The sequence below is a fragment of the Mandrillus leucophaeus genome, unplaced genomic scaffold (assembly GCF_000951045.1).
Source record: "Mandrillus leucophaeus isolate KB7577 unplaced genomic scaffold, Mleu.le_1.0 Scaffold974, whole genome shotgun sequence".
Taxonomy (NCBI): Eukaryota; Metazoa; Chordata; class Mammalia; order Primates; family Cercopithecidae; genus Mandrillus; species Mandrillus leucophaeus.
In genome coordinates this window covers 856,125-966,475 of record NW_012110630.1, presented here as the reverse complement: position 1 = coordinate 966,475, position 110,351 = coordinate 856,125, and the positions used below count along the sequence as shown (strand labels likewise).

Here is a 110,351-nt window from a genome sequence, read left to right as displayed (position 1 = left end):
GGTCCCCGTGGCCCCCTCTCTGCCGCGGCCCCGCGCCCCGGCGCATTCTTGCATCCTTCCCGCCGCCTCCAGCCTTTATCTCGTCCCTTTCTTTCCCCTCTGCCTCCCCTCTTCTCGCTCTCCTTGACTCGCTTCTTTCGTCCTCACCCTGCGCGTCCTTTCAAGTCCGTGCCGCACCTCCCGCCTCTGTCTCCTTTCCTGCCTTCGCCTCCCTTTCCCCGGTTCTCTCTCTCTCCCCGTCTTCTCCGCCTTTGTACACCTGCCTGACATGTGTGTCTTTTCTTGACGCTGCTCCCCGTGAGGGGGACTAACCGTCAAAGACTCGACTTTTCTCAACCGGGCTCCTTCCTTCAAGTTGTGCTTTCCTTTTGGAAATACCGTTTGGAAGAAAAGTGGTGCCAACCTCCGAAGAGGGGGAAGGGGCTTTCCCTGTATTGTAAGGATGCTGGTGTCAGACAGAACTGATGTGGTCATCCCAGCCTGGCGGGGCTGATGGGCAGCGAAGGAGGCCCTGGAACCTTCCTCCACACCCCTGAAGTGCAGGGTGTGTGTAGATTAGACTTCAGAGACCAATCGTTGGCTGGTGGAGGCTGCCCAAGGCAGATAGGACACCTGCTTTCCAACCTTCCTGAGGACCCCATATCTCCACCCTTCTCGCTGTCCAGGCACTGAGGAGAGAAAATGCCCTCACTCTTTAAACTAGAGCTGTCCAGATCTGGGCACTCACTCTCTGCTTATCACTCTGTCTTCTGTTCGTGGTACCTTGTCAGGTTGTTTCTGTTGTTTGTTTTGTTTGGCACTGAGCTGTAGAGCATCAATTTTTTCTTCTGAAATCTGTGCAACACCTGGCTTCTGCGAATGCTATCAGATAGTTTGATTTTTTTTTTTTTTTTGGTAATTCCATTCATGTAAAAATATTCAGTGTGACAATTTGTGAAGCTTCCTTTAACTTTCAGAACTTGATTCAATATATTTTTCCCCTCTGAGATGAAAAAAAAAAAAAAATCAACATCTCTTCTCTTGGACTCATGATGTCAAAAAAGAAAAAGTCCAAAATCAGTACATTTTAATATTAGTAGTCATTCAGGAAAACAAACGGACAAATTTGTGTTGAGTTACAGTCTGCAATGGAATGACATAGAAAAGAGGGGGTTAATAATGTGTTGGCCTTCAGAGTCTTGTTAGTTGGCGGATTCTTCATTTCTCAAACATGTCAACTTCCTCCTTCCCATGGCTAACTCAGCTGGGGACTGCCATCCAAAATCTGTCTGCGTGTGGAAGGACTCCAGCACTTTTGGGGGAATTGGATACAGTAAAATCTTCCTTTGGGAAGTGCACCATTTTCTTTTCTCTCCTAACTTGCATCCAAATCTGATGTCTCCTCATGAAGATGCTGCATAATTAATTCTGATAGTAGCATAGTACATGAACAAACTGTAAAAGCTGAATGTGGAGGCTCAGTTATGGAGTGCTCATTTAGGCAAGGCAATTTTGAAAGCTAAGCAGTGTAGTCTGTCTTTGGAAATGACAGAACTGCATTTCCTTACACTTTATATGCTTAGAGTATTTGATTGCATGTAAATTGGATATAGAGCAATGCCTGAAACAGCAGGGCAGAGTCCAACCTACAGTAGAAGAGGGACCCCCACAGGATATTGCACCATGCCTCTGGAAATGCCCTGGCTAGCTGAGGTGCCTGTTCCTGGGCAGTCCAGGGTCAAATAATCATAGAGGTGGAAGGACTTTAAAGGTCATTGAAGTTGAACATCTACTGGTTGTTCAAACTCCCTTCTACAGTCTTTCTGACAAATGGTTACCTAGCCCAGTATTTCCATAAGACATAACTCATATACTCATTAAAAGAACTATATTTTCCCAGTCATGAATGCCTATTTTTAGATGAAAACAATCTCAGATTTATAATATTAATGGTGTTTAGCTTATCTTTTGTGTAGAACACTGAAGAGTTCTAGGTTGTGAGCAGAAGATATGGGCCTCATTGCTGGCTCTGTTGCTAAATTGCAGTGTGTTCTCCAAGTATCAAGGCCTTCTTCACCTTCAGTTTCCTTGTCTGTGGTATTATTAGGAGAGATGACTATTCTTTAGAGAATTTTCTAGTTCGCATATCTGTCATTGTTATAATTAATAACAATGTAAATTTAGCTTCTTGCAAAGTTAATGAGCTGACGCTATTAAGGAACGAGGAGTTTGGAGGAAAGAACAGGCATTGGTACATTATAGGATCATAATTTGTTGTTTGGGAGATGTCCAGAAATGCCTTGCAACATTGCTACTAACCAACCTTGGGCTAGTTACATAATTCTTCTAGATCTCAGTTTCATCATCTGTGAAATGTATGGGTGACATGAACAGCTTTAAAATTCTGAGTCTATGAATAATTTGAGAAAAGAAAATGTCACCAACATTTTCCTGTCTCAAAGATGATTTTGGCACCCATATTAGGCAAACATTGTCACCTTTGTTTTGGCATCTGACATTAGTGGCTGTGGTATGAATTTCTTAAATGAGCCATTTATAAAACTAGAAATTAACACTATGTCTAATTTTAAAATTTGAGCAACTAGAGTCCCAAGTTCTATTCTTTCTTCTATGCATTACCTTGTTTATGAGTCTTAGCATCGTTTAGAAATTTTAATTGTAGGAAATGAAGAAAAGTTTTTTCAGATTGGAGAGTGGGGAGGGGTGGAAAAAGGGCTCAAGAACTGCCTAGCATACTTAGTGAGCTTCTGAGAGGCAAAGATGTCAGGTCTAGGTCCACAGGACCTAGAGGGCAAAGCTGGGAGTTAAATGAGGAGTGCAGGGAAGAAAACGTAGAGCTGATAATATGGAAAACATTCTCATAATAGGAATTATTTACATTTCCTGTCACTGGAAGCAAGACAAGAGAGATATATTTCTGAGAGATGTACAGGAGATAGAAACATGCAATGTGGGCAATAAGAGATTAATTTAGAAATATGCACAGACTCTACAATATTAGTCTACTTAAGATAAATCACTGGAGCTAGAAAAGCATTTATCTCAATGGGATAAATATTTGGGAGAATCATCAAATTCTTGTTTTCACACTCTCATTATGATGCTAGTTCACTTCTATCTAGCCTAGACCCTGGAATGGTCTAGGCTTGACCTTCAGCCAGAATCTTCAGTAAGAATAGAGGTAAAGTTATTGATAAGCTCATTAAAAACCAAGACTAGAACCCTGTGCTATTCTACCAGACTGACAAATAAAACAATACAAAATATTTGCCAGCATAGTTTAAACATAGTTGTCTTTCTAGCAGCAAATTCTCTTAACAGTACTATATTGACCAGTCCACATTTCACTATCTTGTTCCCTGGGATAACATGAGAACTTATCAAATGCTTTAGAGATATTACATTCATACTGTATTTCCATATTTACTATCCAATTCAGTAAATGCCCATTAGAAGCCTATTATGTACAAGGTAATGCTAGAAGATTTTGGCTAAATATGTGGGGGTTCTTTTGTGTTTAAGTTGGTCAGATGATTCTCAATTAGTCTTCCATATATGCCCTTCTTGCAGCACTGGCTAACTTTTGATGCCGAGGAAGCTTTGCTGGTCCAAGTAAGGACTGACTTGGAAAAGTATGCAAATGAAATCAGCCTTCACCCAGCAACTTGAGTGCTGGAATAGTTGAACAAAATGGACTTAAAGCTTAGGGCTTCAGGTACCTCTGTGGCACTGGGAATGTTGTGGGGTGTGGGGATGGGGGTTGAAAGAAGTCTTTAGGTGTAAAAATCTGTAAGGTAAGTGAGTGTGTCATGGATTACAAAAGGATGCCAAGAAATGACAAGTGACCTAAAGATAGTTCTTCATTAATTCATCCATTTATTCACTCAACAAATAGACATTGGAGGTTGGTTATTGTATCAGGTGTAGCAGATACAGGAGTGAATAAAATGGATAAAAATCCCTGTCTTCATAGAGTTTATTTCAAGGAGTGGAGTTTGTATTTCCTAGTGGGTTATATTATAACTACTCTTAGTAGGTCGTAGGACCAGGGTGGGAGAATACTTGGGGATGGCTGATAGCACTGATGGGTAAATGACAGAAAATACAAGGCAAAGTGATTGCATGCAGCATCCTTTGGGGGACTCCTAGCTGTTCTCTCCCAAGTGCAGTATGTTTGTTTCAACTACTGGATGAATAGGAAGACAGGACAGATGGAAGGAGACTCAGTTGGAAACATTATGCAATGCTTCTTTCAGTTCTTGAAAACACTGACTTTAATAAATAAACATTGATGTGACTTGCAAATACATTATGTAGATCTTTGGAGAAATCAATTTTGAATAGAAATCAGAGTCATAGAAATGACATTAGAAGTTCAACTGTTCACACTAGCCTTTAACTTTTAATGAAACATTTTCATTAAAAACAATTAACATTATTTTCTATTATATATACTTTGTGCGTGTCAATGAAATTCTAATATTACATATTATCTGCAATAAAACTGAAAATTAATGTTGTGTTTTGTTTTTATAAAATTAAAAATCATAGGATTTCAGAAATGTGAAGATTCTAAGTCTGTATGCACAGTGTTGACCTGTATAAATCATCTGGGTTTGAATTCTTGAAACTTGGAACAGAACATGTTCTTGTGGTTGGAGAAGCATTTTTCCTCTAATGAGATAAACAGATATCAAAGATAGTGGGACATAAATACTTTGTCATTTTGTTCTCTGTAAGAAAAGGAAAGTGAGAGATTTGGTAGGAATTCACTGGGTCTGCTTTTCACTCTGCTCATGATTTATCTGCTTCTCCTATTGCTTATTTCCTATGAAATTAATAGTCTGTACAGGACCCACCAAGTTCTACCTGACACGGAAATAGATTGATGATTTTCTTCAGCTCGTTTGTAGACCAAAGTATAATTTGTGTTAGAATAATTATCTTCCAAGAGCAAATATATCTAGGGAAGCTGAGAAACCAGCACCGTTTCTCCTCCTTGACCCAGTGGTTCACAGATTGTTCTCAGACCTTCTCTTGGGCTAAAAGATGCTGCTGGTAAAAGGGATTCTTCAGTTTTGGGGGTTCTGGGGATACGATTAAGACTTCATTTTTCTTTCCCTCTTTACTTCTCAAGGCAAGTAGTCTCTGAAATTCTTTTGAGCATCACTCTGTGATTTATGTTTATTCATTTTTAAATTATGTGCATGGACTGTACTGACACATACATCATAAAACAGGCAAAAGCAAATTTTGAAGGGATGTGGTAATAAATAGATATAAATAGAAGTTCAACTATTTTCCTGCTACTGTCCAAAGAATTTCATGTGCACCCCTGGCATGTACACACCCCACTCTCAAGACTGCTTCTCTCACTGCTCAGAGCCAAGTCTCTCATCTGAGCAGAGGAGGAGGGATTTTTTCCTATCACAGCTGAAATTCATGGCGGGTATCCCAGTGTGCTGTTATATCACACACATTTATCTTGCACAGGGGAGAGAAGAAGATGCATTTTATTTCTGTATCAATTCTGACATTAGGCACAGTATTAAATGAGCCCTTTTTGATTAAACAACTGCTAGTTCATACTACACAACTCTTAATGACTAGATTTGTGGTTTTACCTTGTTCCACAGTGTGCTGAGGCTGAACATACCCAAGTGTGATATTCAATGTTTCAACACATTCTATAGCTAACAATCATGAAGGTTATCTTGAATAGAAATTAAATTCTTGCCACTCTGCCTTCAAAAGAAGACACTTGCTTCCATTCTTACTATCAGCACACAGGAATTGTCTTTTAAAAGTAACTTATGAACACAAAAGTGGATGGTACTTTAAGTGGTTTGTGATCAAAATTGCCAGAATCAATGACATTTTCATTCACTATGTTTCGTGGATAACATTTAGCAATGGCCTTGAGGGGAAAAAAGGAAGAGTTTGCTATGTCATAGAAAGTTCACATCCAATTATACCCGAGTTGCTGTGGTTTTTTTCCTTAGCTACTGATTTTTCTTCTTCAGATAGCAAAAAGAGCCCTCCAACCCCATCAGGCAGACTGCTCATAATTGTAATTGCAAATGTTCTTTTTTCATTTTTTTGAGACAGGGTCTTGCTCTGTCTGTTACCCAGGCTAGAGCTCTGTGGCATGATCATAGCTCACTGCAGCTTTCAACTGGGCTCAAATGATCCTTTCACCTCGGCCTCCCGAGTAGCTGGGACTACGGGTGTCTGCCAGCACACCTGGCTGATTTAAACAAACAAACAAACAAACAAACAAACAAACAAACAAAAACTTTGTAGAGATGGGGTCTTGCTATGTTTCCCAGGTTGGTCTCAAACTCCTGGCCTCAAGAGATCCTCTTGCCTTGGCCTCCCAAAGTGTTGGGATTACAGGTGTGAGTCACTGGGTTTCCCTCACCTAATAAATGTCCTTGATTGCTATAAAAGATCAGCTTTTGTTGGAGGAGCATCTGGACATTCCATTCCATTGAGAAAATGTCAATGCTAAGTGTGAAACGCTAGGGAATGGGAACATTGAAGGAATTTAGGTGGGTCACAGGGTTTCCCCAACAGTTACCAAGAATGAACTTTGCTTTCAGCTTTGTGTACATCTGTAGTGCTGTGCGTTCCAGATAATCAGATTATAATTACAGATCATATAATTGCAGATTATCATATTATAATCACAGATTATTCATGCCAAGCAAACCATGACCTCCGACTGGCCATCTCTTCATGCCCTGAGCCTTCCTTTCTTATGTTTACCTTGTCATTCAGGGATATTCCACTGTCCTTTGATTCTCGATTGTGTGCACATCTGTGGTCCATTTTCTTATATTATTTCCTGGTTAAAAGAATAAAAATAAAATCAGATTTGGTCTGGTCAGCCTCTTCATTTCCCATTCCCTCCCAATAGCAATGATGGGGTGGAAGAAAAAAGCTGAAACCAGTGACAGTGGAGGATTGGCAAATAATACAAATAGCAAATGTGTCTCCTTTGGAGTAAAACAGCTCAGTATTTGGGGGTAGTTCAGGTAAGATCATATCTTTAGGTTTAAACAATTTTGTTTTTTCTACAGTTACTATTTTTTTTTTAAAACCACATCATCGATATTGTCTAAAACTTTGCAAAGCTAATTGTAAAGATTTTTATGAAAATGAATTTGTAAATAGAAAGTGAAATTTATCTTCTTAAACTAGCAAAATTTATGACAGTTTATCTTTTACTCTCTCATAGTGTTTCCCTGTGGTTAAAAGTGATTGCAGTGATTAGTCTGTTTTATTGCTAGTTTTATTCATAACTAAAAGGATGCAACAGAACTTCTTGGAGCATGAGAGAGTCCGCCTCGGCCGTCGTCATGAAGCTGACAGCCTTTGTTTGCTGCAGAGTCACGGGAAACTACATGCTGCACTCCATCTTTCTTGTAACTCCGCCAGATAGCTGATTGAAGACCCAACAGTAATGTCATGGGGACACCCATCAGGGAATGCATTAGCAAGTGAACAAAGAGGGACAATACAAACCATATTTTAGTTTCCGTTATCTTTAATTACTGAGGACACAGTGAATTATTTTCTATAACTTGCTGGATGTCCTCCAGTGTTCAGACTTTTTAATATTTTGTTCATAGGTAAAAATCAATCAACTCATTTTTACCCTAAGAACCTGAAGGATGTAATATATTCCCTTTTGGTTTCACCAAGTGATTTGACATTCTATAGATAGGGAAGAGACTCCAGAAATGTAAGTAGGAAATTCTGAGTGTACAGATAATTCCAGAAGGCTTAATTGTCTCTTTACAACAGGTCACTCAAACGCAAACCCACACCATGCTTCCATCTGCCTTGCAAATAAGTACTAACTTGCATTCTTAAGGTCTGTGACAGCAGAACTAGCAGGGTAGGGGCAGTGGTGGATGGGAGGCTATACTAGGCTTGGATCTCTTTTGTCTACATTTTAAGGGATTTTTATTTGGTGTGGGGGATGTGAACACTTGCTTCACTCAACAAATGTTAAAAATGAATTTTTTTTTTTTTTTTTTTTATAGAAGGCTGCTTAGTGAAAAACATGGGTGTTAAGTCCTCCAGGTCCTATGGGAATGTGCTTTCCCTAACTACACCCAGAGTAGTGAGGAAGGGCGTCTGAGTGAGTGGGAGCAGGCTGCTGGTTAACTTGAGTTTCAATGCCTTTTTTTAAGTTCTCACAATTTTGAAAGCTGCTTACAGTAATATTTACAATTAGAATTTTAAGTATGTGCATCCTGTTAAATGTTATTCAATGAGCTATCCTGGAAAAACAACAACATCAATCACGTGTCATATGATTTGAAAATTATGAAACAGATGATCACAGCCACAGTTTGACATAGCAGAAGATAAACTGTAGGGTGGGGGGAACAAAAAACTTACAATGGCCAACTGGAACAACTGAACCTATGGCAATTGGAGCTCAATATCTGTTTTATGCCACTGATACTTAAGAACCATTTATTCCAGGTGATCTAATCCTTAGCATCCAACACATTGTAGGAAAACTTCTCTTGGTGTTCAGACGATGGAAGTTTGGTTGAAGGAAGCTACAACTTACAAGTATTGGAAAAACAAAGAGATAGGCTGAATCAAAGAGTGGTGGGAAAAGCAACAGTGACTGCCAACATGAACAGTTCTTAAAAATATTGTCTTTTTCTAAGATACTTGCACATGCATATTTATGGCAGCACAATTCACAATTGCAAAATCATGGAACCAACCCAAGAGCTCGTTAATCAAAGAGTGGATAAAGAAACTGTGGTATATATACATATGATAGAATATTACTCAGCCATGAAAAGGAATGAATTAAGAGCATTTGCAGTGACCTGGATGAGACTGGAGACTATTATTCTAAGTGACGTAACGCAGGAATGGAAAACCAAACATTGTATGTTCTCACTGATCTGTGGGAGCTAAGCTATGAGGACATAAAGGCTTAAGAATGATACAATAGACTTTGGGGACTTGGGAGGAAGAGTGGGAGAGGGGTGAGGGATAAAAGACTACAAATACGGTGCAGTGTTTACTGCTCGGGTGATGGGTACACCAAAATCTCACAAACCACCACTAAAGGACTTACTCATGTAACCACATACCAACTGTACCCCAATAACTTATGGAAAAACAAAATAAAAAAAAATTTAAAAAATTTTTCTTTCTCTTCAAGTTTGAAACAAAAAAGACACAAAGAAACTGTTTACTATACAGCAGTAAAAGATAAAATCCAGCCAGAAGCTATCTTCTGAAGAAGCATCAAAGTCTTTGTATTCCTCTCTCTTTTTTTTTTTCTCGAGGGTTACCTTTTCCTTCTGAAATTCAAGTTGATAGGAGGAAAATAAGCACGTGTAGAATAAAAAATTCATAGAATTGAAAGGAATTTCAAGCAGTGATTCTTACCTGATTTTTATACTATAATGTGGGTGATAGGTGATTTACACTTGGGCTGCAAAGTCCTGTCAATTACCCACAAAACCTGGCATACCAGCTCTAACTGCCTCCATTTCTCTCTGAAACCATATTATCAGAATGCCTGTGAGCAAGGGGGATGTTATTATCAGCATAATCTCAAATGGGTTTTAATTTGTAAGACAGAATATATTGCTTGGAAGGAGCAGGCCCTTTGATGTTTGTTTAGAAGATGTAGGGGTAGGGGCTTCATCCAGATTGTGCATTTTGAAGTGTTGGGGGTATACGGGGAGCTGCAGATGGGTGCTTCAGTCCCCCAAAGTCATCTCTAGGCACCACCACTGATTTGGAAAATTGGCAGCTGTATAAATAACTCGTTACCTGCTGGTCCTCTGAACAGGTCCCAACACACCTGATATGGGAAAGTTAAAAAATAATGACAGGAGAAAGCATAAAAGGGCACAGTTTTGCATGCCATACACATGTGACAGTTACTGAAATAAACAGGTCTGAGAGCCACTGAGAGGCGTGAGACAGAGTAGTTCCCTGTTTACTTAACCACTGATACGGATGATTCTGCAGTAATATTTTGATGATGCCATGGGGGAAAGTGAGTGCTGCTTGCTAATAGGCCCCAGATTGTAATTTTGGAAATTTGTGGCGTGGGTGTTTTTTAGAGCATGTTTTTATTTCTAAGTTATCACACAGTTCTTGTTTTCACGTTCTTCTGGCTGTATTTACAGGTTAAAATGTCAGACTTCTTTTTTTTTTTTTCCTGGTCAGGTATTCTTCCATACATGTAGTCTTCTGGAGTTGTTATTTATTTCTTAAAAATGATTTTCCTTTTTAGAGACAAGGTTTCATTCTGCTGTCCAGACTGGAGTGCAGTGGTGCAATCATAGTTCACTGCAGCCCCAAACTCCTGGGCTCAAGTGATTGTCCCACCTCAGCTTCTGGAGTAGCTAGGATTACAGGCATGCTCTACCATGCCTAGCTAATTTTCTTTTTAAATATTTTTTGTAGAAACAGGGTCTTGCTTTGTTGACCAGGTTGGTGTCAAACTCCCGGCCTCAAGCGATCCTCCCACCTCGGCCTCCCAGTGTTGGGATTATAGTTATTTCTAAACCAGGTCAGATACAGCAGTATTTCTCATTAGATATGAAACATTATAATTTGGGTTGGGGGTGTAATTTTAAAATATGTAGTTGATAAAGTGCTTGATAAACATTTATCCACTCAGTTGGGTGGGCCTTTAAGTGCCCAATAACAGAATACCCAAATAAAAATGACTTAACCTACAAGGAAAATGTATTACCTGGTGTAACAGGAAGTCTGGAGAAAGCCTGCATGTGGCTAGTTAATTAAAGAGATTCAATGCTTTTGGGCTTAACAGACCCAAGGTAGGCAATTTTGTCTTGAGCTGTGTCTCTACCTGGTCATGACAGTTCTGTGAGTTGCTAGTTGTGAATTCTGTGAGTGATCTAGGAAACAGAAGAGGCCAGGCCCCTTTTTCTGATGTCTTCTTTTACAATAAATATAATTTCCCAGAAGTCGTCCAGCAGTCTTCCCACAGGTCTCATTGGCCAGAATTATGTCATGTGACCATTCTTAAAGCAATCCCTGGCAAGTGGAACGGACCATGATTTTCTTAGACCAATCAAGCTGCAGTGCTGGGGCTGGAGAAGGGCCCAGTCTCCCCAGGAAGCACTTGGCTGGTTGACAGCTGAACAAAATCTGGCTTTGGTTAGCCAAGGAAGAGGGGCTCCAGCGAGGCACACAAGATAGAGCCTGAAGCAGCAGGGGTGTTCAGGTGGCAGCCCCATCCTGCCTATGGTCATTCCATAGTAGGAGAAGACTGAGAGGAGAACTCAGATTTCCTCCTAGCTTTTCCAGATCTACTGCTTTCTCCACATACTACCCTAATAGACACATGGAAGTGCCCTGAAAGCCCTGTGTTTTTCTTTTTGAAGAGCTGTTTGAGTCTCTTTAATCTCTAGAGACTCAGAAATTGCATGATTAGTTCTAAGGAGGCTTATTTATAATTGCACTTTTAAAATGGAAGGTAAAATGTTCAAAATTGTGCATTTTAGGGAATATTAATGTACTCTAAGATCAGAAGGTGCAGTTGCTATGAATTTAATACACATTGGATTGGTGAGCTTGGTGCTTCAGTGCTTTCTAGATGCACAGCCTTTGTCCTCACTCTCCTCCCCATCCCCCCACCCTGGATGATCTGTGCCTCCCAAGAAGAGCTTCATGGAGAGCATTTTTCTGAGCATCTCCCTTCACCCCCACTCCTCAAGCCAGGCTCATTTATAGAATCTGTTCAAGCCAGGCTATGACTTGTTTTAACTTCTTGATTTCTTGGAGGAAAACAACAACAACATATTTCATTTCTATCCTTTGACTGGCAACTGAGTGACCATCATTACAACTTCCCAGTGCATCTATAAATATAACAACTTTGAACAAGAAAATTAGCAAATCACTCCTTGCTATTGCCAGTGTCCTGGTGTGTTGATAGTGGCACATGTTCAAAATTAGAAAGTAATCAATTCTAATTGGAAGAAAAGCCACTTAACTCATGTCTGTATTGCGCTTTCATTATCTTTGATATTTCTGTGAAGAATCATCTGCTTTTGAAATGATAAGCTTGAAGACCTGGGGAGGAAGCAGTTGTTTAGCAGTGTATGTTTCTGTGTTTGGAGGAGTGGGATGGAGGGAGAGTATAGGAAGATAGACCCTGGTCATCTCAGCAGGAATGTTCAAATCAAAACCCTTCCAGCAAACCTCAGGTTTCCTGTGCCAGGCTCCTCTTGGACCTCTCATTCAACACCAAGAGACCTATTTATTACAGCTTGATGCTTCCTCAGAGCAGGAATTATGAAGCAAGAAAACAATCTGAACTGTTACAGATGGGCTGAGCTAGCAGGATTTTAGCACAGAAGCCTCAGAAGATGGTGTAAAGCCACAAGGTATGTGGGTGGGCATATATTTGGACCACCATATTGCATGCCAACTTGTAGGTTCGACAAGAAAAAAGAAGCAAGCAAGCAAGCAGGCAGGAGAGAAAGGAAAGGAGATAGGAAGCCCAAGAAGGAAGGCAGGAAGGAACAGATGAGCAACTATTTGGTGGATCTTCGGGGAACCGTCTCTATAGATTTTGTTTCCTTAAATATCCATTAGGTACATTTAGCTTTCTGAAATACAATCTTTTGTCTTTCCTTTAACTAAACATATCTGATGGGTTCCTCAATAAGTTAAACATAGAAGAACCAAATAATCCGGCAATTCCACTAGTAGGTATATATCCCCAAAAGGTGAAAACAGATACTCAAGACAAAAACACTGCACATAAATGTTCACAACAGCACTATTTGCAATAGCCAAAATATGGAAACAATCTCAATGTCCATCAACTGATGAATAGATAAGAAAATGTGGTATGTCTATACAATGGAACATTATTCAGTCATAAAAAGGAATGAAATACTGACACATGCTACAACGCTGATGGACCTTAAAAACACTATGCTCAGGGAAAGAAGCCAGACACCAAAGGCCATAAGTTGTATGATTTTATTTATGAAATATCCAGACTAGGTAAACCCACAGAGACAGAAAACAGGGAGGGGGATAATAGGAAGTGACTGCTTAATGGGTAAGTGATTTTCTTTTAGGTTTGTGAAAATGTTCTGGAAATAGATATTGGGAATGATTGCACAATGTACTAAATGTCACTAAATCGTACACTTTAGCTAAGATGTAAACAAAAAACCCCCAAATCTCTGATCATTTCCCACTGCCTACAGCTACAAGTCTGAATTTAGCAGGTCATAAAAAAGCTTTTACCATGTGGTTCCAGCTACCTTTCTGGTTATATACCCAGCTACTTCTGCATGAAATCGAGGATCAAGTCACATAAGACCATTGTCTAGTCCTTCAACACACCTGCACTTCCGTATCTCTGTGTCATTGTGAATATTCCTTCCTCTGCCTGAATACTATCCTCTCTTGTACATCTGGACAGTGTCTACTCTTCCTTGAAAGCTTAGTGTTATTCTTATTTCCTCTCTGGCTTTCCTTGCCTCTGTCCTCAGCCTCTCTCTCATTCCCTGCAGAATTCATTGCTATATTAACTGGGATGCCATTGTGCTTTATGAATACTTTTATGATAGCTTTTGACATTGTAATGTATGGTCTCCTTGTTAATTTTACATCGTACCTTAAGGCCAGGGATGGATACCATCCAGGTTAGTATTGGGCACATGGCCATCTGCCATAGAATGGTTGTTGAAATTTGCCTTAGATTGATTCAAATCACGGTCATATCTGACCCACTCTCTTCTCACCCACTTCAGTGTTTTTGCTGTTGTTGTTCAATTCAAGGACAGGAGAAGTGAGAATTATTCTCAGTTTTCAAAGACTAAGACACTAATTATTAATCCAAAGAAGATAAGGTACTTGATGTTAAAAAAAAATAGTAATAGTAGTAGATGGGTAAAATGCCAACATTTATTATATGCTTTTATTTTTGAAGTATTCAAAAAAATCAGTGTATAACTAGCAAAGAGTGCATCTTTCTGGAGATTTTCCTCATAATATGTTCTTAATCCTTAATAGAAGGATTATATCATTATGTAGGTGTTCTTGTCTCTCTGCTTATCTCCATAGGAAGTCACTACCTTCAAGAAACTCTTCCTTTGTCTCTGTTCTTTCATAGGACCTAGCAGGGCAGTTTTCAGAAGACAGGAACTCAATATATTGGTCATGCTTTGCCAGATTCATTCTATGTATGTCCTTTTTCTGTTTTGGTTCATTAAATGTTCTTTTTCCAGTAAAACGGTTGCAACTCCAGTTACATACTTTCCTTGATCAGAAAGTAGAATAGCCGGAATGAGTTGCTGCAAGAAAGACTCTTGGTTGCTGTCCTTCATCAGGCTCTTTCTTCACTGAACCATTCTGCTGCTGTGTCAGACTTGCTACTAGGGAGGTTCCCGTATGCTGAAAAAAGCCTGGAGAATCATGTGGGGTGCGAGGGTGCTCTTCAGGCTCCTCAAGCAGAGGTGGCTCTTCAAGAGACCGGTGGTTTTCCTGGCATTCTGAAGCGATCTTCCTCCTAACAAGTTTATTTTGCAGTTTACTGAGGTGACAGGAGACTGGAGATTTGGGGCGTGTTCTTCACTCTGCTCTTAACTAGCTATGTGACCTTGGGCAAGTGACCTTACCTCTTCAGATCTTGATTTTCTCATATGTAAATATGGAGGTTGGATGAGTGTAATCTGTTTGGTCTCTTGTAGCTTTAACCAGCTGTAATTATAAGATGCCTGGAAAACAGCAGCTTAATTAACTCAGCAAAGTGTCAGGATGGGAAAAGGTCATTTCTCTCTAGAAGTGGGTAAGCATTAGGACAGCCCGAGTTTAAGGGCCTTTTTCTGTTTTCAAATTGTTCACTCACAGAGCTTTTCTTTGCTCTTTTGAATGTAATATGCTTTCTTAATGCTAGTTTTCTTTTTCATTTCCTGAGGGATTCAAAGGAGAAACTGGAACTTTTCTTTCGCTCCAGGAATTTTGTTCTGTTGGTGCAACATTTACCATTTGGTTAGAAGGACTCAACTGTGTAATTTATAATTTTTTTCTTAGATGATTTCATAGGGAATTGATAAGAAGTTATACCTGGTGTCAGAAACTGGAATTAGAGTTCATAGTAGAAAATGCAAAAGGTGCATACCCTTTAGAAAATTGCTTAGTATAATTTAAATTTTGCCTTAATTGCCCATTTTAAATTTCTTCGAAGAAGTTTTGAAAAGATTTTGATGAAAGAAAACAAAACATGTTTTTGTTGTTGTTGTTGTTGTTGCAATAGGAAAAACATTCTAGGTTTATTCCTTCTTTGCTTCATGAGAGTATTTAATACTCATAATTCATGTGAAGGCAAAGAGAAGTCTATAATTGTGCTTCATTTTATTCAAAAGTTTTAGGTAGTGCTTTTTGAATTTAATAATTCTGTGTTAAATACCTGGAAGTTGTATTTAATCGCTTTAATTTAATTTATATTATGAATCTTGATTATTCATTTCAATTTCTTCCTTTTTTTCCTTGAATGTTATTTCTAGGTAGCTTGCCACATATTGCAATTGGGATAGTAGTTAATTTTATCCAAAGCCCTATTCAAGAAATTTGAACACGACATGACTTTCTGTGACCCCCAGTTTCCTCCTTTATACTGAGGAAAGGACATATCTAGGTAAACCTCTGTAGTGATACATGGCAATGATTATAATGGTAGACCTGCTACTCAACCTCTGATGCTTAATAGGACCTGTTTTTGCTTAAATCCTTCCACACAAAGCAGACACTGGGTAGACACGCCAAGAGATCTGTGGCATCTCCGTTGGGGTCATGCTGGTCCTTATTGAGAGAGCCACAGTGTGAATTCCAGAAGACAGAATGTATATGATCTAAGGTATTGAGCATACTGCCCCATGTCTGCCCTGTCATAAGCATTCTGGTCATTTGGAAGACTTAAAAGATTAAGAGGAGAAAAATGAAAATGTGTGATATAGCTTTATAGAACTGTACTGGACAGTGATGGGAAAGAGGGGGAGAGAGACACCTCCATGAACGAGGGCCATTACATATTGGTCTTCGATTTGGTGTCTGATTTGAAAATATATTTCTTAGAATTGTTTTTTATTCTGTTGGGATTTTTGCTTGTTTGTTTCATTCTACTAACAGTCACACTAGGGAAGAGTGTTACAAAATCCCTGGGAGATTATGAACTAGAAAACTGAAATTACTCTGTAGCAGCCATATGATGAGTGCATTAGTCAAGGAATGAAAGAAAAAGCACCTTAAATTTACACAGCAACTTTCTCTCACATAACTCAGAGCAGTTTTTACAAAGAGAGAAAGGAGCTATGTTTCCTAACTAAGCGTATATGATAGGGAGAATAACATTGGAACTGCTGGTAGTTATCACTTGTCTGCAGTGGAGATGGTGTTCCTGTGCTCCAGTGGGGGAGGATTAGGAACCCTGAGAACCAGGAGCTGTAGGCCTGGCCTTGGCTCTTCCTGCTCCCTGTGGAACGTGGGCAAGTCATTTCAACTTCTGTGGACCTCAGTTTCTCATTTTAAAAGCAAAGGGTCAGACTTCATGCTTTCTAACAGTTTACCTTATTATTACATTTTATGACTTATTTGGAGCATCAGGATGTACAGAATGAGTTTTCCAAATAGCTAAAACCTACCTCTCTGTGCATCAAAACTTGTGTTTATCTAGCTGGATAAATATATTCATTTAGTGCATTATACACACGTCTGCCTTCTAAAATGGAAAGCGCTAATTTTAACTTTTGCTTAATGACTCAAGGTTATCAGTGTGAACTATGATGTAATGCTTAGGTTCCCTTAGGGAATGCAGAGGTTTGTAGAACTATTTACCTTAAAACTAAAAGATGCAGTTTACTACTTTTTTTTTTTTTTTTAAAGATTGTGGTTGTTTTGATTTTTAAAATTTGATTTGATTTTTGATTTAGCTGATTGTCTTGCTAAATATCATATCCTTCTGCTTCTGTTGTCTGCCTCTGGCTGTCCCTTTGAATATTCCACTTTGCTGCTTCTGCTGGGCCAGGAACAGGGGGCCATAGATGAAGCAAGTAGATATTAGGTCTGAAATTAGGGCAAATATTTCCCAGGTAAGGTTTCAGGAGGCACTCCTGCTGGTGAAGACTTGGGACTTTATTGCCACTGCCTGGGGCCTTTGAGGTATTTTTCTGTGTTCTAATCAGTGACCCTTAGTAAGCAGAGTATCAAGGTATATGGCATTTCCTATTTAGAGAATGATGTAAATTTTGTGACTCTCCTTCCTAGAGGAGAAAATGAGGTCATCCTCATGAAAGCAGGGCAAGAATTACATAGCCAAGGGATCTCAAGAGGGCTCAGAAATATAAAGGGGTCACAGGGTCTGTGAAAGTGTCCAGATGACTGACAGGTGTGAGCAGATCTCATCTGTGGGGCATCCCACACAATTCTCCTGTTCACAGCCTGGGCTTGCCAGCCAGTCTCTAACATGACAGCCCGTTACCACCTCCTCAAGATAAAGCAGATAGAGGGGGGATGGTAGTGGCAAAGGCTGAATTAGGACCCATGGATGCAGAACTTCTAGTTAATTGTTATTCTATTGATCTTCAGGACTACTTGCAGTAGATTAAGAAAATTTAAATTGGTTATTCATTTTCTCTGTATTTACAGGCAAATGCCGCTTTATTAGCTTGCAAAATACGGTCTCGTCCATTTCAGCATAAATCTGGACACTGACTAATTTGCACTTGTTTAATCTGCAAGGCTGGCAATTTTGGGAAGCCTCCTACCTCCTCCATCGCCCCTCCCCATAGTCTCACCTCACCCATCCAGCAAAGCTAAGAATGTTATTTTAGGCTATGGAAGCCATGTTAAAAATACCACTGGGTTTCTCTAAGCTTTTCTGAAGTTTTAAAAGAAATAAATAAAAATAAGGCCAGTCTCACATGGGGCTCTCCTTCGCTGCATTTTCTGGGCACCCACGGAAGAGAAGTAACATGCCCTGCAATCGGATCTGGTGCTGTTTCGGGACACAGCTCCCCTGTCCAGGATGTGGACGGGAGCTTATCCCAGGCAGGATGGAGACTGGAGAGTCTAATATATGCAGCTGTAATTTCACCTGAGATTGGGTTTTTGTGGTTCCTAAGAGTGAGAGGGAAGTGTGGAAAAAGCCACGAACGAGGTGATTAGCAATTAGGGAAATAGGGCTGTATGCCACCTATTTTGGCACTGGAGTTAAGTATGCCACAATCGTGTACCACAAGCATTAGCTTTTCCCTTCCTTTTAACACAATCAGTATGGATGAGGATGGGCACAGTGTGGAAGCGACTTCTGTGGTCTTCCCTTCTAATACCAGCCCCCTCCTGACTTCTAGAAAAATACTGACGTACTTGAGATCAGGCTTCTGGAATTACAGTTCCGGTAGCAGTGGATGCTGCCTTATTTATTGAAGGCTTTGGATTGACTTCTTTATTGATTTGGGCTGATAATCATGCAGTCTGTTGGGCTGTTCCTAATTATTTTGGTTATCTTAATTATTGAATTGTGTATGATCTGTTCTGTTCAAGTAACTTTTCAGCAAAAATAATTGAACCAGCTGAAGAGTGCATGCATCTACCTAGTTCTGCTCTGCTTCTGCCTCTAGCCTTTTGTGTCACGTTAAATGAATCATTTTGCTTCCATGTTTTTTATTTCCCCCTCTGTGAACATAGAATGATATTTATCTTGTGGTTTAAGATTTAGGGTCGCTAAATATCAGGTGCTATCAAACTGTAAATTATTGCTATCAGTTTGATAGGGCCATTCATGCTGACTTCATGTAGTTTTAATCTTTTTTTCTGATTATGAACTTTTATATATACATGCTTATTGTGGTAAATGCAGAAAACTGTAAAGAAGGAAAAAAATCATCTGTTATCCTGCCAGTTAGTTGTATAAACCTGTTAAAAGATTTGTTTTCATTCAGTCTTTATGCTGATGTGTACACAAACATATTATTTGAGATACTGTGAAATATACTGCTTTGTATCCAGCATTAAGCCAGACAATTTTCCAGTTTTGATCATTTTTATTATCTGCATAGTAGTTTAATATGTGGATGCATAGCCACCTATTCCCATATCTCCTCATATCCCTTTTTTACTCAACTGACAGAACCATCTATCTAAAATAAACTCGATCATATCACCTGCTTGCTTAAATCCTTCTGCAGCTCCCGATAACTTACTGGATAGAGCCTTGTCGCGTGGGGGAGGGAGCTCTTCCCGCCTGGTCCCTGCTGACCTTTCCTCTTAGCTCTTCATTTCTCATCAGTCTCCCTCTCATGCTTTTTGCTCCAGCAATACTGAACCTTCTGTCAGTTCCTATGAACAATCCTGTCCCCTACACCTTCGCTTTTGTTCTGCCTCTGTCTAGAACAGTGCCACCCACACGTGCCCCTGGACCCGGCTGACTCTGACACAGGAAGGATTCTCCAACCTCCTCTCACTGGAGCCTTTTTCTCTTGGCAGTTTTGTATTGGCCTGTTTATATTTCCATCCCTTATATTACTACCAGACCCTCTAATCTATTCTTCATGCAGGGGCCAGAGTAAAATGTTTTTTGCTTGTTTAAAAAAATCAATTCTAATCATGCCTTTTCCTAGTTTATAATCTCTTGTGACTTCCATTGGGGTTCCCAATAGAGAGCAAGTCTCGGCCCAGCCTTCATTCTCTCCATGGTCTAGCCGCTAGCCGCCTCCTTCCTTTCTAGCAACTTCTTCCATGATGCCCCCTTACTCTCCGCAGCCCAGGCCTGCAGGTCTTTCTGTTCAGGAGTGAGCTGCTCTCTCACCACAAAGTCCTGTGCATGCTCTTCCTTCTGCCCTAAAGGATCATCTTGCTTATCCTGGGGATGTCAACCCTCTTTCTGTTACAGCTCAGGCACCCTGTTGTATGATTTCGGAACACTCAGTACTTCTCCTTTATGTCACAGTTGTCATTTGACGTCTCTTTGTGCTAGTCTTTCAATACTGCCCCTGTCCTTCTCTTGACTCTAAGCTCTGTGAGGGTAGGGCTTTTGTTTGTTTTCATTCATTGTATAGATAGGATTGAACTGAGGGAAAATTATAGGGTCTAATAGGTGAGGCTCTTCAGTAAATTGGGCTAGATAAGACTAATTAAGTTAGATGTGACCAAGTAAGGTAAAGGCAGGACGCATAGATTAAAGGTGATCATGCATAAGAAGTGCCTGACCTCTTGTACTACTTGGAATTCCGATGAGATAAATATTATCAGCCCCATATTACACATTAAGACTCAGATACTTACTCTGCTGCAGGTAGAAAGCTAGCTAATGGGTAGTAGGACCATGATTATTAAGCCAAACTCCAGGATGGGGAGGCTGTGCAGACTGAAGAACATGCCAGGCCATGTGTGAGGAAGTGACAGCCTCCTGGTCTGCAGTCTGAAGAGCTTGTGTGTGTTTGTGTGTCTCAGGAAATGGTTGGCTCACTGTCGGTCTGAAACCAGTCAGGCTGTGAAGTGGGGCATCCAGAAGCAGGGAGAGCTGAAGCTGATTTCACCCCTGCACATTCGTGCCTTGGTGATTAGTGGTCTTCTCTGAGACCTTTTGCATTGCCCTACACACGTGGGGGCAGCTACTAGCCAGGGTGCCAGTCCTCAGAGAGCACTCTACTGAGCCCAGAGCAGGAAGTCACTAGGTGCTCAGACTTTGGAAAATTCATGTACTTCTGAACCCTGCAGGGAAACAGAGGTGGGCTTGCTACTCCTAGCCCAGGGCTCTGTAGTTACCCCTGAGGAGTGGGGAGGACTTGGGGATGCCCTAGAATAGTGGCTTTCCAGCCCCAGGCTTGGAAGACCAAACAAAGGCACAACAGAAGTGTTCTGGTAAAAGGGAATAATCCATAAAGGATGTTGCTAGACAGTTTTAAAAAATGTCTTCAGAATTCTCTTAAATTAGGTTTTTCTTTTAATTACCTACTTATCCTTCAGAAACTTGGAACAGTCCCATTTCTTATCAACATATTCCTTGTCAATTATGCACAGGCACCGGCTTATGGTGCCGAGGGTGATGCTTAAGTACAAGGCAGCTGGAATGTTTTCCCCTTGGGTTGAGGGGAGTGATAGGAATGCTGATGTGCTGCAGCTCTGGGCTGCGGATGGTGGCTGGTGGCAGAGGGGAGAGTCTGAGTGCGGTAGGCAGTAACGCCTGGGGGCAGGATGGGGAGCAGGTGAGCGGGCAGAGCTGTGAATGACAGAGTGAGTGGGGGCTGGGTGCTAACCTCTGATTTTTGTGTTCCTCTGAACTCCTCCTATCCACTGGTTCTTAGCAGTGAATTCCCAAATAGCTGATTGAAGGGATGCTTAGCAAAACTGCCTAATGACACTTTTTCTCCTCCTGCCTGGTTGGCTATGTCATCATGCTGCTTGACATAAAATTAAGGCTGGAAATGTTTTGGGGGCCTGAGATGTAAGCCTAAAATATGGCAGAGTATATTTGCACGCATGCGTGTGTGTGTGTGTGGGTATGTGTGTGTTTGTATTATGAGATGCAGTGAGAAGGGTAGTAAGGTACAGGTCTGGACTGTTTGCAAGTTATCTCACCCTCTCCTTGTCCTGCAGCCAGGAAGTCTGTGTGTCCTTGTCGGGATTAGATGTGATAAGGATGGGTGGTAAACAGAAAGAGGATCATACCTCCCCTTCATGCTGTCATCGGAACTGGACCAGATGTCTATTTGTATTTTAGGGTCAAGCACCTGATAGTTATTCGGAGTGTTTGAACTATGTGGGGTGGGTGGGTACATTCAGGTAGGAGGAAGTATAAAGAATTCAGTTTAGAAGGCGCAACTGTGGGGATGGGCCCCCTTTCCCCACTCAGAGAGAGATTTCTGTCTGGAGATGTCAGTTCCACTTGGTCAAGAGGAGGTTTTCCCTTCCCATCCTCATCAGGTATTGAACCCCTAACTCCCATCCCTGATCTGGGGCTCATGCATGTCTAGGGTTCTGAGGTTACAGAGAGCTGGAGTCCCTTCCCTTCATGCCCCCACTTTCCTGCACCTTTTTCTTGCTTCCTGGTCACTCCTGTGCCCCTTTTTGGGGTTTTCCTCAGCTCCAGTCAGGTGTTCAGGCACCTGAAAACCAAGCAGGGAAAGGAGCTTTTCTATGCAGAGCTTGATACAGGAGTTTCCTTGAGTCTGTTTCTGCTTCAGTGTGGGTAGAAGGCAGCCTCAAGGTATCAGTGTGAAAGCAAAGGGGATGGAAATGTACAGATTGATATGAGAGAGCAATGCCATGTGTCAACACAGGCCTGCCTGCTCTATCCCTGTTCACTTGAAAGAGTTAACTGGGCATGATCAGATGTAGTCATAGTAATTCTTATCTGACAAAGTCTGTTTAGATATCTAAGAACTGATTTTGGAGGCAGGTGCAAATTCAGTCCCATCTATGTCACTTGTTAGCTGTGGGACTGTAGGCAGATTATTTAACTTCTCTCAGCCTCAATTTCCTCTGTAAAACAGAGGTAACAATAGAACCTATTAGATGAGGGAAATGTGAGTAAGGCTTTCAGCACAGAACTTGACATATAGTACAGTTTTAGTAAGTTAGTATCAGTCCCGTTTAATTATGTGGCCTTTGGCAGGCCGTTTAAGCGCTCTATGCCTTGTTTTCCTTATTTGTAAAAGAAAAGAATGTCTGCCTTAGGTAACTAACAAGGATGTATGAGACGGCACTTTGAACAAAGCATAACACGCTATATAATCAATAAAAGCAAGATTATCATTTTCCTAGAACTACACTGAAGCAATTTTGGTGGTCTCAAAAGTGTGCTTATCTGGCTACAGACTTAGGTCGTGATTTAGAGATGCCTGTGGAGCTGTTGGAGGAACCAGACACATGGGAAATAGTGATAAAAGCTGCTAAAGACAGAGGGCCCTGCCCTGGCTGTCACTTCCTGCTGCTGCCACTAATGGCTTTGGGATTTGGCTTCTTCCTATCATGAGGTTCTTGCCACTGGAAGGTGGTGAGTGCCATCCTCAGCTCTTGGAGCATCTAATTGAAAACACATCTAATTTGTACACTTTATTGCCCCTTTCCTTCTTTGACTCTGGTACTTACCATGCTATCTAACTGTAAGAGGGTGTGCTGAAAAAGTAAAAGGAAATGCAATTCAGACTTTTCAGTTTTGCTTTATCATTGCTTAACCTTGATTATTGCTTAGACAAAGCTAAAAATATTGTTCATGATCAGTTCAATATTGTTTTTTTGAAATTGATTTCAATAATCTATAAAAATTCAGAAATACAACTCTATCAATTAACAAGCCAGCTATAGAACAGATTCTCTCTGTAGATCCTGAGTCCAGCTTGAAAGGGGCTCCGAGTTTCCATTTATCTTGATATGTATCTATAACATATCCCATCATAAATCCCGCAGCCCATCTGGTGAAGGGGACATGAAAACATTCTTCATGGTAGCAAATATGTTTAATTTTTTTCACACTCTGAGCAGAGCTATTGCCCTTGTCTATATTTTTATAAATTAGCTGTACCAAATGCCACTTTCCTATTCACCGTATACAGTAGTGATTAGTCAATTCAGCTTGATCCAGAGTTCATTTTCATAAAGGAAATAAACTTTTGAAAGTGTAGCTCAATATGAAGGATTCTATCAAGACACCTGGAAGGGACCAACAGTGTATTGTTTTTAAGGATAATTTGCTCTGGAACACTGCCAACCCATGCTAAAATGTGCAGCCTTTCTCCAGTAAGTTGCTCTTTTCTGAGTATTTGGGAAATTGCTAAAGCCGTTAATATTTATGGATCATCATGTGGCAAGTAGGAGATCTCTTCCTCCCCTCTCCCTCCCCATTTCAGAGTTCTAGTTTAGTTTCATTTTGTTAGTTTTTAGTTTTTATGGCACCATACTCTAGACGCAGAAAGTAGATCTTCTGTCTAAAAGGCCTGTGCTAAATAAATGTTTGTTGAATGAATGAGTGAAAGAAAGAGTAAATAAAAGGATTGACTTTTGAATGCAAAAGGTAATGATTGACATGGAAACAGAATGGTGGTTGCTAGGAGCTGGAGAGGAGCCAATAAGGAGTTTTTGTTTAATGGGTACAGAGTTTTTGTTTTCAAGATGAAAAGAGCTCTGGAGCTGGATGGTGGTGATGGGTGCACCACAATATGAATGTATTTAATCCACAGAACTGTACACTTAAAATTGGTTAAGAAACAGTGATGTCAGCAAATGAAAGTATAGGAGGTTCCAACCCTCAAAGTCACACCAAAACATTGATTTTGACAATTATCCATGGTAAGAATACCCCTGTGGTAACTAAGGAGTCCAATGGAGAGATTCTAGAACCCCATTTGAGAAAAAAATCTGAGAATAGATACCTTGAAGAGGATAATAAGAACAGTCTCACTTTACCTATGTCATGCCTTTCTCAAGGTGGCACAGCTCAATGCCAAGAGAGTCCACCTTGGCCTATGATTTATCCAGTGGGGTAAAGAGAGTGTAGTAGTGACTATCTGATTTCCACAGCCTCACAGGACGTTGTCCAAGATGCTCATTTCTGCCTTGCCCCACCCCTAGATCACTAAGGGGATTGGCATGTTTGAATAGTCCAGGGGAGCTAGGAGCAGGGAAAAGAGGCAGGAGCTCACAAAAACCATTGCATAGATCTCAACATATGGCCATAGAGCCTATTAACTGCCTGTGAACTCCACCAAGGGGCCCACCCATGAATCCCATGGGATGCCTCATCTGCAGTCATGTGCCCCCGCAACTGGCTGTCATGTGCCCCTGCAAAAGATGGTGTACACAAGCTTCTGTGATGGTGTGTACATGCTGTTTCAGACAGCATGTGAATATCAGCACCTAGCTCAACCCTGGGATGCAGAGAAGGTGTACAAATGTGAACACTACAGAACACTGCCCTGGGGAAAATAAAGGGCAGTGACCTGAAGTGTTGATTAAGCAAAGGCCAGTGCCCTAAAGTGGAATTGAGAGAAGGCCAACAATACTAAGATGCCCCCCACTGCCTGCAAGAGGGGACGAAAGAAGTGAGGCAAGTGTGTCCATAGATATGAACATCATTCTCTCCCTATACCAGTCAGTAAAGACAGGAGGAGGAGACTGCTTCTTCAAATGTGAAAACAGCAACACAAGCCTTCAAGGAAAATGAAGCATCAAGGAAACTTAACACTAATAAAGGAAAAAAATAAAGTCCCAGTAGCTGGCCCCAAAGAGGTGAATATCTATGAATTGCCTGATAGAGAATTCAAAATAGTTGTCTTAAAGAAGCTCAGTAAACTACAAGAGAACAGAGACAACTAAATGAAATCAGTAATACAATACTGAACAAAATGGTAAGTTCAGTAGAGATAAAAATCATACAAAGAACCAAACAGAAATTCTGAAGCTGAAGATACAGTAGCTAAACTGAAAATTCTATAGAGAGCCTCAATAGCAGACTCAAACAGAAGAAAGAATCGGTGAACTTGAAAATAGATCAATTGAAGTGATTCAGTAAGAGGGAGAAACAAACAAAAGAATGAAGAAATGAAGAATGTATCTGTGACATATGGGACAGTATCAGACAAAATTCCAGAAGGAGCAAAGAAAGAAGAAAGGGACAGAAATCTTATTTAAAGAAATAGTGACAGAAAACTTCCCAAATCTGAGGAGGGCAGTGAACATCCAGATCCACAATGCTCAAAGAACCCTTAATAGGCTGAACATCAATAGATCTTCACTGAGACGTATCATAATCTAACTGTTGAAAGTCAAAGACAAAGAGAATTTTGAAAGCAACAAAAGGGAATCAACTCATTACGTACAAGGGAATCCTTATAAGACTACCAATGGATTTCTTAGCAGACTCCTGCAGGCCAGGAAAGCATGGGGCAATATATTCAAAGTGCTGAAAGAAAAAAAAATCTGGCAACTAAGAATACTTTTTAGAGTGCCTGTTGTTAAAACAAAACAAAATGAAACGAAACAAAACAAAACAAAACAAAACAAAACAAAACAAAAGTGTTGGCAAGCATATGGAGAAAAGAGAACCCTGGTACACTGTTAGTGGGAATATAAATTGGTACAACCATTATAGAAAACAATATGGAGGCTCCTTAAAAAATTAAAAATAAAACTAACATATGACCTGGCAATTCTACTTCTGGGTATTTATCCAAGGGGATTAAAATCAGGATCTCAAATAAATGTCTATACTCCCATATTCTTTACAGCATTATTCACAGTAGCCAAATATTCACAATAGCCAACAAGCAACCTAAAGGTCCATCTACAGATGAAAGGATAAAGAAAATGTTTAATATATCTATATAAATGTTTTATATATGTGTACATAAAAAATTTCCTTTATCCATTCTTCTGTAGATAGACCTTTAGGTTGCTTCTTGGCTAAAGCATATATACATATATAATGGAATATTATTTATGTTGCTTCTTGGCTAAAAAATACATATATATGTATATAATAGAATATTATTCAGCCTTAAAAAGAAGGAAATGCTGTCATATGTGACATGAATGAACCTGGAAGACATGCTAAGTGAAATTAGCCAGTTACAGAAAGACAAATACTGCATGATCTCACTTACATGTGGAATCTAAAATATTCAGACTTATAAAAGCAGAGAATAGAATGGTGGTTACCAGAGGGTAGAATGGTGATAACCAGGGGCAGGGGGAATGGGAAGATAGATGTTGGTCAAGGAGTACAAAGTTTCGGCTATGCAAGATGCATAGATTCTGGAGATTTATTTACAGCATGGTGGATAGATAACAATATTGTATTACAGACTTGAAATTTGCTAAGAGGGTGCAACGTAAGGGTTCTCACTACACATACCCACAAAGGGTAACTATGTGGTGTGATGGATATATTAATTAGCTTGATTGTGGTGATTATTTCACAGTATATACAGGTATTAAATCATCAAGTTTTATACCTTAAATATATACAATAAATATGGTTAAGATGGTAGATTTTATGTTATATGTATTTTACCACAATAAGAAAAATTGGAGAAAGAAAGTGATTGATAGTTGGCCACTTTTTTTTTCTCCTAAATGCTGGAGATGAGGATGAAATTACAAGTACTATAGTCCCTAGGTCACACTTTACTGGTCCTGCCTGTAAAGGGGAAGGGGAGAGGGACTAGATGGACACTAACAGTTATTAAGCATCAATTATGGGCTAGGCACTGAGTTAGGACAGTTTATATGTATTATCTCATTTGATCCTCGTGACAATAATATGAGATTGTGTGACCACTCTATTACTTTTATTACTACTATGTTACTTTTTATTATAGATACAATGTAATAACTACATTAAAGGAGATTTAAAAATTAATTCAGCAAGCCAGTGGTCAGTCTAACCCAATGACAGATTCCACTTTTGCACAAGATCATGCCTTTTTGAACACTACTATTTCTGGTTTACTCCTCAGCCACCTTTTTTTTAAACTTCTGTGATGATGTTTACTGTCTCTGAAATGGGTTGAATCTGTATGACTTGTTGTTGGACTCTCCCTCTTTGGCCCCTACAGATCATGTGTTTGCAGTTCAAGGAACTCACCTGAGTCTTGCCTTTAGTCTTGCCTGGATTTGTTCAGATAAATAAAGTAGCAATAATAATAATAATAATAATAATAATAAAAGCTAACACTAATAATATTATATTATTATTTCATTTAATCCTCCTTTGAGACAGATGAACTGTCATTGTCTACGTATTGGTGCTCAGAGAGGTTAAATAGCTTGCCAGGGGCTCACAGATAGTGAATAGTGAAGCCAAAATGCAAATCCAGCCTGTCTTACTCCAGAGAGAATATAGAGTGAACACAGATAAAATTTCTTAGTTACCAAGAAGTTGAGTCTCCATTAATAATAAGAAGCAATTATGGCAGAACCAGATATAGTATATAGTAGACAGAGGATCTAAACAAAGAATAACCTCTCACCTTTCAGGCCCTTTCTGTATCAAACATGCTTGCTCCCAATTGCTTTTACTTTGGTTGGAGTCTTACTCATTTTCATCTGGTAACCTCCCCTCTCTAGGATGGAAGCCACATGAGACTATTGAGCATTTGAAATGATGCTTGTCTGAAAAGAGATATGCTATAAGTAGAAAATATCAGATTTAGATTTGGAAGACTTAGTATGAAAAAGTATATAAAATATCTCATTAGCAACTTTCAAAGTATTGATTGCATGTTAAATTTAAAAATATTAAAATTAATCTCACCAATTTTTAAATATGACCATTAGAACATTTAAAATTCTTACGACTTGCATTATATTTCTACCAGACAGAGCTGCTTAGATTTACTAATTAGTATCTTTCTCCTTTCAGTTCTGTAGATGTGATGAAAGGTTTGCCCTCAAGAACTTTGCCTTTGGGACTGGGTTAGCCATTTGAGGCTCTAAAAGTCAGTGTTAAGCTCCTAAACTTACTGTATTTAGTTTATTTATTTTAACAAGTTTAACTGTTTATACCCAATACAGGAGGTGATAAGGAAAGCATTTTCTTTTGTCTGCTTTAGCCCCTGCTTTGCTCTGAAATTAAATCTCTGACCAGAATATGTTTGCTACCCTGTCTTATGACCCCACGATTGATTTTTCTTTTCAAACTGGGATGTGTGCTGGGGAAATAATTCTTTATTTTTCTGCTCAAGGGCCAGCTGAAGAATTCCAAGTTGCCTTTGAAATGTTTAGGAAATGGTATAGCCTGTTATTAACTCTCTCTGCTAGAGAACCTTAAGCATTAGTTATGCTGCTATTGTCATCAACTGTTTCAGACATCTCTCTTAAATGTTGTATATCCAGAAAAAGTCACAGCCTCCCTGCTTAAGAAACTTGGGACATTAATGAAGAGGCAGACTTTCTGATCTATGTGGCAGTGACAAAGACTGAGTAATCAAGAGTGAGATGGTGAGACTCAGTCTCTAACGTCAACATAGAGCCAGCAAAGAGAGTGAGCTATGTGGTCTGCAGTATTTGGGGAAGGCTTTTCGAAGGCAGTGAGCCTGGAGGGATGAGTGGTTTTTGGACTGCTCTAAAGTTAGTGATACAGGCTAGAATGGTCACAGAGATGGGCATGACATTGCCAGGGGACAATTTGGGGAGGGAGGGAAGTAGCCCCTGGGAACAGTCACAGGTAAGTGTAAGTGAAGTTGGAGGTGGGGATAGATGATAGGGGTCTAGAGTCTGAATTTGACTCAGGAGGAACCTACTTGTATGTTCCTGGACAGAGTCAGACAATGAAAACCCCAGTCTTATGTTCTGAGGGATTGTGTGTGATTTTCGCATCTTCTGTTTGTCAGTATGGAAGTTGACACAATGGCAAAGCATTAAAACATTTAAATAAACAATTATATAGTACTTATGTGTATCAGACACTTTATTTTAAAATAAATAGATAATTTTAAAACAAATACATAATTATATCATAGCAAGTGAAACTGTTTCTTGCTTATAGTAATCAATTTAAAGCCACATATTAAGTTAATGATACTATAAAAGGCAGGTAGATGTAACAAACATCTTAAAGGTTTTCTTTTTTCTTTTTTGAGAGGGAGTCTCGGTTTGTCGTCGCCCAGGCTGGAGTGCAGTGGCGCGATCTCGGCTCATTGCAAGCTCCGCCTCCCGGGTTCACGCCATTCTCCTGCCTCAGCCTCCGAGGAGCTGGGACTACAGACGCGCACCACCACACACGGCTAATGTTTTGTATTTTCAGTAGAGACGGGGTTTCAGCGTGTTAGCCAGGATGGTCTCGATCTCCTGACCTCGTGATCCGCCCGCCTCGGCCTCCCAAAGTGGGATTACAGGCGTGAGCCACCGCGCCTGGCTAAAGGTTTTCATATTGCATTTTACTGATGGACAACTGAGACTCCAGAGGCCCCAAAACTTCATACAGCAGATTTATCTAGCAGTGGCATGCAGGGTAGGTTGAGGGTTGAGCAAGGAGTTCAGTTAGCAAATTCTTCAGGAGTGAGGTGATGGGAATCTTGTTCTGAAGCGGCGAGAATGGAGAGGAAACACGAGAGCTGTTGGTCGGGCCATTGTTCAGGAAGCTGTTGCTGCGTGTCTGGTTATTTCTCTGTACATTTGGGTTAATCTCTGATGACCATTTAAGGTGCAGACTCCTGGTGTGTGGCAGTGGTTCTGTATGGCAAATTGGGCGGGTGCCATGAGAGAACTCATAATCCAAGGCTGACATTATCCAGTGCTTACAGTGGGCCACACGTCCTATGCTAAGTCCTGAATTACCTCTTTCATTCCTCACCGTAACTCAGTGAGGTGTGTGCCATTATTTCCCCTCTTTTACAGACGAGGGAACCAAGGCTCAGCGAGCTTCAGTAATTTGCCACAAGTCACACAACTAGGACTCAAACCCAAGTCTGTCTGACTGCAAGGTCTTTAACCATCATGTATACTGCCCGCCTCATTATTGATTGATAGTAATGACTGTTTATAGCATCTTTCATGTTTCTCCCTCATTTAACCTTGAGTAGGGGTTTCTCTGACTTAGCTTGGAACTCAGTATTGGAAACAACAGAAATTCACCAGGCAAAAGCTCCATTTCTAACCCCCTGTGCAACATACTTATATATCTTATTCTATGGTTTATATCATCATTAAAGTGGCTCTACTTGGCCCTTTAAGAAGCTAATTAATCACTAAATATAAACCACAACTTGTTCTTTTCAATCCTCTGCATGTTTCTTCCCCCCATTGTGTGATGCCATCTGGTGCTATGAGCTCATGCTTTTTGTGTTCCTTTTCAGAGAGCCAGATTCATTGCTCTCTAAACCCAGAGAGCCAGTTAATTTCAAAGTTTGCATGTATGACTTTGAAAAAATTGGAATCTAATGCCTCCTTGTGGATTTTAACAGTATAAATTATTCCTTAACACTGCATGGAACTTCCATCTTTACCACCATCTATGTATATGTGTATGCTTGTCTTTTTATCAAAAAGACCTAATTTGTTTTTGGTTGCTTGATTTGTTCTGTCAAGCAACTACAGGTCTTTTCCTGTAAGATTTTTGTGGTTTCATTTTGTCAATTTAATGTGTGTGCTGTAGGGAGGCAAACCTTAATAATACTGCTTTCCTCTTCAAATCTATCTGACTTTCTGCTACGACAGTGGAACAAGTGTTTAAGAACAAGGACATAAAACAGCTAATGGCAGGTCTCTGACACTGCTGCTGAGCTGTCTTTCATTCCCACTTTCTCTTCTAATTCTGCCCGAAGTCTTTAATCACCTTCCAAGGGAGTGGAACACCTGGACCATAGAACATTTTCTTACAAACTCAGCTGTGGAGCTCTGGGCTCGCTACCAGACCCCCACTCTTTGGAGTCCTTGAGTACTGCTTGTTACTGTCAGCCCAGACCTCATCATTTTCCCTACCCTCTTTCTCTTCTCATTTCAGAATTCTTGGCACTTTAAATTTAGCCTGAGAGCCCCATGGAGAAGGAAAGGCGATTTGGTGATGTGTGCACTACTTACCTCATTCCTGGCACATGCAGAGGAAGCAGGAGAACCCTGGGCCAGCTGCCACCTCCTTCCTGTTACTCTTCTTGCCCACTGGGATCCTGCCCATTACAAGCAAGAAGCAGAGGAGGAGATGGGTCTTGAGTATATTTGCAGTGATTTAAAAGGGACCACACGTTTCCCTGGCACAGAAGCTGTTCTAAGGCCAGCTCCTGTGAGTCTGAGAAAATAGTTTCTCCCCAGTTCACACCCTCTCTCCAGCATTTAAGCAGCTTCTGTGAGAGGCAGGTAGGATGAAGCCACTGAGTCAGCCATGTAGCCGATCCAATCTCCTTCAATTAAGAATCAACTTTGTTTCCAAAAGAGCATATGTTGGTGCTAAATTGGAAAGATTGTTTTTTATTTCAAATTGACAGTACATCTAGTAACTCTAGCTTAACTGTCCACAAAATTAAGATGCATGTCTAGAAAACTAAGGACTGCTAACTTTTCTGAGTAGTAGTATTTAATATATAAAGTTTGGGTAACAGCATTTATGTTAAAGCTTGGTTACAACTGAGTAATAGCCTCAGGCTAGTTACTTAACTCTGAGCTTCAGATTTTTTTACTCATTTAGTGTGATTAATAATACCTTTATATTTAGCTCAGAGGGTTGTTGATGAGTAGCAAATGCATTGTGTCAAATACTTTTTCTGCGTCTTTGAGATGATCAGGTGGTTTCTGACCTTTATTCTGTTGATATGGTATGTTGTATTAATTGATTTTAATGAAATCAATCATTAAAATCTTGCATTCCTGAGATAAATCCCACTGGATCATGACGTACAACCCTTTTCAAATGTTGCTGAATTCGGTTTGCTAATATTTTGCTGACGAATTTTGCATATCTATTCATAAGGAATAGTATGTATTTTCCTTTTCTTGTGGTATCTTTGGTTTTTCGTATCAGGGTAATTACTGGCCTCATAGAAAGAAGTATGAAGGTCCCTTCATTTTCTGTTTGTTGTTGTTGTTGTTGTTGTTGTTTTGAAGAGTCTATGAAGGATTGTTAATTCTTCCTTAAACATTTGGTTAAATTTACCAGTGAAGCCATCTGGTCATGGAATTTTCTTTGTGGCAAGTTTTCACTAAGTTAATTACTAAATCAGTTTCTTTACTTGTTATAGATGTGTTCAGATTTTCTGTTTCTTCTTGACTCAGTTGTCTTGGAGTTTTATATTTCTAGGTATATGCCATTTTATCTGTTTTATCTAATTTGTTGGCATGTAATTTTTCACTGTGTTCTCTTAAGCTTCTCTATATTTCTCTAAGATTGTTAGTGATAGCCTCTGTTTCATTTCTGATTTTTGTTGTTGTTGTTTTGTTTTTTTGGAGACAAAATCTTGCTGCATTGCCCATGCTGGAGTGCAGTGGCGCCATCTTGGCTCACTGCAACCTCTGCCTCCCAGGTTCCAACAATCTTTGTGCCTCAGCCTCCTGAGTAGCTGGGATTACAGACATGTGCCACCATGCCTGGCTAATTTTTTGTACTTTTAGTAGAGATTAGAGATGGGGTTTCCCTCTGTTGGCCAGGCTGGTCTTGAACTGCTGGCCTCAAGTGATCCATCTGCTTCAGCCTCCCAAAGTGCTGGGATTACGGGCATAGCCAAATTTTGGTTTTGTTTACTTTCTCAATTTTTAATTTTTCATTTTATGTATTTCCACCCTAGTTTTGTAATCTCTTTTCTTAGTGTGCTCTTCTTTTTCTAGTTTTTTAGGGTGGAGAGTTAGGATACTGATTTGAGATCTTTTTGGTTTTATTTTTGTTTTGAGATAGTCTCACTCTGTCCCCCAGGCTGGAGTGCAATGGTGCAATCTCAGCTCACTGCAGCCTACATCTCCTGGGCTTAAGCAATCCTCCTACCTCAGCCTCCTGAGTAGTTAGGACTACAGGTGCATGCCATCATGCCTGGCTAATTTTGTTTATTTTTTGTAGAGACAGGATCTCACTGTGTTGCCCAGGCTGATCCTGAACTCCTGGGTTCAAGTGACGCTCCCACCTCAGTTTCTCTAGTGTTGGGATTACAGGCATGAGCTACTGTGCCAGGTGAGATCTTTTTTTAATGTAGGCATTTACATCTATAAACTTCCCTCAAAACATTGCTTTAGCTGCATCACATAAATTTTGGTATGTTGTAATTTTGTTTTTATTAATTTCAAAATGTTTTCTAATTTGCTCTAGTGATTTCTTCTTTACCTTATTGGTTATTTAGGAGTGTATTACTTAATTTCCACAAATTTGTGAATTTCCAAAATTTTATTTTATTATTTATTTCTAATTTCATTGCATTGTGGTGAGAGAACTTACTTTGTATGACTTTAATGTTTTTAAATTTATTGAGATTTATTTTATTGCCTGCATATGGTCTATCCTAGAGAATATTCTATGTGCACTTGAGAATAATGTGTATTTTGCTGTTGTTGGATGGAGTGTTCATAGATGTCTCTTGTATCTAGTTGGTTTATAGTGTTGTTCAAGTCTTCAGTTTTTTGTTGATCTTCGGTCTAGTTGTTTTACTATTATTGAAAGAGAAGTATTGATGCCTCCAACTATTATTATTGAATTGTCTATTTCTCCCTTCAATTCTGTCAGTTTTTGGTACTGCATGTATTTTGGGGCTCTACTGGTCAGTATATGTTTATGATTACTATATCTTCTTGATGGATAAACCCAGTTATCATTATAAAATATCTTTCTTTCTCTCTAGTAACAATTTTTGTCTTAAATTCTGTTTTGTCTGATATTAGTATAGCCATTTCATCTGTCTTTCAGTTACAGTTTTCATGGTATATCTTTTTCTATCCTTTAAAATTTCAACCTATTTATGTCTCTTGTAGAGAGATCCTTTAAAATTTCCATCCTTTAAAATTTCAACCTATTTGTGTCTCTTGTAGACATCATATAGTTGGATTATGTTGTTTTATCTACAATGCCAATCTCTGCCTTTTTATTGGAGTATATATTTATATTTAGTATAATTTTTGGTAAGGTAGGATTTATATATGCCATTTGTCTATTTGTTTTCTATATGACATATGCATTTTTTTCCTGTTTCTTCATTAATGTTTTCTTTTGTGTCAAATACGTGTTTTCTAACATAGCTTTTTAATTCTTTTTGTTGTCATTGTTTCATTTACTACATTTTTTTTGTTATTTTCTTAGTTGTTGCCCTGTGGATTACAAGTGACATCTTAATTTAGTTTGGATTAATACCAATTGAATTTCAATAGTATATAAAAACTTTGCTTCTATATAGTTTCATCCCCACTCTCCTCCTCTGTACTATTATTGTCATACAAATTACATGTTTATACATTGTATGCTGATCAACAGAGATTTATAATTATTGCTTTATGTCTTTTAAATCAGATAGGAGAAAAAAAGCTGCAAACAAAAATACATTTATACTGTCTTTTATGGTAACCTATGTTGTAAACTTTATATGTGCTCTTTATTTTTTAAATATGAGTTCAGTTATTATCCTTCATTTCACCCTAAAAGACTCCCTTTAGTATTTATTTTTAGGCCAGGTCTGATTATTTTTAGGCCAGGTCTCTCAGTTTTTGTTTAGCTGGGAATATATATATATATTTTTTCTTCATTTCTGAAGGATAACTTTGATGCCTATAGGATTCTTGGTTGCAGTCTTCTTATTTCTGTGTTTTGAATATGTCATCCTATTCCCTTCTGGCCTCCATGATTTCTGATGAGAAATCAGCTGATTGTGTTTCAAAGATTTTTTTTGTGTGTATATGATAATTTGCTTTTTTCTTGCTGCTTTCAAGATTCTCTGTCTTTGGCTTTCAACAGTTTGATTATGCTCTATCTGGGTGTGGGTCTCTGAATTTATCTTATTTGTAGTTCCTTGAACTTCTTAGAAATGCAGATTCATGTTTTTAATCAAATTTGGGAAGTTTTTGGCAGTTATTTCTTCAAATATTCTTTTTTGATCTTCCTTCTCTCCTCCTTTCTGCAGCTCTCATTATGCTTGTGATGGTGCCTCACAGGTCTCTGAGGCCCTGACCATTTTTAAAATCATCCTTTTTTCTTTATTTTTCTCAGATTGGATAGTTTCAATGGACCTGTCTTCAAGTTTGTTGCTTTTTTCTACCTCCTCAAAACTTCTTTTAAGCCTATTTGATGCATTTTTCTTTTCAGTTATTATACTTTTCAACTCCAGAATTTCTATTTTTTTCTTTTCAAGAATATTTCTGTCATGTTGCTAATATTCTCTATTTAGTGAAACAGCACTCTTGCCCTTTCCTTTAGTTATTTGGATAGGTTTTCTTTACTTCTTTGAACATATTTAACAGAGCTGATTTAAAATCTTTGTAAGGTAAGTCCAATATTTGGGATCCCTCAGTGACAGCTCCTATTGACTGCTTCTTTTTTCTTGTTCTTTGCATGTCTTGTACTTTTTTTGTTGAAAACTGGGAATTTGAAATAACGTACTATGGCAGCTCTGAAATGAGATTCTTGTCCCTCTTCAGGGTTGATTATTGTTTTTATTGTTGTTGCTGTTGTTTCTTTAGTGGCTTTCCTGAATGAATCCTATGAAGTCTGTATTCTTTGTCATAGGAGGGCCCTTAAGTCTCTGCTTGATTAGCTTAGTGGTAAACTAATTATTATACGGAAATGTTCTTAGCCTGCTAAAACCAATAAACCTTCCAGTCTTTGCCAATGGGGTTTGTTGTGTGCGTGTTGAGTATGCCTTCAACTCTGCTGTAGCTTTCACTTCCTGCTTACAGAGCCTCAAGGTCAGTCTCAAATGGAATGATAGTTCTGAAGAATACAAATGTAAGCTATTACTACATTTGTGGTCCTTTATCTGTCATTGTTCTCATACTATATTGTTTTCCCTTTGGAAGCACAGGCATTTCCTGACTTATAAACAGCTAACTTATAAGTAAACAGCTACCTTTAATGCCTTAGACCTCACAACCACTGCCATTGGGCTCATGTTGACAAAACAAATTAAAAAAAAAAAAGAACTTTGAATTTTGAGAAAATGTGTGGTTTCATAAAAAAAAAAAAAGCTTCCAAAAATCAGAGATAATTTGGGTAGTTTTTCTCAAAGGGAGATTCAAAGACTACCTGCATCAGAATTACTTGGGATGCTTGTTAAAATTCAGCTTCCTGGCTCTATCTCAAAACTTTTGATTCAGTATATCTGGGGTAGAGTCCAGGAGTTTAAATTTTTGACTAGGTGATTCTTATGTACACTATATTTGAGAAACTCCTTAGGGAAGATGATCCTGTAGGTACATTCACAGGAGGGACTGAGGTTCATGATGCAAATTGTGCACAAATATTAATCTCTTCCCTTCACTGTATAATCTTTTTAAAATTTCACTTTTATACACACTAAGATTCCACCAATTAGAAATTTATTTGCATCTATGAATATTTTTTTTAAACAGCTGGCAGTGTTAAAGGACTAACAGTCACTCATGCTTTTTAAAAAATTAGTTTAATCAGATTGCAGTTATCCAAACAACTGGCCAAGATGATTTAAAGTGAGAGAAGAACATTTTATAAGTTTTATAAATTTTAAGACAGAGTAGATACTTTTCATGAAATTCAGAAGCCTTTAGGAGAAGAGAATAACGGACCCATGTTGATTTATGCAGTAAAACATGGGTGTGTGAGGTGGGTGTGAGGAGGTAGAGAGTTACTAGATTAACCAATGTGTACACCTGGCCATGTCAAAATATTGTGCCTGGAGCTGGCCATACAACCAGATAGGGGAGGAAAATTATTTTCTTTCTTGTTTCTACTTTCAGTATTACCCTTTTTCTCAAGATCTAGATTTCAGGTCAGTATAATTTTATTAAGGAATTATATCAGCTGCACTAGGGTTAAATAGGCTTTTGAGGGTTGTCTGGAGATATAATCACCACCTAAACCATGTGGAAGGTTATCTTTATGGAAAAATGTCTTCTGGTTTCCAAATAACACACTTCGTAATGAACTTCATGAGGCTACCCATTTGAGAGTTTGAGACTGGATCAGATTCAGATATGTGATTTATCTGTGCTAATTTAAAATTCTAAGCTGATTTTCCCAACCATCTGTGTACTTTTAGGCCATTTCTCCTTGAGGAGTTTTGTGTTTAGGTAAAACAAACTCCAATGAAACCTGATTTTAAACATTATTTTATGTTTTAGGTTTTCATTGCTCTGAATCAAGAGATTCTTATCTCATCTCCCATTCAACCCAGGTTAGATTACAGTATTCTGCCTCAGGTCTCAGAATTCTGTTACAAATAAGCAGACTCGTAAATCGCGTTTCTTATTTCCTTCAAGGTATTGCGCAGCGATGCACGGCCATCAAGTACCACTTTTCTCAGCCCATCCGCTTACGAAACATTCCTTTTAATTTAACCAAGACCATACAGCAAGATGAGTGGCACCTGCTTCGTAAGTATTTCCAGGACAGGTTCAGAGAGGAAATGGTGTCTTTCTGAACAAAATTCCAACCACCCCTCTCACATCTAGACAGCAGGATGTTGTTCTTATCCTCTGTAAGCCTCTGGGCCCAATCAGATGTAGTCAGAGACTCAGAGGATCATTTCCCTATGCTGTGGACACAGCTTGCTTAAAAATAAAATGTGTGGAAACCTGGTATGAGGTCTTGTGAGATAGTCTGCCCTGGTGGCATCTGTCCACAGCTGCCTACTGAATCTTTTGTTTGCCGAGTCGTTGGGTGTAAGGACCTGCTGTATCCCTTGTCTTAGTAAACCAAGGAGATTATATGTTAGGGCTCTTATTTTTGTTTTGTAAATACAATATTTATTTTAGCTACTGTGTTTATCTCCAACCTTTGTATTTCTGCTAAAATACCTTTATGAGTGTATGTCATAATTTTCTCAGAGGGTGTCTACATCTCAATGAAAGGAGCTACTCTTTTTCACTGTCAGGAAAATGTGAAACTCTAGAAAGGATCACGCAGTGTGAAACTAAAGAGGGCTGATATTTACCTAAAAACTGTTGCTTTAAGCTGCCTGATGATAGATAGCTCCCCAAAACAAAAAACTAAAGTGATTTTTTTGGTCTTTGCCCCCATCAGAGATTGACATTGTCATTTTCCAATGAAATAAGTAATGAGGACTTCAGGATCTTGTGTGGTGGCCAAAGCCACTGTAGAGAACTAATCAGAGTCTTATTCTGTAAGTCAATCTCTCTGAGGATTAAAAGGCTCTGTTCTGAATCTCAAACATATAAATGGAAGCTCTTCTGATATTGCCAGAGCAGTGGTCTAATATTATACCTATTATGACGGGCAACTTTAAGACTTTAATCATCTTTCCAGAGAGCTATGTAGTTACTGGCTGAGGTCAGGGAAGAAAAGATCATCATAGGAGCCTGAAAAAGAACCTTAGCTCTTTAATAGTTTGTAGCCTGTGATTGCCCAGCAAGCAATATTTGAAGATTCTTCTTTTAATCCTTCTTGGAGTTCTCATGGAAAGATGCTTTCAGCAGTCTCATGCATGTCTATTTCTAAGAAAGTCACACTTGGTGATCTATAGCGCATTTACTGTGTAAGATTAACATGACTGGTACTAATGCAAATCCCATGTGGATTACATCTGAACTTTGTGCCTTTTCAGAGTCACAGAAAATAGACTATTACTCAAACTGCAGGAAATTTGGTAGGCTGTAAGATAATAGTGACTGAACCATTACTACATTTCCCCTGCTCAGATGTGGATGTCTCAAAAACTACTTATACCCTTAACATTAAACTCAGCATCTTCATATTATCACTGCCCCTGGCCCCTTGTTCATTGGTGTCCACATTTCTTCTTCTAGGCAGAAATACTCTCTTTTAATTTGGATACTCTGAACTGGAAATGAGAAATCCCCCTTTAAAAAAGGGATGGTCTCTCTATGGCTAAGATGCTAAGAGCAAGACTGGAAGCTACTGTAATCCATCCTCGATGAAACCACCCCTAATGCCCAGGAGCCACACAATAAAGTGATGGCTGCATGGGCACTTTCACTTTAGCAGAGCAGCCCACACTTCAAACAGTGTGATGTGCACCTTGTCTTGGCCCCATGTGTACACAGGTGTGCATGATCCACGTGCATTTGCCCACACCTGTTACCTGGCCTTGGGGGCAACAGATGTATGCTTGGGATGTGTTGTTTTAAGAAGGATGATTGAAATTTAGCTAACAATTTTTAAAGTTAGATTTGTTAAAAAAATCCTTTGAGATGGAGCTGTAAGGTAAATAAAAAAGATTAAAAAGTATTTTTTTAAAAACAAGGAAGAAAATAGAAAAAGTAAAATAGCTGGAAGGTAGGCAAGGTAAGTGCCGGTTTAGTAGTTGGAGGCAATGTGTGTCCAGGTACATGTAGTCAGCCTGCCTCTTGGTTTTGCCAGGGAGGTGGGGAAAGAGCTAGATTTCTGGCTCAGTAATCACAATTGTGTTTTTGCAATAGGCCAGACTTGACAGTTGGGCCACTGTATGGTGGAGACTCATCCTATTGGAATAGTACTTCCTTCACCTGGGTAAATGGATGCCCAGGTTGTGGGATCTATGCTTTAGAGGTGAAGGCATTTATGAGCAGATGTTTCAGAGGAAAGGGTGTTTATGAGCACATGTATCCTGTGTGCACTTTGCACCACTGTTCCAGTCACCACAATTACCTTCACTTTCTCAAATCGTTTTTGAAAATACGCAGGAGTAGATGTAAATGAAGAAGTAAATAATTGGCATCTGTGGTGATCAGATAAAACCCTATTTCACAATAGCTTTTTTAGGCTCTTTCTCCTAAGCCAGATTAAGTACAGCCACTACCATGGGGATAACCTACATTTCTTTTTTTTTCCTTTTTAAAATTTCAATAGTTTTTGGGGTACAGGTGGTTTTTGGTTAACCTACATTTCTATTGCTCTGTTAAAGCTAACAGATATTTCTCAAACCCACCTCACTCTTGGTTTAAGTCATTTGACATCTGTTACTCAGGCCTATCCTGGGCTTGTCCTCTAGTCTATTCTCCACTTGGTGTGGACTTCTCCATGGACTCAGAGAGGGTAGAGTCTGACCTTCCATTGGTTACACCCCATTAGTCCTCTTATGGAATGCCTGGGAAGAGTATTCCCTAAGCCTCCTCGCCCCGTAGGCTCTAAGCCTGTCCATGTAACTTACTAATTTTCACAAGGTATACAAAGCCCTAATTCTCTAATTCTTAATGACTTTCCTGAATTCTGATTGTGAATGTCTGTGTCTGTTTTGAGATTAGATTTAAGAAGAATCACTGCTGGCTTCCTGGGCATGGCTGTAGCCGTCCTTCTCTGCGGCTGCATTGTGGCCACGGTCAGTTTCTTCTGGGAGGAGAGCTTGACCCAGCACGTGGCTGGACTCCTGTTCCTCATGACAGGTAGGCTGCACGTCTCAGGCCGTCTGCCCCGGCCAAGGTGAAGGCTGCTCTGCATGCGGCTAGCTAGTGTCGCTTTGTTATCTCCCTGTTAATTTTGTTTTCACCGTTAGAAAAGCAACCAGAAGGTCATTTTGGCTTTGCTGGGAAATACAGAATTTAAGGAAAACAGTGGTGTGAAAAATGCATCCTCCATATCCCCATTGTGGCCTGTTAGTAGGTTAGATGGAAGTGTCTTGGGTTTAATCTCTAAAATGAGCCCAGTCTGTTTTTTTGCTCTTCTTTCTTTTTTTGAGATGGAGTCTCACTCTGTCACCCAGGCTGGAGTGTAGTGGTGCGATCTTGATCCACCGCAATCTCTGTCTCCTGGGTTCAAGTGATTCTCCTGCCTCAGCCTCCTGCGTAGCTGGGGCTACAGGCATGTGCCACCACACCTGGCTAATTTTTGTAGTTTTGGTAGTGTTTCACCATGCTGGCCAGGCTGGTCTTGAACTCCTGACCTCAGGTGATCCCCCCTCCTCAGCCTCCCAAAGTGCTGGGATTACAGGCATGAGCCACCACGCCCCGTTTTCTGTTCCTTATTTCATACTGTGCCCCAAACCCTGGCCTGGACTCTTGGCAAACATGGGCCATTGCTTATGAGGTGCCCTCAAAGACAGAGGGGGATAGATCATCGCAACCCATCCCCTGGCTGGATGTCAATTCAAAGGTCATGCTTTAGTGATGTTGTCACTTTTACATATACAACACTCATTCATTTCACTCCACAGATATCCTTTGAGGACTTACTATGTACGAGGCACTGCTGTGAGTGCTAAAGACACACAATGAATAAGGCAGGCAAAATCCTTGTTCATTTTTATTGTGGAGAGACATAAACAATGATTTGTGGTGGTGATAAAAGCTGTGAAGAAAAGAAACAGGGTGAAATAGGGACTCAGGGAAGATCTTGCTGAGGTGGCAATTTCTCAGCTAATTCCTGAGAAGCAGCCGGTGGTGGGAAGAGCGCAGCAGACTGAGGAAACCACTAGTGCCAAACCGGAGAGAAGCGGCCAGTGGGACTGGAGGGAGTGAAGGACAGGATAGTATCACCTGAGGTGGGGGAAGTGGGCAGTGGCCAAAGCTTCAGGGCTTTGTCAGTCATGGTGGAGAGCTTGGATTTGAAGCTAAGGGTGACAGATGCCCCTAGAAGGTTTGAAGCAAAGGAGTGACTTGATTTTTAAACAAGGGATTGGAAAGGGTGGGGGTGTGGAGACAGGGCTAGGATGTTTTTGACTAACAGCTAAAGGGTAGTTTTGTCTAAAAAGGTGCCAGGTGCTGAGTCGGCGGCTAATACTGACCGATGGTAGCTTCAGGGAAGAAATCTTTCCTTTCTTCTCCTCCTTCACAGAAAACTCCTGTATTAATGATTAGTGAATGCCAAATTAACTGGGCATTAACAGTTTCACGAAGTATACTCAGCAACAGAACGAATATTCCCCTAGATAGAGGGCCATTTTAAATAGGCTTATTTCCACTTGCCTGGAATTCTGTTATTCAAGTGACCACGCCTTGATTTCCTAGCACTTCTCACTGTAATGGGTCACCTAATTACGCCTGTGTTAACAGGAGGCGGCCACACCCCACCAGGGTTGCCACTGTTTGCTGACTGACTGTCTCTGAGGGCTGACAGATCGGGGGTGCTTTGCCCTCTGGCACGGTCAACCACCCTGCAGCCTTAAGGAACCCACTTCACAGGCAGGGATCCTTCCTTCTAACTCCCACTCGTCCCTGTCCCACTCCACGAAATGGTGCTGCAATTGGCGGTGATCTGGAATGTGGGGCATCATCACCAGCATCCTGGAACATTCAGAAGTCACATGGATCCTGCCTAGTTCTGAGCAGAAAACCAATTTAGGTTTTCTGGATTTTGGTGAATACACAGTGGCCACCAGGACTGTAGCACAGGGAGGCTAAAATGTTAGTTTCTGAGGTTTTAGAGGCGGATTTGGACCCTCAAGACCAGCCACTGGGTTCCTGCCCAAGGGATGCATTTAAAATCCAAATTATAGAGTAAAGCAGACAAGGGCAGCAAAGAATCAGAGAGGACTGCACTGCACAGAGGATTCCTTTATGCTTCTGCTGGGGCTTCGTGATTATTTGAAAATCTCCCCTGTTTTCTTCTCTCCCTTTAGTTGAGCCCCCATTTCTCTGACTCTCGTCTCCATAAATATCGAAGAAGTACAGATGTGTTGCCTCCCAACCCTGGAAAGGCCCCATACCACTCCTCTTGTCAGGGGATTTGTTAGAACTTTTGTTAGAACTAAAGATTCTAACAATTGCTAGAACTAAAATAAATTGCAAGGCCATGAAAGCCTACTGAGTGCTCCTTGGGAGACTGAGGGGCCAGTCTGGTTTTAAATGAAAGGAAGTTGAAGGTTCAATGGCAGGTGGGCACAGAGGAGAGGCAGGAGTTTCCTGGGCCAGCTCCACCTCTTCCTGTTCTCAACCCTTATTTTGGATCCATGTGTGGATTGTACCTCTGGACCAGAGGAGCTCAGGAGTCCTCAGGATCGAGCATGGGAAGCTCCTATGTAATTGTTAGGCAACATCAAAACAAGCAAAGCAATACCCACAACAGAAACCACCACCACCACCACCACCAACAACAACATCAAAAACCCAAATAATAAACTTGAAGTTTGATGACCAGTTCTGAAGGACTGATAGATACAACCTAACATTGTTAACATTGTTCTGTTGTTTTGTTTAGTTTCGGTTGCCCAAACAGCATTATTGAAATTAAGGGGGAATCCACTTACAGACCTCATCACCTGAAAACAAAACAACCTTTTTTCAATATTTCCCTTATTCTGGACCAAATCTTGTCATGTATTTGCTTCATTGTAAGCAAAGAAGAAAGGAAAAGGAAGGAGAAGAAAAGGGGAGGGGATGGAAGAGGGGGAGAGGAGAAACATGTTTTTCCATGGAGTGGATATGCTATGCTGGATTCACCTGTTCTGTTGCTATGGGATTCAGGGGGGTTTGTTTTGTTTTTGTTACTACAAATAATGCCTTGAAATTTCCTTTGCAAACACTGAGACAACCACGTCAATCTATTGCATGAGATAAATTAGCTGTAGAACGTTCATATGCAGGAGATGAGAGCAAAAAAAGGGCTAAAAGAATCGATTTTAATTAAGCAGAGTGTCTTTAGCCACTCAACTCAGCATCCTTCCCACAGAGTTTTGATGCTAAACTTAGCCCCTTCTAATGCTCTGCCATCTTCATTCTCTGCCTGAACTTATTAGCTAAACTTTCAAATGAAGAACATCAACCATGTGACAGGTTGGGCGGTTAAAATGGAAACGTTGGAACAATCTTTCTCCTTCTGCCTTATTGATTGCACAGACAGGTCTTGATTACCGCATGTGACACAGCAGCCCTGCTGACTGTCGATGCACATCTGGAGCCAGGTCTCGCCCCCTTTCCTCTTCCCTGGGGCCATGCAAGGGTCCTCCCAGAGGGCCAGGGCCAGCCTGCACATCCCCCATGGGCCTTCAATTTAGACTTTGGATGTCACACCCTCTGAGGTTACACACACACAGGCACAAAAGCATACACAGGCGATTGAGGGAATAAGATTCTCATCTTCCAGCCTTGAGCTTCTGCCCATTACTAGACTATACTGCTTTCAGTGTACTGTGAATGAATATTTCCACCTATATTATTAAGTGATGCATTCTATTTGATGGATATAATAAATATACTTATTATAATTTAAGTTACAAATCTTTTAAAAGGTTATTCAGTGCAAACATTTTTAAACACTTTTTTAGGTCTCTGTTGTAGGATTTTTAGTATTTTTTTAATTCACTAGGAGTCTTAAAAATGGATAAAGCTTGGGCCTCCCTTGGTGGGGGTCTCACTGCTCACCAAATTCATTCACCTTCACAGGCTGCGCCTTGAGTGGCCAACTGGAAGATCACACACAGCATGAAACACTCCCTTCCTGACAGCAGAGACAGAGAAGATAGAGTCCAGGCAGCCCTAGCAGAGCTCCAGGGACAGTTAACACCCACCTACACTGGTTATTCATTCTTTTGTTTCAATGAATCAAAAAAAAAAAAAAAAAAAAAGACTCCGCCATGGTAGGTGTATTGAATTATCTAGATTATCCGTTGATTATGACCTGAAACTACAGGTCCATGATACTTTTTCTATAACCTTGGGGGCCAGGTGTGTTTTGTAATTCAGGATTAAAAAAAATTTATTTTAGAAGAGTAACACAGTGCATATATCCTGTGTTATTTAACACCCTCAGCAAGATCTGGGGTGGCATCTTGAAATCAAATACATTAACATTCCTGCAGCTAAACACATGAATATTCACACTAAATGGGATCAATAAGAACTAGAATAGCCTATGTCAGACCAGGCCAGGATTTGCCACTAAAGAAATTGCTTCAGTCTTTCAGATTGGATGCTTTCAGATTGGATGCTTTTGGGATTTAGGAATTGCATTATGTGTGTGTGTGTGTGTGTGTGTGTGTGTGTGTGTGTGTGTGTAAGACTTTGTTTCTCTCTGTTAGTTCTGCCAGTCAGTTAGGACAATATAGGAATGGCTTTTTGAGTAATCTGTGTGAAAACTAGCAGAAGGCATTTGAAGGAAGACCAAAGAGATCAGAAGGATGGGCAGGCCACCTTTTGAAGGAGTAGGGGAAAAAAAATCAATGTTCATGCCTTTGGGTGTTGTAGTTACATTATTTATCAAGCAGGCTAAACAGGGTGAAGCAACTTCCACTCCTTTCAGTCTTTTAAGGACATTAAAAAATGGTGATCAAAAGAATGGGCCCCGTTACCCTAATTGCATCTTACCAGCTGGCACCATGAAGATTTTAGGGTAGGAAATTAGGTTGATGATTGTGGGGATGGTAGCATAAATTTACTTCTGTCCTGATGTGAAAATATCCCTTCTAGCCCTATAATTCTGTGATATCGTGGTATCTTCTAATTATGAATATTGGCAGAAAACCTTTTAATATTTTATAAGAAAAATAGTTGCATGCAGGGCTTGTCAGGAAACCAGTAATTTATTCACTTTTTTGAAGATGCTGCCGGCAGTAGTAAGGACCGAGCTCAGGACTCAGGAACCTCTCTCTCTCTCTCTCTCTCTGGGGGCCACCAGCTGGCTGAAGAGTATCAGCTAGGCAGGGGAGAAGTGGAAAGGAAGGGAAAGCCTCAGAGAAGAATGGAGGAGAGACCACCTTTCTCCCCATGGATCTTCAGGAAGGACCATTAGATTTTGAACTTTCAGAATGCAGAGGTGATGCCTTATTAATCCTTCCATACTCCTTTCACATACCTTGCATTAATTAGATTGCTGCCAATGAAAATGCAGCATTATCAGAAATAACTTGCTACATAGGTAATCCCTACTTGGGGTAATTTGCGATGAACTGACTCTTAAGTTGGTAGAACTCAACGTATGGCAGAATTCAGTTTCATTCAGGTTTTCTTGACTCCGTGTGCCCAGCTCTGTTGGACTCTACGCAGAACTTATGGGAAATCTAAGAGATCTCTATGACCTCTTCCTGAGATGCATACAGGAAAGTGGAGTGGAGAGATTGCTTGAAGTTCCTGACCACATCAGTGTTGAACTGCGTCCAGCTGTGACCAAAAAGAGCTCATGAAACTTGACTGTCTCTAATATACCAGAACTAGGTTTGGGACATGGTAGATACTCGATAATTGTTGAATAACTTATTGAGTAACACCTAGAATAGTACAATCTTGCTAAAACCTATAAAAAAGCTAAAAATATATTTCGTGCATGAGTACACACACACACATACACACACGTGTGCGGAACGTTATGGGCTTTGTGTCCCCTCAAATACATTTGTTGATGTCTTTGCCCCCACCTCAGAATGTGACAGTATTTGGAAAAAGGGTCTTTAAAGAGAAAATTAAGTAAAAATGAAGTGATATGGATGGGCCCTAACTCAGTATGACTGCTGTCCTTATGAGAAGAGGAGATTTGGTCATGGTGATAGAGGAGAGACTGTGTGAAGACACAGGGAGAAGATGGCCATTGACAAGCCAAGGAGAGAGTCCTAAGTTTAAAAAGCCAACCCCGCTGACACCTTGACCTTAGACTGTAGCCTCCAGAATTGTGAGAAAACAAAGTTCTGTTGTTTAAGCCACCTAGTCTGTGGTAGTTGGTGATGGCAGCTCTGGCAAACTCATGCATATGAGTACTATAAGACATGTATGTGGAACCTAACGTAGAATTCCACACTCTCAACATTGACCTAAAACTATTCATTCAGCTGCAGTAAGAATGCTTTCATCATTTCAAACAATGCTTTTTCTTGATGTCTTTGAATTTAGGATTTTTTGTTTTGTTTTTAAAAATATCTTGAATGGGTTAGGCTTCTTTTACAAAAGCTTGTTGGAAAAGTTGGAAACAATGCTTTTCTCCTCTTAATACATTTCGTTGTAATTATCACACATTCCTGCCCATCTCACAAATCATAGTGGTGGCAGCTATGCATGTGCAAACATTCTTAGAAATGTGAGGGTCTGAAAAGGAAGAGCTCCTAAATATGGTTTTCTTGTCACTCTTTCCTGCCCTGCTTTCCTCTTACTAAGAACAACTTCGAGAGCACTTTGAAAGGAGAAGAGATGTGATGGAAGGGCAAGCTATAGGGGCATTTGTGGGAAGGGGGATGGATAGAGAGGGGACATACTTGTGGGCTGATAGGCCTCCTCTCCACCACGCTCAGCTGAGTGAATAAAGGCAACAATAAGTAAAACAAGTCTGCATCAAAGTTTGATGCATGCCCTGTTCCGAAAAAACTTAACTGGCATAGAGATGCCACTTAAATTAATACAAATAAATAAAGTAAGACAAAGGGATAATCAGGTTTCCAAGGCAAGATGGATCCAAGAGTGAGATTAGAAGCCAAAAGCATGCCATGAAATCCCATACTTTTGCTCATGGTGGGCTATAGATTTAGCTTTAGGGAGCGTCAGTGCTCTGGCAAGTTGGACAAAGAAAAATTCTATTAGTGACATCATTCACAGTGTCCATGAGGTAAGCACAAATCAATTCCCCAGGAAAAGCACAACCATCTATGACATTGAGGGCAGAGAGAAATCATTCTGGTTAAATCCTCAGATTAGATTGTTTCTTGTAATTCTTTTCTATTCAGTATGAACCGGTGGTGTAATGATAGAATTCATGTCATCAAAAGCAATTTTATGGGGTTGGCAGGTGAGAGGAACTAATAAAATAAATGTTAAGTGTAAAATCAAAGGGAGTATATACAGAAAGATAAATATATAGGACATTCCATTTTCATTTAATTGCATAAGCCGAGTACTAGATTCACTAGGAAGTTTTAATGAATGTTCTTGTTTCATGTTTCATTTTGGAATAACAGAATCACAGAAATTTGACACTTTTAGGGACTTCAGTAATCAAGTTTCCTACTCTTTTTTTCCTAGATGAAGAAACCAAGGCTCAGAGAGGTTAGGTAATTTCAAGTTTGCACAGTGTTTAGTAGAGCTGGAAACCAGAATACTTACTTCTCACATCCCAACCCAACGCACTTAGACATCAAAGGATGCTTAAAAGTTTAGGTTTGAACTCAAGCTTTCATAGGTCATTAAAACTATGTTACTTGTAAACATGCTTGCTTTTAGGCGTTCAGCTGTGTGCAAACAGCTAAATGCAGAATACAGTTGTTTTTCCTGTGAAGATGTCATTGTTCTATTATTCTGTTTTACTTGTTGATGCTCCAAAGATTATTTTTTTCTAACTGCCTATTGTTCTACTACCAGCATTTATTAAAAGGGCTTTGTTATAAATAAAAACTGCCTTTGTTTTGGTGCCAGTGAAAACATTTGTGTAGATCTAAGAACATTTGCTTTTCACAAGGTTTGAGAAAAGTGGAGTATTCTTTTTTGAATGGTCCATTACTTTATGAGAGAATTATTTCCATGTCAATTTTTCTCTTTGAGAACTCAAAGTGATATGTTTGCTATAATAAATTGGAGCAAGAAGTCAGAAGAAAAGATTTTATCCTTTTTAGTAAAACAGAATCACTTTAGAGTTTAAATGCAGAATTCAGCAAAGAGTAGGAAATATCAAATTATCTCAGATCAAGTGTCCTTTTAATTTAGGACATTTATTTTCTAAATGCACATTTGGAAAAGGAGTCAGGCAGTGTGCTCTTACATGATTTGAATGGAGGCAGAATTCTAACATTTTAAAGATGGCATTAAGGTGGTCTTTATTTCCTCCAAATTGCTGCCTGCTCTGAATTTGTTTTTCTGCTAGCGTTTCTAATCTCCAAAGCTATAGGTTAAAAAAGGGTGGTGGGTAGGGGGTGGGGAGCTTTGAGGGGGTTGGAGAGGTAATCTGCTACTTTTAGCTCTCTCTTTTCAGTTTCAAAATCTGTGTCTGTTTCCAGTGGAGATGCTACATGTATCTGTAAGGATGCCAAAGGAATTTTCCAGCCAATAAATGTTATCTCTGTTGTATGCACGATAAACCAGACATGAAGAAGAGATGTGTAGGATTCAGAACAGAACTGGACATTCTGATACTTGATTGGGTGCCAGTTTCTGTTTTTCTTATTCACCACATTCTGATCCTCTGCCTATCCAAAAGGAGCATCTTGAGGGTTCATTGTGGTACAATAGAAGCACCTATATCCACATGACTTGAGTAGTAAAAATCCTGTGTTTGGGGCTTATAAAGCATTTTTAAAATCAGTTCTGATTTTAGTGTTGCAGAGGGAAAATTACATACACACGCATTGGTCTAAAAAGCAATGCTTTGGGTCTGTCCGTATTCCTTATGTCACTCCAGTTGCCTCCATTTTGAATGGTGAAAGTGGATGATCTCCTTAGTCAGCTATTTTACACCAATTCCATATTGCTGGACTTAATTTATACTATTTAAAAGCATTCATTCATTGAAAAAACCCATTTGTTGAGGCCCTGGTATATGTAAGACTATGCCTTAACAAAAAAGATTTAGCTACTTGTGTGAATTCATCTAAAATGTTATTTAAGGCAACATGATAAATACTTATGATAATGTTAATTGAAAAAGAAAGCATACTTTGTATAATGATTATAACAGAATAAGTGTATGAAAATAGGTGGAGAGTGAAGGAAAATGAAAACTATTTTGTGCTTGATTTGATGATAGAAGTTTTTCTTTTAAAAATACAACTTTTGCTTTTAATAATAAACAAATAAATTCCAATATATATAACCATTCGAATTAGATAATTCTGAATAATGCAGGTTATCAGAATTTTCCTATCTTTTTCACTCCTGCGTCTCCACTCCCTAGTGTAGGGTCTGGCACACAGAAGTGTTGCCAGTGTTTGTCAAATGAATTAATTCAAGTAAAAGAATTACAGATCATTTGTGAATTTGGAGTGACCGCCTCAATGGTTGATCTGATTTTCATAAAGGCCTGTCTGGCATTTGTCTTGTAACAGGCAAACTGTAACTAATCATTCTGTTCTCTTTGTATTATTTATAGGGATATTTTGCACCATTTCCCTCTGTACTTATGCCGCCAGTATCTCTTATGATTTGAACCGGCTCCCGAAGCTAATTTATAGCCTGCCTGCCGATGTGGAACATGGTTACAGCTGGTCCATCTTTTGCGCCTGGTGCAGTTTAGGCTTTATTGTGGCAGCTGGAGGTCTCTGCATCGCTTATCCGTTTATTAGCCGGACCAAGATTGCACAGCTAAAGTCTGGCAGAGACTCCACGGTATGACTGTACGCACTGGGCCTGTCCACAGTGCGAGCGACTCCCTGAGGGGAACGGCGCGGAGTTCAGGATTCCAAGCACAAAGCGGTCTTTTACATTCCAACCTGTTGCCTGCCAGCCCTTTCTGGATTACTGATAGAAAATCATGCAAAACCTCCCAACCTTTCTAAGGACAAGACTACTGTGGATTCAAGTGCTTTAATGACTATTTATGCTTTGACTGTGAGAATAGGGAGCAGTGCCATGGGACATTTCTAGGTGTAGAGAAAGAAGAAACTGCAATGGAAAAATTTGTATGATTTCCATTTATTTCAGAAAGTTTGTATATAACAATTACCTGAGAGTCATTTCTATTTGCAAAAGGATTCGTAACAAAGAGAGTATAATTTTCTTGTCATTGTATCATGCTTGTTAAATTTTAATGCAGCATCTTCAGAACTTGTCCTGATGGTGTCTTATTGTGTCAGCACCAAATATTTGTGCATTATTTGTGGATGTTCCTTGTCACAGGAAGATTCTTCTTCTGTTGCCTTATTGTTTTTTTTTTTAATTGAAGTCTCTTCTCCGTCTTTGTACTGGAATCGAAATCATAAGATAAACAGATCAAACGTGCTTAAGAGCTAACTCGTGACACTATGCAGTATTGTTTGAAGACCTGTTGTTCAACCTCCGTCTCTTTATGTTAACTGGATTTCTGCATTAAATGACTGCCCCCTTGTTAATCTGGGTGTGTTTTCCTATGTCTTTTAGCTGTATCAACAGGTCTCCCTAGCTACAAGGACAGATGAAAACTCCGTTGTTTTAATAAGACTCTTATTAAGACTTAGTAATTGCTTCATTTCAATTAGGTTGGGCATTATTACCTTTTGTAGCAACCACACACTTGCTGTTGACAAAAGATGTCATTTTCAAACTTGTTTTTAAACCTTACTATACTATTTAAAATTTTCTTCTCTCATTCTGTTGTTCTCCCTTTTTCCCCCTTTCTCTCCCTCTTCCTCCCCTGTTTACCATCTGCCTGGTATGTATCCAGTCATAAGGGTACATGATCTTTGTTTTTGTTCTTGGACCTCTTACAGAAGCGATTTTCAACCTCGGCTGCCCAGAATCACCTGGTGAGGTCAGCTGTACCTAAACTGGGCCTCACCCCAGAGCAATTAACTCAGAATGTCCACAGCTGGGCCTAGGCTTGAGCATTTTTGAAAAAACATCCCAGATGATTCTGATCCACAGCTGCGATTGAGAGCCACTCGTTTGGGCCAGAGCTGTGGTTATCTCCTTAGCTACTAACCAAGTGAACTCGCTTATTTAGCAGTTACTATGTGCCAGTAACTGGGCTGTGGTGTCATTTCCCTTAGTCCTCTCCAAAGCTCTATGAGGTAAGTGCTGTTATTTTACATTACTCATAAGCTGAGGATCAGACTCAAAACATTCGCTTATTTTTTTCTCAATCCTTTTTCCTCTGTGTGGGTTTTGGGACAACAGTTAAAATTCTTCCGTTCTCTTATCTTTCAGTGGAGGGGTGGGGACTCGCCGACTTCTAAGTTTTTCCTTTTAACTCCAACCCTTATCCCCGATTCTATACACAATGTAGGATAAACATGGCCTGTAAAATAGAAGACGCCATGTCCAGAAGTAAGATGCTGTTTCAGATTTTAGTTTCATAAAAGATTTTTGTTTCTTCTTTATAAAAACTGATTTCGTCCTCATAAAAGGAAAATGATCATCTACTCCCAAAGAATAGAGTCTGATTTCCAAGTGGCAGTGTCCACATATTGTCACGTAAGGGCCGAAAGGGGCTGGAGGATGCCGGCGACCACACCATCTCTGGCTCCGTGGCTCCAAGGCACAGCACAGGCTTGTGAGTATATTCACTGGCACTCTCTCAGGCCTTTTAATATACCAGTCCCTCTGGATGAGAAAAGAGACGTATAGAAAGGGGCAATTATTTTCACTTATTATGTGGGAAATTCTCAAAGCAGGAGAGCTCTTTCTTTGAAGTCTTCTTTAAAGATCCCCATAGAAGATGTCAAGACTCTTGGACATTTATATTCCAACCAACAAAGCAGTGTCTGAGTGAGTAACTTTTGAAGTTTCAGAGAAGTTTCCTAGGGGTTTGAGGTGAGAGTAGAAGAAAGCCTTGCGGTGGCAGGAGGTTGAAGGGTTCACACACCAGAAAGATTTGCCCCGAAGCCAGGGGAGTTCACTTAGGATTCAAACCAGTGCTGGCAAGGACTGAGGCTCCCTGCCTTCCAGCCAAAGTGAGCTTGAAGCAACCAACGTGCCAGGCCAAGGTTCCTTGCTTTCTACGTACTGTCACGGAAGTGTGGGCAAATGTTGCCAGTGCTGGGCATTTGGCCCTGAGTCCTTGGGCTTCTCTTAGGAGTTTTTTCTTAACTGGCTTGTGAATGAAGAATGATTGAAATGATTGCACAGTACTGTGCGGGACAGAATAATGTATTGAAATCCTTTGTTCTATGTTCTCTCTGTCCACACACTGCTCTTTTTTAACAGCCTTGTCCTTGGTTTATTTGCCGTATTAGAACCGCTGTTGTCCATTCTGGGGAAACCCTCCCTCATCTTTCAAGGACCACCATGGTCCTTGATAATCAAGATTTCCCAGGATATGGGAAACCTCCATAGAACATAATAGCCCCCATAACGTTTCTTATGTAGTCAACAAATATTTACTGAATGACTATTATGTGCTTACATTCTAGCACTTGGGAAACATTAGTGAGGCAAAACAAAAGTTCTTGCCCTGGTAAAGCTTATGTTCTAGAAAAATGCAGTGAAGGACAAGTGAAAAAAATTAAGGTTACTCTTTTTGGCCCTAAATTGTTTTAGAAGTCCAGGGTTATTCAGTTATTAAAATAAGTTTCTTTTAAATTACATTCCCATTGGCTATGCATTTCATACTTCACAACATTCTCATTATTTGAATCTAGCCCTGGCAAGATAAAAAATACTTTTTTTGTGGGGGTTGGGGGTGGGGGCTGGGGGATGCCTCTTAAAGATTTCTTATTCGAAATTGAAGTCTGAGAATGACAAAAGTGTGCCCCACAGGTGAGCTAGGGGAATAAAAATCTGGGAACCTGCGACTCAGGTGAATGGGGGTCCACGAGCTCAAAATATAACACCTGATGGAGGCTGGCGCAGCTGGGATGCTCACGCTGCCTGGGCACCCACCCCCTCCGGGTCTTTGCTCAGGCTCTTTCCTCTGCTGGGGACACCCACTCCTCTGCCTGGCTTATTCTGACTTTTCCCTGTGTCTCAGCTTCCACACAACACTCCTGGACACCTCCTCAAACATGCTGCACTGCTTCAACTCCTTTCCTGATCAGTTACGCTCTGCATGTGAATTGCCTGGTAACCCCTAACCAGATCATAGACTCTTATAAGGAGGAATCTGTGGCTTGTCCTGGTGCTCCGCCCGCCCAGTGCCTGGTACACCATAGGTGCTCTTCAGTCTTTGTGGAATCAATACATGGATTCAGAGTCACAGAGAAACTCTTTTCTTTCCTGGACAGAGCTGACTCCCTTAGCACCAATTTTAGGGAACCCATAAAAAATATACAGTAGTGTGATGAGGCTAAATGGAAAGAGAATATAGCTTGGCAAGCAAGGAAGCCTCATTAGAATAATTAAAGGGACTATTAACCCAAACCAACCTAGACATAACTTAAAATGTGTTATGAACTACTATGGAACATTTATTTGATGGCTCAAACATTATTAAGTTAGTAACCTCAATATGGTTCTACACCTCGTTTTAAAGCGTTCTCATTTACGTGCGTGTGTTTTAAATCTCTAATTGGAATTCTGAAAGGAATGCTTCAGAAATGACTTCCTTTGAATGCAAATAGCTATCCTGACCAAGAACACACTTAAATTGCATATGAATTTCTCTGGGGCCTTGCCCTTTGACTGGAAGAACAGGAAGTTTTCTGTGCTGCATGCAGTACAAACACAAATGCTTGAAGATGCTCAGGGCAACCAAATGCATACTGGCAACTTGGCCATGCAATACATGCTCCTCTTAATGTGCAACCTGTATTTTGCCAGGCATCAAAGCAAGATTTCTAATTGTCCTAAAACATTAGAATATGTCTGCCTGGAGCCCCTGTAAGAGGAAAACAGATTGGCTGGCTATAAAATAAGATAGCATTTTTTCTGTTTTTATTTCCCATTTTTTTCTCCCCTTCAGCCTTCACTGTAAAATATCGCCTGCTACTATAAGGTCTGGCTATGCTTGGTTTCTCTCAGGTCTCTAAGTGAATGTTTTGCAGAGAGGAAGGAGACAGGACCATGAGTCTAGAGCAGAAAGAACAACGGAACAGTGGTGCAGGTGAAGTTGCCGAGATAGGCAGAGGCTTGCTGGCCGCAGCAAAGAGTCTAGGTTTTACTCTGGTAATAGAAAACAAATGGCCTAAAAAAGGATAATGATGTGATATGATTTCCACTTTAGGACTATCAGTTGGCCAGGTGTGGTGGATCACACCTGTAATTCTAGTGTTTTGGAAGGCTAAGGCTGGAGGATCTCTTGAGTCCAGGTGTTCAAGACTAGGCTGGGCAAATAGTGAGATCCTGTCTCTCTAAAAACATTTTTAAAATCAGCCGAGTGTGGTGATACATGCCTGTAGGCTTAGCTACTCGGCAGGCTGGGGCAGGAGGATTGCTTGAGTCTAGAAGCTATTGAGCTATTATCACACCACTGCACTGCACTCCAGCCTGGGTAACAGAGTGAGACTAGTCTCAAAAAAAAAAAAAAAAAATTCAGTGTTGCCACTGCTGCTGGATGGAGAATGGATTTAAAGAGGCACAACTAGAGGTGAAAAACCCAGTTAGGAAGGAGGATGTTGCACAGGAACCCTGGAAACAAAATTGCGCCTGGATGGAGAGGGTGGTGATGAAAATGCAGAGGAGTAGGTGGACGTATTTTAGAGATGGAATTGATTTGCTGGTAAGTTACATGGTGGTGGGGAAAGAAGGGAAGTTAACTAGGATGACACCTAAAGAATTTGTAGAGTTAGGTTAATTACTAAGGAAACTGCTTCTTGTATCAAAAAGGAGATAAAATAATTTGGGAAAAAGGGAAAAATTGCTAAGTTTTATGGTTAACTCAGTGTCATATAGGATAGCATTTATTTAATGGAGACTGGAATTGGCAATTGTAGTTGAGAAAATAGCTCAATGGCCCAAATGCGCCTTCTTGCTATTTGACACAGCTGCCAGCCGATTCCTCTCTGATTTCCAGTTGTTTTCCAGAAGTTGTGCATCTCAGACCTGAAAATAGGATTCAGTTTAAGTGTGAGCTTGATCAATTAGTAGTGGTTGAGAAGATTTCAGTCCAGGCACAAGGGGGAAAGATGTAGCATTTGTGAATGAAAGGGAAAGGCAGATGTCACATACTGGCCATCCCCAGTTTCAATCACACCAGATAGACTATTGGTCTGCTTCAGGTAAGCATTTCCCTTTTTTGGAACTCATGAGAAATTCTGAGACTAAACTCCCACATCTTAGGGCTGATCTTCCTAAAGCACAGACCATTGTCCTAGTGAAGTGCTCATCTTGGTTGGCCCAGAGTCTGATCAGGCCACTGCCTTGAGTGTGGGTATGAGGATGGATGAACTGTACCTTTATGCTCATCAGGAAGTGTTCTAAATCAAGACCTTAGGGGCAAATTCCCTCAATATCTGGCTAACTATGAAGCGGCATCCTCTGGGGATCCTGGAAAGGGCATGGAAACCTTGCTATAGCAAGGGTGCACGGAGGCTCCGCTGGATCCTACACAGAGGGTCTGGGCTCCCTTGACTTGCTCCCAGAACACAATCACAGCTCAGGGCATTTCACTCTTGAATCATGAAACACCTTTTATATCCATCCTCATAGCTTTGCCTGTCAGTCAGGTTGATTGTGATGAACACATAAATACTTGCTTTAGAAACTTGGCCAGGCCTGAACTGAACTTCACCCAGCTGTGGCTTCAGTGGGCTTCAAATTCATTCTCCACAGGTAAAACACATTGCACTTATCATATTGGTTGAATCTGTTAATCACAAGAGTTTAAAATGAACCTAAAGACCCGAATAAATTGTTGAAGTTTTCTTCTCAAAGAATAAATAGATACGTAAGTCAATAATAAAGCACCTAATTAATTCTAAGAGGATGGCAGTGGAGCCATATTATTGTCAACTTTTAGGTCTCCTTCATTCTTGTAAATATTAGACATAAATAAGAAGTGGCAAAGAAGGCTCGGATTCTCATAAGCTATTCCAGCGCTGTTTCTTGTCACTGATCAGACCGAGTCCTTGAGTGAGGGACTGCCTCAGTATGTCCTCAGTGACAGGGCTGTGTCCTTTATATACCATATCTTGTTATTATTTTCCCCTACTTTGTGGGTAGAGAAGCCAAGGCTTACAGAGGTTAAGTAACCTTCCCTAAGATACTAGCCAAGATTTGGTTTCCAGCTTGCTCACTCCAAAGTCCTTCCACCTTCCTGCACAGCATCCACGTCAACTACCCAAGACCCAGCAGTATTTCCATAGTGCATTTCTAACCCTATCTGAGCCTACTGTCAACATCTCATACATCTAGCTAGGTTCACATTCCCCTGCATTTTCCAAGCGTCTCTTTGGAAGTTACTGCTCTATAGTTTTTAATCAAGCTTCTATATTTCTCAGCCAGAGTGCACACTGCACTTTGTAATTCTGTAAAGAATGCCAGACCTATTTTTGTAAGCACAGAACCTCTCCTTACATGACTGACCTTCAAGAGACCCGGCAGTTTGCAGTAGCCTAAAGGTATGATAGCAATTTTAATTACCTTCTTGGCACTTCCCCCGCAGAACATTATGAGAAATTCCCATGTCAGTAGGGCTGCTCAAAGATTTATATTTAAGTGGGTATGTCCTCCTTGCTTTGTCCTGTGACAGCATCCCTGATGGCAATTTTTAAATTATTAGATGAAAGTAATTAAAAAAAAAAAAAAAGAGGCTATCTAGCCTTATGGTTAGAGGTAGGATAGCAACTCAAAGACTCATGAATTTCCATCCTTGCTCCCTGACTGTCTTGATGTGTGGCCCTGCAAGTCAATCATCTCTCTCAATCTCTCTGGAGACATCCATGAACTAATGCGATTTCCAAGAATGGTGGTAATAACTACACATTTAAGAAGCCTGAAAAATACTTTGAACACCTCTACAAACTTTTATTTCCTTTATCCAAGTTGAATGTGAACTAATTTAAAAGACGTAACATATTAAGTGACACTAACAGTAAAATAAAGCCATCTGATGTTGAATCAAAACAAGGAAACCTTCCAAGTTTTTTCTTATATCTCAAGGAAAGTACAGTACTTCATTTCGTATTTTCCCTTTGAGAGACTGGTCACCGTGCAGTGACTTAGAAAACACCCCATAACCAAACCAAAACAAACCTCAAGACAGCCTTGGAGGCATATGGAAACTATGATGGTCATCCCTCTTTTGACAGCAGAGGAACGGAGACTCGGAGCACTAACCCGAGATCTCTCAGCCAGTCTCTGGCAGAAGGTTCACCTCCCCAGCAAAAAAGTCAGGTAGATTTTGAGGTCAGCCTGTCCAAGTAAGTATCTGTATTTCTACAAACACGTCGAGGAGCTTCCACTTTACAGGCGTCTGTGGTGACGACGGTAAATCGCTATTATGCCAACATGTCTCTCAAATAAAATGGACTTGGGAATTGAAACTGAACCAACTGTGAAAGGTAATCTGGGGGAGATAATGCATGTGATTAGTGCAGTATTGACTCAAGAGATGAACCAGTTCTTAAAGAATTCTCCAAATAAAGTAACGGTTTAAAGAGTGTTCACAGGAGTAAGGGAATGGTTTTCAAGAGAAGTGAAATGAAGATGAGGAAAGACCGAGGGTGAGCTAGAGGGAGAGCCTTGTTGGAGCCATGCGGGGTGGGATGGGTGAGTGGCCCTCAGAACCCTATCCAACCCCCCAGCCCCGCCAAAACCAGTTCCTTTGAGGAGCCAGATGAGTAAGAATACAATGAGTTAAGAGGAAATTCAGTACAATTTCATTATTTTTTAAAGCAATCAGCCTGTGGGTCTGTAGGCCCTGTGATACGCCTACATAATCAAGAAAGGTGTCAGAAAATGTCAATCTTTTACCTAGTAACGATTGAGGAGCTGCTTCTGTGTTGCACGATTCCATACATTCCAATATCACACAGGAAAAAGAAAATCTTCCCTCAGGGAAAGACAATTTGTTCTTGTTTCCTTTGTGACACTGGAATGCATGGATTTGGCCAATGCGAGGGAAACTTGGTTCAGCATTCTGAACCTTTCTGGCTCTGTTCACTTGGTTGGCAGATGACCACGAAAAGTAACTTGTTTGGGATGTCAGTGGGTGTGGAGGAAATGCCAGTAAATGTGTGCTGAAGGAATGAGGGAATAAATGAATGACACATCACCAAGATGGTGATCCCTGGTCCGTGAAGCCGACTTGCTGCCTCACAGCCTCTATTTCTCAACGTTACTTTTCTTTGGTTGTTCTCAGGCTTTGCTTACTATTGTAGACTCAAACTCTTTGTGGTCTCTTTAGGAGCAGGTCCACAGTGGCAAAATGGTTCTGGGGCCTCAGCGAAAAGAGGGACATCTCAATACTGTGGAACAAAGACACATGTGGTCAAATGAATGACCAGTTGTGTTCACTTGCTCATTCACATGTTCTTTCATTTGTCACATCTCTATAGAGGCCCAGTATGTGCCAGAGACTGATTCAAGTGCAGGGAATACATAGTGAATAAATCAAAGCTGCTGCCTTCAAGAAGTTGCCATTGTAAGGTGACAAAGGAAAAAAGAAAAAAACTTCCTTCCAGGAAAGACCATTTGTTCTTTTTTCCTTTGTGTCTGTCTCAGAGAGACAGACAGTAATAAAACATGGCTTGCGCAGTAGGTGGTGGTGATATGTGCTATGAATGAAAAATGAGGTGGCTAGGAGAATAGAGTGCTAAGGGTGAGGGGATGGCCAGTTTAGGGAAGCCAGCGTTGGCTTCTCTGATAAGAAAACACTTGCGCAGAGAGCCTGAGCAATGCAGGTGACTTGAGGAATGTCCAGGAAGAGTAGAGAGCAGGTACAGAGGCCTGGGATGGGAACAAGCTTTGCATGTGGCAGGGTCAGCGAAAGGTAGAATGAAAGGGAGAGTTGAGATGAAGTAAGAGGGAGATGAGGCTACCCGGCACCCTTTGAACACCTTTCCAATAAAACCCAAGACTTCGGGTTTCATTCTGAGTAAAATGAAAAGTCATTGGAGGATTCCAAACATAAGAGTGGTATAATCTGACGTACAGAAAAACAGACAAAAAACCTTTGGCCCAGTGAACAAATTGTCCCCTGTTAATTGGTTCGCATGTTAATACCCAGTGGCCAGTACTGGGCATTTGGGTCTCTCTGGCAAAATACACGGTTAATGTGTCCACTCGTCCAAGGTGAAGTCAATCTTACATAGTGTAGAGATACCAAGGGCAAGAGTCACAAAAAGGCAGCTAGCAGGGTGACCAAAAAATGGTAGAAATAATGTGTAAGGGTTGGGGGTGGGTACGGAAGGGCCCTGGAGTAATTGCTGTCATTTGTTTCATCTTGAGCAGGCAGTAACTCACTGAAGAAACTTAATGAAAACTGACAATATTAAATGATTGTGGCATTCAGATGGCAAAATTACACTTCAAATCTCCTGACTCTCTGGAACATAATAAATTCATGGAATTTAAGATAAAAAGCTGAGCTCTTCAAGCACGTTTTAAGTTGTTTCTTTACATTTCCAACAATCCGTAAATTTCTCTCAAATGTTTTCCTGGACTCAGCTCATTTTTCTCTCTCTGCCGAGGTGTTCCAGAGAGTGGCTTCATCCCTCCATTTCCAAAGGTCAAGGATATTCCTGTATCTCATAAGCCTGGACTTCCGGCTGGCATCCTCTCGCTCCTGCTCACATCCCTTTCAGAGAGCTGTCACAGCAGCCATTCAGGCAGGGCCAGTTTACCAAGGAGCATTTCTAGAACCTGACATGTAGCGAGTACTCACTGCCTGGTAGCTAAGTAAAGAAAGAAGCAAATGAATAAATGAATAAATAAAAGATTTGAGAAGGCTACAAACACTATGGGAAAATATGAGCATGCGTTAAAAAAAACTCACCTGGATTTCTTAATTAACAAGATTTTGCTAAGACTGCATCTCACTAATTTTAGTCCAAGGGCTTTCTTGCATAGCTCTCTGAACAGACATATTTACTTAATATCTAAGTGAGCATTTCTTCTCAAACTTCAGTATATTTTGAATCCCTAATGAGACTTAGCTTTTTGATTTTTTAATGATACTTTAAGTTCCAGGGTACATGTGTACAACGTGCAGGTTTGATACATAGGTATACATGTGCCATGTTGGTGTGCTGCACCCATCAACTCATCATTTACATTAGGTATTTCTCCTAATGCTACCCCTCCCCCAGCCCCCTACCCCTCGACAGGCCCTGGTGTGTGATGTTCCCTGCCCTGTGTCCAAGTGATCTAATTGTTCATTTCCCACCTATGAGTGAGAACATGCGGTGTTTGGTTTTCTGGCCTTGTGATAGTTTGCTGAGAATGATGGTTTCCAGCTTCTTCCATGTCCCTGCAAAAGACATGAACTCATCCTTTTTTATAGCTGCATAGTATTCCATGGTGTATATGTGCCACATTTTCTTAATCCAGTCTATCATTGATGGACATGTGGGTTGGTTCTAAGTATTTGCTATTGTGAACAGTGCCGCAATAAACATACATGTGCATGTGCTTTCATACTAGCACAATTTGTAATCTTTGGGTATATACCCAGTAATGGAATTGCTGGGTAAAATCGTAATTCTAGTTCTAGATCTTCGAGGAATCGCCACACTGTCTTCCACAGTGGTTGAACCAATTTACACTCCCACCAACAGTGCAAAAGCATTCCTATTTCTCCACATCTTCTCCAGCATCTGTCGTTTCCTGACTTTAATGATTGCCATTCTAACTGGCGTGAGATGGTATCTCATTGTGGTTTTGATTTGCATTTCTCTGAGACTTAGCTTTCTAGGTTATATAGGAAGTTGGTGTCTCCCTGGAGAGCTGTCTGCCTCTTGGATGGTTTCCAAGTGTCCCTTTGATTCAGGCATTTATTTATTTCCTCCTACCAGGAGCTAGTTCAATTTAGTTCAAAAAATATTAATTGTTCTTGTCTGGGCCACACCCTGTACCCTATTCTGGAGGAGGAAAAAATGCTATAAAATAGTACTGCATTTATTTGATTTCCTCAAATTTTCATAAATTTTCAAAAAGCTTTATAGTTGTGTGCATTTATTAAAGATATTTTAGCAGAAACTAAAATCATGATTTAATTCTGCAGAGTACACCGAGATCATTAATACCACTACCCCTTATGATCTACATCACTGTCACTCCAAATCAAGAAATGAATTTTTTTTAATCCATCATTTGTTGCATTTCAGTCACACAGTCCACGCCTACATGTTTCTTCTTTTCTCCTAAAGATGTATGTAAGGCTTAGGCAGACAATGACAAAGACTGTATTATTCAAAATCTTTGGGAGGCCAAAACATTAAAAATGATTTTGGGGAGGGAGTGCCAAATACTGATAAAATAGACACCTAGAAAATATGGCAAAAGAAAAAATGCAAAACATTTGGAGGGACTCCACTGAGAATGAGATGTGCAGAGCCTGCAGGGCAGGAGAGTGCTTCAGTAACCTTGGTGTGTGGCACAGGACCCCCAGTTGCAATCAACAGAATAACTCTAGGTTGTTCAGCAGAAAAGGAATTCATTAAAAAAAAAATTAGAATGCTCAAGGGGGCCAGAAAATTAATCTAGGGGACTACACAACCAGGAACACCATCCAAACCATACAACAAGATGGTAGTTTCAAAGATCCACTGCCACCCCTGCCGGGGAGCCACACGATAGCTTGCACCATGGATACTGAACCCTGAATGCTGTCCTCTACCCCAGCTAGCCCCCGAGGCCAGATGCTTCTGCTGCCTGTCCCCCAGAAAGTGGACTCCATGGTGCCTGGTTCCTCCGCATAGCTCACATCTGAATCCAATGATCATATGTCAGTGTCTGGCCTCCACCCTACCTATAACACAGGTTGGAAAAGCTGTTCTGGTTCCTGCCCTGGAGAGGTGGGACTCAAACATTGGAAAATATGATAATTTACCACTTTGATGCACCCTTTGGATGCCCAACATCAATATCTGTTCTTAATTTGATATTTAAACTTCCTCCAAATAACAAATATTTGCATGTAAAATATGCAGTTATACTTGACACAAAAATCTGCTCATCTTCTCGCCTTCTGACAAGGGTAACACATCCATGTCAAGAACATGGTTTCTGGGTGGCTTCCATTCCTCCTCTAGTTCCATCTGACGTTCTGTAAGTTAGGGTTTACACTGTGGGATGGAACTCTTAAATTGGGAGGGAGTTTAAAGTCATCCTACTCTTGACCAGTGGGAGACAGGAGCTGGTGGATATTCTCTCCTTTTGCTCCTTAAGCAGACGATTCTGGGTTGCATCCTACGCAGCTCTTCAGAGGGGTCCTACAGGATCAGATCCCAGCTTCTCACAGTGGTGATCTGCTCAACAGTGCATCCTTGGATTACCTTTTTCCTTATTTCTCTTTTACTCCTTCCAGTCGCCAGCTCCCAGAATAAATTATCTCCAAGAAAACCTTTGTCTCATCTCCGGTCTTGGTAAGAACCTAGGTTAACATTGGGTTCTAGACATACCTCTCTCTGATTACTAGGAGCAAACACTCCAGCCCACATAGTTCAACCTGTTTGTGTGTTTCTGTCCAGTGGAATCAATAACCCAAAATAATTGGGTGGCAGTCTTACCTCTTAATTCAATGGCTTCTTGTTGTGTTTGCTGACAGAAGAAATCCTCTCTTGGGAACGATTTTGAAAGGAGTAGGGTTTCCACGAATGACCCTGGGTGCTCAGAGTGGATTAAATGGACAATGAGCAGCTGGGAATTTGGGGGCACCTCTTTTCTCAGAAAAAGGGGCTGACTACATTCAAGCTCAGATTCCCATACAACTGGTGGTTTTCCCCTCACCTCTCCCTGGCAGGGAGATTATAACATATCATGTGTCCCTAAGATCACTAGGTCCTTCAAGTTTCCCAGGTGCAGGGCAGCTGTCTTTCTAGACAATTCCTGTAAAGAGCTGATAGATCAAATCCAGACTGCCTGGCATCAAGAAGCTTATGCATTCCCCTAGTGAAAGCTCCTTTCTCATGGTTGCCCTGTAAGAAAGGAGACCCACAGGCTGGTGGCAGTAGCGGTGGTGGTGGTGTGGTCATTTGTTCTAATGTAACTGATCTTTCCAAGAGATGGAGAGACCAGTGGATGGTATGGAGTATGTCTTGACTTTTCATGCAATAGGAGACAGCACTGAAGGTTCCCACCTGGAACAAGAGGCCTTGAGACCTCTAAGCCAGGGAGCCCAGATGCTCTAGTGATAAGATGCAAACATTTTAATAGGGTAATTAGGAGTGATATAGTAACAGGTACCACTCTCACTTCCAGCTCTTGGGCTCTTTATTCTGACTACGGGAGAAATAGCACCATCTATTGGCTGTTGGTTCATAGCACACAGAGTATCCTGTATGGAGGCACCTCAGCTTCTTAAGGAGTTATCTTCCTGCTGGCACAATAACTGCGTGTTCAGTAAGCCATTCCATCATGCCATAAGGCCTTGTGCTTCAGGTTATGGAACACATGGTAAGACAAGAAATCCCATGTGCCTCAGTCTCTTGTCTCACTGTCATCCCTGTAAAATGAGCTCTTTAGTGAGAAGCACTGTTACATGGAAATGAATGATAGTGAATAAGGTAATTTGTTAAGTTCATGGGAGGTGTTGTTGGTATTCAAATACAGAGTAAATAGTTATTCCAGTGAGGACTAATTATTGCCCTCTTCACAAGGGGAGGGTCTTCAATATAATTCCCCTCCTGTTTGTAGTTGTTTTAGTTCATTTAGTGTTGCTATAATAGAATACTTGAGACTGAGTAGCTGATAAAACTTGTTTATTGAGCCCATGATTCTGCAGGCTGAAAAATTCAAAAGCATAGTGCCACATCTGGTCAGTTTCTGGTGAGGGCCACGTGCTGGCTCAAAATATGGCAGAGAAGCAGAAAAGTCAGTGGGTAGGTGCAAAGAGAGCAAGAGAATGTCTAGGAAGCAGAACTTGCTTTTAACAACAGTCAATCTCTGGTAACTAATCTAGTCCTGGGAGAGTGAGAATGAACTAGCTCCAAGAGGGCATTGATCCATTTGTGAGCGAATCTATCGACATGACCCAAATACCCCTACTAGGTCCAACCTCCCAAAATCATCATGTTGGGGATCAAATTTCAATGTGAGCTTCCAGGAGGACAAACTCAAACCACAGCAGTAGTGTTACATTAAGTCTCAGGGCTGGTCACTGCTGCTGGAAATTAATCAGCAGTGGCAGTAGCCACATCTTGGCGAGAAGTCCTTGTTGGGCCAGTGCATTGTTTCTGTCTGTCTCTGCAACCATTGTCTATGGGGCCACTGAGCAAGCACCAGGATGGCTGGGGAAAAGGTAGGGCACTGGGCAGGCAATCTTCCACCTACATACTTAGAACCTCCTACACATTATGGCCTCTTGAGACTATTCCAATAGGACACATATATTCACCTATATTGGGGTTTAGTATAAGATGTCCATCCACATTCCTCTTCCCAAGACCTTCTTTCATGTCCCTGACCATCCATCTAAACTGACACTCATGAGGATGACATGGTGAGGATCTGCCTCTGAGGCCATCTCTCCTTCCAGGAAAAGTACATAATGTGGACCACTCCAAGTCCTGCTCCCTGGGAGGATATCCTTTCCCCACTGTCTTTCACTGAGTGGGGCTGCAATTAAATTCCCACAGGTGCCAGCAAAACTCGCAGAGTCATCTGTAAGCCATATTTGACTTTTTTCTCCTTGGTGAACTGCGCACTGGAGATTCCCCATGAGACCATGGCTATGAGGGAAGGGTGAGTGTGGCAGGAGGCACACTGAGAGGAAAAAGCACTGACTGCCCCTGCAGCTCATGAGTGCAGTCAGCCATGTGGAACTCAGTGCTGATATATACCACTCCCATCTGATGAGGATGTGCTGCTGGGTAGGGTCCATGCGACTTTTGGCTTGGTGTGTCATTACTTCAAGACGGGCAGCTTAGGTCACATGGTCACCTAGTGTCCCATGGTCAAGCCCTCAGAAGCAAGTCCCAATAGCAAGTCAAGAGTTATTTCCAAAAGGAGAATAATTACTTGCATAAAAGAGCTTGGCTTTGCTCCAAAAGCTAAGAGGCTGCAGCTGTGCTTCCTCTACTGGGATTTGCTGCAGGCTCCACACACCCTCCAGGTCGGCCCCAGTTGCTCTGAGCACCATCAGATCTCCTGGGTCTCTAAGGGCATTAGGGAGCTGCTTACAGTAGGGCTGGACCAACTGGAGAGCCGTCTCTTGCCCGCGCCACAATTAATAGTAGAAGAGTCAGAGCAGCAAATCCAAAGCTTATGTAGGCTGCCTTCAGATGCCAGAGAGTTCCATCAACATCTGTGCCTTTCTCAGTGGTGGCACTAACATCTGCAGCTCCTACAAATATATGGTATTGCCTTTGCCTATTTTGGTTGGAAGGGGAACCTAAGGAGTGTGAAGCAGCCCTTCCAAAAATCTATACCCTTACTCCATGGATCAGAAAGCCATTATGGGTATTCCGCAACTGCTGAGGGTAGCTATTCCAGCTACAGACTCAGACACTGGGTAAGTTACTGGATGGTTTTTCACTGAGAAAGTTGAAGTAGTTGAAAGAGAACTTCCACAGTCTACCACCACCACATCCGCCCACCTTCCAGCATCTGCTCCCACTTATAATCTGTTCTCTTACAACACGTGTTTCTGTAATGGGCATTAAATCGAATATTGCTAAGTAAGGAGATGATGTCACTCTGATGTGGAAACTGGGTTGGTTCATATATGATTTTTTCTCTTTAGCATGTTAAAGCTTTGTGTCACCAGACAGGAGCAGTTGAATGCGAAGGATGCCAATGGAATGAGCTGAACGAACACGGTGTGGATTAAGGCACTTGTTCTGGTTCACAGGCTTTTTCTGGTTCATCTTGGCCGCAGGTTCTGCCTTGGCCAGGCAGACAGTGCCGGTTGTGTAACTCAGCATCTCCTTACCCTTCTTTATGCCTAAGTCTATCAAGGTGACACTGCCCTTTTCTTGAAAAGGTGAAGTCCTTATTTACTTACATATTTCTTAGAAATAAAACGTCTTAACTGTGCCAATATTTTTACTAAGATTGGTGTTTCTGTTAGTGTTCAGGTTGCAAAACTGGATGTTTGCAGTGGTTTGCCCTAACCAGAATTTATGTTTTTTTCATAAATTCTGTTATTTTTAGTGCATAAATTTGAGGATGAAAAAATTTTTAGGAGCATATTTATACTATAGCTGAAATGTCTGCATGCTGTCTTCCTACCTGTAATCGTGACCAAATTATCATGTTCCTGTCTAAAGTTAATTCCTCCAATTGTGGTCTGCATTTTATCCTCTTATTCAAGAACATTGCTCTAGCACTTATCCCTTTTTTCCTATTTCATCATCTTTCCATCTTTCCTGGAATTCTCTGTAACATAAAAAAAGGTACTTCTCCCAACAAATCTTTCTCTTGCTTCCACATTCCTTACCAATCTACTACTCCTATTTCTTTGCTTACCTGTTCTACAAAACTAGTTGTAAGAACTGTCTATGCTCACTATCTACAGCTCTTTTCCTATTTTCTCTTAGTATAAGATGTCCATCCACATTCCTCTTCCCAAGACGTTCTTTCATGTCCCTGACCATCCAACTAAACTGACACTCATGAGGATGACATAGTGAGGACCTGCCTGGTTTTGCAGTCTGGTTTTGCTCCCCTTCCATTCCACTGAAATCCCCATAGTCAAGGTCATGAAGGACCCCCTCACTGCTAAAGCCAACGGTCAATTTTCAGTTATCTTACTTGGTCAGTCAGCAGCATTAATAGGGTTAAATACTCCTCCTCTATACCCTTTGTTCATGTTTTCCAGGCAACCACACTAGGTTTTCTATTTCACTGGTTGTTCCATCTCAGTTTTCTCTGGAGATTCCTCTTCTCCTCCCAACCTCTCAGTATTGGAGGAATTCAGGGCTCAGCCCTGGTCTTTTTCTCCTATTTCCAATCCTTTGGTGATCCCATCCAGTTTCATGCCACCTAAATACTGAAAATTCCCATAACGTATCTCCAGAGCAGACCTTTTTTCTTAAACTGCAGACTCACATATTCAATTGCCTAATCAACATCTCCACTTTGTTTAATGCATATTTCAAAATTAGCAAGTCTAAAACTGTCTAGCAAGCAAGTCTAAACAAGATCTGCTAGTTTAGACTGTCTAGACTAGTCTAAATTAGGCTGTCTAGCCTAACAAGTCCAAAACAGAACTCTGATATTTCTCACCAAACCTGCACCCTCTGCAGCCTTTCCTCTCTTAGCCGATGAAAACGCTATTGTTCCAAGTTCTTGGCCAAAAGTCTTCTGTCATTCCTGTCTTCTCTCCACTTATCATACCTCACATCTAACACATCAGCAGATCCTTCTGGTTCTACTTTCAAAATACATCCAGAATCCATGTGCCTCCTACCAACACTACTGTTACCATCCTGGGGCAAGCTACCATTTTCTTTTGCCTGAATTATTGCAAAAAACTCCCAACTGATCTCTTTACTTTCACCCTTCTCTTCCTACAATCAATTTGTAATATGGCAGCTACAGTATCATTTAAACATAGTTAGGTGACATCACCTATTCAAAACTCTTTCAGTGGTTTTGAGTAAAAGCTAAAGCCCTTAAAATAGTCTTCAAGGCCCCATCTGATCTAATACACCACTTCTACTTGCCAACCATTACCTTGTTAACCTAATCTCTCATCCTCTATCTGCTGTATCCACTAGATGCCAGGATTATCTCTCTTCTCTCTCAAGTTGTGGTAATCAAAAATGTCTGCAGACGTTACCGTATGTGACCAAAAGTCGCCCCTGACTGAGACCCTTGGCTTTAACCCAAGGAGTAAGGACTGCAGGAATCTTGCTTTTTCTTTGAGTTGTGAAGTTCTACCAAAAGTAGACAGCCCGCCCCATAGTGCTTGTATTCCTCAGGTTTTTGATGTTTCCCAGAGCGTCAGGTAAGCACAGGCATTATGAACTGTTTCACCATCACATGCCATTCACTTTCTGTAACACTAGCTGTATCCTCACTGCCTTTAACGCAACCAAGCCAGATAACGATAACGAATTCACATTATTGGGGGCCTCTTGCTTGAAACCCCTCAGAGTATCAATCGCCATTATCAGAATCCCAGCTGTTAACAACACAACCAAATTTGCTTAGTTTGAGCACAAATGAAATGCATTCAAGATTAGAAGGTGGCTCTCAGTACTTCCTAGGAAGGCAAGAGAGAGAAGCTGAGTGGTGGCTACCTAGCCAAGGGCAGTGCTGAAACCTCAGGAGAGGAATGTCCTGGTGAAGACCGCTTTGTGCTGCCACTGGGTACAAATGCCATGGTTTGTACATGGGCGCACCTGATACCAGGGGCCCAGGTTGCCACACCCTAGCTGGAAAACGGCTTTTATGACTTCTGCTTTGGAGAGGTGATTCACAGGGTGGAAAATTTCCCAAACATAGGAGAGTTGTTCATATACCACTACAGCTGCCAATAAGTTGAACAATTGTATCAGACTATTGAAAAAACTTAAACCAGAGCATATATTCTCCTCACCTTACTGTTGCTTTTTCTCAGGTAGTAAACATAAGAAACAAACTGAATTTCTACAAATAAGGGTGAGGTGACAATCTATGAATGCTTTTAGAAAAAAAGCAAATTTCATTTTCCATCATGTTTTGAAGGATACTGGCTTAATTCAGTTATTATTCTCACTGTTGGTTTACAGAATAAACATATAAAATGTATTGCAAATACAAATTATTTTCATTCCAATGGAGAAGAAAATTACAGGCTCAAAAATCAAGTTTAATATCAAAAGAAGTTACATATAAAGGTTTTTACATTTCCGAAAATCTGATTGTTAAATATCCCTAGTCTGGTATTGATTGTGATACACTTAGGTGAACCCCTGAAAACTTTTATTTTGAAATTGAAGTTTTTGCTAAGAAACTGGGCAGAACTTTTCACATTCTGACAGAATATAAAACTTAAGTCTAAAAAATATTCGGTAACTTTTTTGTCAAAAACATTAGGCACTTTAGAATATAAAGCAGAAACTCTTACCAAGCACGTGTACCCAACAGCCACACCTCCCGTCTTTGGGGGAATTTGGTTACCTGGAGCTCTGTGGGTACTATATGAATCCTAGAGACAGCAAACTTCTGCTGTACAGCTAACTTACAAGGGCCTGAACCCGGCTGATGGCAGCAAGCCTGCTATAGTCCAGAAGAGTGCGACTTCTCATATTTACATATGAACGCATCCGTCTTTCCAAGGCTAACTTTGTAGCATTCCACTGGTACCAAGGAGCCAAATGGTGACATTCTGTCTAAGAACTCGTGGTTCCTGGCTTCGAATGAAGTTGACACTATCTTGGATGCACCAGTTTTTTCTTCAGGATTCAAGCACTTTTTAATTCCAGGTTCATCTGTGTGACTGTCCTTGGAATTGAAAGGGATGCTGCTCTCTTTACAATCTGTAAGGCGCCTGTGGTGATCTTCACTAAGCAACAATACAATGGTTCCGCCAACATGAAGCACTCTGACAAAAAAAAATGGTAATTGCTATCTTTCTCCCTTTCTAGACAACAAACAATCCCACTTCATTTAAAATATTTCGTGTTTTTAATTTGAAATTTAATTTTATCCATTTAAATACAAGGATTTTTGATAATTAGGTAGTATCTTCTATAATGTATATTCATTATAGTAATTATGAAATCCCTAGTACAAATCTGCTTTAATTATCTATTTTTACTCCACTTAAAAGGCAAGCCTCAAAGTAATTTGTAGTCACAGTCTAATAAATGATTGTACAAAGGAAAAGGCGAATGACAGAATCCTGAAGACTGCATGTATTAAAAGCAGTAGGCTGACAGCAGAAGAAAGTTAACAGGGAAGAGTTAGGACACGAACAAAGAAATGGCAAAGCAAAAATCAGAAAAAGAAGGGCAGATCTTGAAATGTCAGCTTTTTGAGGAGAATGCATTTACTCAATTATCAAAGTCTGTGTAGCACTTATGTGGAAAAAGTGATGAAAACACTTGCCTGTGTCCCGCACACAGCCCTGGAAGTTGCTAAGAGATCACTGAACATCTCTTTGGAAGAGAGAGGCAAGTAAAGGGAGTGAAATGCTACAATCAAGGCAGGCACAAGGGGCTTGGGAACATGAGGTGGGTCCCAAACCCGGGCATGGGAGAAAGGGGAGCATTTCCCAGAGGAAGATACCTGTGCTGTGAGTTAAAAGATAAGCAGGAATGAGCCAGGCAAAGCGACGGCAAGCGGCTGCAGCAAGGGAGGATGCTGGAAGCAGAAAAAGCAGCAAAGATGGGAGGAAGTAGAGGGGAGGCAGCTCTGAAAGCAGCTCAGTGGGTGGGTGAGTCAGAGCGGGTGGGAGGTGGAGGGAGGAGGGGAGTAAGGAGTTCAGCTTGGAATTTGCTGATGTACCTAAGGAACACGTAAGTGTGGATTCCACCAGACTGCTGGATACACAGCCTAGAGTAATGGAAAAGACCAGGCCTTGAGGTAAAGATATAGTAAATGGTAGCTAAAGCCATAATGGTGGATGGGATCATCTGGGGTGGCAGTACAGGTTGAGAAGAGAAAATGGGACAAGGAGCTAGAGATTTCACGTTTTAAAAGTGACAGAGGAGAAGATCCATGAAATAGACATCCTCAGAGAAAATCTGGACAATAGTGATGTCAAGGAAGCCAAACAAGTACAGTTTCAAGAAGGAAACAGTTTCAACAGTGTTAAATGCTATAGGGCCGGCATGGTGGCTCATGCCTGTAATCCCAACAGTTTGGGAGGCTGAGGCAGGAGGATCGCTTGAGCCCACGAGTTTGAGACCAGTCTGGGCAACATGGCAAAACACATCTCTACTAAAAAAAACACAAAAATCAGCCAGGTGTGGCAGCGTGTGCCTGTAGTCCCAGCTACTTGGGAGGCTGGGATGGGAGGACTGCTTGAGCCCAGGGGGCAGAGGTTGCAGTGAGCTGAGATTGCACCAGTGCACTCTAGTCTGGGCAACAGAGAGAAACTCTGTCTTTAAAATAAAAAATATATAAATACAATAAAATAACAAATGCTATAGGACTAATAGGTGATCAGGATTATGAGAAATCATCAGTGACCCCAGGGACAGCAATCCTAGCTGAAGGCAGGAGCAGATGCTCGTCTGCCAGGGTGGAGTGGGACTGGAAAGTGAGGAAGCAGAGGTGTCAAGTGTAGACTATTATTTCAAGAAGTTCAGCTGTACAGGCGAAGAAACAGAGTGGCAGCTAAAGGACCAAGAGTTAAGTGGAATCTGCCTCATGCCCAGCAGAAATCTAAGAAGCTTAGGTAGCATTCCCTAGTCTAATCCATCAGCAAAGCTACACAATTCTGTCTCTAAATTGTATCACATATTTGTCTACTTCATTCATAGTTTGCCGGGACCACAGCAACAATCTGGTAGACAGGTCTTGTTTCCATTCTTGTCGCCCCTCCCACTCTGTCTTCCATTTCCACACAGAAGACAAATGTAAATTCTCTGCTAACTCCTCAGTTGCTCGCACTGTACTTCAAATACATTCTAACCCCCTTACTCTGGCAACCAAGGTTCCTACACAATCTGACCCTCACCTACCTTTCTGATGTCACAGCCTGCTTTCTTTGCTTACTGACCTCCTTCAGCTGCTCAAACTCACCAAGTTGCTTCTCACCGTGGGACATTTGGACTTGCTGTTCACCCCGCATTTATCACTCACGCTCATCATTCATGTCCCACAGTCAAATACCACTTTCCCAGAGAGGCCTTTCCTGACTACCTAGCTAGGGTAACCACTACTTTTCTCTCACTCTAAAGCAAAACACTTTGTTTTATGTCCATCACAGTACCAGTCATGATCTGATATTATCCAGTTTGTTTACTGATTAACCATCTGTCTTCTCACAATGAATGGGCAGAGACCTTGCCTGTCCTATTCACTGCAGTAATCCCCAGGGCCAAGTACATGGAAGTGTATAGGAGATGCAAAGACTTCCAAACGTGTCTGGGGAAGGGATAAATGAATCTCCTAGAAAGAACCAGCAGATGAGTAGGCAGAAGATAAAAATGAGAAGTGGGCAGAGTGTGATCCTTGAGGAGGAAGGAACTGAGAGGATAAACCCTCACAGGAAGAGGGAAACCTCTTCTACTGAGCAAGGAGGAAGTGGATGGGAAAATGAGTACTCCTGAAGACATCAACTGAAATAACTTTTTGGGGCAACAGTTTAGCAATAATGTATCAAAAATATGAAATGTGCATAACCTTTGACCCAGCAATCTCACTTCTAGGAAATTATCCTAAGAAAACATAATAGTAGAAGTGGTAGTAGAATAATAGCGATAATAATGGTGATACAGCTAATATTTATTGAGGATTTAATATGTGCCAGTCAGTTGGAAATGCTCTGTATTATATATCATTTAACCTCCAGAATTATCTTTCTAAGTATGTTCTATAGCATTGTCATTTTGCAGATGAAGAAACTGGTACTGTGGTGCTTGGTCGTACAGTTAAGTTTGAAAAACCATGCAAGGATGTTCAAAGAATAGTTTTTTATTAAAATAAATTGAGGATTATCTAAATATCAATCCATAAGCACTGGTTGCATAATGGTACATACATATAATGTGGCAACCACTGAAAATTATAATGTATATTATAACAACTGATCAGAAAGGAGATTCATGACACTGCTGAGTAGAAAAAAAGCAATGTTACAGTATAGTAAGTTAAGGATCATCCCATTTATGTAGAGTAGAAAACATGTATCTTTTTGTACATATATACATGGTAAGATGCCTAAAATTTTCTCTATCTAAAACACACGGCTCATATTTTAAATTGGTGACCCATTATTTACACAGCAGGCTCTTGACATTTATGTTATTAAATGCCCACCTAAACAATTTAATATCAACTGAACTCTTATATTCATGTCCATTCATAACTATATGCATTCTAGGTTCTCTTCTTTACCAATTTAGACGATCAGAAAAATGCATATCCATGCCTCATTGTTTCAACCTCTCAAAGAAATGCTTCCATTGAATTATATTCCCTTACGTCATTAGAAACCATAAGATGAATACTTTCACATTTTCATTTCACAGCTGCTATAGTTTGGATGTTTGTCCCACTATACCTCATGTTGAAATTTGATCCCCAGTGTTGGAGATGGGGCCTAATGGGAAGTGTTTGGGTTACGTCGGCAGATATCTCATGAATTGATTAATGCCCTCCCTGTGAGGGGCGATGAGTGAGTTCTCACTCTATTAGTTCTAGGGAAAGCTGGTTGTTAAAAAGAGCCTGGCACCTCGCCCTTCTCCCTCTTGCTTCTTCTCTTGCCATGTGATCTCTGCACACTGGGTTTGCCTTCTGACATGAGTGGAAGCACCCTCGGGCCCTCATCACAAACTGAGCAGATGCTGGCACTGTGCTTCTTTTACAGACTGCGGAATCACGAGCCAAGTAAACCTGTTTTCTTTACAAGCTGTCCAGCCTCTAGTACTCCTTCATAGCAACAGAAAATGGACAAAGACAACAACAAATAATAAAGGTGTTGCTCATTCTATGTTATGGAAGGTTCTTTATGTAACAGAATTTTGTTCTGTTGTTTAGCAGCTGAGTGATCATAAGAAAGTTAATCTTTCCGTGCCCCAGATTCTCATCTGCTACGTGTGGTGGATTAACACACAGAAGGCAGGTTTTTTTTTTTTTTGTGAGGGATAGAAGCAAATATGTAAAATTTTGCTTCAGACCACTGAAATACAGGTCACTATTTCATACATTCAAATCTCAGTACATAATAGAAAATTAGTATTTTTTCTGAATAAAATTTATAAGATGATATGGATAACATTTATTTCAATTATAAACTTCTGACTTAAAACCCTTAGAAAATTAAGCTACAAAAACTCTGGGAAATTACTATAAGGCAATCAGACCTTAACTGAAGAGCTATGATGTATTTCGGTTAAATGCCCAGTAGCTAAAAAAATTATGAAAATAAATTCAGCAACTTACCTTTCCATTTCTTGTAGAATGCTTTTGATGTCTTTTCCTAACTTAAACTTTTTCCCAAATGGAATGTCAGAAATAATAATATCAACACTTTCTGAAGGCAATGGCAATTCTGAAATACAGAAATCAGAGAATCCTATTACAGTAAGGTCAAATATTTACAACCTAAATAATGAGAAAACTGAAGTACACAGGATTATTTTTGCATAATAGATAAAATTTAGGGTTGCTAATATTGTTTTAAAGTAATTACAAGATCCCAAAATGCTTTCACAATCACTAATGATAAATGATATAGTTATTGTAGTCTGTTCGTCGAAAATTGGTTTTTCAGATACAATAAAATGTAAGTTAAGCAGAATTTTAAATTAACCAGAAAACTCAATTCTCTAAATATACAGCTTGTATAGAAAGCTGCTAGCTCCACTAAGTTGCCTAGAAAAATCTTCTACAAAATTATATTCTACAACTTTCATTTCCTATTTTAAAACTGTACATTTAGATCTACTTGTTTTTGAGGGAGACGACCCATAGCTATGATTGTATTTTTAAAGGAGAACTTGGAAGGTTAAGAATATCTATTAAGTCCTAAGACTAGAGAAAAGGCTATATAATCAATAATCAACACAATGATTATCACTAAAAATTATTGTGTCTGATTATTCTAAATTGCTTTATTATCTTAATGTTTTCTTCTCAGAAGTTACATTATCAGAAGGTAACAAAGACTCTACCCTAACATCCACATCTTCTGGATGTACTTTCCACTTTTTACTTACTTTACTCTTCTCATCCATCTCCTAAATTAAGTTAAATACTCAAAAGACGGATGTCCCAGTTTTCATTTTGAATAGTACCTAATTTTGCAGAAATGTAATGAAATTTAAATAATCTTCACTAAATATCAAAAGTTTCTGTTGGTAGGAAATTTAATAAAAAATGCTTTGTAATCTGGGAAAGTCTAATGACTACTTGGCTAGATCTCTCCTAGTTCTAACCCTTATGTGGGGTTAACAGAAGAAGAGTAGATTGTTCAAAAAAAAAAAAATAAGAGGATAATATTCTTTTAAGCTGAGACAGGAATTCCTTTTTTCCAAGTTATGTTTTAACCTCATGGTTTTAGGGTGTTGATATAGTACACATCCATTTACAAAATGACTAAAGACAATATATGAACAATGAAGGCAACCATAGTTCTCAAATGTTTTATTTATGAGGAAGCATGTAGTAATTTACTTTTGAATTTAATCCCAAGTCTGTCTTTTGCCTTACACTACACAGAAATACAGTACCTACATATGAGTTAGCTGCCCATTATGTCCAGGTTTAGTAACACTAATTTTTTTCTTCTGGGTCTCCATTTTTATTGGGAACTTTGCTGCTCTATATTATATAATATGCTAAACTGCTTTAAATAATTTTAGAAGTTGAATACATAAACTTCATATAGATAGAATAATTTTTAAAAAAAAATCTCCAGAACTAAGTTGTGTCATCTTCCAATACAGCATAAAATAAAGCTTTTGTTGATGTGGCTGAGAGCATAAGCTCTGGTGTCAGACAGCTTGCATTTGGCTCTGCTGCTCACGAGCTGTGGGACTTTGGGAAATTACTGCTTCAATTTCTTCATCTGTAAAATGGAATAAGAATATGTACCTCAGAAGTCAATAAAAGAGGTAATATATGGAAGACATGTAACAGGGCCTGGCACAAAGTGAGCACTCAGTAACTGTTAGCTGCTTTGTGGTCATTATTTATAATGTCCCTCTCTGATGTCAATGGGAGATGACAGCCAGGTGGAAACCAGTGCGCCATCCTTCAGAAAAGCTTTGCAGAACACAGTATCCCCTTCTCTCTCATTCTTGGACATCCAAAGTTGAGGTAAGGCAACTACTTCCAGGTGGGCCTCTCTCCTACTCTCCTTTCCTCTATCAGTGGTTCTCAAAGTGTGGTCCCCACAGCAGCAACGTCAGTATTATCTGGAAAGTACAACTTAGTGCGTATTAGAATCAACTGAAAGGTCTTTATAAAACAGATTGCTGTCCCCACCTCCATACGTTTAGATGCAGATACTCCTAGAACCGGGAGCACCTGACCCATACGACTCAACATACAGTAAAATCTTTTAAATTATTAGATGCTCTGAATACTGCTCGTGAACAAAAAATTTGCTTGTAACTAATGAGCTAAGATTCTGAAATAGAAACATAGCTCAAAACAAGTAAAAATCATCTCTTTTTTACATCTCTGCAGGATGATTCAAGAACATGAAAAAAATTTAGTTTTAAAATACCAGTTGTTTTGAAGAAAGAAAAACTGCCCTATTTTTCCTACTTCCAGGAGAAAAACGGGTAAAAATTTCCTAAACCTCAGGATTATGGCCCCAAGATACTTTCTTCCAAAGGGATTTATGGGCCTTCAAGATGTCTTTTCATGCATATATTTAGACTAAAGACCAGGTTCATTGAGCACTTTTATAAAATTGAGCATATCCTTCTTCCTATTTTTGTTCCTTGTTCTTTCTGCTGTTTATTCTTTCTATTGTCCAGGTTTATAATATTCAGATTCTGTCTCCTAACAGTAATTCCCATAATTGTTCAAACTTAGTTCTATAGTTAATTTCATCCTTATCACTAATCATTTTGCCTTTATTTTCTCCATTTCTCAGCTGATTAATCTCTCAATCCCTGGAATTAAATAGTTTTCCCCATAAGGGCTTAGTTGTGAAATGTTGTCTGAACTTTTTCATATTTCAAAATGTTTGGCTTTAAGATGATGTTTTGGTTAGGCATAATATTTTTGGGTCACACTCTGCTTCGGTAACTTTGTAAATAACCACTCTTCTATTGTCAAATGCTCTGTAACATTTTCTTTCCATTGTGGCCAAAATATATTTTGAGGTTTATTGCATTAGATTGTGACCTTCTCTTGTTTGGTTGCTGAATTTGTTTTTTTGATGATTACTATTCTTTTTCTCATTTCAGTAAATACAAGAGGGGGTAAAGCTTTCAATGAAATTTCAATCTGCCGTCTTAATCAAGAAGTCCATAAACATTAGTCTTAAACATGCAAAATGTAGTCTGGCATCTGGATTGGGTCACCATACAATTTACAGACCAAATGAACATTTCTGAGAAGCGAATGCTAGAAATAACTATGCTAGTTATTTTATATGAAAATCATATGCTTGAAATATTTGAAATATTTATTATCCAATAAACTGGCTTATTATGGTGGCCCTAAAAACATCTGGGCAAAATGAAATTTTTAAGTTTAACAAAAGACTATTTTTTTTTGAGAAAAAATAATTTGCCTACAGTGCTAATATCTGAACAAGTTCTGGTAAATGAAGTATACTTTCAGTTCAATTTTTTCATATGGGAAGGGTAAATATTTCAGCCCTCCAGTTCAGTCCCTCCACTGACAGTGTCTTTGACAAATATGTTCACAATACAAAACGCAAATTACCTCTATCATTCTTTTAATTGTTTTACCAAATTTAGATGATACAAAGTTAAGGCCTTCACAAACTCATTCCATTCCATTCCATTCTAGACTACAAATTTACCCAATTACAATAAGGAAAGTCATGAGGAGATTCTTTCCATACCATATCCAAAGTAAATTTACAGAATTTCATAATTAAGTCTTGTGCATTGTTGAGCTTTCAATAATTTGTTCATTTCTTCCTTCGGGTTTTTAGGAAAAGATGATCAATGTCTTCCTGCTGCCAGCTTTGTTTTTAACAACTGTAATTCACCAAAAAATTCAAACCTCATGTATTTTGACACTTCGTTTGTTGAATCCTTTGATTACAGATTTCTAGTATATTCTGAATAAAATGCCATCAAAATTAGGCAACTTTTTTTGGTAAAGTTTACAGCACTATCCTAGGACACTTTGGCTGATTTACAGAGCAATTCTTTGAATGCTTACACTTTAAAATCCAACTGATGGACAAGCAGAGGAAGTGTACTGCTATGTGGAAGTATTTTTTTGCATTCAGTCATCTTCATCACAAATAGTTTGCAGTTCAGCTATTCTGTGTATATTTTAAAAAGAAGGACGGGTGCAGTGGTTCACGCCTGTAATCCCAGCACTTTGGGAGGCCAAGGCAGGTGGATCATGAGGTCAAGAGATCAAGACCATCCTGGCCAACATGGTGAAACCCTGTCTCTACTAAAAATACAAAAATTAGTTGGGCGTGATGGCATGCGCCTGTAGTCTCAGCTACTCGGGTGGCTGAGGTGGGAGAATTGCTTGAAGCCAGGAGGCGGAGGTTGCAGTGATCTGAGATCGCGCCACTGTACTCCAGTCTGGCGATAGAGAGTCCGTCTCAATGAAAAAAAAAAAAAAAAGTGGCCAGGTATGGGGTGGCTCACACCTGTAATCCCAGCACTCTGGGAGGCTGAGCTGGGAGGATCAATTAAGACCAACCTGGGCAATACAGTGAGACCCCACCTCTATTTTTTTAAAAAAAGAACATTAGCCAGGCATGGTGGTGAGTGCCTCCTACAATTCCAGCTACTTGGGAAGCTGAGATGGGAGGACTGCCTGAGCCCAAGAGTTCATTCAAGGCTGCAGTAAGCTATAATCAGACCACTGCACTCTAGTGGGTGACAGAGCAAGTCCCTGTCTTAAAAAAAAACAAAATTCAATTATTTTGACAAATGTCTATTTCAATGGACACTGCAGCCTGTTGGGAGATAATTACGATTTATACAGGTGTAACAACGAATTTCAAGTGCCTTTCTGCTCCATAGGTTTTAGTAAGAATATTAATTTTTAGCATGATGTTGTGGCCCACCACAGTAATAAGCACACAGATGGGCAATGCCGAACTGAATTTACAGTAGCATTCACAAAGAAGTTACATCTTTGACAAAAAAAAAACCCGACGAAATTTCTAAGAATTAGGGTAAAAAGGAAACAAAGCTACTACTGGAATTGACTTAACTGATTATCTTTCTAAATCATGTGATGATATTGATACAAAACTGGCAACACTTAACTGTCTGCAAAGGTCTGCTAATGAAGCGAGCACACTAACAGTACCAGCTTCATTTTGCTTAGGTACGTAACAAAACTCACAATTGAATGTGAGCAAAATAAGTTTAGAAGAATAGCCATTTGATCTAAAAGGAAAGTCATACTTCACAGAGTGATATTTTAAATGTATTTTCTTCAGTTGTATGTGATAAATAGTTGGCTTTGGGCCTAGCATTCTTAGAATTACTAAGTTTTTATTTTTTTCCTTCAACTTTTAAGTTCCAGGGTATATGTGCAGGATGCATGGGTTTGCTACAGATCAACCCATCACCTTGGTAATAAGTCCAGCATCCATTAGCTATTCTTCCTAATGCTCTCCCTCCCCTCCGGCCTCCCCCGACAGACCCTTGTGTGTATTGTCCCCCACCCGTGTGTCCATGTGTTCTCATCGTTTAGCTCCCACTTATAAGTGAGAATATGCAGTGTTTGGTTTTCTGTTCCTGCGTTAGTTTGCTCAGAATAACAGCTTCAAGCGCCATCCATGTCCCTGCAAAGGACAATATCTTGTTCCTTTTTATGTTTACATAGTATTTTATGGTATATATGTACTACATTTTCTTTATCCAGTCTATCATTGATGGGCATTTGGGTTGATTCCATGTCTTTGCTATCGTGAATAGTGCTCAAGTGAACATACGTGTGCATGTATCTTTATAACAGAATGATTTATATTCCTTTGGATATATACACTGTAATGGAATTGCTGGGTCAAATGGTATTTCTGCCTCCGGATCTTTGAGGAATCACCACACTGTCTTCCCAACGGTTGAACTCATTTATACTCCCACCAACAGTGTAAAGGCATCCCCTTTTATCCACAACCTCACCACCATCTGTTGTTTCTGGACTTTTTAATAACTGCCATTCTGACTGGCATGAGATGGTATCTCACTGTGGTTTTGATTCGCATTTCTCTAATGATCAGTGATGTTGAGCTTTTCTTTGTATGTTAGTTGGCTGCATGAATGTCTTCTTTTGAGAAGTGTCTGCTCATGTCTTTTGCTCACTTTTTAATGGGGTTGCTTTTTTCTTGTAAATTTGTTAGGCCAAGGTGGGTGGATTGCCTGAGCTCAGGAGTTTGAGACCAGCCTGGGTAACAAGGTGAAACCCTGTCTTTACTAAAAATACCAAAATTAGCTGGGGGTGATGGCGTGTGCCTGTAATCCCAGCTACTTGGGAGGCTGAGGCAGGAGAATTGCTTGAACCTGGGAGGTGGAGGTTACAGTGAGCCGAGATTGCACACTGCACTCCAGCCTGGGCAACAGGGCAAGACTGTCTCAAAAAACAACAACAAAAAAATTTGTTTAAGAGCTGCTGAGTTTTAATGTAAATGCTTGATGCCTCTATAAACAGACTTGTTTCATTTGGTCAGTGATATCGCCATGGTCTTCACAGTAGGACTGTAAATATCAACAAATATTGACTCAATTATATGTTCATCAGCTGTCTTAAGAAATAGAAACTCAACACTTACTTTTTCATTAAAAATGCATTTTTAAAACCTTATTGCTTCTGAGTTTGTTACAAAATAGAAGTGTTACCAAACAATAAAAAAGGACTTATACATATAATAAATGATAAAGCTTTTGCAGCAAGAACATGTGAACTACTCTCTATGTTGAACTTATCCCCTATTTTCTACGCATATTTCATATACACCTACCCCATCACTTTCCACATTTCCCTCTGATTTCCCAAATGGGCAGCCTGGCAGCTTCATGAATCTTGCAGTATACGGCATGGGCCATAAGACACCTGGCTAGAACACCAAGGCCAAGCCAGCAGAGGCAGGACAGGCAGCAGAGGAGAAAACACACCAGTATGAGAGAAAATGCAAACACCACATTATGGGGTGCTTATGGGTGTCCTGAAAAAAGCACGCCATCTTATACAAGAATGGAAACACTTGAGAACAAAGCACAACTGTTGCCAATAATCTTGTTATAAATCTACACTTAAGTGATGTGTGATAGGCTACAGAATGCCTAACTGGAAGGAAAGAAAATATTTCCTTTTAGCTATAATTTTGCCATTTTAATTAAACCATAAATGTGTTTCTCTTGCTCAAATATGTTTATGTTATAGTTTCCATCTTATACTGAGAATGTATACATATCTGCAGATTTAAAAAAGCCTAATGACTAATTGCTATTTCCTAAGATAACTTGTAACATAATATTCATTTGATTCCAAATTTTCATAATGATTAAAACTTAGGAATAAATACATATGATTTCTTCATGTTGAAAGATTGTCTCAAAAAAAAAAAAAAACAAAAAAACAGAGTCTCACCATGTCACCTAGGCTGAAGTGCAGAGGCACAATCTAGGGTCACTGCAACCTTCACCTCTTGGGTTCAAGCGATTCTTCTGCCTCACCCTCCCGAGTAGGTGGGGCTACAGCCACCAAGCCTGGCTAATTTTTTTTGTTTCTATATTTTTAGTAGAGACAGGGTTTCACCACGTTGGTCAGGCTGGTCTCAAACTCCTGAGCTCAACTGATCCACCTGCCTCAGTCTCCCAAAGCGTTGGGATTACAGGCATAAAGCCACTGCACCCGGCTAAGATCATTTCTTTTTATATTAGTTGAGGGTTATAAAACAAAGTGAATGCTTATTAAAAAGGTAGAAAAAATAAAGTCATTAAAGCACACAGAAGCTGAAGATTGTGATTTTGCAGAAATGTAAGTCATAATGGGAATGAATATTACTAACTTCCTAGATATACCAACATACCAATGCTTACAGATGTCTTACTAATTCATGCTGTGCGTTAGACACTGTACTCTGTGTGTTTATGTAATAAATCCTCATCACAGCTTTATGCAGTGGCATTATAATCTTCACATTATAGATGAGAAAATAAAGAGAGGACCAGTTTTTCTGCTGAAGGCCACACAGTGGAAAAATGATGGTGGAGCTAGGATTTATACTTGGTGTGACTCTTAAAGTCAGTAAGTGTTCTTAATTCCTACAGTAAAAAGGCATGAGATCCCTTAAGGGATTCGTAGATCTCAACATTCTAAATTGTATTTATAATTAGAGCTCTTAAAAACCAAATTAATGAAGAAAATAAATGCTTTTATCTAGCCCGAATGTCTACCTCTAAAGTAGGTGCCATAAAGGGCTAATTATTAGTTAAAATTGGCCCCTGTATTAGCAAGACATATAGTTCCTCCTAGACTGAAACTTAAAGAGGTTGTGATGCTGAAATAACCTGAAACAGATGTTTTATTCTTTCCTTCAGAAAGTTATCCTAAAAACAATTCACAGAAGAATCATCTACAAATGACGTAACATGAAAAAGTTGCTCTCAGTAGTAAAGAAAGGTAAATTTAAGCAAACCTATCAAATGCGTAGAGTTGAAAAAACTGTAATAAAAATTATAACGTGTGACCTGTTTTAAGGTCCATTCTCCTCCCTCTGCCTTCCCCTGCTCCTAGAAGTGCATGCTCAACCGCTCAGGCACTGGATCCCATCCTTTCTTAGGGCCTGGATACAGCAGACAAGCGGTTCTCCTCTCTCCTCCGTCATGCCAAATTCCTCCTTTTCATTTGATTTTTCTTGTTAGTGAGATCAAACATTCTAGATACAAAAAAATTCTAATTTCTATCTTAAAAAAATTCCTTGCTTGATCCCCGATATCCTTTCTTTCAGTTACCGCCTCATTTCTATGCTCTCCTTATTAGCCAAACTGCTCGACAGAATGCTCTCAACTAGTTGTCTTCAAGTTATCTCCTCCCATTCTCTCAAGAGCCCCTCCAGGGAAGCTGCCCTTGACTTCTGCAGTCACCAGGCCTCATCGTACTTCACCAATGAGAAGCAGCTGACACAGCTGATCTATCTATCCTCCCCAGATTCTTACACTCTTACATCACGGGCTATTCCTTTACCAGATGCTCACCTTCCCGAAGTCCAAGCATCTGAGTATTCTAAGGTTCAGTCCCCTTTCCCTTCTCTACTTAAACTCACTCCCTAGGAGATTTCATGAAACTAAATGTTCTCTATACCAGTGATGCTCAACCTCTCCCCTGAACTCCAGATTTGGAGACTGAGGTACTAACTTGATATCTTCACTTAGAGTCTAATAATTGTGTGAAATTTAACAGGTCCTAAATTCTAACTTGATCCACCATCCGTCTTCCCCACCTCAGTAATGACAACTCCATCCTCTAGCTGCTCAAGCCAGAAAGCCTAGAATGTTCTCTCTCATACTCCACATCCAATCCGACAACAAATCCTGTTGGCTCTCTCTGTCAAATATGTATCTGACCTTCTCTCAACGCCTCCTTGAATACCACCTCGGACCAGGCCACTGTCATTTCTTACCTAGATTATAGCTAGAGTTGCAACAGTATCCTAACTAGTCTCTTTGCTTCCATCCTGCCCTCACTAAAGTCTAAGAGGAATCCTTTCAAAAACGAAGATTTATGCAGTTACCTGGTGCCACAGAGAACCTTTAAAACACATACACAAACAGTGGAGCACTTCCGTTTTTTAAATGAAATCTTATAGAAAATGCCCCCTAAAGTGAAAATACATAAAAGTGGAGCTGGGAGTGCAACAGCGGTCCAATGCCCAATTCAGTACTCCCTCCCTCATGCCTACAAGGTGCTTTGGAGAATGTAAAGGGATTGAAAACTCACTGCTCTGGAACAACTTACGACGCAACTTCAGTTTTCTTAAAGGTTTCAAAGAAATAGCATTCTTAAAGAAATTAGGGATTATGAAAGCCTGCAGTCTAGTCATCCGTTAGTTTGCTCTAGAAACTTGTGTCTCCCGCACACAGTCCTATTAAAAACCTTGGCAGAACAGCAAACAACTATGAGATCTCAATCAACAAGACAATTTCTTCTTTGGGGATGCTTTACTATGCTTTTATGCAAGTTATCCTAGTATTTTCTTCTGTTGATACTCATCTTTACTACTTTTCCACTACAACAAAATTTTTAAAATAATATTATGTTCCTCCTGATTATAGGTTTGATATTGGGAACTATCTACTACCTATCACTGTCAACAGAATACAATGTTCTTAACTGGGAATTAAATGCACTCATGATTTAAGGGAGAGATATATACTTGGGGAATAGGGAATAAAACAAGGAACAGTTTTTAAAAATAGTCTAAATACCATGGACCTCAGGAAGATATTATTATTATTATTATTATTTTTTGAGATGGAGTCTTGCTCTGTTGCCCAGGCTGGAATATGGTGGCACGATCTCAGCTCACTGCAAGCTCTGCCTCCTGGGTTCACGTCATTCTCCTGCCTCAGCCTCCCGAGTAGCTGGGACTACAGGCGCCCGCCACCACGCCCAGCTAATTTTTTGTATTTTTAGTACAGACAGGGTTTCACCATGTTAGCCAGGATGGTCTAGATTTCCTGACCTTGTGATTCGCCCGCCTTGGCCTCCCAAAGTGCTGGGATTACAGGTGTGAGCCACTGCACCTGGCTGAAAATACTATTTTGATTGGTCTCAGTAGACTTGATTCCTAGTCACGTGTGTCACTGCTGACTCCCCTTCATGAAACAGGGGTTAATACTTTCCCTCTACCTCACAGGGTGACCAACTGTCCTGGTTTACTCCAGACTTTGCTGATTTTAGCACTGCAAGTCCTGGTTTAGCAAATTGGGATGGATAGTTAGCTTACTCCTATGTATCTCAGGGATACTATCTAATGTGAGGCAATAATATTTCATATAGTTTATTCAAAAGAAATTCAAAGAATTATTACACTGCTTATTTTATGGCTATATTAATTGATCACTGGTTCTGATATGAGAAATGGTTCAGATGCAACAAAGACTTTTTTTCTCTCTTTTTAACACATACATTTTAAGTCATGCTTTACATGCTTATTGTTTCACTTCCCAATTATGAACCCTTTGAAAATAAAACGGTTACACTATTAGAAGTAAACTCAGTATTAGTCCCACAGATATATTACAGGGTAAAACCAACCTTTATACACTGAGTCTTGTTTTGTATGATTCTAAATATATTTACATTGTTCATTTTCTCAATTGTTTTGCATTTTTAGTAGCTTACCTATAACAGAGACTTTAAGTAATTCGATTTTATCCTCAAGGCCTGCAGCTTTCAGATTGTCCCAAGTACCTAGTAACTGTGAGTCGCTGACATCAGCACCTACATAATACACATCCTATGGGGAAAGAAAGAATATTTTAAGCATAAATAAAATTATTACACATTTTATGTAGTTAAGAAAATCAACTTGCATTTTCTCAAATGATGGAAGTGAAATTAGTAGATTTTAAATTAAGGTCAAAACACCTTTAGGTTATTCTTTTAAAATGATAATATCAAAAAATGTAAAGTTTATGTTAAAATTTTAAAAATCTGTGAATATTACAATGACAAATGTGTAAAGAATTTGAGGATTAGTATAATCTAGGTCATGACTAATGATTAGAATTCTGTCATATTTTCCTAAATTCATAGTATTTAAATAAATAACATAGCAATTTAATCCTTCACAATCTATTTTGAGTATAGTGAATAACTCACATAATTAAAAAGAATAATCCCAAAATAGACACTCTACTTGTAAATAATTGGTGATTATACTATATATACTGATTAAAGTAGATAAATTGCTTGCTTTACCAAACTTCAGAACTTACTGGCCATTCTTTAGCAGCTTCCAAAAGTATTGTTCCAAGTCCGCACATTGGATCTAAAACAAATGCACCAGCCTGCAGACAGGAATATTAATTTGGTATTATTAAGACTACTATAGTAGGTATTATAAAAGAAACCTAAACTTGAGGAATCAATATTTCAAGAGGAAAGGTTACTTTTTACACTTTATTAAGAATTTCAGGTACTTAAAGCCCTAATGCAGGAGTGTATTCGGCAGGTTTATAAATTAGGAAGAAGGCCATTCTGGCCAAAGCCCAGGAAAAGGTAGTGAAAGCCCCAGAGAGGGAACAAGGGGATTCTGTGAAGATGGACTGGGTTATGCTGCATGTTGTAACAACCCCCAAATCCTAGGGGTTTAAAACAACTAGCTCACACTGTATGACCACATTAGGGTACCTGGGGCCTCTGCTCCTCACTCTGGAACCCAAACTGACGAGCAATCACCATCTTGAGTGCTGCCATCACTGTGGCAGAGGGAAAGAAAGCATGACAAATTGTCCACTGGCTCAGAAAGGTGCCACCTGAAAGCGATGCACATCACTTCCACCAGTATTAACTGTTAGTCACATGGCACACAGTGTCAAGGGGCCAGGAAAGTATAATCCTATCTGTACCTGGGAGAAAAACAGGAAATTGGGAGAAAAAATGACTTACTCCCACTCTGAAAATCACAGCATGCCAGATCTCATAGGTGGTGTAAGGATTCTGGTTCTATTCTGAAGGATGGGAAACTATTGGAGGGTTTGAGGACAGGAGTCCTATGACATTACATTTCAAAGGGATCATTTTGGCTATTCTGCAGAGGACAGACCATAGAAGGGTAAGAGTGCTAGAGAGTCCAGTCAAGAGATGATGGTGGCTTGAGTTAAGAGTGGAATTGGTGGATGTGGTAAGAAATGGTTGGATTCTAGACATATTTTAAAAGGTGGAGCCAAAAATGCATGGGATGTGGAATGTTAATGAAAGACAACAGTCTGGAATGCCTAAAATTTTTGAGCTGAGCAACTGGAAGAACAGAGTTGCCTGTTACTGACATGGGAAGAGTTGGGGAGAAGACACTTTGGGGGAGACAAGAGTATAGTTCTGGCCTTGTTAATTTTGAGATACCTCTTAGACCTCTAAGTGTGAATGTCAAGTGAGTCACTGGACATGAGTCTACAGTTCAAGGGAGAGGTTCAGGCTACAGATAGGAATTTAGGAACAGTCAGTGCCAGTCAGCTTATAAATGATATTTAAAGCATCAGAACTGGATGTGATCATCTAGAAAGCAAGAGAAGTTTAACAAGAGAAGTCTATGAATTGGCCCCTGGTGATCTCTGAAGTTCACATGTTTGGAAGAGGAAGATCAGCCACACACACTGAGAAGCAGCTCATTCCGATAATAGGAGCAGAACCTAGCATAGTGGTCCTGAAACAAAGTGAAGAAACTGCTTCAAGAAGGAGAGTGATCAGTGTCGAAGTGACAGGCGGGTAAGTGAGACGAGCAGTTTCAGTGGAGTGTTGGTGATGAAAGCCCCATGGAGGCTGCTATATGAGAGAATGGGAAGAAAGGAGGTAGAAGACAGCCAATGTAGATAATTATTTTAAAGACTTTTTCTGTAAAGGGAAGCAGAAAAGGGGGTGGTGGCTGAAGGGATGTATGGCTTCAGCGGGGGGTTTTCATTTTTTTAAGTTGAAAGATATTTCGGCAGGTGTACATGCTGATGGGGATGACCCAGTAGAAGGAAAAATTTCTGAGTCTATAAGAGGGAACGGAATCCGGCACACAAGCATTAGCGTGGAACAAGGACAGTTCCCTTATTGTAACAACAATAAGGCAGAGTATGTAGGCATAGATTCTGGCATGTTGGTAGACTTGGTGAGGAGAACATGTAGAAGTTCTCTTCTGATTCTATTATTTTAGTCAAATAAGAAGGAAGGGAGCTTGAGAATGGCGTGAACCTGGGAGGCGGAGCTTGCAGTGAGCAGAGATTGCACCACTGCAGTCCAGCTTGGGCGATAGAGCAAGACTCCGTCTCAAAAAAAAAAAAAAAAAAAAAAAAAAAAGGGGAAAAAAAGGGATAAAAAGAAGGAACAGTTAAAAGTATGGGCAAGGAAATGACTATTTTTAAAATCCAAGCTGTGAAGGAGGGATGAGCACAGGTGGTAAGAATAGGGGTTGGGTCAAATGACTAGAGGGCCCTGTGGGGTTAAAGATTTGTGTTCGGGTAGCAGAGGAAGTAAATAGGAAAGAGGAGGTGGTTAAGAACAGGATTCCTGAAACTGAGATTTCTGGAAGAGATACCCTTCTGGGTATGACAAGGTCTAGGATGTGACTACAACAGATGAATAGGGAAGCCAAGAAATGAAGAGTAAGATTACTGAATGGTTACAGAGACCAAAGAATCATGATGCAATAATGGCCTGTACTCTTACAGGAATGAGAGGGAGAGAGCTCTGATTGGGGTGATCTGATGGCATGTGCTTCAAAGGCACTGTGAGGTTCTGGGCAGAAGGAAGAAAATAATTGTCTAGAAGGGGCAAGAAGGAGCAAGCAGGAACGTACCCCACTGTCAGGCCCAGTGGTGCTCGAGATAGGGGAGAAAAAACATCCACCACTTGTTATGTCTACAGAGGAAGCAGAGTCCTCAGGGGACAGCCAGGTTTCAGCCACAGCCATATGGTACCTAATGGAAAGAAACAAAATGTTCTTCAGGAGACAGAAGCCTTCCCTGGTACTAAATTTTAAAGAGAGTATCATACAAATCCCCCATGAAGGGGCAGTAAGGAGCAGAAGGAAAAATTTAAATGGAAATTTTGTTGTTAAATTGTTAACAGTATGAGAACCCATTTTTATTAGGATCTCAAATGTGCCATACACTGTGCTCCTTCTCTCCCATGATCTGTGTTCAATGATGTAATCTGACCTAAAGTATTTTTAAACGGCTTTATTTTACCTTAGGACCTTTTCTTGCCATGACACTTGTAGACACAGACTGAGGTAGAGAAGTATTTCTGCATACTTATAACAACATTTAAGATTTATAGAACTTGATTTCCCTTGTTATGATATGTAGGAAGGAGAACAGTTTATAGTACACATGATAAATAACGAACATCCCATTTTTAAATTTCATTTTTAGTGGCACTGGCCTACCCAAGACTGAGCTGTCTGTGTACTGCTCTGGGTACTAAGCTCCAAAGAGGGAAATGGATCAGGTTGGATACTGGGGTCACTCAGACTGTGGGTCACTACCACATTGCCTCCAAAAGAACTCTACCATGCCATTTCCCAGGTTCTTTAACAGACCTCCTTGGCCTGTGGTCACATTGAGAGACACATTTCTTACTTTTTGTAGTCTCAGGGAAAATTCATAGTAAGGAAAAGTTTTATCAAGCACTATCTTTGGATATTTTTGATCATTTACTTTTGACTTTTCTGAAAAACATGTTTATATTAAAACAAAGGTAACATTTCAAATGTGTGGGTGATTATGTAAATTTATACTTAAATACAAACTGGTGAAACCACTGGCAGTTTGGGAAAAAATTAACCATACCTCTTTCTTTATACTAAAAAAATCTGAACTAAAGATTTAAACCAAACAAACAAATAAAATCATGGGTTCTGGGTACCTGGTAATCTGAAAGAGGCTCCCTCCTCCACTCTCAACTCGAAGCTTTCTGCTTCTGCTGAGCCAAGTGATGCTCAGACCTAGAGGCAACTGGTGCTAAGAGAAGCCCAAGGCTCCGTCACAGTCCCAGAAAAAGGAAAGTGTGTGATGGGACCTCCCTGCTGTGGGTTGGGCAGTGATTAGAGAACAGCAGTGGAACCCAGAGGGGAGAATCAGTGGAACTAGGGAAGAGCTTGGTCTTCAGAGATCTATGGACCCAAAGAGAGGTCAGTGACTAGAGAAGTTTCCTCCAGGTATCTCAGCAGGACTGACAGATTCTCCTTACACTGCTGAGCCTGGGGTGCCAGAGATCCATTTGCCTTTTACCATTTATAGGATTCTGGCCGTTTAAAATACTTAACAGTCACATTTTAGCCCCAGCAAGCTAAAACAAAACACACAAACAAACAAAAACCAACGGCACATCTGAAAAAAAAGGAAGAGGTCCCTCAGTAGTTTTAGAGTAAATAAGCAGAATAATCAGAACACACACCTAGTAAAATAGAATTACTAATTACTGATCAATATTTGAATAAAAGAAGAGCTTTCAGAGATATTCAAATGTGACACACATACCTTTATGAAGCTAAAAAGCCATATTTTTAATCTAAAAATATAAATAAAATAGAGCATGTCTCTGTGACTCTTGTTGTAATTTGGAAGATAATGTTCAAGAATAACTCAAAATGCAAATATAAAGACATGGAAATCATGTCAAAAGGGTAGGAGACTTGGAGGATAGAACCAGGAAGCTTAACACGTTCCTAATAGGAATTTCAGAAGTAGGAAAGAGAGACTAGTTTAAAGTTAAATTCGTTAAATAGTCGAGGCAATAATTAAATAATGGAAGAAAAAGTGCTCAGGCCAGAGAAGTAAAAATAATAATTTTTATAATTATTATATATTCCAAATAGTAATTATAGTTCTAGTTATTAACTATAATTTTGGTATTAATAATTATAGTTATATTTATTATTATTACCAAAATGGCAGCTAATACTTAGAAACTTTCTGAATGTTAGACACTGTTCTAATCACTTTATTAATGCTAATTCATTTAATCTTGTCATGATCCCATGAGATATTACTACTCTTTTCATCTTGTAAATGAGAAACTGAGGCACAAAGATGTTAAGTATCCTGCCCAAAGCTTCCCAGCCAGTAAGTGGTGGCCAGAATCTAAGACTCACCACGGTCTGGGCTAAATAGAAAAGACATATACATAAGCATGTTCTGGTGACATTCCTGGGCTTTAAGATTAAAGACAAACACCTTATAAGTTTCCAAAAACAAGGAATCACGTAGTTATAAATGAAAATAAAAGAAAAATCCAACTGGCATGGTCTGCTCATCTGTGCCACCAGAAGCTAAATGACAATGGAATAGCATCTACAGACCTTTGAGAGAAAAGAACTGCAATTCAGGAATCCTATACCCAGCCAAGATAGGTATACGCAGATAACAGGAAGAAATTTGAAGATACAAAGAAATTCTGACAGTATATCATTAAATACCACATTTGAGAAAAATACCTAAGATAAGACTTTACCCAAGCAACAAGTAAACCAGAGCAGAAGCCTCAAACAGGGCAAGACAAATGATTAGCAAGTAACTTGATCAAACTAGCAAAAATAAGAGAAGGAAACAAAGTGTGAGAAGTTAGGAATAGAATAAAAATAGGAAGAATATAATCAAGTCTATCTGTCACAACATTTACTGAATTCTCTCACTGAAAGACCATCAGAGTGGGGTAAAAATAGCTGTGTGTTTGTAAGAAAATATGTAAAGCTGAAAAAAAAAAGCAGTGGCAAAGAAATATTAGGCTGATGCAAACAAAAAGGAGTGAAAATATTAGTAAGACAGTGAGACTTAAATTTAAACTTAACCAAGATAAATACGACTTAAGTAACAAAAGGCACACTTCACAATGATGTATTGACAGTCACGAACATGTATATACCAAGTCACATGGCAGCTGAATAATTCAACAACTCATAAAAATGCAAAAACTTAAAAAAATACAATATAATGAGATTTCAAAAACTTCTTTGAAAATGGGGCAGAGAAACACACGGTAAGTAAAAATAATGGAGAACATTTCTTCACTAGAAGATAAAATCATCTTACGTCCATAGAACATTTACAAAAATTGACCAAGATCTTGGTCATAGAAAAAAACTTAAAATTTAAGAATCAGAGGTTTTACAGGCCACATTTTCTAACTGTGACACAAAACATTAGAAATAATGAAATGTAGCTAACTTCTGACTCAGCCTTTTCACAGCCAAAATACTCTCAGAAGTTCAACAATATATAAAAGCATTACTGCAGCAGTTTGTAAGTATAATGGCAAAAAGAAAAGAAGTTAAATAAAAAGCGTTAAGAAAAGAAAAAGCAAGTAATACAAATATCCATCAGTAAGAGACCGTATAAGTTAATTATGAAAATAACTTTGCTATTAACAGGAAGGAAAACATTTTTCTTACCTTAATGTCAGCGAGAGATGCCATTGCCCACGCTATGGTAGATCGCAGTCCAGCTGTCTTGATGTAAGCTCTGCTGGCTAAAGGAACCCTACAAAGAAAAGAATCTGATTATATATTATTACACATTGAACAACAAGATATAAAAATGATTTACCTGTCCAAATCTGAGAATCATTTAAACATATTCATCCAACATACACTAAAGTATTCCCTAAGTTAGAGAATGTTTCAATCTTATTACAAAAATTCCTTCTCTAATGGGCACCTTGTCTACCCAGCCAGTGTGGAATTTCAGAAAGTTAAATTTTTAGACAACTGAAATTTACACTCTCATGTATTTAATGTATAAAAATGTAATTATACATGAGGAAAATCTTTCTTATACTTCCCTGTCTTCCCAGAGTAGACCTTTTCTTGCTGTCTGAAGTCATGAAGGGGAATATACTATTTTGTGATACAAATGTAGTATGGGAAGTAGAACTGAAGGGATGCTAACCCTTAAAATCTATTTTCTATAAAAAGTCCCTTTTGTAGGTCTGTTTTTTGGTTACTTGCATCTTCCCCAAAAGCTGAAATGAAACATGACATTGCACTGTCTAAAATAATTTACTGGATGATGGGCCAAACCAGACATCTCCCAAATCAGTTCAATGGTCTCCAACAAGCATCGCTTCACACTTTATCCTCCACCTCTTCAATGCCACCATCACATCAATGTTTCCAGATTTGATAGAAATTTTCAAAATGTCATCTATCATTTATATCTTTCCAACGCAATGAACAAGCAGAATCTCCTTGGAAATTTCAACTTTCCAGGCTTTTCTAGTTCACTTCTACAATTTGTTGGTAAGGTATGAAGACGTGATGTCAAGAACATGTGCTGGTTTGTTTTGGGGTAGGCTTGTTCCAAAACTACCAAGAGAGGTCTTCCACGAACTTTACGGAAAGCCACGATGTTCTTCAAACCCTCCTTCAAGTTGTTCAACAGAATTCTAGGTATGTGTGTTAAACATTTATTTCTTTCAGAATTTTGTCTCTCATTTTTCTTTGACTTTAACTTATCCTGTTTTTGTATTTGTTGCAAGCCTCTTAAAATCTGAGAACTAAATGACATATCCCTTTAAAGTAAAAGTGTAATTGTATACTTACTATTATAATGAGGAAGTTCTACATCGCAAACCCGTGGGAGTTTGGCTTTTTAATAAGGTTTTTTCAAGAAATAATTCACATTGTAAACAGTACTGTATACATACATTTGGAATCAGGGATGTAAACTGGCAGGTAGAAACACTATAAAATATTTTGGCCAGTGAATTTTGCTTCTGCAGGGAGAGCTTAGCAATTATCTTGCTATAAAACACAGTTTGCATTCTAGATACCAAAGCTATAATACACCGTTTACATTCTAGATGCCAAAACTATAAAACAGAGTTTGCATTCTAGATACCAAAAAGGGAGATGCGTATGGAAAACCAGTTTTGTCCATATATATGAAAAAAATGCTCTTCTAAGCAGCAGGAATTTATATGGAACCTTTCAAAGTTTCAACAACTATGTATATATTTTTGCTAATAGAAGTTTTTATGGGACATAATTCTGTCAATATTTGACAAAAGTGAATGTTCACATTTTGCTTAAACCTGGGCAAAATTATCTCATTACTTCAACAAAAGGACCCCATTATACCAGCATAATACAATTATTCAGAAGAAGGCATGTTCAGAAATAAACTCCTAGAAAATAAAAATGCTCTACTTTCACAGAATCTAGCTAACGTACACAGTTCAAAAATAAATGTGGTTTTTGATCTTCTTCTCTGCATGTGTGCATTTCTTTTTTATTCTCTTGTACACCTTGTACCACCAAAACAAAGATGTCCTAATCTATATGTCTAGCCTAGACTTGTTACCTGAACCCCCCAGATCTTTATCTTCAAATATGTACTTCAACATTTTTATGTGGAAGATAAGTAGTACAAAGTCAACAGGTATAAACTGAATACACTCTCCTGGATTTCACATATTGATATGTTTCTTCATTTTCTTGTGCCACTTACTACCCATATATTGGGTACCATAATCTAACTCTTCAGTCTAGACTTGTCACCTGAACTCTAGATCTGTAACTTCAAATATCTACTGGGACATTTTCCACTGAATACACTGTTTTCTTTTGCTACATTTTGTATCTCAGTGACTAATACCAGTATTTACTAATTGTTCAAATCAGAAATCTGAAATTATTCTAGACCCCTTAACTACTTTTTGATTTCATGGCCTTTTTGCTACCTCCAAGAGTTTAAATCCTCTCATTCTCTCTTTTTATTTCTCTTTCATTTAAAAATATTTTTTTCTTGGTAATATTTTTGAAATCAGAAATCTGATCACTTCACTCTTCTGCTTCAAATTCTTATTGCTTTTAGGATAAAATCCAAGCTGTTTAACATACTTACAAGGCACTTCATGGCTTACTTCTAATTTTCTACCACTTTCTCTATGTCTCATCTACACTGAAACTACCTGCCATGCCCCATGTAAATCCAGCTTCCTTATACCTTGTGCCTTTGCACAGGTTCCTTGCCGTAATATCCTTTCCTTCTCTTGTCCACATGACATACCCTTTCTTATTGCTGTCAAGTCTCCTCTTAGGGACAATCTTTTATCTTTTTGCTCACAGGTCCTCAATTAGAGTTAGGTTCTCTTTCCTAACTCTAGTCAAGCATTTATCACAGATCTGTGCTACCACTGGATTGAATTCCTTGAAATTAATACTCATCTTTTTTGTCTTTGAACTTTGGGCATCTAGCACAATTTTTTTGCATACAGTAACTGTACAACTGATGCTTCAACTAAAATTAATTGAACTCATCTTACTCCAGTAAATGTCTCTGCCCTCCCCTCCTACTTGCTGAAGTGTTTCAAAAATAAAAAAGTTGAAATTTATTCAATGATTACTGTATCCTAGAAACAGTAGCAAAGATTTTCATGTGGGTTATCTCATTTAATTCCAAGGATGAAGCTGTAAAGTAGGTACTATTATTTTCTTGATTTTATAGCAGAGAAATATGATAATTTGTCTAAACTTGCAGAGTTATAAGAATTTGTGAAGACAGAATTCAAGTCCACAGTTCTTATCTGCTATGCTATACTGTAGTAGGTGATGCGTATAGTGTGGCACCAGCTATAAAACAGTTAATGCTTCATGGGGCTATTGATATCCAAATGGTTTTTTTCTTTAAAGAAAGTAAAGCTCAAAATATGAACAATGTCTTTAGGAACTTGGGACAAATTTTTATGTGATCCTCTAACTTCATGGCTGCTCTCTACTTTGTTTCATCATTTCTGACTTTCTTCTGTTGTTAGGTCACCAGGTTGCAGTTTCTGATATCCACTGTCACTTCTCTTGTCCAGTACTGTGTGTTGTGCAAGTCTTCATGTCTCCCCTTTTCATGTCCCAGCAAATTGTTCTTTTTAGTCAACTCATCACTGAGACTGCTTCCTTCCTACACTGAGATAGTCAAACTGACTGAACACAGAGCATCTATTGTAACCTCATTTTCAACCAGTGCTCACTCAAGGCCTGAGTCTGAATTTTCAGACATTATCTTTTATTTGTAAACTTTAAGGTACATTATCAATTATTATTTGAAATGCCATGGCATGACATCTTGAATGTTTCTAGCAAGCATTAAAATAATTTTAAATAATCAAATACCTTTTAAAAACATTAAGGTTATACTAAAGAGCACAAAATTTAGCATTTTTATATATAATAATTTAAAAATGAGTTATTTTATTTGGTGGTAAGAATCTAATTAATACCACCTCAGCACTGCTAGGGGTAAGATACTCTTCCTAAATTTTTTTGTTTTCTGGAGACGGAGTCTTGCTGTCACCTAGGCTAGAGTACAGTGGCGCAAATTTTGGCTCACGGCCACCTCCGCCTCCCAGGTTCAAGTGATTCTCCTGCCTCAGCCTCCTGAGTAGCTGGGATTACAGGCACCCACCACCACACCCAGCTAATTTTTGTATTTTTAGTAGAGACAGGATTTCACCATGTTGGTCAGGCTGGTCTCGAACTTCTAACCTCGTGATCTGCTTGCCTCAGCCTCCCAAAGAGCTGGGATTACAGGCATGAGCCACTGCGCCTGGTATCTAAGTAAATTTTTTAGATGCTTAGGCTCACTTTTTGGGGGTCAAAATATTATTAAAAATTAACTACTTTATAAATTTAAAAATGCATACATTTTATATTTTGCTTGTTTTGCTAGTGTTTCCTACTTTTGTCTTGGTGACCATCAATAATTATACTTATTATTATAATTGCTGAAATATGTCCATCTTTTAGTTTTCCCCACCCTTTCTGTCTTTAAAATTGTCATAGAATTTTAAAAAGCCAGATAGGCAAAATTGTTCAATTAAAGGCACTGGAGTAGGGCAGCCTAGAAGCATTTTAGGTGTAGTTATAGGGCTGTGAAAATCATTTAATAATAGAACTAGACATAATTTTCAGTATTAATCATGTAATCAGTAGATTACCATGACCAAATATTTCCCAGCTCTAACTGGTCAGTTCAAATTACATCCACTAAGTTCCATGAAAATATTTTATTGTCTTAAGCAAAGAATTCAAATGCTTTGCCTTTAGCCTTCTCTATCAATGCTTCATTCATGCTATAAATAAAAAACATAAATTCTGAATTTAACAATCCGTCCTATGGGACAAACTTGAAGCTTAGAATATCTACCTGAACACAGGAATCCCCACCACAGAGTAAACATCATTTAGATGTATAAAGATCTGAAAGAATAAACACAGAAGTTAGAATGGAATAAGAAACATCATTACCAAAGTACTGACAATTTGAAATTTCCATTTTAAACTTACATGACCTATGTTTTAAAAAGAAACTCCAAGGCCTTATTCATCATATCTAGAAAAAAAAAGTTCCATAATCTTTTTTTTTCTTAAGCAGAAGGAAACTAAATTTTAAGTACATTTCATAGAAAAATGCTGAGGTCAATTTGTTATACAGGAGAGTCATGTTAACAAACAACTCAAAACCAACTTTCTTCCTAGAGATTCTCGGAATTATCATAACTGGACCAGACTTCAGTATTTTGTGTTAGAGAAGATTTTCTAAATCCACCCTAATTCTAGCCTCAAACAGGATGCGAGGCCACACAGGGTTATCAGAGGCTGCAAATACTTTCAGGGTAACAGAAAACTTTGTTTAGGTCAAATGTATGGCAGCAAGGGTCCTCTTTTCTCTATAGGTAAGTTTCTGTCTCTCTTTATTTTCTTTCTTCTGTTAGGTCAAGAAGAGTATTTAGGTGCCCCACATTATAATTAGTAGCCAACACAAATTTTAAAAGCTAGAATCTTTCTTTTGTAGCCTGATAAGGTTTACAGAATATTTTAAATGCTGTTTTGAATCTCAAGAATATCTGGTCCCCGACAAGTTCATTCCAAGATAACTTTAAATATTAGCAGCTTAATCAGAATTATTCCAAAATTGATTACTTTCATCAAGAAAAGACTTACCTGGAGTGATTCCATTTGGTCAATTTAATTACTTAACTGATACATCACAGCTAAACTTCCCAATTTTATACATTATGCATTTTAGCAAAATTATTAGAATTATTTTCTATTGACAATTTATTCTAAAGATATGACATGTTAACATATTGAATGTTATTAAGAATAGCCTCTCCCACTATAAATGTTTTCCTATCAATTTTGCAGATGGAAATTTGTTGAGATTTCATTCTTCTGTCAATTTTTTAGTCATAAATTTTACTACGTGTGATTTTTGTGTTTCCAATTTTGTGTTAATTATTTCTATCCATAATAGCTATTAATTGCATTAAATGGCTGATAGGAATTGAATTTGCTATATTTACTCATGAGATAATCTATGAGAAAAACAATTCTGAGACAACGAGAGACTCAGGGAGATGGGGACGAGAAAGCCACAGAGAAGAGATGACTAAGAATTGGAAAGGGGCAGGTAAGAGAAAGATACTTGTATGTCAAAACATTCTTGGGATCAAAATATTTAGTATGACAAACAATAAAAAATATATACCAGGCATTTTTTTTAAAGTGAAAAATGTCAGACAAAAGCAAATCTAAAAATAAAACAACACACAATGTTCTGATTTGTCCAGTTATTACTCCATTTAAACCTAAATAACAAGTGATAAATAAATTTATGAATTAATCATGAAAATTATTGGTTATATGTCAACTTTATAAGATGGCTTTCAAAAAATAGCAAAGAATATTTTTTGTTTCCCCATACAAATAGTTGTTCCAATTAAAAATAGTGTAACCTTATTAAATTAATTTTGGAAAATAAAAACATAATCCCATATCCATAACAAAGCCACTATTAACACATACTATTGAATTTTGTGCAGGACTTTTGTTGTTATCCATTTTTTAACATTAGCTAAAGTTTTTTAAATCATAAATTGTGTGTATTATAGAGACTATAGAGAACATCGCTGTAACCTCATAATAATAAATGTTTTTTCTTCAACTGTGACCAGATAACTTCATTCCAAAAAATCTTTTCTTGGAGTTTGGATAAGATATTTTCACAGTGAAAACTGCTGGCAAAACTATCTGTATTATTGTAATACTAAAGATAAAATGGACTGCTGGATCCCTGTCGATATACTTTTTACAACTGTAAAATAAAACGGAAAGGTATGATAAGAATACAGGACATGGTCTTTAAAGAATTAGGTTACAAGTATACAAAATAAAATAAATACTCATTACCTCTAATTTTGGATTCCTCAAATCTGCTTTCCATCCAAAGTGTTTCATAACAGCAATTCCAATTACTCTTCCTACCTCCTGGAAAAGTAGCAAGTTAAAGAAAAGAATACTAAAAATGAAAATTTTAAGTTTAAATGTAAGCAAAACTAGCAGAGAAGCCTATAAGAAAATCAAGTCAGGCTATCTGACAGTAATTTAGAGTTCTGATATTAAAATCGTACATGAAAGCATTTTCTATTCCAGGCAGTAAGGCTGTATTTTATCTGCCCTAGCCCCCAGTACACTCCATGGCATTAACGTCTACTCATGCATAATCTCTATTCTTGTAATTTTAGGCATATGAAATAACTAGATTATGACCTGATAAATATGATCATTCTGGGTTTCAGGAAACAGATGCAAGCTGAAAGATAACTATTTCAGCTACTATAAGCCTATGTGTTTAAAAATTACCAGATTAGTATCATTAGACTCACCCTTTAGGGTCTGACTGATTTTAAGGTTGATAAAGTATTCAGACCAATGGCCTTTAACATCACTGAACTTTGTAAGGGCCAACTGATGAGGTTTGGTGATGGCCAATTTGTGGTGTTCACTCTTCTCTATATTGCTGAGACTTCACATGCATTTGCAGTCTAGGTCCTGGTGACAATCCCATGTACAGGACCTGTGCAGAGTAGTCACTGAATAAGCACAAAGCTGAACTGAAGAGAAACCCCAAAAGCTGAGGACTATGGTATCAGGATTTCCAAATACAAAGGACATCTGTAGATTTAAGGAAATTTTTAGGCACAAAGTATAAGAAAGGAATTACTTGGAATGGCATACCATTCCTCTTAAACATCTGAGGGAAAATTAAAAGGAAAATGTAGTTTTAAAGATATTTAATTCCATAAGAACTAATTGTCTGGGCCTAGTTATTCGTTCTGTGAGAGGTTTGCATCTCATTTTCAATCTAAAGAGTAAGTAATTCTTGAAAAAAAATGGGATCCACAGGCCAGGTGTGGTGGCTCCTGCCTGTAATCCCAGCACTTTGGGAGGCTGAGGTGGGTGGATTACTTGAGGTCAGGAGTTCAAGACCAGCCTGACCAATGTGAAACCGTCTCTACTAAAAATACAAAAATTAGCTGGGTGTGGTGGCGCACACCTGTGATCCCAGCTACTCAGGAGGCTGAGGCAAGGGATCACTTGAACCTGGGAGGCAGAGGTTGCAGTGAGCCAGATCGTGCCACTGTATTCCAGCCTGGGCGACAGACTCCACTTTGGGATGCAAGCATACCTGTGCAGTTAAGGCCTTTCCAATAGTTCCACTGCAGCGACAAGATACTCTGAAAGTCAAGTCCTTCTGATTATGAGTATCAATTGCTTTCTCTATGTCATTCCGAAATTCTTCTTCTTGAAAGTTTTCACTTTTAGTGGTAAAATCTCTTTGCTCCAGAGTTTCTTCTTCTATTTGTTTTTCCAGCTGGCAGTCCCTATTCTCTTCTATCTTTTGCATTTGTTCTATTTTTAATTTCTTTGCAATGATGATTTCATTTTCTCCCACTTTTCTTTTTAGTTGGTTATCATCTCTCTGAGAAAGTTTTTCCTTTTTTGCATCAAGTTCAAGAAGATTTTTCCAGATTGAAATGGCATTCAACCAATTTCCTGGATCTTCATTTATAAGTCTTTGCATTTCGTTAAGTAGTTTTCCTAAATAAGAAAAATCTTGTTGATCCTATATTGAAGCTTTAAAGGCTATCTATTACAATCATCACCCCCAAATTCCATTACCTTTATTTCTTTGAATTTTTATTAAATTGCTACATGAATAACTTCACTTCCATTTGGAGTTTATATTCCATTTACCTAAGAATATTGTGCAGAATAAAGTTCATTCTTATATTGCATATATAGCATCCACACTGTGTTAAAATTTCTATAGAATTACCATATAATAACCTAGAAAGATTATTTGTGCTATGGTAATATATGTATCTCTTCAACATATACATAGACCTAGAGTGTATATCAACCCTTAAATAATGGTGATCTTGCCTATAAAAATTAAGTTTTTATAAGAAAAGAATAAATTGAAAAACTCAGCTCAGAAACAGAGGAGCTGAATCTTGGGCCTGTTACATTTTAGCCCACACCATATTAATAAGTATATTATAGTGCGTTTCCATAAAGTAACTCACAATCCATTCATAGCTTAGCATACTGCCAGTATGCTCAGCAAAGTTTAATCTTCTCTTGATGAACCAGGGTCATCAAGATGATCCAAAAATTACTGTAGTTCCTTAAAGATGAATGTGTGTAGAGTACTGGGAGGAATTATATTTACCCCACAGTATAATACTTTGGGATTTGCTTTAAAACAATTTTTTCTGCTTGGTCTTGATTTCTTGCCATTTGCATCTTTCTTAAAATAGTTTATTATAGGCTATAAATACATGATCTCTTATGTAATTCAAATTGAAGTTTAAGGCAGCGTTTAAACCTGCAGTGTCTGACCATGTTTTGTTGTTTTTATCAAGATCCATATGTTGTTTTAGTAGCATATTTATAAAATTTAGAGAGTGGACAAGAAATCTCTTATGCCCCCTTTACCTCTAATGCTTGATAAGCGGGCATAAGTTTATCAAAAACATTTAAGGTCCCAGAAATAAAAATTTTTTCTATGCAGTATTTTTCCAATTATATCACACAGTTAAAATGTACAATATGACAATTTTCACTGATTTACTATTAAAATAACACATTTTGGATTACTGCATGTTTCTAAATCCAAATAAATGCAACTGACCGTATATATCTCTAGAGAAGGTACCTGATCATAATTCTCAAAGAAGAAATGTGGCTTAGGACATTAAAATCTCATAAAAAAGGCAGCACGCAGGTTGCAAAGAGAAGAAATATTCTACTATAATCAGGTGATACTATTCAGGAAATACACAATTAATGATCCCACACATGTCAATGAATATTAAAGTGTAAAATGGCTACATATTAATTATCAAGCAGAAAATGTTGGAGTACAATGTGTCATGTGGGTAAAAGCAACACACATATGGATATGCCATACCTTTACTTACAGAAGAAATAAGGGGAAACTGCTTTTTAATCAGCAAAAATAATCTTTCGGCAGATTTTAATTTCTTCAACATATTCAAATCAGAACAGGTGGTGAAAAAAACCTTTCCTGAAATATATTCAACCTAGAAATAAAAAAACAGCTTTCAATGTAGTCCAGTGTCAGTGTAAAAATGGTATTTTTTCCCTCTTAAGGTACAGCATTTAAATTAAAAATAAAAATAACCATTTCTGAAGTATCTACTATTTGTCAGGCTCTGTACTAGGAACTCTGAATAAGTACTTTCCTCCTCACCCTTATAACAACCCTCTAAGGTAGATCCTATCACCACCAAAAGTAGACAAAGGTATAATGTACTAGACAATTAGGTGTCTAGCCCAAGGTGGATATTTATTGAAGACTTACCTGTAGGCTACCAGGAAGCATAAAACATATATTCTGAATAATAGACACACACTGACATACACATTAAAACATAAGATTTATAAGACAATAACTTGAATTAAACCCAGAAGAAAACGAAAAGTTTTAACATTATAATGCATTGACAAGCTGTAAGTACACTAAGTAGAAATGAATATGAAAGCAGACATTATAAAGAGTCTTCGGAAAGAATCCTGTAAGGTTTGGGAAGAAGGATTCTAATAAAAGAACAAGGGGCAGATGCAGAAGTGGGAATGAAAACCTGGCTGAAGTAAACTGTAAGCAACATTTGCTGTATTATGCTGATTGATAGTGTCAGGTGGATGGATGATGTAGTTTAGGCCAGCCTGACAAATGGTCATGAAATTTTGAGTACCACGAATGGTAATGGTCAACCATTATAGACTTTTGATGAAAACTGTGACAGCACTGAATTAGCTGACAGAAAAAATTACTTTACAAGAGGCATAAAGGACTGAGTGTAGAATGTGATGCTAGAGGGAGCAGGAGGTTACTGAGGTAGAAATGATGAGATACTTGGCTGCAGAAACTGGATAACGAGTAGAAGCAAGACATATGCATCAAACAGAAACAGGTTTTGGAGAAAGGATGGATACGTGGCAAGAGAAGGAAAATGAAAAGAGCACTGACTCACAGGAAGCCTAATATGCTGTGACAAAGGGTGCTCAATACCAATGGAATCTTAACTCTTTTAGGGTCATCCCAACCCTTTTAAGTCCAGGATGGATGTGGGCTCTCTTGGAGCTCTCTTTTTAGCAGTGGCCAACAATTGAATAGGATGGTTCTAAATAATCTCCTAGAACTCGGACACCAGGGACTGTGGGGTTTCTTGTGTTAAGGCAGCTACCATCCATGGGTACTTGAACTCCAAGGGTTTTTGCTTGTTTTGGATCTGACAAGATCTAATTAAACTCTTGGAATGGTAATTTCTGGGGTTGCTACTCCAGGCTGATGAAAGAGAATCTCTCCTGAAGAAGCCCTAGATTGGCACCAATTAAAACTCAAATAGCTTACAGCAATGCAGCTGACCAAAATAGATGGAGGAACAGACAATGACACTATGGGAGGAAGCAGGGAATGAAAAGCACATTTAGGAATCAATATATAAGGGGATACTGAAGTAACCAAAACCAGAACTTCTGGTTTCTAGAATTTACTTCTTTCTTATTACATAGGTGACATTTCCCCAAAACTAAAGTATATACTTCAAAATGCTAAGAAACTTGAAAACAAAGTTTTAAAAAGTAAATTATCAAAAATTCGTAAGTTAGCTGACATAAGAATACAGTTGATACTAAAGCCATCGCAGAACAATTTAACTGACGAAATACTTTGCCAAGATTCTGGGGGAACAGGACTAAATATTTTACTGAAAATGTTTGGTTTTAAGTTTCAAATTCTGTAAACAAGTAAAATGATGCGCAAAGATCTAGACCAGTGACTTTAACCTAGACAGTCAGTGATCTAGATATTATAGTTACTTAATTGTACGAAGATCTTCTTTTCTTATTCAAATATCAAGGGAAGCATTTTATCTGATCAGCTTTCTCTAACATATATACATAAAATATATTTATATTTTAAAAATGTATATTTACATTTAAATATATATATATTTCCCCCTGGGGCCAGTGGTTTCCAAAAAGAATATGACTATCAAGTTAATTAAGAGGACCCAAAAAGTTTATTTAGAACATCAGATCATAAGAATAGTATGTTAGTGCAGTAAAATGCCAAATACATTCTCGAAACCCAAAACTGCAACATTATTCTAAGAATTATACATTCTCAAAACCAAAAGCAGCAACATTATTCTATGAATTATCATAAGGCCTACATTTCTTTTAGAAGTAATAAGCATGTTATCAGAAGTAGAGCAGGTCCTTGAATAACACTGTTTTGTTCAACATTGTTTCATCATGATATTGATAAGAAAAAATACCAATTCCCAGCCAGGGCTACTGTCCAGGTGAACCATGTCTGCATGGGTTTTCCCTGAGTACCCCAGTTTCCTCTGACATCTCAGAGTGTGCCTGTTATGTCACTGGTATGTTTACATGGTCCCAGTGCAAGTAAATGTGGGTGCGTGGGAGTGCGCCGGGGAATGGGATGGCATCCTATGCAGGGCTGGTTCCCACCTTGTCCCCTGAGCTGCCAGGATAGGCCCTGGCCAGTGACAACCATGGAATAACTGAACTGGAATAGATGGATAAATAATTATCCTACTTGTTTTTATCAATCTTTCTTAAATGTATGTATAGCTTACATTTATTTCAATGTTTAACATTAGAAGAGTTATTTCAGCATTTACTATTAGAAGTATTCTAAATAACCTCTTTATTTAGAAGTCTGTGAAATTTTTGCGACTAGAAATATACTGTAGGAACTCTTGTTTATTTCAATTAGCCTATGGTAAAAATGATTTAATTATACATCCTTTTGCTTGAAGTCAAAGTTTCCAGGAACCTACTGATGACATTAAATGAAGACTTACTGTAGTTTAATAAATTGTAAAATAGTAGTAACTGTGAGAATCAAATAATCCTATCTGTGAATGCACTGAAACAGTTCACTCTTTGTGAAGACAGGTATTATATCTTAAAACAGTAGGGAGAATTAATTTTAGTGCTTATGATTTCAAGAACTGCTGAAGCTACTAATTCTCTTTTTCTTTAGTTTATTTCTTGTAACTATTCATATTTAATTACAACACTCAGGGAGAAATAAGGCATTCGGAATATTTTGTTCTCAAGTTTCTCACCTGAAAATTTATTTATATATAAAATCTAGTTTTTTCTATCTAGAATTAAATCATAACCAAGTGTCTAAAAACACCTGGTTTTATGTATAACACTTCCGAAGATGAAATAACAGCCTTTATTAAGTAATAACAGCTCTATTTTCTACTAGATTATCTAAACATTATTTTTCCTTTCTTTTAAAATTCGCGGATTAAAATTTAACACCAAGATTAAAAGTTTAAATCTAGGGTGAAAGTGGTAGCTCATGCCTATAATTCCAGTGCTTTGGGAGGCCCAAGTGGGAGGACTGCTTGAGCCCAGGAGTTTGAGACCAGCCTGGACAACACAGTGAGACCCTGTCTGTACAAAAAGTAAATGAGTTGGGCATGGTAGCATGTGCTTGCAGTTCAAGAGGCTACTTGGAAGGGTAAGGTGGGAGGATTGCTTGAGCTGGGGAAATAAGGCTGCAGTGATCTGTGATCACGCCACTGTTCTTTAGCCTGAGTGATAGAGCCTGATCCTGTGACAAGTTTTTTAAAAAAGTCTAAATCTACGCAAAAACATATCATGATATAGGGAGGTACCAAAGGTCTCCTAATTCTACAGAGGCCAGTTTCAGAACTAATTTGAAAGTGCTAAGTGATGGGTTAATGTGGTATTTGAGTTTGTTTTGGTTTATTTTAGAAGAAGGAATTCAAAAATATGTTTCACTTAATTTGTAAAAAGGATATTCAGCTGGGCATGGTAGCTAATGCCTGTAATCCCAGCACTTTGGGAGGCCAAGGTGGGCGGATCACTTGAAGTCTGGAGTTCAAGACCAGCCTGGCCAATATGTTTAGTAGAAACCCTGTCTCTATTAAAGATACAAAAATTAGCTAGGCACCTGTAATCCCAGCTACTTGGGAGGCTGAGGCAGGAGAATTGCTTGAATCTGGGAGGTGGAGGTTGCAGTGAGCCAAGACCACGCCACTGCACTCCAGCCTGGGTGACAGAGTAAGACTCTGTTAAAAAAAAAAAAAAAAAAAGAGGCATTCAATTTAAAGTGAATGCAGAGAATCTTTAAGGCAACCTTATGCAATTATTCCATTAAATGAAAATAACTATGAAATAATCTGACTTTCTGCTTAACTCGACCCCACTACCCTCGACTATGATGACACCATTAAAAAAACAAAAATTTACGTGGCCTATTCAGGACCTGTGTTAATAGTGTTTGATATGTGAGTTTACAAAGACCAATGAATCAACTGACAAGACTTTTCTGGTGAACTGACATTAGAGACATCTCTACAACATTCAGTTTTATCTTAAAATAACTGTTCCTACTATTAGTCTTACAATAAATAGCAGTACTTAATACATTAAACATCATTATAAAGTAAAGCTTAATTTTTCTCAATATATTAATTTCTTCAAAGTAGTCTAAGTGATATGTGTTTGTAGATACATAAATTAAATATTTAACATCATCCAGGGACTTATGAAGAAATTTGCTTTACAACCAGAAGGCAGAAAAAACATCAAACTTGAATCTGACCAAGTTCTAGATACAACTTACAGGATTTCAACTTGTAGGAAATACAGAGGATAGAGGAACATGTTAAACTACACCATGCAGACTCAGCATACTATTTTTTTTCTTTTTTTTTTTTTTTTGAGATGGAGTCTTGCTCTGTTGCCCAGGCTGGACTGCAGTGGCGTGATCTTGGCTCACTGCAACCTCCGCCTCCAGGGTTCAAGCAATTCTCCTGCCTCAACCTCTTGAATAGCCGGGACTACAGGTGTGCACCACCACACCTGGCTAACTTTTTGTATTTTTAGTAGAGACGGGGTTTCACCATGTTGACCAGGCTGGTCTTGAACTCCTGACCTCAGGTAATCCGCCCACCTTGGCCTCCCAAAGCACTGGGATTACAGGCGTGAGTCACCGCACCAGGCTAGACTCAGCATACTATTTTGTTTACTTCTGTATATTTCTGAAATTCTCCATGATAGAAAGCTAAAGAGAACACACAGGAAATTTTCCACTGCAAGCTGTGTGTTGGAGTTACCTGGGAGGGCAGCATGTTTTCATGTTAAAATGGTATCACCTGGGCTTACCAGCCGCCCTGTTAAAAGAAAACCTTTTGGGGCTGGCACCCAGAAATACTCATTTTCAACTAGCTTCCCCAGTGATTCTTATGTTCATCAAAATTGGAAAAACACTGATTAAAATGAGGTGACTACTTTCTTAATCATTCTTGAATTAATCTGTTTTGTAAATTTAGATTTTAGAATATTAACTTCCTTGATGTGATCCAAAGTTTCTAACACTCTCTTGTCACTAAAAGAATGTTTTCAGTATTACTACACAACTCATTGTATGGGAACTAAAATTTATTGAGCACCAACTATTTGCTAGGCATCATGCTACCTGTGCTATCTTTGTTTCAGTGATTACATTAATCCTTTAAAGTAGCTATCATCTCTATTTTACATTCAAGACAATTGAGGCTCAGAAATTTGAGTAATTTGCCCAAAGTTACATATCTACTACAGAAATATATAAGATCTGCACACAGGTCTTTTGATTCTAAAGCCCATACATACTCTACCATGGTGTTACAAAAATAAACTACATCCAATGTTCCAGGGCAGATTCCCACGGTAACTTAGCCTAGTGGTAAAGCACACAGGCTTTAAAACTAGAAAGGCTCCAGACACAAGTCCCAATCTTCTCTTTTTTTGTAAAATATGGAGGTAAAAGTCTATTACATAGGAGTCTTTTGAAGATTAAATCATAACATGCACATAACTTGTCTAACATTTTAAGTGCTTAATAAATGTTAGTTGTCATCACTGTTATTTCAGGATTGCCTTAACTTTGAGAGTTCATTTTGTATCAGAGCAACTGAGGTGGAATTTCAGAGATTATCTGTTCAGATCCCATTTCCGGACCTATCTATCCTTCAAACATACAAGAGCAGAATATGGAAATTCCCAAATCTACTGGCATTTAAGTACTCTCACTGTCACAAAGTTTTCCCTATAGGTAATTGAATTTTCTTCCTGGTAATAAAGTTTTCCCAATTTCATTTGTCTTTAGAGAAGATGGAGAACAAGCAGAGAGTCTTTCTTTTTTCTAATAAACCTACATATTCAACTGGGCCAAGCCATCTCTTTCACACCAAGCACTCTAAGTCAGCATTTGAAAAAACAAACCAGCGCAGCCCTATATGTCATGGGCCTGGTTTGAACGTGATTATATACTCATTCTTGATTTCCCAGCTCAGGTTTGAATCCCATCTTTGCGATTTTCTAGTTGCATGATTTGAATAAATTATTGGACTTACCTGTGCTTCATTTTTCTCATCTGTTAAATGTGGAACACCTACCTTATAGGGCTGTTGTGAAAAGTACGCAAATAAATGTAGGGTAAAGATCTAAGAACACATGCCTGACACATATTAAATGTTCAATAAATGTCAGTAGTTACTATATATTGTTGCTTTTTTAGATTAGCTACATTCAATACTCTATTAAATTCTGTGACCCAAAACACAGGTGGCAGGAAGTCTAATAAAACTGACGTAATTCTTCATGACTCCAACTCTTCACTGCAGAAACTCCTTTTGTGGGCTTCCCACACTGTAGAAGCTGCCAGGGTGGAAGGGTTAATTTTATTTAGCAAGCTCTCTTTTCCAAGAGCACACCACTCACACTGTCCCATATACCCCATCAAGATACCTTTTCTATTATACCTTCATCCTCTACTTTCAAGAAACCAGTTTTCAACGTTCTAAAACTAAACCAGTGCTTAAAAACTTTGTTCATTTCATGGAAATCAACAACAGATAACCATGAGGTCCGCAAGAGTATATTATTTTTCTGGCTGCTATTTACTGCGCGTTTAAAGTGTACTTTGCATACGCTATATCATTTAATCCTCACAACAATCCTATGAAGTAAAACACAATCACTGTCAAGAAACTAACAAAAAGTCAGGTAACTGAACTTGGAGATCATCTTTGCATTTAAAGAACGAAGGGTTCTAACTCTGACAGGCCAGATTCTAATTACAGGCACTACTAAGTACTTTAAAGAATGCAGGAAATAACTTGCCTCAACACCTCTCTTAAAAACTTGAGCCCTGAGAAAAGAGGAACTGGATTTGCTACGCAAGGAAAGAAAAGAATGGTGGCTTCCCTCGGCCATAGCGGAAGCGCTTGCCAGTCAACCTCGAGGGGCGGCGACCGTCGCGTGGAACAGCTGTCTCTTATACACATCTAGATGCACGCACGCACACACACTTTACTTTGCTTAA

General features: G+C 39.2%; 2 protein-coding genes across 4 annotated transcripts; one reads left to right on the top strand and one right to left on the bottom strand.

The window, feature by feature from the left end:
* Positions 1-21,860: 21,860 nt before the first annotated feature.
* Positions 21,861-51,479, top strand: TMEM178A (transmembrane protein 178A). Of its 2 annotated transcripts, none has more exons than XM_011970800.1 (4): positions 21,861-21,972; positions 37,897-38,010; positions 40,840-40,977; positions 50,522-51,479. In XM_011970800.1, exons 1-4 carry the CDS (start codon positions 21,879-21,881, stop codon positions 50,761-50,763), a joined length of 588 nt encoding a protein of 195 aa, XP_011826190.1. In that variant the 5' UTR covers positions 21,861-21,878; the 3' UTR covers positions 50,764-51,479. The 2 variants fall into 2 exon arrangements, with proteins under 2 accessions (XP_011826190.1, XP_011826191.1); XM_011970801.1 differs by lacking the exon at positions 21,861-21,972 and adding an exon at positions 31,660-31,839.
* Positions 51,480-69,877: 18,398 nt separating this feature from the next.
* Positions 69,878-102,989, bottom strand: THUMPD2 (THUMP domain containing 2). Of its 2 annotated transcripts, none has more exons than XM_011970799.1 (9): positions 102,865-102,989; positions 101,115-101,479; positions 99,788-99,865; positions 97,743-97,795; positions 92,996-93,083; positions 86,838-86,909; positions 86,242-86,356; positions 75,145-75,253; positions 69,878-70,633 (listed from the first exon to the last, which is right to left on the bottom strand). In XM_011970799.1, exons 2-9 carry the CDS (start codon positions 101,460-101,462, stop codon positions 70,309-70,311), a joined length of 1,188 nt encoding a protein of 395 aa, XP_011826189.1. In that variant the 5' UTR covers positions 101,463-101,479; positions 102,865-102,989; the 3' UTR covers positions 69,878-70,308. The 2 variants fall into 2 exon arrangements, with proteins under 2 accessions (XP_011826189.1, XP_011826188.1); XM_011970798.1 differs by having other exon boundaries at positions 101,067-101,479; positions 102,855-102,983.
* Between the last annotated feature and the right edge of the window lie 7,362 nt (positions 102,990-110,351).

Coding starts and splice junctions, on each gene's coding strand:
- TMEM178A (XM_011970800.1), top strand. CDS start 21,879: ATGGGCCCCCTTTCCCCACTCAGAGAGAGATTTCTGTCTGGAGATGTC. Junction 21,973..37,896: donor TCCCTTCCCATCCTCATCAG/GTATTGAACCCC, acceptor ATTTCCTTCAAG/GTATTGCGCAGCGATGCACG. Junction 40,978..50,521: donor ACTCCTGTTCCTCATGACAG/GTAGGCTGCACG, acceptor TATTATTTATAG/GGATATTTTGCACCATTTCC.
- THUMPD2 (XM_011970798.1), bottom strand. CDS start 102,936: ATGTTGAAGAAATTAAAATCTGCCGAAAGATTATTTTTGCTGATTAAA. Junction 93,084..97,742: donor GTGGGGATTCCTGTGTTCAG/GTAGATATTCTA, acceptor TTTTCTTTGTAG/GGTTCCTTTAGCCAGCAGAG. Junction 70,634..75,144: donor ATTCTACAAGAAATGGAAAG/GTAAGTTGCTGA, acceptor TTTTTTTGTCAG/AGTGCTTCATGTTGGCGGAA.